This window comes from Pinus tabuliformis, chromosome 7, assembly GCF_031772625.1.
Source record: "Pinus tabuliformis cultivar Carrire ecotype Pingquan chromosome 7, CPIR1, whole genome shotgun sequence".
NCBI lineage: Eukaryota > Viridiplantae > Streptophyta > Pinopsida > Pinales > Pinaceae > Pinus > Pinus tabuliformis.
In genome coordinates this window covers 1,705,071,006-1,705,215,184 of record NC_142293.1, presented here as the reverse complement: position 1 = coordinate 1,705,215,184, position 144,179 = coordinate 1,705,071,006, and the positions used below count along the sequence as shown (strand labels likewise).

The window sequence follows — 144,179 nt, the reverse complement described above, 5'->3', positions numbered from 1 at the left end:
AGCTTAAAATTTTCAGAGTATGTTTTCTCATCTCTAGTGTTGCTTTGCTGCCAGAAAGCCTTGACAATACCTTGGTGGAGTCACTATAGGAACATAAACATTTCTCCGTTGCCAACAAGCCTGGATAGTACCCTAGCGGAGATGCTTGCCTCACCTCTCTGTGTAGGAATACTTTCTCTTATTTCTCCTTTATTTAGGAATATGCATTGGCACTTATTTATTTTATGGGCAGAAGAGGGATCCTGACTTATTGAGAGCAAAAGAGGTTGTTCCTTTAGAGAATCATATAGAGACTTATGATTTAGGTTTGCTCGTTTAGATTTTTCCCCTTCTCCTCCTCTACTAATTGGATAGGCATGACAACACGAAAACATAAAAAAATGAATGTGGTCGTGAGGTGTTTCCTGAATAGACACGGGTTCATGGTTTAACCAAAACTCTCCTTACGGACGGATCATATTTTCCATCGAGACTGCATTGACCAAAAGACATAACAAACACAACAAAGATGGACAGAAGGCTAGCCAAATGTTGAAGTGTCAAAATACTCTCTTTTAACTCAGCCACACACAAAGAAGTCAAAAAACACATTGACATGCAACATTTATTTACATGACACATACAGAAAATAAAACCAAAATCAAACAAACAAGAAAGTACTATGTAGATAGTGTAGAGCACAACCCCAAATTTTCATTGAAATTAATGTTTTAATTCTTGGTCATTGACATGGAGAGATTAAATCCTCCCATCCAGTGATTGCAAACGATACGTGTGTTGGCCAAGCTTTTCGTGGACTGTGAATGGTCCAATCCACAAGGATTGAAACTTGGTGTGTTTTCCTTTTTCCTCATGGTCTTTGTCCCACTTCAAGACTAAGTCGCCCACACTAAAGTTATTCTTCCCTGCGTACTTTTTATCGAACCACCTCTTGATAAGGTTCTGATGAAGTAAAAATATTTCTTTTTCTTTCATCCTTTCTTCCTGTACCTTGTGAAGAGTGTCCATCCTATGTTTCACTAATAAGCATGGCTTGCCTTGGGATTCTTGCAAAAATTGGAGAGCGGGAAAGTAAATGTTAGGAGGGAGGATGATTTCTTTTCCATAAACCAGGAAGTAAGGGGAGGTGTTCAGAGAGGGTTTTAGCATGACTCGATCAACCCAAAAAGTGTTTACGAAAGTAGAGTGCTAGTTCCTATGATCAGAGAATATGGTCTTTTTTATTATACATATAAGGTTCATATTTGTGGATTTAGAAAGAACATTCCCCTATGGATAATGATTAGCTGAATGCTTCAATACAATTCCATTTTCTAATGAAAAATCATAAATTTTTAGCAATGAGAAATATGTTTCATTATAAAAAATAAGTGAAGAAGGAATGTTGAACCTGGAAATGATATTCTACTGATGGAAATCGATGACTTCCTAATCATTCACCTATCTAAACGGAACTGATTTTTCCACCACATAAAGTAGTCTGTTGCCGTGAGAATATAACAATGTTGCTTTGATGAATGCAAAAATATTTCTCCAATAACATCCAATTCCCACTATTGAAAGGGTTCTTCCATTGAGATAGGTTAAAATGGGGTGTCTGACTTCTTATTTTGTCTGACACACCTTTGACATAACTAACATTTATGGGTGTAAGAGTGAGCATATTTGAACAATGTGGACCAATAGAAACCGCCCCGCATGATTTTATGCATAGTTGTTTTGCCTGCAAAATGTACCCTGGCTGGTCCATTGTGGAAGTCATGCAATACTTTATTTGAATCGTGCGCTTCCAGACACCTGAGAAATAATCCATTATGGTGTTTTCTAAAAAGCACCCCATGCACCAACTGGTAAGATAATGCTTTGAGTCTAAATTACCTCTTATGTTGTGAGGATAAATGGGAGGGAACGGTGCCATGCTCTAGGTATTAGCGCACATCTATGTACCAATAGTTTGTGATAATAGTGGGAGCAGTTCACTCTACATTTTACATTTCAATTTCTTGTTCCTATCCATAAGGGTCTTCTTATTCTTTTGCATCCACTGCTTCTGCTCCTAGTCGACATATACTGTGGCCCTTGATGGTGTGAATTGGTTTCAACTCTAAATCATACTTATGTAAATCGGTCATCCAGTTCACTCTTCTCTCAACCAGATCTTGTGGAAAAAACAATGATCTAACCATTGGGTGCGGTACAAAGATAATATAGTGATTTTTCAAAAGGTAAGGCCAAAAGTGTTCACCGCCTTGTATACTGCGTAAGCTTGTTTATCAATGGCGGGATATGTGAGTTCATGTCCTTGAAGAATAGCACTCATAAAAGATATTGGTCGCTCATTGTGATGATAATCCTTTTGTGTAAGCACAATGACAAGAGAAGTGTCAGAAGAAAAGGTGTAGAGAAAAAAAATCATTGGTGAAATTGGTGTTGTATAGAGCGGGTGCTTCTGTGATAACTTTCTTGATACGGGAGAATGCATATTTTTCCCTTTTATCCCATCTGTAAATTGAATCCTTCTTTACCATCTCTTGTATTGGCTTGAAAAACTTAGCATAATCGGAGATGAACTTTTGGAGGAAGTTTATTTTCCCCAAGAAGGACTGCATAGCTTTCTTGTTTGCTAGGAAGGGAATATGCATGATCACTTTGACGCTCTCAGGGTCTACTTTAACACCACTTTTGGTAATGAAATGGCTCAAGATATTACTGTCGGACACTGTGAAAATACTCCTCTTGGGATTAAGAGATATCCTTTATTTGCAACATCGCTCGAAAATTTTCCGCAAATGGCGTACGTGGTCAGATCTCTTCTTAGACAATATTGTAACATCATCGAGGTAGACCAACACACTTTGTCCAATAAATTCACGTAATTCAATGTCCATGACACTTTGAAATGTTGCACCGACGTTAAACAACACAAATGGAATTCTCTTGAATGCGAACGTACCCCAATTAGTACACATGTTGTTTTAATTCTGTTAGGATCTGAGACTAGAACCTGATTGTATCTCAAATACCCATCTAATAAAGAAAACATTTTTGACCCCGATATTTTTTGTAATATCTGCTCCATAGAAGACACGAGGTAGTTGTCTTTGTCCAAGGCACAATTCATATTGCATAAATAAACACACAAGCGGATTTCCCTGGACTTCATCCTTACTGGGACCAGGTTTGACACCAAGTAGAATGTCTCACTTTATAAATGATCCGAGCATTCAACAACTTCCTTAAATACTTTTGAATAACAAGCTCATGCATAGGATGTACCTTTCATAGATTTTGTTGGAACGACTTGGCCCCTTCTTTGATTGGAATTACATGATAGATAATTCATGTGTCATAAGTTTTGAGCTCATCATATGTCCAGATGAATACATCTCGGTACTGCTTGAATAAACAGAGTAAATCTTTCCTCTCCTATGGTGTGCAACAAGTACCAAGATTGACATACTTCAAATCCTTTTTTGTTCCCAAATTTATCTACTCATGCGAGAATGTTGAGCTGTGGGGCTTTGCATTAACTGGCCCTCGGAAGGGATTCTTCAAATCATACAAATTTTCTAATGATACCACACCTTTCGGCATGAGTTTTCCTTTGCTTGTGCTAGATACATCTTGCAATGCCTTCTCATGCATGTCCTCATCGACTGTTGAATCTTTGAATATATCGGATTTCACCATAAAATGTAGCATCTATTGGTCATCATTGAAAACACGTAAATTAGTAATATTATCAGGGACAAATGGCTTATAAATAATTTCTACAAAAAAATCATCCCTAAGTGGTGACAACCTAGCAGCAACATTTGCCAATGCATCTGCAATTGCGTTACACATTCTAGGAACAAAGATAATATTAAAAGCTTGGAAATGTGAAATAAAACGTTATACTCTTATTGGTAACTTTTGAGATGAGGTGACACACAATGTATGGTATAACGTACTTGTCTTATGATAATTTATGAGTCACCTATTGCTTTAAGAACTGCAACGTTGAGGTCAATGGCTCTTTGTAAACCCAATAGGAGTTCTTCGTACTCTGCAATGTTGTCGGTGCACTCGAATTCCAAGTGGCTAGAGATTAGATGTTTTCTCTGTCGAGGGTCTATCAAAATGCAACCAGCTCCAGAGCCTTCTTACAATTTGGAACCATCAAAATACAAAGTCCACATATCATATGTACAAGGGCTACATACTACACTAGTACTATTATTATTACTACTACTAGCTGTACAAACATCATTTTCACCAGTTGGACTAGGAGGGAGCTCCAACTATGTATCTGGTGGGACTGGGGATGACTGAGCAAGATAACACCCCAGTTCAGTTTCCAAAAAGAAATTGCTACAAATAAGGTCCGCGAAAGCCATTGGATCATTTTCATCGTCTAAGAGAGTTACCATGTGTTTCATATATCACTCTGAGTTCACCTTGATCTGATTGTTTCTGCCCTTATATGGAATCCACAAATTCCCCCTTGAAACTTGTTGGACCAGTTTCTGCTCAATAATACTCCATATGCCTCAGGAATGTTCATAATTACTATGTTTATACATTGGTGAACTTGGTGATCAGATGATAAGCGAATAAGCACATTTTTTAGTTCACCAATTGCATGGACAAGAGTCTTGTCCAACTGAATGATCTGTGCATCCATTTTATCCCATTTTTTGTTGATTTTCTTTGCGACATAAAGGGGCATTACGTTTACCGATGCACCAGAATCAACAAAGAAATTGTGTACATTGTAATTGAAAATTTCAAATGTCAACAAAAATGGAGGGCAAATATTATTTACATCGAAAGTTAAAACATTAAGTACAGACTCCAGTGAACTAGAGGACTTACCTGATTCGAATCCCTATTGTGAAGATGCATGGTTACCTAAGATGGGTATGGGTTGTCCAATTTCACGTAGGAGAATGTCTTGTTGGCTTGCGATGTTTGTTAGTTTGAACAGTGAGATATTCGCACAAGTCTTCTTCATTTCATCAACAATGTTGTAATCTAGTGCAGGAGAGCTTACCGAAGTGTCTGGAGGAGTTGGTGATCCGAACTTAAACAAGAACACAAAAAATTACACCTATAACCATAAAAATACAGAAATGCGGCATAAATAACACTTCATTTCATTAATATCATAATACTGAAATATGCTTACAAATAGAATGGAAATAAACAAGCTCAGGCGATGGTAGCTTATATCTGAGAAGAGATGTGGAAGCTACATGCCTCTAAACTATGTTACAATGAGGTTCAAAGGCCTATTTATTATTGAAAAACAATGGAAAACCCTAAACATCCAAAAACCTAACCCTAGGAGATGAAGCGCCAAAAATGTGGGCCCTACTTGGGTAAAATGGTACATCAACTTCCCGGGGTCATAACTTTGACATGCAATCTCCATTTGGCTATCATAAAACCTCATTTCAAAGATCCCAAAGAGGAGGCCAAAAAAAAACTTGCACGCTAGTTTGGGACATTTTTGGTGTCTCCATTTTCCCTAAAAACATCATTTAGAGCCTCAAAATGGCTCCAGAAGTTCAGGACCCAAAAACCTGCCAAAAATAGTAAACTGTGCTACAATTAAGGAAACCGAAAAACTAGAAGAGACAGTGTTGGGGTTCCAAGCGGAAAAGGTGGGTGGCCACCAATATCCACCTAGATCATTCTTCCCCCCTTAGGAAGCAATGGTCCCCATTGTGTTGAGTGCCTCCATGAGATGGGGAAACTTTTGCTAAACTTGGTCCCTAGTGAGCCACTTGCCTTGGTGAATGAGTTGGCCAGCTTTGACAACCCGATATAGTTAGATCTTCTATTGGAAAGTGTCCTTGATCTGTGTGTCCATGATCCGATTAGTTGTGGCTTGTTCCATGTAGTCTGGGTTTAGCTTTGTTGGCGTGAGTTGTTCTGTAACGTCGAATGTGTCTAACAATAGTGGAAAGTATGGTCAAAGGCGATCTACATTGAACACTGGATGCAGAACAAGGAATGGTGGAATGTTAAACTTGAAGGCAATGTACCCTTCAACCTTGGTGATGGTGTATGGACCATATTAGAGTGGGAAAAGCTTGCAGTGGGGTCCAACGAGGCACTCCTTCTGCAAATGTAGCAAAACTTTGTCGCCAACATTTAACTTGCGCGACACTCGATTGTTGATCATGGCACTACTTGTACTTAGCATTAGCTATATCCAATATATCATGGACTTGTTGGTGGATGTGTTGAATGTGCTCAATGAATTTGTTAGCCTTGTCGACTTCAGATTGGACATGAGCCAAATCTACCAAAGTAGCTGCAAATGGTATGGCCACATTAATGGGACATAATGGATGAAATCCCAGCCCTACCTGAAAGTGGTTGTGGCCCGTTGAACTGTGGAGAGCTATGTTGTAGTTGTGCTAGACATAGGGGAGGATTTCATCCCATGTGCGTGGATGCTTCAAGTTGTACATGCATAGAATGTGTATGATGATGTTGTTGACGACTTATGTTTGGCCATCAATTTAGGGATGGAAAGCCATGGACTTAGTGAGTTTGGTATCTAGCATCGACCAGAGACTTGACCAAAATGCACTTAGGAATTTGTTGTCCCAATCAGAGAAAATGGACTGTGGGATCCAAAAGTGTACCCACACTCACTCAAAGAAGATAATAACAGTGGCCTCCATTGTGATACTCTTCTTGCAGGTTGCCATAATGGCCATCTTAGAGAATTTGTCGATGACCACGAAAATGCAGTCATTTCCAAGCTTAGTAGAAGGAAGGCTCGACATGTAATCCATGGAGATGGATTCCGAAGGTTGACTAAGAGTAGGAAGAGGAGTATATAGGCCTTGTTTCTTGACAGTTGGTTTGGAAATGATGTAGGAAGTGCAAGATTTAATGTACCTCCCAACATCCTGAAGAAGGTTTAGCCAATAAAAATACTTCTGCAGTACTACCATTGTTTTCTCTACTTCGAAATGTCTAGCGACCCAACTGTAGTGCACCTACAAAATCATCATGGCATGCTCTCTTGAAGGAACACAAACGTGTTCGAGGTGGCATAACATTTCATCCTAGAGCTGAAAATTTTGAACTTTCTTACCTTCCAGGAGTGTCTGGTATGTGCTTTCGAATTCTGGATTGTTCTCGTAAAGATGCAGCCACCTCGAAGTCTTGTGCCCACAGGAGTCAAGCACAGTGATCAACGCCATCACTGATGGTTGGTTGAGGCAGTCTGCAACATTATTGGTGCTTCCCTTCTTGTATTTAATGTTCAAATGGAGTTGTTACAAGGATGTGGACCATTTCTGATGGCAATCGTTCTGCAACTTCCCTTGTGTTTGTATGATCTACAAGGGTCGATGGTCTGTGTGGATTATCGTTTCCTTCCCCAGAATGTAATGCTTCCATTGATGACAAACCTGCACAATGAAATACATTTCTTTGTTGTAAGCGGGATACTTTCAAACTATGTTTAAAAGTGTCTCACTGTGGTAATCCACTGGATGCCCCTGCTGAGTAAGAACTGCACCAATAGCATAGTCACAAGTGTATATCTCAATCTCAAATGGTTGATGCAAGTCTAGTAATGTGAGTACTGGTGTAGACCAGGGGTGGTGCTTTAACTCAGAAAATGCCTTCTATTGGGTTTCAGACCAAAAAAACTTTGCTTTCGCTCTGCCCTTAGTGACTTGAGTTAAAGGTCAAGTGATATGAGAGAACCACAACACAACCCTGCGGTAGATATTGGCGAGACCCAAAAAGCTGTAGAGCTCTATTAGAGTGGTTGGGGCTGGCCAATCTCGAATGACTTATATCTTGGCTGGGTCCACATGCACACCCTTCTCATCAATGATGTACCCCAGATATTGAACCTGGGTCATGCCAAAGTGAATTTCTCCAAATTGGCACACAACTTGTGTTGTTACAAGGTTTGAAGGACTTGTTGAATATGGCGGAGGTTCTTTTCCCAACTCTGGGTGAAGATCAAGATGTCATCTAAATACATCACCACAAATTCATTGGTGAAGGGTCACAAGATGTCGTCTATCAATCTCATGAAGGTTGTGGGGGAATTTGTCAACTCGAAAGGCATGATCAACCATTTGAAAAGGCCCTCCTTGGATTTGAAGGTAGTCTTCCACACATCGGAGGGTTCGATAGGAACCTAGTGATAACTGGAATTCAAGTCAATATTGTTGAAATATTTGGCCCCCTTGAGCTGGTCTAGAAGGTCATTAATCTATGGGATTGGGTACCTATTCCAGATAGTGATCTTTTTCAGTGCCTGATAGTCAATATAGAGTCTCCAGGTCTCATCCTTATTCTGTACCAATACAATTGGTCTCCCACAGGGTGATGAGCTTGGCCTGATGTGCCATTTCTGCAACAACATCACTACGAATGCATTGGTGAAGGGTCACAAGATGTCATCCATCAATCTCATGAAGGTTGTGGGGGAATTTGTCAACCCGAAAGGCATGACCAACCATTCAAAAAGGCCATCCTTGGATTTGAAGGCAGTCTTCCACACATCGGAGGATTAGATAGGAACCTAGTGATAACCAGAATTCAAGTCAAATATTGTTGGAATATTTGGCCCCCTTGAGCTAGTCTAGAAGGTCATTAATCTATGGGATTGGGTACCTATTCTAGATAGTGATCTTGTTCAGTGTTCGATAGTCAATAGAGAGTCTCCAGGTCTCATCCTTATTCTGTACCAATACAATTGGTCTCCCATAGGGTGATGAGCTTGGCCTGATGTGCCCTTTTTGCAACAACTTCTAAATTTGCCTCTTGATCTCATTGTTCTCCAGAATAGAGCATTGATAGATCGGTCCATTGGGTAGCGACGCGTCCGAGATCAGATTGAAGGAGTGCTTGACCTGACAATGTAGAGGTACCCCTATAAGTGAGGAGAAAATGTCCTTGTACTCCTCCACGACCTTGTTCATCTATTGTTGTTGTGCGGAGGAGCCCTATCTAGAAGTCATGGCCACAACCTTCTTCTTTCATTGAGGGCGAATCACAAGGAAAACAAACTTCCTAGTTTGGGAAATGATCTTACTGCATTTCTTTGCAGTGATCAAAGAGATGGAAGTAGGCGAGGCTACATACGATATCCTGTACAACTTATTGCCCAAAGTAATAATCACAAAGCGAGGTCTAGACTCATATACAACATGCCACTTCCACAAGTATAATTTTCCTAATAATACATCACAAACTTCAAGAGCAACAACATCACATAGTACCTCATCCATGAAGGGCTTGATGTTGTAGGGAAGGCAACACTTCTGGCTGACATGGAGATCTCGTCCTTGGTGAAGCCACCTGATCGTGTACGGATGTGGATGCGTTGTTGTCAGTAGGCCCAACCGCTTCACAATATTTACTGAAATGAAGTTCTTTTGGCTCTTGTTGTTGATAATGAACTGCAGTGGAGAACCTTTCACCCACATCTATGAGTGGAAGAGGCATTCCCCCTCCTCTGCATCTTTAGGCTCATTCTTCTGAATCTTGGTGGTGGCCACGGTGGCACTAGGCTACACATCAATGATCTGTTTCCCTTTTTCATTCCCCTTGTCAGGTTCTAACTTAAAGTCGAAACATGCATCTAATTTGGAATCCTTCAACTTGGCCACCAGTGACTGCTTGGCCCAACAATCACTTGTGTTGTGAGTGGAGCTCTTATGGAACTCACACCATTTTCCTGTGTCCTTCTTTGTCTTCATGGTGTTTTTCTTTGCTTGCAGCTTTGGCGAGTTGTCTTGGGTCGCCCCGCCTTGGATTTATGGTTTAGGGGAACTTGTGTAAACAACCATGGTACTTGAGTACCAAATGTGCTTAGAATCCTTGATACCAACTTCATGCGAAGGGTATGGAAAACATTTGTGAACTTCAGCACATCTTGGTCCCTTCCCTGTCATAGCATGGTCCACTTTAAGTATTTATATTCATAGCTCCCAACAGGGTAATATTGTTCCTTGATGGCGTCTCAGAAAGAATCCCAAGTGGGTGCAGCTGAAAACAGTGAGGATTCCCTCTTGTCCTTTTGTTCATAGTAGGTTTCCCACTAGTCCTTGATGTGTGGCATGGCTTTGAGAAGTGTAAAAGTAATCTTTTCTTGATTGGAAAAATCATGAACTGAAAAATATCCTTCCAATATATCCAACCATTTATCTATGGCGTCTGCATCTATCTGGCCCTTAAGAATGGGAATATCGAAGTTAACTTGTACCTTAAAAGGAGTGGCGCCTCCAGAGTGACTGTTGAATGAAGATGCGTCGCCTATGGGTAGTCGTTGAAGGATCTGGGAAAATTTATCCATCATCGTATTCCTCTGTCGCTCGAGGGCTTCCCCGAGCAATATTTTGAAAGGATCTCCTGCCCCCTCATCTTTCTTTTCTTCCGCCCTAGGAGGTTGTTAGGGTTTGTGAGGCTGGTCTTGTAAAGGTTTAACCACATCTAGCCCTAACTCCGTATACCCTGACCTCATTGGGGACATGCAAAGAAAAACAGAGAAAGAGAAGACCGCTCTAATACCACTGATTCGAACTTAAACAAGAATGCAACAAATTACATATATAATCATAAAAAAACAGAAATGCAGCAGAAATAACACTTCATTTCATTAATATCAGAATATTGAAATATGCGTACAAACACAATGGGAATAAACTGGATTGAGAGATGGTAACTTATCTCTAAGAAGAGATATGGTGGCTACATGCCTCTGAACTGTGTTACAATGAGGCTCAAAGGCCTATTTATTATTGAGAAACAATGGAAAACCATAAACATCTGAAAACCTAACCCTAGGAGATGAAGTGCCAAAACTATGGGCCCCATTTGGGTAAATTGGTATATCAACTTCCTGGGGTCGTAACTTTGGACCCATCTCCTTTTGGCTATCATAATACCTTGTTTCGAAGATCTCGAAGAGAATGCTGAAAAAAATTAGCAAGCCAATTCGAGACATTTTCAGTCTCTCCGTTTTCCCTAAAAACGTTGTTAAGAGCCTCAAAATGGCTCTGGAAGTTTAGGACCTGAAAAGCCACTGAAAATAGTGAATTCTGCTACAATTAAGGAAACTGAAACAATTAAAGAGACAATGTTGGGGGTCCAAGTGGAATAGGCGGGTGGCCACCAATATCAACCTAGGTCAGTTGGCTTGTCTATTACTTCCAAAATGATGGACTTACTTTTATTGCTTGCGAAAAATTTTTCACTGTGATTTCATTTCCAGACTTGTTCCGAGTATTCTAAGTTGAGTTGACGAGAACACTGATCTTCCTCAAAAAATGTTCCTTCAATTTCTGCTTTGTCGGCTCTTATGTAGGAGCCGACCCTTGGCTTCTTGAGTTGTATTGAGTGGTCTGCTTCTAGGCGGGGTCATTACTCAATGGTTTCTTCTCAGCATTACTTTTCCCAGTTGTGAGTACACAACAAAATGTGTTTACGGCATGCCCTGTGCTTGGAGTCTCTTCGGCTACGTAGTTTCTTTCTTTTCTTCTGCAGGCACATTTTGCTTGTCAGTAAGCATTATGTCAATAGTATTGATCCATGCCCATACTTTCAATATTCAACAAAACGTTCAAGATTTGCGCAGACTAGACCGACTGATTGTTGCTACTTTCAGAGTTGGAACCCCTTCTCAGAAGGTTGAACTTTGGAGCCCTGTTTTCCACAATGATCTCGCTTGACCTTTGTTTCAATTCTGCGAACTCATTGGATGGAGACTTGATAGTGCGGGTCAAGCTTTCAAGATCAATTACTTCATTTTCTTTGGCCTCATTTACGAAGGCCTAAGACCTTTTCCCCGTGTCTTCAAAGTCTTTTGTTACTTCATCATCTCCAATGACTCCAATCGCATGCATGTCCTTTTTTACCGCGATCACCTCTTCAAAAGTTTCAACCAAAATTGGTTTCACAGTTATTTTTACGAACCACGCAATACTTGATGGTAAGGCACATGTGAAATAGTCAATTGTGATGGAGTCACGAGGATTTGTGTTTGGTGGGAATCTATTGAAGATATGATTAAACCTCTGATTGAAATCTTTCACCTTTTCTTTTCACTCCATCTTGAGATTTCTTAACTCTTTCAAAAGCATGGCAGGGGTTTTATCATTAGCAATTTTTTCAAGAAATAATTTCTTGAAACCCCTCCAATTCTGGACCGATTTCGGAGGATGTCTATGATACCATACAACTACTTTTTCATCTAAGGTACATGAAAACAGAGTAAATTCGACATCATCATAATGTACCTCAATTGTTTGTAGATGTAGGCAGAAGTTGTCTAGATGGTCCTCCTCTTTGATTGCCTTGTCAGGATCTTACTTCGTTAGTAGCTTCTCCGAGTGCCTTGGCATCTTGTGTAACACACCCAATAGTGCAAGTGGGCTCTAAGTCATCCAGTCCAGATCTTGGTCTTCCATGTCTTCGTCATTGTCTTCCCCTTCTTCTTCAGAATCTGATTGGTTTTCTTCTCCTTCTACTTCTCTTCCAAACTTGCGGAAAGTATCATCTAAGAGAACTACATTATCACCGTCACCGCCATTTAAGGTTGGAGGTTGTTCTAGTTTTTCTGTGTTTTCCTCAGAATCTGCTAACTCTTCAAGGGTGGCGAGAACCAATTCTTCAATTGTTGAGAACACTATCCCAATGGGGGTGGTTTGGTTGTTCTTTGGAAAATATGCAAGAGTTTCTACTCTGGGTATCAATCCAATAACTCTCGCAAACTTTCGGGTGATGGGGCAGATGGCCCTGATCTTATTGTAAGAGACATCATAAGGTTGTGGAGTTTCAGGCTAAGAAGAATTACCAACTTCAGGAATGTGCATGGGGAGTTGTTGGGAATGTTACTGCCTTGACCAGAGGAAGTAAGATTGGAGTTGGTGAGGTTATCAACCATAAAAGTCTAGCTACCCTCTTTCTAGCACCAGAATTGTTGACGGTGTTGGACCCGCCAACATTCAAGGGGTCTCCCTGATATGTGGTCCCAATTAGACCTCACATCATTTAGGATAGAAGCACCATCCAGAATAAGGCTAGGTTGTCAGTTATCTTAAAGATATGCCTTGGCTCTAACTATCAGCGAGAGAGAGAAATGCAAGTGTGCCTTCGAAAAGCAAGGGAGGTGTGCCTGGTGAGTGTTCGATCATATGTGTGTCAAATTTCTTTCACTGCAGAGGGGAGGAAAAGTGAGCCTCGAAGAGAGAGGTAGTAGTACCACCCTCGTAAAGACGCACATAAATGAGAAGGATCCGAACAACATCAAACAGGATAGTCCATAAATATGTGACAGTTAGTGCACCTAATGTAATGAGGAGAGTTTGTCTAATATTCAATAGAATAGTCCACGAGGATGTGACAACAATAATAAAAATTACAACACATTACCAATATGATAAGTACCAAAATAACTGAAAATAGTTCAACTACCTTATCACATATGAAAGAAAACATGAATTAAAAACATTCACAGAATAGTATTACAAATATCCATAATCTACGCATGAAGAACGTGTTGGCCCATAGGGCTTCTTATATTAAGTAAAAGTTCCAAGACACATGTATACAATGGACACCAATAACTCCAATAGTGGAGCGTTGGATCCACTCCTTGCTCCTCAAAAGAACTAGCTTATCTCTCTAATGCCTTACGAGAGGAGCTAAGGTGAAAATTCCTTTGCTCTTATAATGAGGGTGTATATATAACAATGAGGAAGTGATGCTTTACCTTTCTTATGACTCTTCATCTACCCTCATGACTGTTTGACTACCTATGACTTTTCTAATTTACATGACTCTTCATATTCCATACATGTCCTTTGGACTTCCACTTTACAATACATTTTTGAAACATGATTTACATCAGTAACCACGATGGTGTGACATGTGATAACTTATGACATGACATGACATGACACTAATGACATAGACTTGCTTGATAATGTGGAAATGTCAAACCATTGCTACAACTGTGTGCTGCAGGTCTTCTTCTTTTCACCTCTGCATGGCTTGGTGATAAGGGATCTTCAATGATCTCAAGTCTTGAATGGTGATTGCAAGCTGGTCTCCCTTTGCTTTATCTTAATTGATCAACTTGTGTATTCAGCTACAATATGGTCTTTCAGAATTTTGTGCTCCTTCATATCCTTCTTCATCATCTCACCATGGCATAATAAAGAACCTATTTTTTCAATTCACTCATGATGAGACGACATCAGTCTGAAAACCCCCTAGTCTAATATTGAGCATGCTAATCCATTGACTGAGCCAGAACTGGATGGAAGGTTGGGAAAAGGGCTCAGTGACTACACAGTTTCATATTTCAAGCAAGAAACGGGAGCCTTGAGCCTTGAGACTGCACAATGCACAATTCAGGCTGGGTTGAGGGAACAAACTGTGCAATTCCTAGGGTTAATGTGACAGGCTGAGGGAATTAGCATTGGGGGAGCCCATTACACAGTTTTGGGAGACAAAAGAGGTTGGGCCATTGCGTAGCTACGCAGTTCAGGAGCTCAAGGATGAGATTGAGGCTAGATATGGCGTAGTGCGCAATTAAGGCTAGGATGGGAGAAAAGATTGCGCAATTCTAAGGGCCAAGGCTAGGCCAGGGCTTGAGCATAGAAACTACGTAGTGCAGTAGTCTTGGGAGACAGGAACTACACATTGCATAGTGGAAAGAGGCAAGGTCACAACTGAGCACTGATACTGCGCAGTTCAGGAAGGCCAGGTGAAGCTATGTTGCTTCACTGGGAAGCTTTCCAGAAAATGGCTAAGTGCAGGATCATTAAGGCTAATGTGAAAAATGATAAACTTTGATTGTGATCATACACAAAATAATTGACGAAACAACAACATAGATCATCCATGACACATGACAATGCATTTCCCTCTGTGTGACAACTTTACGACAAGTGCGACACTTAAAATACACTTTGAGACGATTGTGACGACACTTGTACGATAATGCTTAAGTCTTTGGAAATGAGTGCGAAGGATGTTTACATGGTTAGAACAACTCATTTACACAAAGGTGACCTCTCGAAACCACCAGAACAAGCTTTTATACATGATGCGACAACCGACATGCAAAAATACAACATTTTACCTATCTTGCAAAGGGGACAAAAACTCCTCAAGAAAACACATGAAATGATCTTCAAATTTTGCGACCACAATGTACAAGACCAAAGAAAGCTCCAAAATTCAATGTAAGCCAAATTTTGGGAGGGTGTTGTAGCAGCGATAACATAATCCTAGACAACCCAGAGAAGGAGAAATCCTTTATGTCCATGGTATAAAAACAAGCATCATTGGAGGTTATCTGTGGAAAGAAATTATGTCTAATTATGACTCTTGAAGCATCTACCCTTGGTGAGGGGCTTAAATATCTTCTTAACCCTAGTTTGTCAAGGGCTAACCAATCCCTCCTAGAAATTGGCCATCAAGAGGTTTATTGAGACATTAAAACCCTTTAATATCCTCATTCAAGAGACACTGATAAAGGGAGAAAAAGTGATTCAAGGACTCTCAAAATTTATGATCAAATGTGAGTTTAGTTACATTTATGCTATCTTGTGGAAATGCAATTGGATTGTAGAGGTATTCATATACCCTATTTAAATCTTGGGTCTTTCCTATAGGTCTAGGGGAAGCCTTATTCTCAATGAATTTGGGGAAAGAAATGGCTATCCTAAATATTTTTGGTCCTGACTATGACAAATTCTTTAATATGGAATGTGTTTAGAGTGGCCTTGTGATGATGGGAGAGACCTAAAGTTTAAATTAGGGGATTTATAGATTTGGAGACCTATAGCTCACATGACTTTCTCTCGAGATATTTTATAAGGAAGTTGGAAGCAACAAGTCCACTAGACATTGAACTAGTATAAATAACTCCCATATGGAGACATACTTGGAATAGGGGAAGATAGGATAGCCAAGAGGCTTGACTGATTATTAATATATGAAGGGCTAATGGATGAAGTTATTTGAGTAATACAATGGGTAGCCTCAATATGAGACTTCGAGCATAACCTCGTGGTGTTAAAAATGGCCCCTACCTAGGAAAAAATACCCATCCCCTACAAGCTAAATCCTAAATCGTTGAAAGTGGAAGATTTTGTCAAAAAGATCAAGAATGTTTGAAAGCTTTTTGTTGAACATCTAAGGGATTTTTCCCCACTTCAATTTCAAAAAAATATGAAAGGAGGCAAAGAATTTAGTGGCCCAATGGGAAGAGGACCAAAAACATAAGCTGATAGGCTCCTCAAATAAGTTGATGAAAGTTTAGAGACCCTTTACAATATGAAATGTTTGGATACTTGACTAAGACCCAAAAAGTGGAAGCAAAGAAAATAAGAATAAAGAAAGAGGAACATCTTAAGAGAGAGATAAAGAACGAAGGCTCAATCATAGGGCCATTTGGATTCAATCACGTGACAAAAACTCTTAAATTCTTTCACCAATATGAAAAAGATAAGATTTTTATCAATTCTCTTTGCAAGATTGACAAAACAAACAAGAGAGGAAACAAATTTTAACAAGATAACAGATGATCGAGTCAACTATTTCTCCAATCTCCTTAAAGAGGACTTTAGGACCACTATTGTTGAAGTGATAAGACTCTCCAATTCATTTCCCTACATTGTAAACAATTAGGACAACTTGGAGCTAATAAAAGAAGTGGGGAATGATGAACTACATCAAACCTTACAAAGTTTCCGAAATGATAAAATCTCTAGGCTCAATGGCCTACATATGGAATTCTTCCGAGGATGGTATGAATTTATTGGAGAAGGCCTAAAGAGGGTGGTGGAGACGACAAGAACCACAAGGAAAATTCTCGGGGATTATAACATTACCTTCCTTGCTTTGATCCCAAAAGACAATACCCTGACAATCTTAGAAATTTTTTAGCTAATATCCTTATGCAATTATATCTACAATTTATCTCATAAGTCATTGCCAAAAAACAAAAAAAATGTCTTATCAAAACAAATCTTGGGTGATCAATTTACATTTCTTAGAGGAATACAAATCCATGAAGCATTTAGGATAACTTAGGAAAGTCTCCATTTGAACAAGACCTCTCTTGAGACTACAATGGGGTAAGTTGATTTTACCTATAATTGATCCTCATTCACCCTAGTTTTTTTATAATTTTGTAGTATGGGTGATAAATTTCATTACCTCTATATCTTTTCTAGGGGTCTTAGATAAGGATTCCCCCTCTTCCCTCTCCTATTTCTATAAATAGTTGAAGGGTTGAGTAGACTACTAAAAGAGGCAACTTTAAAGGGATTTGCATTAGTCATGTTGACAACATCACACATCTTTTAATTATAGATGAAGTACTTCTCATCTATGAAGGCACTAGAAGGATTGTTGAAAGATTAAAAAGCATTTTGGATCTATTCCGTAGAGCTACAAATATGCAAATAAATATGAATAAATCCACTATCTCCATATGAGACATACTAGAACATGAACATGTATACTTTTCCCAATTGTTCTAATTAAACTTCTTAAAATAGTTCTCAATATTACAAAATAACCAAAAACACCTTCAACTAAATACTCTTTGAACATATAAATTGCAATTTTATTTCTTGGAACTTATTCACTCCTCATCTATAATAACAACCCCTCGACTTTACTACTTTCATTTTTTCTTATTTTTGTATAACTATATATTATTATCAAACATAATAATTTTACACTCAATCTAAAACTTTATCCTGGAAATATAAAGTATCTAAATAATTATAACTGCTACTCTCTTATTTTGAATGAGGGCAGCAGTCTTCTCGATTCCGGTAAGCACTCATCAAATGGTCTCAACGGGCAAATACACATGAAAGTTGGTAAACAAGGGCCCTTACTTCTTAGGGGTCACTCACTATTCATATGGTGAGGGTTTAATGAAGGCGCGTTATAGGGATGGATGGCTTGACGATCTGCTCGGATGAGAGAAAGCTGCAAACAAGTTACCCTCGGCTGCAACAAACTTCCCCTCGAGTTTGCTTTTAGGAAGGAGTCGAGTTTCCACTTCCGGTTCTCGAGAAAGCAAGCGCAGGTACTCTCGGGGAGAGGACCAAGCGAGATCAAGCAATCGAGGGTATCCTATTACGTATCAAGAAAGACGCTGGGTACTCTATCTTTGAGCTTTCCCTTTTTTGAGCAAGTAGATAAGTTATTTTCTAAAAACAACTTTATATACTTCTAATGATCTTAAAACCATTTAAATTTAAAAGTAAAATAAAAAATAAAAAACAATCAATCCAACTTAATTTGTGAAATTAAATTGACTTTAATTTTAAAAATTAATTAAAAAATTAATAAACTTTATCATGAGCAATAATTACTCAATTTATTATATGGAAGCAAATTGAGTAATTGCTCAATTAACCATATCAAAGTAGATTGATTAATAATATTTTTATTAAATCACTCAAGACCTTAAATCTTTATAATTTTTTTTACTCCAAAAAATTAATCATATTGTTTAAACAATAACCCTCATAGATTTTAAGTCTTAGAAATGATACTTTCTAATAACACATTAAGTAATTAGTTGTAATGTGAATAAATATATAACCTTATTTTTATATAAAAAGAAAATAAGTAATTCATTTATTTTAAATATTTTCACATGAGAACAGCTAAACTTATAATTTTTCTTATTCCAAAAAATTAATCACATTGTTTAAACAATAACCCAAATACATCTTAATTCTTAAAAATGATACTTTTTAATAACACAACAATAATAACCCAAATACATCTTAATTCTTAAAAATGATACTTTCTAATAACACAACAATAATAACCCAAATACATCTTAATTCTTAAAAATGATACTTTCTAATAACACAACAATAATAACCCAAATACATCTTAAGTCTTGAAAATGATACATAACACAACGATAAGTAATTTTTTTACGATAAGTAATTAATTGTAAAAAAAATACTTTCTAATAACCCAACAATAATGATACTTTCTAATAACACAATAATAAAATAATAAATAATTAATTGTAATGTGAATAAATAAATAACCTTATTTTTATGTAAAATGAAAATAGATCATTTATTTACTTCAAATATTCTAAACATATATTTTGTGTATTAGCTGTGAGTAATACATTGATTAGAAGTGGATTAATTCTATCCATTCAAAGCAAGTCCATGATTCATGTATAACTTCAGGGCAATAAGCTTACTAAAGTCCTACTTAAAAAACAAGTTTAACTGCACTAACGTTCATAAACTATTTATTTATTCAGAGCGTTAATTATGCAAAATATAATGAAGAACAAAATACCTCATTGACATGTACCCTTACAGGTGGGTGGTTTGTATTATTTGTGTAACTATAACTTACAATTAAATTCAAACTTAAAAAGAATGAAAGGAAACAGATGACTAGCCCATGGGGCCCATATAACAAAAGAACTAAATTCAACTTACAAAAATGAAAGGAAACAACTGACTAGCCCATGGGGCCCATATAACAAAAGAGCAGGCTTTAGAAAGCTGTTTGGCAGTGCAGTGAAGTATGCTTCACTCCAGGAAAAACAAAAATCAGCAGGAATCATATCACCGATGCATTGAGCATACCAAACAAAATTATTAATAAATTTATACTTCAATGTTGGATGAAGGAAAATGCCACCTACTAACAAAAATGGAATCATATATTGAATTAAAAACCAGTGAGTAAATAAAATGGAATCAAAACAAGTAAATAGTAGGAAAAGAAGACTACATACTAAAATGATAGGAAACATAGTGAATGGCACATGATAACAAGGATATAAATGATTAAATCAAGGGTCTCTAAATAAAAAACACTACTTTAAATTAAGTTTTCATTTTATGAAAATGGATATAATTTGTATATATTGCTATTCTATACAATGATAAAATCTAATTTGCATAGATATACAATGATAAAATCTAATTTGCATAGATTGCTATTCTATATAATGATATTCTGATTTGTATATATTGCTATTCTATAGCATGTTAACCTGAAGGCTGAGATGAATTACAAAGAAAAAAATTCTACTACTCCATACATGGTTCATGTATATCTTGGTATCTTAGTTTACATGGACAAACTTAGATAAACTATTTACCATGAAATTGTAGCAGAATCTAAGCTTGATAACTACAATAACTGATTCATTCTTCTTGGAACATGTTTCTATCAATTCACCAGAAAGCCTTCTTTGCATCTTTCACAGATGCCTTCATATTTTTCTGCTATAATTACACTTGATTCAGAAAATCTTTTCAATCCCAGAAGCTGTTTCAGGAAGCTCAGCTCGTGGACATATTGGGAGCATCTTGGTAGTGTGAGTGTCATTGTTTGCAATGAAGGAGTACTTCTGAAAAGGCAACCTAGCAGATCAATTTCCTCCTTGTAAAAATTTGAAACATTTACATGAATTTTCTTCAGAACTTTCAAGGAAAGGGTCAAGCTGGATACTTCCACGCTTTCTGCTTGGGTCTGCCATCCAAACTTGGTATGAAAAGTTTCACTACAAGAGAAAAATATTATGGTAATATTAAAGCTAAAAAGCATGAGAATGACTAACCTTGAACCAGTGACTTTCTATTGAGAGTTCTTCAAGATTGAGAAACTTGCCTAGAACTTCAACTGAAAGCACTTGTACATCGAAATGAAGAGTAAGTTCCCCAGGCCCATGGAATACATGAAGGTCACGAACATGTCTACGGTACCCATGAAGGGTAAGTTTTCTCAACATGTTTGTATTAGAAAATCCTGTAATTACATTAACCTCTGTAGTGGATAAATGCAGAAACCCACAAGAACTAACTTGCAGCCTTGACATACTTGGACAATCATTTACCATGAAATTCACCAGCTGGGGGCAATTTATTATCAATTGTGGGCAATCGAGTCCATTTAAATCTAAATTCTTGAGATTCAGTGCAGAAACTTTCAAACTGTTCAACCCTGGACAACGTTGGACTCTCAAGTTTTCAAGAAGATGGCATTTTTCTACGAGCTGCTCAATTATATCATCATTTGTATAGATATATGATAGAGAACAAGTTACAAGGCAACTGAATCCACAAAAATAAGGAGGCAGCTTTGTTAACATGAACCAGTGCAGCTTCAAAAAAGTGAGGCAGTTGCAAGAAAAGAGGGAATTTGGAACATCCAGCAACATGCCATTTCCCAGAGTGATTTGTTTCACTCTTTTCAAACATGCAGAATGGACCCATTTCTGAAAGCACTTGGCAATGTTCTTTATGTCCATATCACCCATTGAAACTGAAAGTTCGAAACTTTGAAGCTGAGCAGAATGAAAGAACAAGATTTTATTAATTGCTCGTTCTGTTGCTTTTCCTTGATGAGCAAAACATTGGCTGCAAAATCTGAGATGGGGCAATAAAGTGCACAGGTATCGCCATCTGCGGGATAGGACAGAACAACGGGTTGCATCCCTTAACGACAGATTTGAGAGAATGTAAGAGCAGAGTAAATTATCGGGCAAAGCACTGAGTCTGTCACAAGCCATGAATATAGCTGTAAAAGAGGAATGACAAGGAAATGTAGAGAATGATGGAAACCAACCAAGCCCTGCCGTAGAAAGCTATAAATTGATTTTACATGGTACATTTGTAATTAAAGATATGAGACTCAGTGTGATGGTTGGTACGATGGCGTGTGAAAGCCTGGTTGTGCCACCGAATCAGTGGATTCATTAAATCAATGCGTAATCACCCAAAATTAATGTTTCAATGACTTCATGTTTTCAAGGAGCACCTTGGGAGTCGGTGAAAAATTTAGCTGCTATATATTAAAAGCTATCAAATTAACAATTCACGAGGTGCAGAGGTTTTCAAATTGACAAGGTTATTGCTGTTTTCGAACTCCAACGCTGCGTGAATCGTGTTTCATGCTGTGTATAGTAGGAAGAAATAGCCCCACTGTCAACTCTCACAGGGGTACATGGTTTTGTTCCGAATGTTTACATGGTTTTTCTGGTTAGGAATTAGATCACATAATTTAGGGATCAAATTTCTACACTTAATTAATTATTAAACCACAGCTTTATTCAGAATTTTTACATGGTTTTTTTTGTTAGGAATTAGACCACAAAATTTATGGATACCAAACTTCTACACTTAAATAGTCTTGAAACTATGTATATAGTAATTAAATATAGTAGGCCAGCCATATGCTCTGTGTAAACCTATTATAAAACATGGATAACATAGTAATTTATAAAATAAGATCATTTGATAGGTAGCTTTAGTGACGATCACTATGGACGTTGGTTTTTAATATTATTTATAAATAAAAAATAATAATATAACTTATATATATATATTTGAAAGAAAATTTTATATATAGTAGATAATAATATTTATAATATTTACACATCTACATATTATTATAATTTTCAATATTTTATAGTACTAGTTTCATCTAGATTAGTAGGATCAAACAACAATAATGAATGACAAAGATCATTGTGTAAAATGTCAATGTATTTCACCAAAGTTTCTAGTAAGTCTAAATGAATATTCAATGCCAATGCTTGCTTCCTAAACTTCTTTGTAAAACTTTGAACACTCTGACCTTTACCTTGTCTCAAGGTTTGTCATTCCATCATGCACTTTTACGTGTAACCCAATGGGTAAAGTTTCCCTCTTAATGTAGAAACAAACTCAAACCATGAAGAAAGGAGTTTACCATTATGTTGACTACATTTCTAAAGGTTGTTCTCCCACCATACAAGAGTTGTGCCGCCCAACCGAAGAGATGCCAATTGAATTTTTGCCTCATCCTTTTCAATATGTTGTATACGACAATACACTTCAATCTCTCTAATCCAATTGTTTATTTTCTTTGCATTAACTTCTCCATTAAACATGGGCAAATCAAATTTTACAACTAACTTAATAAACTCATTAATAAAGTATATTATAGAGTTTATTAAAGGTTATAGTTATCAATTTTTGTCATGGTATCACAGCTAGTTTGCATAAGACTCCGTGAGAGCGGCAAAGTGAGCAAAGTAATAGCAGAAGAGAGAATAGGCGAGACTCCATAAGGCTCTTTGAGAGAGCAGTGGAGATAGAGTGATGTTGCATAAGACACTTAGAGAGAGCAACAAAGGAGAACAAGAAAGTTTTTGCGTGAAGGGTAGCCGAAGTAACACACTTTACAGCGTTGAAGACAACCTTATTAACGTATACACAACTCCACCCAATCCGCCTTAGTCCAAAGCATTATTAACACTCAACAGTTAAAAAAGAGCTTGCTTTAGCCGAGAGTACTTACATGCTTTTTGACCTCACGCTCCACCCTAATGACGCACAATGCGTTATAATAACATATGACAAAGAAAATCTCATATCTTAATTTTGGAAGGTATATAATAATATATTACATTATTATTGAATCTATTATAAGGAATTATTAATAAGTCAATACTCATTAATTATCATTAATTAGAGTTTATAAGGGATAATAGACTAATTTAATTAGAGTGTTTTTTCCAGTAAAAATAAATATTTAAAACATGTAAAAAAATATTTTAAAAAATACCCATGGTAGCTTTAGCCTTTGATAGAAACTTGTTATCCTTTTTAAATGTTTCATCCTCCATCATTCCACTATACTATCTAATGACAAGAGTGTGAGTGATTTTTATGCCCTCGCCTTGTTTGGTGAGAAATGCCCAACTTATATGCAAAAAATTGAATGAAATATAGAACATGTGAAGCACAAAAATTGTAATGGTAAGTATGAACATCATATAATCCTTTAATCTACAAAATCTAACGGAAAACTTTACAAAATTATGTATTTTGTAAAAGATGGATTATGAAAAATTAAATTAGTTTGTTTTTCTTTCTTTTCTTTTTAAAGTAAGAAAGGGTTTTATAACATTTGAGAAAAATGTTCATAATATTTAAGAATATATAAATTTTAGTAATTGCATTATATTATGTGTAAATAAAATTTCAGTAATTTATGAAAAGGAAAACTTTGTCTTTATCATATATTTTTAAATTAATATAAATTTTAATACATTTTGAAATGTTAATACAATTTTTTAGATTTTAGAATGTTAGTCTCAAGTCTAGAAGTCATGGTATCCATTTGATTTGTAGAAATATTTTGGTTGTTTTTGCTATTTGGAGAAAAAATGAATTAGTGAAAAGTTAATCTAACTCGATTGCATTGTTTTGAGTTTAAATTCCTTATCTTTTTATCAATATTAGCATTCTTTGGAAATATTAGCTCTAACCCCTTTAGATATTTATTTATCTCTGAGAATGACAAAGCATTTCAACTTTAACCTAATAGATAATTTCCATGCAAGTTAATATCTAAAATTATTTAATGAATTTATAATCTCAAGTCACATATAAACATCATGCCATTATCCAATTAGAAACATTAACCTTTCCAATACATACTCCCAAGGTCAAATCTTTGAGCATTGAATATTTAAGGATTCCCTATTAATAGGGAGCTCCCTTGAGAAACTCTGAGCATTATACTTTGCTTGGCACTTAGTGGAATTCACGAGGGCTTCACTGGGGGAGAAATACCATACCACGTGAGTTCATATTGGGGGATATATATTGAGGAAAAAATGACATAATATATATTGAGCATCTATTAGGGGGTAAAGGGTTTTATATTGAAAGGTATAAAAAATGGAGCTCACAGTTAATGAAAAAATATAAAGGGGTATAAAAAATGTTAATGAAAAAAATGGATACCTACAATATTTAGTGAAAGTAGGAGTTTTTAAATTGGGAAGGTGTATCAGGTTCGTACTGGTAGGGAGTTAAATAATGTGATTTTTAGAAGTATTTTTCAATATGTAGTCAAATTAGGGGTATTGTTTAGTATGGCATGAACACACGTGATATGTCACAAGTTCATTGAGTGAAGCCCCCGTGGTGGAATCTAAGATATGGTGGCACCAATGTAGCAACAAAATATATTGCCAAAGATCCTACCACCCATTTTGGAGGATCACTGGAGATAGTTAAATATGATCAACAATTTGCAAATTAGAGATTGAGGTAGTTATTAGTTTACATTAATGGCAAGTAATAGTCCAATGACTTAGATTTCTTGAATAAGCCTTCCCACCTAGGAGTGGAAATACAAATGTAAGACTTTGGTCTATTATGAGTGTAGTTATTTTTGTTGTTGAGGTTGTTAGAGTTTGAGTTGTTATTGGTATTGGTATTACTACAATTATTTTTGTTTATCATTTAGGTTGCATCCTAGGGCATGAAAGATGTTATGTTGTAATCATGAGATATCTAATGATTGAGATTAATATAATTAGATCCCCTTTCATTATTTTTGTATATGGACTATTTCACTTATTTAGGTAATATTGTATATGCTCAATATGTTGCGATGTTCATTGTTTGTGATCGTTTTGTTATGAATAAGTATCGAATACCATGTTGTAGAACTAATATGGAATGAAAAATAAGTTGAGTAGATGGATAGGTAAATGAATGCATCATATTGTTGTTGCATATATGATAGATTGATCACTACATGCCCCTTAAGTCCCAGTAAGCACTTCGAATGCGACCTTACCAATAACAAGTGATTGAAAATTCTATTTTAAATATTAATGAACCCCTTTTTCGACACCCCTATGAACCCTAATATTAAATTGAGCGTATGAACAATATTGTTGCCAATACATCATCATAATGAGTGTGGTGTTTTGGAAGTATGACTGCTATACTAATGCAGGAGTTTGTGGAGGATTGGTAGTTTAAGAAAATGAATCTATTTGTAGTGAAAAATCATTAGAGAAATTTTGAGGTCTAAATGGGCCTCAAAACAAAAATGTACAGGCAAATAAAATTTACAAGAACCAATAGGATTCAATATGATGATGTTAACCATGGGGGATGATTCACCATTTTTGAAGTAAAAAAGTAAAAATATTAAAAAAAAAAAAAAAACTACTTTTTCAACTTGTATTTTCAACTATCCCCCAACAATTTAACTTAGATTTCGAGAGAAAGTGCTCGTTGAATGTAGAATTTAATTCTGCATCCAAGGAGTATCTATGTTGCATACTTTCGATGGACCCTGCCACACAAAAAATGAAAAATACATGAAAAACGTGATTAATCATGTATTTCTCATTTTTCGTGTACCAGGGTCCATCGAAAGTATGAAACATAGATACTCCTTAGATGAAGAATTAAATTCCACATCTAGCAAGTGCTCCTGCTCGAAATTTGAGCAAAACTGTAGGGAGATAAGTTGAAAATATGAGTTGAAAAAGTAGTTTTTTTCTTTTTTTCCCTCTAAAATTTGACTATGTAATCTAATCTAATTTTATTATCTCCACTAATATTTTATAATATTCTTTAGGAGGCGCAATTTAGACCTCAAAATTTCTCTAATGCCATGGGTTGCCTTTTTTAATCTCATGTTTCACCTTGTTTTGTTTATTTTTTTAACTTTGTCATCTATATATATATGTTTGTAGTATGGCATAGGATATAAAGTAGTTAGACTGTATTTTTCTATTGATGTTGTTATTATGGGCTAATAACTTTTGACTTATAGGTTCTTCACTCTGGTCTTATATTAAATTAGGATTTATTTATTAATATGTAGTGAGGATGATCATTCCTCAAATTAATCCATGCATCTTTTGCTTATGCATTCTTTATATATATATATGATGGATCATGTATCGTGAGATTCAGAAAATCAACCAAAATTATTCAAACACAATGAACTTATAAACCATCACCAATAATCATGACACTTACTATAAAAAATTAGGTCACTTTTCAAGTAGCCTTGTATGAATGGATGTGTGGAGAAGGAGAACATTAATGACTCATTTGAAAAGGAACAAAAAGGTTAACTAGAACATTAATAATTTGATTCATTAGTAGAGGGTAGATCATGAAGTTACGAGAGTGATAGGTAAAAATTATAGTTGAGGGGTTTATTATGGAGTTTGCAATTGGACTTGATTAGTCATTCTCAAATGATGAACAATAATATTGAAAAGATATCATGGCAACCTAGTCAATGACATCCAAGTTTGGTTGAAAATGTGTATGGTGGAGGAAGGTTATATCCCTTACCTTACCCATGATGGTGGCTTAAACACTCATTCTTATAGGAAAATTGAGATGGTTATAGAAATTTATGTAGGACTAAAGGCCGAATCTATCATAGAGTAATATAGATTGATTACATCAATACATTATTTTCCATCTGTTTTGATGCTTTTATAGAGTGAAAGTAAATTGGAAGAATCAACCTGCGGTGTCATTTAAGTGGTGGGTCTTAATTTGGAGAATTGGGATTTGAGACCTTCTGGAACATTCCAAGGAATCAAATAGCATTTTTAGATTCAAAACTTTCCTACTTTAGTGTTAGGCATTGGGACCTTGGTATACATTCAAAATGTTTCCAATAATGCAAGAATTACATCAATCAGAGTTCATATGCAAAAGTTATTCCTCTTGCAAGTTGACCTACCATGTTGGCCACCATGGTACAAGAGGATGTTATAGAAACTCCCATTACTCATGCAAATGAGGCTAGCAACATGTGCACTTCCAAGAAAACTCTATAAGTTCCAAAACCATAACTCATGTTAAGGATTGAGAGTGTCAAACCTTACCCATGGTTGATTATCAGACTATGTTAAATATCAGGTCACTAGGAGGAATAGAAGTTCCATTTTATGTTATTTTATTTTGTTCTAAAGTTGAGAAAAGCAACTGGGAGTGGAAAGAGAGAGATAAGAATAGAGGGTCAACACTTTAAGTAGTAGCCTTACATGCCACAGGTTTCAAGTAACTCCATATATAGTACTTCTTCCTTTGTACTTGTGTATTTCCATATTAGGGAAAGGAGAGCAAATAGTTTCACCTTCTAGTTGGGTTTTCTCCCATAAGGGTTTCCCAAAGATAAAATTGTGTCTATTGTGGACGTGTGCATGTATTTATTTATATTCTCTATTTCTCGCATTTCACTTATTTCATTCATTTAAGTAGAAAATAAACTATTAAAGAATCTCAGGTCTAAAGGAAAATAAACTTTCATAGTCTGGATCTCAGATATTTTTACCATATTTTTTGTGACGAATTGTTCCAATGTAATATCCATGGTGGTTTACATATTAAGGACACATAATCTAGTAGTAGAAAGAAGAAAACCATAAAACGAAAATTTGTGACTCATCGACGGTGGTTAGAAAAGATGGGATTACAAATTAAGGAAAAACAATAGTATTCCAAAGGGAGATAAATGAAAGATGAAGCAACAAGGATATTGGTATAGCTAAGAAAGCATGTAAATGAAGTTGGCTAGTAGATTGGAGAATCCATTTTATTGATGCAAGGAAATCCAATAAGAATCATTGATGGAGGAGAGACATCTCAAGAGTCAAATTTAAAAATGGGACCTAATGTGTAGGAGGTAGAGGTGGAGGATCACATAAAAGAGATTGGAATAATAGATCAAGGGACAACATTAGAAGGTGATTATGATAAAAGGATAAGAGGAAGTGATGATAGAGAGTTGGGGAATGAGAAAGCAATTGAAAATGCATCCTACATGTTCGAGATGGAGAAATAGATTCAAGAAGGCATGAAACAATAATGAGACAATGTAGCTAGATCATGCCAACTAGTGCCCCATTGGACTATTAATCAATAGAGGTAAATACCATTTTAAATTCGAGTTATGTCATACAAACAATAGTATTAAGAATTATAGTAGTAGTCAAATACTTGTCAAATTGGATTAAAATTCAACCAATTTTAGCAGGAAATCCTTGTACCAATATAGTTAGGATTAATCAGAAATAATTTATTATGCATATAATTACTAGTTCAAAAACCCATTTTCTAGCTTCAAGGATCACTTCATTACATTCACGAGAAATATCGTGTCCTTCATTACGAGCTTGTACACAAACTTATAGAGTAACCCAATTAGCTATTGCACCAAGTGAATTTCACCAAGGGTGTCCCAAAGTTCCACCACCAAACTATAATATAGAATCATCCACACAGATCTCGATCAAAGTAGTCATATGGAAAACATGGACACCTCCTAAAGCTACATGAATATAGTTGTGAACTCTAGTGTGTTTAATAATAGTTCAAGAAATTGTATAAGTTACCAGGAGCCAAGGGTTTCATTTCAAATGTGACTCAATAATAGAGTTTGATGTGCCTACCCAACGTTTTGAGTAGGGGAAAGTGATGCAAAACAACACTACCCCTGTTAGAAAATTAGAAAGGAAGAAATATTTTCTTATGTTTATAATTTCTTGTGATATTATTATGTTCTTCTTTATCTTTGTTTCATCAAGCAATTATCAAAAGAAAATCATGAAGATGAGGGACACTGGATGTAGGAAGACAACCAAGGTTAAAACCCTTATATAGGGGAAAACAAAATCAAGAACTCTTCCTTCAGTAATTCAGATTGAAATGGACCAAGATCCTAGACCAACAAACTTTCCTCCTCCACCAATTCAACCTTCCAATATGATATAGTAGTATGTTCTTATCGAGCAGCTCCAACCCAACAACAATCCAGAAATTCGACTTCCCCAGGGGGGCTTCACTCAATGAACCTATGACATATCATGTGTGTTCGTGGCATACTAAACAATACCCTTAATTTGACTACATATTGGAAAATACCTCTAAAAATCACATTATTTAACCCCCTACCAATACAAACACAATACACCTTCCCAATTTAAAAACCCCTACTTTCACTAGATATTGTAGGTATCGATTTTTTCCATAACATCTTTCATACCCTTTATATTTTCTCCATTAAATTTAAGCTCCATTTTTATACTTGCCAATATAAAACCCCTTTATCCCCTAATATATTCTCAATATATTATGTATTTTTATCCTCAATATATATCCCCCAATATGAATGCATCTGGTATGGTATTTCTCCCCTAGTGAAGCATGCATGGAATTCCCAGTTGCAGAATTTCGACCCCCAACTATAGAATTTTGGCCTCTTAATTATTGCAGAATTTCAATCCCCTTCCTTCAGCTGCACAACTTCACATCTGTGGGAATTAGAGAGAATTTTGACTTCTTACTTCTTATGCTTGTGAGAGGCCTCCTTCTCCTTAGTTATCTTTCTACCGCTTCTTCCTTGGAATTCACACTTTTTCTGGCCCTAGAAGTTGCAGATTGAACTTGTTGAGTGAGTGACAAATGAAGTTGAGTTGCTGCCTATATATAGTGATTTTTCTACCTAGTTTTAGGCCGACTTGTCCAGTTTTGAGGCTGAATTTGTGGAGGAGGCCTAAAAGACTAATTTTAAAATAAAATAAATTTATTTCTTGACAAATAATTCCCAAGAAGTGCTCTTTACATTATGACATGGACAAGGACACTTGACACAAACCCTAGAAGCCTGCAATGGAGGCTTTGACCTAAAATAATTGTCCCAAGCATGAAACCCTTGCTTTAATAAGTCAATTTTAAGAATAATAAAATTTCATTTTCTTTCTTTTGACAAATACAATATATTGTGACTTAAATACATTTATGAAGACTTAACCTAGTGACATTCTTCAACACTCCCTCTTAACTAGGGAGGCATTCATAATTACAACCATATAGAGGTACATGGAAGATCTCCACTATGAAATATGAAGAGTTCAAGCACACTCAGTGCCATGGACTAGATACCTGACTAGGGTTATCTATCCAGGTGGGAATAAGATGCACTAAAGCTTTAAGCCAATCTAGGTACCATCAGGCTTACTAACTAACTATCAACCCAGAGATCTTGGTGTGTATCTAAGGTCAGAGCTCCAATATCAATGCCACCCACCTTCTTCGAGATCTAGAGATCAATACACAGTCCGACCACATGCCCTCCCAAGAATCCACCATTAGATGCTTCAAAACTCTTAATAAACTAGATATATCCATTTGTCCAAGCATGCTTCTCAAGTGTTCATCCTTTTTTATTTAGAGATTTATTTGTACAAACCCCAATGAGTAGTAATCTTTCAAACATACAAGTAAACACAAACCTTCACGGTCCTCATTCATTTAGATGTTGTTTATATCATCAAGTTATCCATATATACTTTTTTTGGAAGCTTTGTTCTTCTTCTTTCGTTTCTTCAACAACACCAATAAATCCTCAATATATTGTAGTACTTTCATTCATTCTCCAATTTGTTCTTCAAGGTATCCATCATGACTATCATAATATGCCCTCCCTCTTAATTGGGGATATCAACCACTTCCTTCTTCTATGACATCAGAGGAGCTTCAACCTTTCATAACTTCATCAGGGTCATCTTGATCATCATCATCCCTATAGCTTTCTTCATCATGCTCATACTGACATCTTCATTAGCTTGAAGATTATGTACCTACAAAACTTTAATAGCAAGTACAACCAAATACATATATAGAAGCATGAAGTTAACTGTATCAAAGTTATGTTAATATAATGGAAGCATTAAAACAATCAAATATTGTAGACATCAAATACCTAAACCTAGTTAGGTTCATAATAAGCAAGAGACGCATATCCTTTTCTAGGGTTATTGTCATAAATCCTAGACCACATCATTAAAAATTAAAGCAAATTAATCAAGATACCAGTCTCATTATATCTAGGGCCTCAATATTACTTTTTAGAGATATATGACAGATTCTACTAAACCCTAGATTTCATCTTCAAGACACAAATCCTTAAATATCAGTTATTCAATCAAATAACAATTTTACTATACATGTTAGACTTTACTAGGGTTTGTTGCAAACTCTAGACTAAAACAATATCATCATATCCTAGAATAGTAATCACTACTAGGGATTTGTTATGCAAAAAAAATTAGGTTATCATACTCGAATATACATATATAGTATGCATTTCTCATCAATATTTACTAGGTAAAACTAGGACACAAACATCAATACATCAAAGATAGATATACAACAATTTATTCAAACTGGGCTTTTTGGTCATACAAACGAATATACACAAAGGGTTTTATCCCTAGAATCTTATTGTACACATTACAAATATTTTGGTGATAATCCCTAACTTACCAAACCCTAAAGGTCTAGGGATTCATTTTAAACATTAACAACAAACCCTAAAGAACTAGGCTTTTTATTATAACAATACCAAGACTCTAAATAGGAGAATAGGATTTCTAGACTTCATCATTAACCCTAAGTAGATTAAGGTTGCATAACTATGACATACCCTTACGTTAGGGTTTTATAGAGAAACTTTTAGGGTTCTATTAGAGCCTAGATTTGCCTCAGGCTGAAAAGGCAAGGTTCTAGGTCCACATCAAACCACGCTCAGCCTCGTAGCTAGCCCTACGAGGACAGGAGAGGGCTTTCTCCGGGTCAATCTTAGAAAAATATAATCAGAGGGGGCTTGAGATCACTGATTTAACAACTGATCTTAGGGTAGGTATGAAAGTGCAAAGTTTTGATTTGAGTTTTTGGGGGTTTTGTTTGAAAAAAGGGACATGCAAATTTTGGGTCCGGAGATGAGGCCAAATTTTTGCAGAGTTCAGGTAGGGGCAAGATAGGCAGTAGTTTTGATGCTTTGGATTGAATGAATGGGTGGATCAGATTGGTGAAGAGCCAAGGAGGGCAAGAAGGTCTCAAGAGTCCTCCTCAAACAGATGAAAACATGAAGAATTAAACAAAATATCAAGGCAGAGCATAGCAGTCCAATGAATTCTACCTTAATCACTCATTTGTTTAATTACAGAAGACAAAAGAAGGGAAAATGATACACATAAACATCAGTGAACTTACAAATACATAGAGAAACACACCATCAAAACATAGAACCACATGGATCCCAACAAGTGCTGCAAAACCCTGGTCCTTCCTTTGCCAAAATTGCAGAAATGAAATGTACAATAAAGTGCCAAGCAATCCCAAGTATCCAACCATGAAAATGACTGAGAAATTACATGATATAGACAAGCCTAACTCCTTCCTATGCCTCTAGGGGTCGAGCTCATCATTCTAGGAGTTGTTTCAACCAATTCTAAACAAGGCACTGAAATCTAGGCAATCAAACAACTTGCCCCTATATGAAAGGAAACTGATTCATTCAGTTGTTTTTCACTTTTTAGTGAATGAATCCTCTAGAACAAGTAAAAATGTGCCAATATTACATCATAGTCATCAAATTACATCAGGGAATATCAAGAGTAACACTAAAAAGAAAAATTGGTCAAAACTGGGCGAATTTCTGAGCTGAAGAGTGAAAATGAGGCCAAATTTCTCTATGCGCCGCGCCCAAAATCTCTATGCGTAGCGCAACTTTGGAGCTGATTTTGAGGCCCTTCTAGAACTCCAAATTGAGCCCAGGATAGCTCGTTGGAAATCCCTACCTGTCTACTTTCCAACGCAAGTGGAATTTCTGGATTTGGATGTCATTTGCCTCTCCAAAACTTCAATTTCCCAAGACTGCTTCCTGTGTGTCAAAATAGGGGCAGTGAGGTCATTTTTTGAGTGTTTTATGACCTTCTAAGGGCTCAAAACCTGCCCAAATTTCTTGGCCATAGGTAGGAAAACATAATTTATCATGAGAAATCTAGAAATGCAAACTTTTTTGGATTTGGAGCCCTCTAGCAAAAGTGAGCACCACGTGACGCGGCGCATAGGGAGGAAAAACCTGTTTTTTAGTGCAAAAAATTTTCAAAATGCAAAAATTGTTCCAAATTTGTTGAAATTTGGGCTTGACCTTCTTCATCAAGAGCTATGATGGGCCATGGATGCCTCGGCCAATATCCAGAGTCGATCATGCTCTTTTTGCCTCTTTTGTCTTTATCCTGAACCTGTGGTGCTGATGTGTCAAACTATGCTGGACTGCCTTTGATCATAGTTTAACCTTTGCCACCAAGGGAAAACAGTGAAAAGAGGGAGTATAAGGGGAGGGAAAAATAGTGAGGGATTAGGGACTATTGGGACAAATTTTGTTAGGGAAATGTAGGAGGGTTTGAGGGGTTTTATGTATAGGGTTAGGAGAGTTTTTGTAGGGTTAGGGTTTGGGGTTTGGGATTTGAGAATTTGGGACAGAGAATTTGGGATAGGGGTTTGATGATTTAGGGAGTAGAGAAACTTAGGAATGATGAAAATAAGGGAGAAATGGGATGGGGGAATGAATTTGGTGACAAATAATAAATTTGAAATCCTAACAACATGTTTTTGGGTTTAGCTATTTGTTTAGGGTTTCACCACATCAATCATCACAACACATCACAATATAAACCTCAAAATTGGATGAATAAACAACAACCTACTTGAAACCAAGATAATGTAGGGGGTTTTGGCAATTGGAGGCAATTTTGGAATGTTTCGGGCCAGTCAGCTGTATGCGCCGCGCAGCTCGCCCAATGCGCCATGCCTTCCCAGTGCGTCGCGCCCGTGTAAAATAACACTGCGCGTTTTCTTCAAGTGCGTCGCGCCTCCCCAGGGCGCCGCGCCACCTGCTCTATGCGTCGCGCCGACCAAGTTTCTTCCAAATTCACCCAAATTGCGCACTTGCTCAACAAATGTGCTCTACCTTGCTTCTCTTTAGCAAATGAGCTAATGACATGAAGGAATTACTTATAATCAAAGAGCTTTTAAGATTTTAGCTCATGAAACCCACTTCTATAATGTTTGGCAGATGACTTTTATTTCAACCTCTGTTTTGGACTTTTTCACTGCTTTTTCACTTTGTAATGAGCGAAATGACCCGAGCTTGGCTTGTTTTTGCAGGTTTTGGAGCTTCTTATGCTAAGGAGAGGAACCAGAGTGCAGGTGAAGGAATTTACAATAAAGAGAACAAAATTTACATGATTTTGTACAAATAAAGCTAAATACTCTGTTTTACGCATTTTCGAATACTTATTAACAAAATTTATTGGCGATAGAGCATCCTCATGGTCTGCTGGTGATTATTAGACACTCTGAAGCATTTATTGACAAAACCCTAATGAAACCCTAGACCTACTTGACACTAAAACCCTAAAGACATCTTTTGCAACTTTGATGGAAAGACTGTATATGTTTTTTAAATGAAGAGCCAACAGGTAGATAACATGAGGGGAATGAGTGACAAGGCCCTTCCGTTAGATTATGGCATCCCCCTAGCGAAATGCAACTAATTGAGTTGAATGAGACACCTAAAAATGAAATGCAATAAGAGAAATGATCTCTGACGGAAGGATGATCAGACCGACTCTAACATTGGCTCCAATGGGGATGGTAGCTCCTTGGAGGTGCCAAGAACTACAGATCTCTGGGAAAGCAAGCAATGCCTTCGTCCATTGGGCTATGGGGTCGATGACTTGACAAAACCACACAAGATTTGTTAACTCGTTTATTGACTGAAAATTGGACTCAAAACTAAAATTGAAAACCAAAATAAAACCAAACATGACTAAAACATAACTAACAAACCTACTCTAATTGTTCTTTTCTTTCACCACTCGATCAAGTGAAATGGAACAGCCAATGAAACCATGTAAGCATCCAGCTGCTATTTGATTTCTTCCCAAATGCTTTCTGATGCGCAGGAAAAGGGAAGAATCGAAAGGCAACTCCCATGGAAACTTGGAATCAAGTTGACTGCTGATAAACTTGCAAAGCATGAATTGACTGGATAACTTTAAGAATACTGTGAAAGGATCTTCATAAGCATCACTATTGATTTCCATTAACACATTACTGCTCTGGTCCAAGTAATCTTCATAGTTGGATATTAAGATTTTCCTCACATCGATGCTGTCTTTCTTTGGTGACAACAACAGGCTGTCAAAAGGGTCCTGAATTTCGTGAATCACCAAACTCTGTTGCCAATTCCAAACAGAACAAAAGTCTCCTTTATCAATATCCTCATATGACTGCAAACCTTGGTATGGGCTATGCAATGAACAATCTGTTAAACAAGACAATGAAGGCGACTTTTGAATAAGATTATTATCAACATTCTTTTCTGGCACATGGTTAGCTAATGGAGAAGAACTTTTACAGCAAACATAATCCAACACATGAGCTATAGGATCATCAAAAACTTGAGAAGACTGCTGCGATGTATCTATTGAAACTGTATGACATCCTACTGGCTGTTCATCTTTTTCTTTAGAGATATTACGAAGATTCTGCGTTATAAACTGGAATGCTTCGAAACACAAGGGTACAAAATCCTCTTGCATCATTAAATAATGTATTTCGACTGCCACACCTTCATCTGTAATCTGACCTTCATCCTCGACATTAACACCTAGAGATTGTTGATTTCCTACAGGTTGCCCATTAGAAGATTTACTGTGCAAATTTCCCTTCAAAAACTGAAATGATTTAAAAAAAAATGGTATGGAATCATCTTGTATCATTTGATCATATGTGCGAGCTTCCATGTCTTCATGTGCAACTTGACAATCAATGGAATTTGGGGATTGGAAATCTGAATATGATAAGTCTTGACCAAGGTTTTTATTGCCCTCAAGATGGTCCAAATCAAGACTTGTTGACAGTTGATTTTTTATTGCATGAATGTTGTCTCTGATGCACTGAAATGAATCAAAACAAAAAGGCGAAGATCCTTCTCTTACTTCAAAATTTTCTGCACTTTCCTCGTCACTGTCATAGCTGATATGCATCAGTGGATCATTGTACTCGAGCTGCTGAAAGTGAACTTCTTCCTCCCACAAACTAGCTGTTGATTTTTCTGCAAAATTAGCTTCTGTTTGGAGAACATAATCATCATCATACTGATCAAACTGAGACAAATCATCAGTATAAAACATATCATCAAGCATACATGTCATATCAAAAAATCTCTCTTCTCCAAAATGATCTATAAGACAATCATTATCAGATCTATAACAATTGGGATTAGGAAGAAGATGTTTTGGATCAACAACTTGTTCTTCTTCAATCAGTGAGCCATGGGTTTGAACATCATAATCATTCCTTGTGGTGATCCTTTGCATCATCTCTTCCACTGCACTTACCAAAATGTCAAGCTTTACCTCTAGAGATGTCGATTCCCCCGGATCTATGTTTTTCATCTCTTCTTCTTTCAACCTTGCCCTTCGGATCCACAGATGAGCCTCTACATTTACTGCATTGTTCTGCATCTCTTCAAGTGTTGCGACATTCATTTCTCTCAGCTGAAACTCCATTTCCGGATCAAAGCCGCCCGGGTAGTGCAAGAGAGCAGATCTAGGAGGTCTTATATCCACTGGCATCGAATAATAAACTTGGTTAAATCTGGCAGAAAACTATTGTACTGTCTCCCCTGGCAATCTTTTCAGCTGGTTATATTCTTCTATAATAAGGAAAAGGTTCTGTCCGATCATCCACCCGTCGATAAAAACTTTGACGAGCTGCTGGAAATCTGAGATGCTTGCATCAGGAAGGGTTTTGAACCAACTCTTGACTTTGCCTTGCAAAGAAAGAGCAAAAAGTCTAATACTGACATCTTCTTCATCAACCTCAAAAAGGTCTAGAAAAGACTCAAAATTCTGCACATGTTGCTCAACGTTGACATTCTTACATTCACTGTCAAATATCGGCAAATATAGGTAATAATTTGCATGGAAAGCATGAAGAACAGAAGGTAAAACAAGAGGTTTATACCTATCCGGGACTATAAAAGGTGTAGGAGTATATACAAGAGCTACAAGATCAGGTTTGTTTTCTTTAGGCTCATCACTCTGAAGAGAGTCATCATAAGATGTGGGAAAAGTAAGAAGGCCAGGATCAAAGGGAAACTCAGTATTTACACTTTTTGAATAGGTCGATTGAAGATTTTGATCACCTTTATCATACAACAAATTCTGAAAAACTTTCACGACAGCTTCAAGAACAACAAAGAAGTAATTTACAAGAAAGGAGACTAGATCCAGAATACTATTCCACTTTGGATACCCGAACTTTGTGTAAGATCCTTCCATTTTCTCAGAGAAAAGTTAGTCCACCAGTAGAGTCTCTACATTGAGTTGGAGTCACCAGGTGAATGATTTCAGCCTTCTTATGTCTAATCGTTGTCCACCATCAACCATCAGATCTAACTTGATACATGTACTGGGGTGATCGTTTAGATCAGATGTTCAGTTTATGAATTATACCGGAGATTGACTGAAGTAGCTTTTATATAATTGCGCTAATGCAAAGCAAAAGCGTTTCGAAGGCTACCTGGCTAATCTTCAGGCTCCGTCTGTAGTCTACAAAACCAAACAATGAAAATAAACTTTCTTCCCCAGTATGGTTGCCACTATGTTAGAGCCTAGATTTGCCTCAGGCTGAAAAGGCAAGGTTCTAGGTCCACATCAAAGCACGCTCAGCCTCGTAGCTAGCCCTACGAGGACAGGAGAGGGCTCTCTCCGGGTCAATCTCAGCAAAAGATAATCAGAGGGGGCTTGAGATGACTGATTTAACAACTGATCTTAGGCTAGGTATGAAAGTGCAAAGTTTTGATTTGAGTTTTTGGGGGTTTTGTTGGAAAAAAGGGACAGGCAAATTTTGGGTCCGGGGATGAGGCCAGATTTTTGCAGAGTTCAGGTAGGGGCAAGATAGGCAGTAGTTTTGATGCTTTGGATTGAATGAATGGGTGGATCAGACTGGTGAGGAGCCAAGGAGGGCAAGAAGGTCTCAAGAGTCCTCCTCAAACAGATGAAAACATGAAGAATTAAACAAAATATCAAGGCAGAGCATAACAGTCCAATGAATTCTACCTTAATCACTCATTTGTTTAATTGCAGAAGACAAGAGAAGGGAAAATGATACACATAAACATCAGTGAACTTACAAATACATAGAGAAACACACCATCAAAACATAGAGCCACATGGATCCCAACAAGTGCTGCAAAACCGTGGTCCTTCCTTTGCCAAAATTACAGAAATGAAATGTACAATAGAGTGCTAATCAATCCCAAGTATCCAACCATGAAAATGACTGAGAAATTACATGATATAGACAAGCCTAACTCCTTCCCATGCCTCTAGGGGTCGAGCTCATCATTCTAGGAGTTGTTTCAACCAATTCTAAATAAGGCACTGAAATCTAGGCAATCAAACAACTTGCCCCTATATGAAAGGACACTGATCCATTCAGCGGTTTTTCACTTTTTAGTGAATGAATCCTCTAGAACAAATAAAAATGTGTCAATATTACATCATGGTCATCAAATTACATCATGGAAGATCAAGAGTAACATTAAAAAGAAAAACTGGTCATAACTGGGTGAATTTCTGAGCTGAAGAGTGAAAATGAGGCCAAATTTCTCTATGCGCCGCGCCCAAAATCTCTATGCGTAGCGCAACTTTGGAGCTGATTTTGAGGCCCTTCCTGAAGTCCAAATTGGAAAGCCCTGCCTGTCTACTTTCTTACCCAGGTGGAATTTCTGGATTTTGATGTCATTTGCCCCTCCAAAACTTCAATCTCCCAAGACTTCTTCCTGTGTGTCAAAATAGGGGCAGTGAGGTCATTTTTTGAGTGTTTTACGACCTTCTGAGGGCTCAAAACCTGCCCAAATTTCTTGGCCATAGGTAGGAAAACACAATTTATCATGAGAAATCCAGAAATGCAAAGTTTTTTGGATTTGGAGCCCTCTAGCGAAAACGAGCGCCACGTGGCATGGCGCATAGGGAGGAAAACCCTATTTTTTAGTGCAAAAAATTTTCAAAATGAAAAAATTGTTCCGAATTTGTTGAAATTTGGGCTGGAACTTCTTCATCAAGAGCTATGATGGGCCAAGGATGCCTCGGCCAATATCCAGAGTCGATCATGCTTTTTTTGCCTCTTTTGTCTTTATCATGAACCTGTGGTGCTGATGTTTTTTTTATAATTTTGTAGTATGGGTGATAAATTTCATTACCTCTATATCTTTTCTAGGGGTCTTAGATAAGGATTTCCCCTCTTCCCTCTCCTATTTCAATGAATAGTTGAAGGGTTGAGTAGACTACTAAAAAGGCGACTTTAAAGGGATTTGCATTAGTCATGTTGACAACATCACACATCTTTTATAGATGAAGTACTTCTCATCTATGAAGGCACTAGAAGGATTGTTGAAAAATTAAAGAGCATTTTGGATCTATTATGTAGAGCTACAAATATGCAAATAAATGTGAATAAATCCACTATCTCCATATGAGACATACTAGAACATGAACATGTATACTTTTCCCAATTGTTCTAATTAAACTTCTTAAAATAGTTATCAATATTACAAAATAACCAAAAACCCCTTCAACTAAATTTTTGAACATATAAATTGCAATTTTATTTCTTGGAACTTATTCACTCCTCATCTATAATAACAACCCCTGGACTTTACTACTTTCAGTTTTTCCTATTTTTTATAACTATATATTATTATTAAACATAATAATTTTACACTCAATCTAAAACTTTATCTTGGAAATATAAAGTATCTAAATAATTATCTTAAAATATAGATTTTCTAAAAACAACTTTATATACTTCTAACGATCTTAAAACCATTTAAATTTAAAAGTAAAATAAAAAATAAAAAACAATCAATCCAACTTAATTTGTGAAATTAAATTGAATTTAATTTTAAAAATTAATAAACTTTATTAGATTCTATGAGCAATAATTACTCAATTTATCATATTGAAGCAAATTGAGTAATTGCTCAATTAACCATATATTGAAGCAAATTGAGTAATTGCTTAAATTAACCATATCAAAGTAGATTGATTAATCATATTTTTATTAAATCACTCAAGACCTTAAATTTCTATAATATTTCTTACTCCAAAAAAATTAATCATATTGTTTAAACAATAACCCCATAGATCTTAAGTCTTAGAAATGATACTTTCTAATAACACATTAAGTAATTAGTTGTAATGTGAATAAATATATAACCTTATTTTTATATAAAAAGAAAATAAGTAATTCATTTATTTTAAATAATTTCACATGAGAACAGCTAAACTTGTAATTTTTCTTATTCCAAAAAATTAATCATACTGTTTAAACAATAACCCAAATACATCTTAATTCTTAAAAATGATACTTTCTAATAACACAACAATAATAACCCAAATACATCTTAATTCTTAAAAATGATACTTTCTAATAACACAACAATAATAACCCAAATACATCTTGAGTCTTAAAAATGATACTTTTTAATTACACAACAATAATGATACTTTTTAATAACACAACTATAAGTAATTAATTGTAAAAAACTATAAGTAATTAATTGTAAAAAAGATAATTTCTAATAACCCAACAATAATGATACTTTCTAATAACACAATAATAAATAATTAATTGTAACGTGAATAAATAAATAACCTTATTTTTATATAAAATGAAAATAAATAATTTATTTACTTCAAATATTCTAAACATATATTTGTGTATTAGTTGTGAGTAATATAACATATATTTTGTGTATTAGTTGTGAGTAATACATTGATCAGAAGTGGATTAATTCTATCCATTCAAAGCAAGTGCATGAAGCATGTATAACTTCAGGGCAATAAGCGTACTAAAGTCCTACTTAAAAAAACAAGTTTAACTGCACTAACGTTCTTAAACTATTTATTTATTCAGAGCGTTAATTATGCAAAATATAATGAAGAACAAAATACCTCATTGACATGTACCCTTCCAGGTGGGTGTTTTGTATTATTTGTGTAACTATAACTTACAATTAAATTCAAACTTAAAAAGAATGAAAGGAAACAGATGACTGGCCCATGGGGCCCATATAACAAAAGAACTAAATTCAAACTTACAAAAATGAAAGGAAACAACTGACTAGCCCATGGGGTCCATATAACAAAAGAGCAGGCTTTAGTAAGCTGTTTGGCAGTGCAGTGAAGTATGCTTCACTCCAGGAAAAACAAAAATCAGCAGGAATCTTATCACCGATGCATTGAGCATACGAAACAAAATTATTAAGAAATTTATACTTCAATGTTGGAGGAAGGAAAATGCCACATACTAACAAAAATGGAATCATATATTGAATAAAAAACAAGTAAACAAAATAGAATCATATATTGAATTAAAAACCAGTGAGTAAATAAAATGCAATCAAAACAAGTAAATAGTAGGAAAAGAAGACTACATACTAAAATGATAGGAAACATAGTGAATGGCACATGATAACAAGGATATAAATGATTAAATCAAGGGTCTCTAAATAAAAAACACTACTTTAAATTAAGTTTTCATTTTATGAAAATGGATATAATTTGTATATATTGCTATTCTATAGCATGATAACCTGAGATGAATTACAAAGAAAAAATTCTACTACTCCACACATGAGATGAATTACAAAGAAAAAATTCTACTACTCCACACATGAGATGAATTACAAAGAAAAAATTCTACTACTCCATACATGGTTCATGTATATTTTGGTATGTTAGTTTACATGGACAAACTTAGATAAAATATTTACCATGAAATTGTAGCAGAATCTAAGCTTGATAACTACAATAACTGATTCATTCTTCTTGGAACATGTTTCTATCAATTCACCAGAAAGCCTTCTTTGCATCTTTCACAGTTGCCCTCATATTTTTCTGCTATAATTACACTTGATTCAGAAAATCTTTTCAAACCCAGAAGCTGTTTCAGGAAGCTCAGCTCGTGGATATATTGGGAGCATCTTGGTAGCGTGAGTGTCATTGTTTGCAATGAAGGAGTACTTCTGAAAAGGCAACCTAGCAGATCAATTTCCTCCTTGTAAAAATTTGAAACATTTACATGAATTTTCTTCAGAACTTTCAAGGAAAGGGTCAAGCTGGATACTTCCACGCTTTCTGCTTGGGTCTGCCATCCAAACCTGGTATGAAAAGTCTCACTACAAGAGAAAAATATTATGGTAATATTAAAGCTAAAAGCATGAGAATGACTAACCTTGAACCAGTCACTTTCTATTGAGAGTTCTTCAAGATTGAGAAACTTGCCTAGAACTTCAACTGAAAGCACTTGTACATCGAAATGAAGAGTAAGTTCCCCAGGCCCATGGAATAGATGAAGGTCACGAACATGTCTACGGTACCCATGAAGGGTAAGTTTTCTCAACATGTTTGTATTAGAAAACCCTGTAATTACATTAACCTCTGTAGTGGATAAATGCAGAAACCCACAAGAACTAACTTGCAGCCTTGACATACTTGGACAATCATTTACCATGAAATTCACCAGCTGGGGGCAATTCATTATCAATTGTGGGCAATCGAGTCCATTTAAATCTAAATTCCTGAGATTCAGTGCAGAAACTTTCAAACTGTTCAGCCCTGGACAGCGTTGGACTCTCAAGTTTTCAAGAAGATGGCATTTTTCTACGAGCTGCTCAATTATATCATCATTTGTATAGATATATGATAGAGAACAAGTTACAAGGCAACTGAATCCACAAAAATAAGGAGGCAGCTTTGTTAACATGAACCAGTGCAGCTTCAAAAAAGTGAGGCAGTTGCAAGAAAAGAGGGAATTTGGAACATCCAGCAACATGCCATTTCCCAGAGTGATTTGTTTCACTCTTTTCAAACATGCAGAATGGACCCATTTCTGAAAGCACTTGGCAATGTTCTTTATGTCCATATCACCCATTGAAACTGAAAGTTCGAAACTTTGAAGCTGAGCAGAATGAAAGAACAAGATTTTATTAATTGCTCGTTCTGTTGCTTTTCCTTGATGAGCAAAACATTGGCCGCAAAATCTGAGATGGGGCAATAAAGTGCACAGGTATCGCCATCTGCGGGATAGGACAGAACAACGGGTTGCATCCCTTAACGACAGATTTGAGAGAATGTAAGAGCAGAGTAAATTATCGGGCAAAGCACTGAGTCTGTCACAAGCCATGAATATAGCTGTAAAAGAGGAATGGCAAGGAAATGTAGACCAACCAAGCGCTGCCGTAGAAAGCTATAAATTGGATTTTACATGGTAGATTTGTAATTAAAGAGATGAGACTCAGTGTGATGGTTGGTACGATGGCGTGTGAAAGCCTGGTTCTGCCACCGAATCAGTGGATTCATTAAATCAATGCGTAATCACCCAAAATTAATGTTTCAATGACTTTATGTTTTCAAGGAGCACCTTGGGACTCGGTGAAAAATTTAGCTGCGTATGAGCAAATATATTAAAAGCTATCCAATTAACGATTAACGAGGTGCAGAGGTTTTCAAATTGACAAGACAAGGTTACTGCTGTTTTCGAACTCCAACCAGGCCTGGAATTTGACGTCCTGTAGGACGTATTTTGCATTCGAAGACGTATTTGACGGTTGTTGTAAGTTTTTTCACGTCATTTTTGACTTGTGTTATACCTCTTCATCCCGTCATTTTGACGTTTGATTTCAAATGTAAACCGTAAAAATTTATGATACCTCCATCCTAATTGCAAGCAATGTGAAATTACCAATGATGGGACACTCTACCATAGAGTTCGACTTCGAACTTCAAGCACGGTATTTTTTTGAATTCGTCAAAACATGTAGTTGGTCAGAGAATAGTGCGACGCCATGAAGAAGTGTTAATGCGGCCCTTGTAATCTAAAAATAACGAGCCTAAGCTGTTCAAACCAATTATTCGTACGAGTGATTACCCGGTCGTCAACTTACAACCTTCCTGGCCATTTCAATTAATCGGTTGATAGTCACTTGTCATATGAAGGTTGCATTAATTATCCATTGATTATGAGTCATTAACATTTGATATTTTTCTTGACTTTATTGAGAGAGCGGGATACCTACAGGATAGACCGCTTTTTCCAAACAAATCCACCGATACTATCACATTAGTTGTATTCAAATTCGGCCATACTAACAAAGACTTACTATTCCCACGTGTTGAAACTAGCATAATAGTGATCATGGTGGTAGCTCCATCATCTGCATTCACTGAGAGGTCTTGTTTCTTATCCCTACTTATTTAGCTCTTCGCTGCGTGAATAGCATTCAGAATTTTGTAAATGTTTTGCAGACAATCGATTCAAACAGCAGCTTGCTGTGACTAAGTTGCCCCTGGTAAGCATTTCTGAGTTATAAGGAATATATATTATAATTAGACAATAAAAAATTAGTGAAAATGACTCATCAAAACTAGACATCAAATCAAAAGATAGAATACCTTGATTGCATCAAGGTTCGAGATATAGAGTCTTCTAGAACAGTTCATCTAGGGGAACCAAGATATTGTTTCTTGATTAAATGAGCGAATGATATTGTCTCAAACATCTGATGCCTCTTTTCACTGATTTACCAAATCTTCCAACGGAACCTAGTGAATTTGTATCTTCCCTTTCAATGATTGAATAATCAAGGAAGAATCCTATATATGTCGAAACTCACTCATTTTCCCACGACTCTCTCCAAAAGAAGATTGAATAACCAATGAAGAATCCGATATATGTTGAAACTCACTCATTTCCCAGGGCTATTTCTGAAAAAAGACAAAGGCCATCATTTCAGTATAATAGTTTTTCTCCCAATATTTATACTTTATATTATAGTAGTTGAAAGATAATTTTCAAATAAGGGAGTTTCACACTTAAAAATTTGTGTAGAACGTAAAATGAAGGGCATGAAAAATGAAAAAACGTCATCAAATTTTCAATTGACGGGCAGAGAGAATTTGAAATTCCAGGCCTGACTCCAACGCTGTGTGAATCGTGTTTCATACTGTGTATAGTAGGAAGAAATAGCGCCCCTGTCAACTCTCACAGGTGTACATGGTTTTGTTCCGAATGTTTACATGGTTTTTCTGGTTAGGAATTAGATCGCATAATTTAGGGATCAAATTTCTACACTTAATTATTAAACCACAGTTTTATTCAGAAATTTTACATGGTTTTTCTGTTAGGAATTAGACCACGGAATTTATGGAGACCAAACTTCTACAATTAACTATTAAGCCAAGGTCTCGAAACTATGTATATAGTAATTAAATATAGTAGTTAAACCTACCAGCCATATGCACCCTGTAAACATATTATAAAACATGGATAACATAGTAATTTATAAAATAAGATCATTTGATAGGTAGCTTTAGTGACGATCACTATGGAAGTTGGTTTTTAATATTATTTATAAATAAAAAATATATATATATTTGAAATAAAATTTTATATGGATATATGTATATAGTAGATAATAATATTTATAATATTTACACATCTACATATTATTATAATCTTCAATATTTTATAGTACTAGTTTCATCTAAATTAGTAAGATCAAACAACAATTAGTAGGATCAAGCAATAACAATGAATGACAGAGATCACTGTGTAAAGTGTCAATGTATTTCATCAAAGTTTCTAGTAAGTCTAAATGAATATTCAATGCCAATGCTTCCTTCCTAAACTCCTTTGTAAAACTTTGAACACTTTGACCTTTACCTTGTCTCAAGGTTTGTCATTCCATCATGGACTTTTACATGTAACCCAATGGGTAAAGTTTCCCTCTTAATGTAGAAACAAACTCAAACCATGAAGAAAGGAGTTTACCATTATGTTGACTACATTTCTAAAGGTTGTTCTCCCACCATACAAGAGTTGTGCCGCCCAACCGAAGAGATGCCAATTGAATTTTTGCCTCATCCTTTTCAATATGTTGTATACGACAATACACTTCAATCTCTCTAATCCAATTGTTTATTTTCTTTGCATTAACTTCTCCATTAAACATGGGCAAATCAAATTTTACAGCTAACTTAATAAACTCATTAATAAAGTATATTATAGAGTTTATTAAAGGTTATAGTTATCAATTTTTGTCATGGTATCACAGCTAGTTTGCATAAGACTCCGTGAGAGCGGCAAAGTGAGCAAAGTAATAGCAGAAGAGAGAATAGGCGAGACTGCATAAGGCTCTTTGAGAGAGCAGTGGAGATAGAGTGATGTTGCATAAGACACTTAGAGAGAGCAACAAAGGAGAACAAGAAAGTTTTTGTGTGAAGGGTAGCCGAAGTAACACACTTTACAACGTTGAAGACAACCTTATTAACGTATACACAACTCCACCCAATCCGCCTTAGTCCAAAGCATTATTAACACTCAACAGTTAAACAAGAGCTTGCTTTAGCCGAGAGTACTTACATGCTTTCTGACCTCACGCTCCACCCTAATGACGCACAATGCATTATAATAACATATGACAAAGAAAATCTCATATCTTAATTTTGGAAGGTATATAATAATATATTACATTATTATTGAATCTATTATAAAGAATTATTAATAAGTCAATACTCATTAATTATCATTAATTAGAATTTATAAGGGATAATAGACTAATTTAATTAGAGTGTTTTTTCCAGTAAAAATAAATATTTAAAACATGTAAGCAAATATTTTAAAAAATACCCATGGTAGCTTTAGCCTTTGATAGAAACTTGTTATCCTTTTTAAATGTTTCATCCTCCATCATTCCACTATACTACCTAATGACAAGAGTGTGAGTGATTTTTATGCCCTCGCCTTGTTTGGTGAGAAATGCCCAACTTATATGAAAAAATTGAATGAAATATAGAACATGTGAAGCACAAAAATTGTAATGGTAAGTATGAACATCATATAATCCTTTAATCTACAAAATCTAACGGAAAACTTTACAAAATTATGTATTTTGTAAAAGATGGATTATGAAAAATTAAATTAGTTTGTTTTTCTTTCTTTTCTTTTTAAAGTAAGAAAGGGTTTTATAACATTTGAGAAAAATGTTCATAATATTTAAGAATATATAAATTTTGGTAATTGCATTATATTATGTGTAAATAAAATTTCAGTAATTTATGAAAAGGAAAACTTTGTCTTTATTATATATTTTTAAATTAACATAAATTTTAATAGATTTTGAAATGTTAATACAATTTTTTAGATTTTAGAATGTTAGTCTCAAGTCTAGAAGTCATGGTATCCATTTGATTTGTAGAAATATTTTGGTTGTTTTTGCTATTTGGAGAAAAAATGAATTAGTGAAAAGTTAATCTAACTCGATTGCATTGTTTTGAGTTTAAATTCCTTATCTTTTTATCAATATTAGCATTCTTTGGAAATATTAGCTCTAACCTCTTTAGATATTTATTTATCTCTGAGAATGACAAAGCATTTCAACTTTAACCTAATAGATAATTTCCATGCAAGTTAATATCTAAAATTATTTAATGAATTTATAATCTCAAGTCACATATAAACATCATGCCATTATCCAATTAGAAACATTAACCTTTCCAATACATACTCCCAAGGTCAAATCTTTGAGCATTGAATATTTAAGGATTCCCTATTAATAGGAAGCTCCCTTGAGAAACTCTGAGCATTATACTTTGCTTGGCACTTAGTGGAATTCACGAGGGCTTCACTGGGGGAGAAATACCATACCACATGAGTTCATATTGGGGGATATATATTGAGGAAAAAATGACATAATATATATTGAGCATCTATTAGGGGGTAAAGGGTTTTATATTGAAAGGTATAAAAAATGGAGCTCACAGTTAATGAAAAAATATAAAGGGGTATAAAAAATGTTAATGAAAAAAATGGATACCTACAATATTTAGTGAAAGTAGGAGTTTTTAAATTGGGAAGGTGTATTAGGTTCGTATTGGTAGGGAGTTAAATAATGTGATTTTCAGAAGTATTTTTCAATATGTAGTCAAATTAGGGGTATTGTTTAGTATGGCATGAACACACGTGATATGTCACAGGTTCATTGAGTGAAGCCCCCGTGGTGGAATCTAAGATATGGTGGCACCAATGTAGCAACAAAATATATTGCCAAAGATCCTACCACCCATTTTGGAGGATCACTGGAGATAGTTAAATATGATCAACAATTTGCAAATTAGAGATTGAGGTAGTTATTAGTTTACATTAATGGCAAGTAATAGTCCAATGACTTAGATTTCTTGAATAAGCCTTCCCACCTAGGAGTGGAAATACAAATGTAAGACTTTGGTCTATTATGAGTGTAGTTATTTTTGTTGTTGAGGTTGTTAGAGTTGGAGTTGTTATTGGTATTGGTATTACTACAATTATTTTTGTTTATCATTTAGGTTGCATCCTAGGGCATGAAAGATGTTATGTTGTAATCATGAGATATCTAATGATTGAGATTAATATAATTAGACCCCCTTTCATTATTTTTATATATGGACTATTTCACTTATTTAGGTAATATTGTATATGCTCAATATGTTGCGATGTTCATTGTTTGTGATCGTTTTGTTATGAATAAGTATCGAATACCATGTTGTACAACTAATATGGAATGAAAAATAAGTTGAGTAGATGGATAGGTAAATGAATGCATCATATTGTTGTTGCATATATGATAGATTGATCACTACATACCCCTTAAGTCCCAGTAAGCACTTCGAATGCGACCTTACCAATAACAAGTGATTGAAAATTCTATTTTAAATATTAATGAACCCCTTTTTCGACACCCCTATGTACCCTAATATTAAATTGAGCGTAAGAACAATATTGTTGCCAATACATCATCATAATGAGTGTGGTGTTTTGGAAGTATGACTGCTATACTAATGCAGGAGTTTGTGGAGGATTGGTAGTTTAAGAAAATGAATCTATTTGTAGTGAAAAATCATTAGAGAAATTTTGAGGTCTAAATGGGCCTCAAAACAAAAATGTACAGGCAAATCAAATTTACAAGAACCAATAGGATTCAATATGATGATGTTAACCATGGGGGATGATTCACCATTTTTGAAGTAAAAAAGTAAAAATATTGAAAAAAAAAAAAAAAAAAAAAAACTATTTTTTCAACTTGTATTTTCAACTATCTCCCAACAATTTAACTTAGATTTCGAGAGAAAGCGCTCGTTGAATGTAGAATTTAGTTCTGCATCCAAGGAGTACCCATGTTGCATACTTTCGATGGACCCTGCCACACAAAAAATGAAAAATACATGAAAAACGTGATTAATCATGTATTTCTCATTTTTCGTGTACCAGGGTCCATCGAAAGTATGAAACATAGATACTCCTTAGATGAAGAATTAAATTCCACATCTAGCAAGTGCTCCTGCTCGAAATTTGAGCAAAACTGTAGGGAGATAAGTTGAAAATATGAGTTGAAAAAGTAGTTTTTTTCTTTTTTTCCCTCTAAAATTTGACTATGTAATCTAATCTAATTTTATTATCTCCAATAATATTTTATAATATTCTTTAGGAGGCGCAATTTAGACCTCAAAATTTCTCTAATGCCATGGGTTTCCTTTTTTAATCTCATGTTTCACCTTGTTTTATTTATTTTTTTAACTTTGTCATCTATATATATATATATATATATATATATATATATATATATATATATGTTTGTAGTATGGCATAGGATATAAAGTAGTTAGACTGTATTTTTCTATTGATGTTGTTATTATGGGCTAATTACTTTTGACTTATAGGTTCTTCACTCTGGTCTTATATTAAATTAGGATTTATTTATTAATATGTAGTGAGGATGATCATTCCTCAAATTAATCCATGCATCTTTTGCTTATGCATTCTTTATATATATATATATATATATATATATATATATATATATATATATATATGATGGATCATGTATCGTGAGATTCAGAAAATCAACCAAAATTATTCAAACACAATGAACTTATAAACCATCACCAATAATCATGACACTTACTATAAAAAATTAGGTCACTTTTCAAGTAGCCTTGTATGAATGGACATGTGGAGAAGGAGAACATTAATGAGTCATTTGAAAAGGAACAAAAAGGTTAACTAGAACATTAATAATTTGATTCATTAGTAGAGGGTAGATCATGAAGTTACGAGAGTGATAGGTAAAAATTATAGTTGAGGGGTTTATTATGGAGTTTGCAATTGGACTTGATTAGTCATTCTCAAATGATGAACAATAATATTGAAAAGATATCATGGCAACCTAGTCAATGACATCCAAGTTTGGTTGAAAATGTGTATGGTGGAGGAAGGTTATATCCCTTACCTTACCCATGATGGTGGCTTCAACACTCATTGTTATAGGAAAATTGAGATGGTTATAGAAATTTATGTAGGACTAAAGGCCGAATCTATCATAGAGTAATATAGATTGATTAGATCAATACATTATTTTCCATCTGTTTTGATGCTTTTATAGAGTGAAAGTAAATTGGAAGAATCAACCTGCGGTGTCATTTAAGTGGTGGCTCTTAATTTGGAGAATTGGGATTTGAGACCTTCTAGAACATTCCAAGGAATCAAATAGCATTTTTAGATTCAAAACTTTCCTACTTTAGTGTTAGGCATTGGGACCTTGGTATACATTCAAAATGTTTCCAATAATGCAAGAATTACATCAATCAGAGTTCATATGCAAAAGTTATTCCTCTTGCAAGTTGACCTACCATGTTGGCCACCATGGTACAAGAGGATGTTATAGCAACTCCCATTACTCATGCAAATGAGGCTAGCAACATGTGCACTTCCAAGAAAACTCTATAAGTTCCAAAACCATAACTCATGTTAAGGATTGAGAGTGTCAAACCTTACCCATGGTTGATTATCAGACTATGTTAAATATCAAGTCACTAGGAGGAATAGAAGTTCCATTTTATGTTATTTTATTTTGTTCTAAAGTTGAGAAAAGCAACTAGGAGTGGAAAGAGAGAGATAAGAATAGAGGGTCAACACTTTAAGTAGTAGCCTTACAAGCCACAGGTTTCAAGTAACTCCATATATAGTACTTCTTCCTTTGTACTTGTGTATTTCCATATTAGGGAAAGGAGAGCAAATAGTTTCACCTTCTAGTTGGGTTTTCTCCCATAAGGGTTTCCCAAAGATAAAATTGTGTCTATTGTGGACGTGTGCATGTATTTATTTATATTCTCTATTTCTCGCATTTCACTTATTTCATTCATTTAAGTAGAAAATAAACTATTAAAGAATCTCAGGTCTAAAGGAAAATAAACTTTCATAGTCTGGATCTCAGATATTTTTACCATATTTTTTGTGACGAATTGTTCCAATGTAATATCCATGGTGGTTTACATATTAAGGACACATAATCTAGTAGTAGAAAGAAGAAAACCATAAAACGAAAATTTGTGACTCATCAACGGTGGTTAGAAAAGATGGGATTACAAATTAAGGAAAAACAATAGTATTCCAAAGGGAGATAAATGAAAGATGAAGCAACAAGGATATTGGTATAGCTAAGAAAGCATGTAAATGAAGTTGGCTAGTAGATTGGAGAATCCATTTTATTGATGCAAGGAAATCCAATAAGAATCATTGATGGAGGAGAGACATCTCAAGAGTCAAATTAAAAAATGGGACCTAATGTGTAGGAGGTAGAGGTGGAGGATCACATAAAAGAGATTGGAATAATAGATCAAGGGACAACATTAGAAGGTGATTATGATAAAAGGATAAGAGGAAGTGATGATAGAGAGTTGGGGAATGAGAAAGCAATTGAAAATGCATCCTACATGTTTGAGATAGAGAAATAGATTCAAGAAGGCATGAAACAATAATGAGACAATGTAGCTAGATCATGCCAACTAGTGCCCCATTGGACTATTAATCAATAGAGGTAAATACCATTTTAAATTCGAATTATGTCATACAAACAATAGTATTAAGAATAATAGTAGTAGTCAAATACTTGTCAAATTGGATTAAAATTCAACCAATTTTAGCAGGAAATCCTTGTACCAATATAGTTAGGATTAATCAGAAATAATTTATTATGCATATAATTACTAGTTCAAAAACCCATTTTCTAGCTTCAAGGATCACTTCATTACATTCACGAGAAATATCGTGTCCTTCATTACGAGCTTGTACACAAACTTCTAGAGTAACCCAATTAGCTATTGCACCAAGTGAATTTCACCAAGGGTGTCCCAAAGTTCCACCACCAAACTATAATATAGAATCATCCACACAGATCTCGATCAAAGTAGTCATATGGAAAACATGGACACCTCCTAAAGCTACATGAATATAGTTGTGAACTCTAGTGTGTTTAATAATAGTTCAAGAAATTGTATAAGTTACCAGGAGCCAAGGGTTTCATTTCAAATGTGACTCAATAATAGAGTTTGATGTGCCTACCCAACGTTTTGAGTAGGGGAAAGTGATGCAAAACAACACTACCCCTGTTAGAAAATTAGAAAGGAAGAAATATTTTCTTATGTTTATAATTTCTTGTGATATTATTATGTTCTTCTTTATCTTTGTTTCATCAAGAAATTATCAAAAGAAAATCATGAAGATGAGGGACACTGGATGTAGGAAGACAACCAAGGTTAAAACCCTTATATAGGGGAAAACAAAATCAAGAACTCTTCCTTCAGTAATTCAGATTGAAATGGACCAAGATCCTAGACCAACAAACTTTCCTCCTCCACCAATTCAACCTTCCAATATGATATAGTAGTATGTTCTTATCGAGCAGCTCCAACCCAACAACAATCCAGAAATTCGACTTCCCCAGGGGGGCTTCACTCAATGAACCTATGACATATCATGTGTGTTCGTGGCATACTAAACAATACCCTTAATTTGACTACATATTGGAAAATACCTCTAAAAATCACATTATTTAACCCCCTACCAATACAAACACAATACACCTTCCCAATTTAAAAACCCCTACTTTCACTAGATATTGTAGGTATCGATTTTTTCCTTAACATCTTTCCTACCCTTTATATTTTCTCCATTAAATTTAAGCTCCATTTTTATACTTGCCAATATAAAACCCCTTTATCCCCTAATATATTCTCAATATATTATGTATTTTTATCCTCAATATATATCCCCCAATATGAATGCATCTGGTATGGTATTTCTCCCCTAGTGAAGCATGCATGGAATTCCCAGTTGCAGAATTTCGACCCCCAACTATAGAATTTTGGCCTCTTAATTATTGCAGAATTTCAACCCCCTTCCTTCAGCTGCACAACTTCACATCTGTGGGAATTAGAGAGAATTTTGACTTCTTACTTCTTATGCTTGTGAGAGGCCTCCTTCTCCTTAGTTATCTTTCTACCGCTTCTTCCTTGGAATTCACACTTTTTCTGGCCCTAGAAGTTACAGATTGAACTTGTTGAGTGAGTGACAAATGAAGTTGAGTTGCTGCCTATATATAGTGATTTTTCTACCTAGTTTTAGGCCGACTTGTCCAGTTTTGAGGCTGAATTTGTGGAGGAGGCCTAAAAGACTAATTTTAAAATAAAATAAATTTATTTCTTGACAAATAATTCCCAAGAAGTGCTCTTTACATTATGACATGGACAAGGACACTTGACACAAACCCTAGAAGCCTGCAATGGAGGCTTTGACCTAAAATAATTGTCCCAAGCATGAAACCCTTTCTTTAATAAGTCAATTTTAAGAATAATAAAATTTCATTTTCTTTCTTTTGACAAATACAATATATTGTGACTTAAATACATTTATGAAGACTTAACCTAGTTACATTCTTCAACACTCCCTCTTAACTAGGGAGGCATTCATAATTACAACCATATAGAGGTACATGGAAGATCTCCAATATGAAATATGAAGAGTTCAAGCACACTCAGTGCCATGGACTAGATACCTGACTAGGGTTATCTATCCAGGTGGGAATAAGATGGACTAAAGCTTTAAGCTAATCTAGGTACCATCAGGCTTACTAACTAACCATCAACCCAGATGTTATCTCAAAATCAGATCCTGATAGGCTGCTGGTCAGGTTGACTCTAAGTAACTATTTCAACCTACTTTAGGCTGAGGCTTAGCCTCCTCAACTTGAGAGGGCTCTCTCTTGATGGATTAATGATTTTGATTAAAGATAAGATGGCTAACTCTTATAGAACAACTGTGAAAAATATGAATGGTGGAAACACATTAAACAAAACTATCCATTGGGCTTATGGAGTCAACAACACCTCAATATAACAATGAACTCAACCCTACATGGAAGTCAGGGCATTCAGCATTTAAACATTCAGAACATAAACTCATATGGGACCACACAGTTTATAAATGTATACAGGAAGTCAGAGCACATTCAGTGAATTCTGAGTGATTATACATCCATACCACTGTAAGAATTAAGGAAAGGACAACATCACATATTCTGAACATAAAAAATCCTTCATGAATCCTGAGAAGTAAAGTCAAGCATGTATTACTGAAAATGAGTCTTACATAGGCCAAATACAAGCTTTTCCATACAAATTTCCAACAACCCTTTGTACATCAGCTGTTCTGCTATATATAGAGCTCTTTACATGCTTAGATTCCTCTTCTAGGAAGAGGAAAATTCGAATTCTACCTGACCTGACACCTAATGACACTCAAAACTAACTATTAAATTCAAATGACACCTAACTAGCAGTCCTAGAGACCTAATACAACTAGGAGTGTAACTCCTTATCATGATTACAACAACCTTATCTAAGCATTAAACACTCATTTTGACACATAAAACTCCATGAAGTCGAATTTGATGAAGCCCATAACATTCCAGTTGGCCCTTGATGACTCATCCTTTTGTTGTTCCTAGAAACTAGGAAACTGTCCCTTGCTCTGTTCTGGCTGAAAAATAGGTCTTGGGACAGAGCTCATAACTTCTCATAAACAATGTATTTGGAAAAATTGAAGGAGGATTTTGTGAACCAATCCATGCTTAACAAAAACCTCTCTTGGTTTTTTGAAACACCTTTCCTACCGTCCAGAATATTTCTTTGAAAAACAGGTGTCAAACAGAGAAATATGCCTGTGGAAAACTTGCACCTACAGCAATTTCGTAGCGCAAGTTTGATCATTCATTTCTCTCAAATCATAATGGATTTGAAGAAAGTGGAAGAGGTTTTTTTATTTCTGTATCTTATGAACGAAAACCTCTTTCACATTTTAGAGATAAGCTTTCAAATGCTCAGAAACGCTTCTAGAAGTTGACTAGTAAAAACAGGGAAACAAAACTCCTCCTTTTTAGAGTTTCATTCTTATGCTCATCTTCGAATCCTTCTGCTGACCATGTTGCCTCTTTAATCATATGAAATGCATTAAATCAACCATGAAATCTGATCCCACACTTGAATTAAGACAAATAGCTCCTTTAATGCTGCCTGAAGCATCATCTAGCTATGAAACAATTTCCACTTTTATAACATGTAGCTTAGAATTCAACAAAAATGTCCTCCTTCTACTTGTTTTGCCCTTGCTGAATGTTGACACTTTGTAATTGATCTTTTGCAGAGATTCCCCTTTGAAAATATTTCCCTTTGTCTCTCAAAATTGGTCCACTAATTCATAATATGCTCCTACAGCAGTTTCGTAGCGCGCTACGAAACTGCTGTGTAATTACAAAAACACAGCTTTGAACCAAAAATTTTTCATTTTGAGTCTTTTGCTATCTTCAAATGTCTCTTTTCATGTGCCTTGAAGCTTTTCAAACTGAATATATATATATATATATATATAGACCCCATTCTTCAAGGTATGTATGCAATATGTAACCTTGGCATTTGTGAAAGAATCTTCAAGTAACAAGGAAGAAGAGATGTATGCCAATCATTGGCAATGAAGACAACATCCTCCTCATAAGGTCTACTAAATGTTCACTATTTTGCTCTGATTTAAAGATTGTTCAGTTGTTGCCACATCTACACAAGGCAGAATGCGGTCAAGGGCGGTATTTTCTATTGAAGGTGCTTCAGTGTGAACATTTTTCCCATTCTTTCCATATGCCTCCACATAACACCAATCAGGAATATCTGTTGTGCCAATCAGGAACCATCCATTTCTTTGATATGCTCCCAAGAGTAATTACTTTTAGCTGTCTCTGCAATCTTAGCCAAATGATCATGGGTAAAAGTAGTGCCGCATGGGTTGCTTGGATTGATAATAACCATTGCCACTGTATTGTTGTCTGCAATTGTATGAATCCCTGTGTAATGCATCAAACTAAATTGAGAAATTTTGGCATTAGTATTCTTAAGTGATAACAGTGGCTCCACTTGGGATGGTGTGCTCCTGTAGTACACTAAGAACTCGTAGGTCCAGTGCTTTGTCCATTTTATGAAAAACATAGATTTGCTTGACGAGCATTCCTTTCCAACTTCTTGGGCCTTCACCTCGGGCTTAAACTTGATGATCATTGTGAGATAAAGAAATCTACCACTACTGAAAAAAAAATGCTCAGTCAACCTTGAGCTTATTTGCATTTTTCTACCTACCTACCCTATTAACTGCAAGCTCCACTTGTAGCTCAAGCAACATGATATTTCCAATAAAGCCAATCAATTGTCCTCTCTGATATTGGAGGCTCTTGACTGCATTCAACCTCAAAATAACCATGGTAGTGAGATGACCAAATCAACCTATAATGTATATGATCTTCATAATGCAAATGAAATTGAAATATTGATGTGCAAAACTTTGCCATGTATTCATTTATAGGGTCAAATAAAACATGGTTATTTTGATAATCATCATAACATTCTATCTCTTTAGACAACTGATCCTTAGCCACACAAAATTCCTTTGATGTGCTATCCAACTGCCTTTCTGCATGATTCCCATAGACAATGTAATTTTCCTCACTATTGTGATCATCCTTTGATGTAAGCTGCTGCAAGGAATCACAAAAATGAACAACCTTTTCTTCTGCCTGAGGATTATAAAAAATTTCTTCCAGTATTTCTTCTTGGTGTTTGCAATCAATTTCATATTCTTTATGATCAAAAGACTGAAAAATCTGCTGCATCTTTTCATTCATATCAAAGGATGAAACATGGTTTTCACAAATAAACGCCTGCTGATCTTCATGTTGCGTTTCATGAGATGTTATACTTTCTTCTTGGTGTTGAAATGCATTGTTATGAAGAGCCTCTAAAATTTCTTCATCCATAAATTCATCATCATCATAACAATCCTCCAAATATTGAATAAAACTCGTAGAATGTTTACAACAATCTTTGACCAGCAATAAGGAGGGATGACACTCTTTATACATGTCATAGAACACATCATGGAAATCAGCAAGAGAATATAATGAACCATTTTCCAAACTTTTATACCAAGACCATGCTTTTCCTTCTAAAGTGGTCATAAACATCCTCATGAGACAATCCTCAGGAAAGTGAACCTTAAGATTGCGTACATGCATATGAAACCTAACCAAATGAAGAGCAGCATTGTCTTTCTTTTCATCTTTGAATATCGGAAGATCCTCTAACCAATCAACCTTTGGCATAGGATTTGGAAAACCAGGGATATGAGACCGATTCATAGGAGCATACCTGGCATTCATTCTTGCAGTGGAATTCATCTTGAAACTTCATCAAGCTACCGATATTCTAGCAGTTGAGTCACCTTCCAATTTCTTATTCGATGTGTGGAGTCGCCAAGGTAGTTTTGCAGCCTCAAATAGATGTCTGAGCTCCTGCTACCTTCAGAAGTTCAACCTCTTAATTTCGGGAATGAATAGACTTCAGGCTCCCGGCAGACGCACCAATATGTTATCTCAAAATCAGAATCCTGATAGGCTGCTGGTCAGGTTGACTCTAAGTAACTATTTCAACCTACTTTAGGCTGAGGCTTAGCCTCCTCAACCTGAGAGGGCTCTCTCTTGATGGATTAATGATTTTGATTAAAGATAAGATGGCTAACTCTTATAGAACAACTGTGAAAAATATGGATGGTGGAAACACATTAAACAAAACTATCCATTGGGCTTATGGAGTCAACAACACCTCAATATAACAATGAACTCAACCCTACATGGAAGTTAGGGCATTCAGCATTTAAACATTCAGAACATAAACTCATATGGGACCACACAGTTTATAAATGTATACAGGAAGTCAGAGCACATTCAGTGAATTCTGAGTGATTATACATCCATACCACTATAAGAATTAAGGAAAGGACAACATCACATATTCTGAACATAAAAAATCCTTCATGAATCCTGAGAAGTAAAGTCAAGCATGTATTACTGAAAATGAGTCTTACATAGGCCAAATACAAGCTTTTCCATACAAATTTCCAACAACCCTTTGTACATCAGCTGTTCTGCTATATATAGAGCTCTTTACATGCTTAGATTCCTCTTCTAGGAAGAGGAAAATTCGAATTCTACCTGACCTGACACCTAATGACACTCAAAACTAACTATTAAATTCAAATGACACCTAACTAGCAGTCCTAGAGACCTAATACAACTAGGAGTGTAACTCCTTATCATGATTACAACAACCTTATCTAAGCATTAAACACTCATTTTGACACATAAAACTCCATGAAGTCGAATTTGATGAAGCCCATAACCTTCCAGCTGGCCCTTGATGACTCATCCTTTTGTTGTTCCTAGAAACTAGGAAACTGTCCCTTGCTCTGTTCTGGCTGAAAAATAGGTCTTGGGACAGAGCTCATAACTTCTCATAAACAATGTATTTGGAAAAATTGAAGGAGGATTTTGTGAACCAATCCAAGCTTAACAAAAACCTCTCTTGGTTTTTTGAAACACCTTTCCTACCGTCCAGAATATTTCTTTGAAAAACAGGTGTCAAACAGAGAAATATGCCTGTGGAAAACTTGCACCTACAGCAGTTTCGTAGCGCAAGTTTGATCATTCATTTCTCTCAAATCATAATGGATTTGAAGAAAGTGGAAGAGGTTTTTTTATTTCTGTATCTTATGAATGAAAACCTCTTTCACATTTTAGAGATAAGCTTTCAAATGCTCAGAAACGCTTCTAGAAGTTGACTAGTAAAAACAGGGAAACAAAACTCCTCCTTTTTAGAGTTTCATTCTTATGCTCATCTTCGAATCCTTCTGCTGACCATCATGGATAATTTTAGGGGCTAATGTTCGCCCAATGGGCTAATTTTCCATGATTTTTCCACAAAAACTATTCGCCAATTTCCAATTTTACAAAAGACGATTCGCCCAAATTTTAGAATATAAAATTATTTTACCTTAAAAATCGCCAACATTATATAGAGACTACGTATAAAATCATTATAAATTTGGATAATTTTACAAATATATCAATAAAATTTTTATAGTTTTCATATTAGGGATTAGTGAGATTCGCCAATGTTTTTAAACTTCAAGAAAATTTTCCATCCTTAAAATTTTCCTTGCTGACCATGTTGCCTCTTTAATCATATGAAATGCATTAAATCAACCATGAAATCTGATCCCACACTTGAATTAAGACAAATAGCTCCTTTAATGCTGCCTGAAGCATCATCTAGCTATGAAACAATTTCCACTTTTATAACATGTAGCTTAGAATTCAACAAAAATGTCCTCCTTCTACTTGTTTTGCCCTTGCTGAATGTTGACACTTTGTAATTGATCTTTTGCAGAGATTCCCCTTTGAAAATATTTCCCTTTGTCTCTCAAAATTGGTCCACTAATTCATAATATGCTCCTACAGCAGTTTCGTAGCGCGCTACGAAACTGCTGTGTAATTACAAAAACACAGCTTTGAACCAAATTTTTTTCATTTTGAGTCTTTTGCTATCTTCAAATGTCTCTTTTCATGTGCCTTGAAGCTTTTCAAACTGAATATATATATATATATATATATATATATATATAGACCCCATTCTTCAAGGTATGTATGCAATATGTAACCTTGGCATTTGTGAAAGAATCTTCAAGTAACAAGGAAGAAGAGATGTATGCCAATCATTGGCAATGAAGACAACATCCTCCTCATAAGGTCTACTAAATGTTCACTATTTTGCTCTGATTTAAAGATTGTTCAGTTGTTGCCACATCTACACAAGGCAGAATGCGGTCAAGGGCGGTATTTTCTATTGAAGGTGCTTCAGTGTGAACATTTTTCCCATTCTTTCCATATGCCTCCACATAACACCAATCAGGAATATCTGTTGTGCCAATCAGGAACCATCCATTTCTTTGATATGCTCCCAAGAGTAATTACTTTTAGCTGTCTCTGCAATCTTAGCCAAATGATCATGGGTAAAAGTAGTGCCGCATGGGTTGCTTGGATTGATAATAACCATTGCCACTGTATTGTTGTCTGCAATTGTATGAATCCCTGTGTAATGCATCAAACTAAATTGAGAAATTTTGGCATTAGTATTCTTAAGTGATAACAGTGGCTCCACTTGGGATGGTGTGCTCCTGTAGTACACTAAGAACTCGTAGGTCCAGTGCTTTGTCCATTTTATGAAAAACATAGATTTGCTTGACGAGCATTCCTTTCCAACTTCTTGGGCCTTCACCTCGGGCTTAAACTTGATGATCATTGTGAGATAAAGAAATCTACCACTACTGAAAAAAAAATGCTCAGTCAACCTTGAGCTTATTTGCATTTTTCTACCTACCTACCCTATTAACTGCAAGCTCCACTTGTAGCTCAAGCAACATGATATTTCCAATAAAGCCAATCAATTGTCCTCTCTGATATTGGAGGCTCTTGACTGCATTCAACCTCAAAATAACCATGGTAGTGAGATGACCAAATCAACCTATAATGTATATGATCTTCATAATGCAAATGAAATTGAAATATTGATGTGCAAAACTTTGCCATGTATTCATTTATAGGGTCAAATAAAACATGGTTATTTTGATAATCATCATAACATTCTATCTCTTTAGACAACTGATCCTTAGCCACACAAAATTCCTTTGATGTGCTATCCAACTGCCTTTCTGCATGATTCCCATAGACAATGTAATTTTCCTCACTATTGTGATCATCCTTTGATGTAAGCTGCTGCAAGGAATCACAAAAATGAACAACCTTTTCTTCTGCCTGAGGATTATAAAAAATTTCTTCCAGTATTTCTTCTTGGTGTTTGCAATCAATTTCATATTCTTTATGATCAAAAGACTGACAAATCTGCTGCATCTTTTCATTCATATCAAAGGATGAAACATGGTTTTCACAAATAAACCCCTGCTGATCTTCATGTTGCGTTTCATGAGATGTTATACTTTCTTCTTGGTGTTGAAATGCATTGTTATGAAGAGCCTCTAAAATTTCTTCATCCATAAATTCATCATCATCATAACAATCCTCCAAATATTGAATAAAACTCGTAGAATGTTTACAACAATCTTTGACCAGCAATAAGGAGGGATGACACTCTTTATACATGTCATAGAACACATCATGGAAATCAGCAAGAGAATATAATGAACCATTTTCCAAACTTTTATACCAAGACCATGCTTTTCCTTCTAAAGTGGTCATAAACATCCTCATGAGACAATCCTCAGGAAAGTGAACCTTAAGATTGCGTACATGCATATGAAACCTAACCAAATGAAGAGCAGCATTGTCTTTCTTTTCATCTTTGAATATCGAAAGATCCTCTAACCAATCAACCTTTGGCATAGGATTTGGAAAACCAGGGATATGAGACCGATTCATAGGAGCATACCTGGCATTCATTCTTGCAGTGGAATTCATCTTGAAACTTCATCAAGCTACTGATCTTCTAGCAGTTGAGTCACCTTCCAATTTCTTATTCGATGTGTGGAGTCGCCAAGGTAGTTTTGCAGCCTCAAATAGATGTCTGAGCTCCTGCTACCTTCAGAAGTTCAACCTCTTAATTTCGGGAATGAATAGACTTCAGGCTCCCGGCAGACGCACCAATATGTTATCTCAAAATCAGAATCCTGATAGGCTGCTGGTCAGGTTGACTCTAAGTAACTATTTCAACCTACTTTAGGCTGAGGCTTAGCCTCCTCAACCTGAGAGGGCTCTCTCTTGATGGATTAATGATTTTGATTAAAGATAAGATGGATAACTCTTATAGAACAACTGTGAAAAATATGGATGGTGGAAACACATTAAACAAAACTATCCATTGGGCTTATGGAGTCAACAACACCTCAATATAACAATGAACTCAACCCTACATGGAAGTCAGGGCATTCAGCATTTAAACATTCAAAACATAAACTCATATGGGACCACACAGTTTATAAATGTATACAGGAAGTCAGAGCACATTCAGTGAATTCTGAGTGATTATACATCCATACCACTGTAAGAATTAAGGAAAGGACAACATCACATATTCTGAACATAAAAAATCCTTCATGAATCCTGAGAAGTAAAGTCAAGCATGTATTACTGAAAATGAGTCTTACATAGGCCAAATACAAGCTTTTCCATACAAATTTCCAACAACCCTTTGTACATCAGCTGTTCTGCTATATATAGAGCTCTTTACATGCTTAGATTCCTCTTCTAGGAAGAGGAAAATTCGAATTCTACCTGACCTGACACCTAATGACACTCAAAACTAACTATTAAATTCAAATGACACCTAACTAGCAGTCCTAGAGACCTAATACAACTAGGAGTGTAACTCCTTATCATGATTACAACAACCTTATCTAAGCATTAAACACTCATTTTGACACATAAAACTCCATGAAGTCGAATTTGATGAAGCCCATAACCTTCCAGCTGGCCCTTGATGACTCATCCTTTTGTTGTTCCTAGAAACTAGGAAACTGTCCCTTGCTCTGTTCTGGCTGAAAAATAGGTCTTGGGACAGAGCTCATAACTTCTCATAAACAATGTATTTGGAAAAACTGAAGGAGGATTTTGTGAACCAATCCATGCTTAACAAAAACCTCTCTTGGTTTTTTGAAACACCTTTCCTACCGTCCAGAATATTTCTTTGAAAAACAGGTGTCAAACAGAGAAATATGCCTGTGGAAAACTTGCACCTACAGCAGTTTCGTAGCGCAAGTTTGATCATTCATTTCTCTCAAATTATAATGGATTTGAAGAAAGTGGAAGAGGTTTTTTTATTTCTGTATCTTATGAACGAAAACCTCTTTCACATTTTAGAGATAAGCTTTCAAATGCTCAGAAACGCTTCTAGAAGTTGACTAGTAAAAACAGGGAAACAAAACTCCTCCTTTTTAGAGTTTCATTCTTATGCTCATCTTCGAATCCTTCTGCTGACCATGTTGCCTCTTTAATCATATGAAATGCATTAAATCAACCATGAAATCTGATCCCACACTTGAATTAAGACAAATAGCTCCTTTAATGCTGCCTGAAGCATCATCTAGCTATGAAACAATTTCCACTTTTATAACATGTAGCTTAGAATTCAACAAAAATGTCCTCCTTCTACTTGTTTTGCCCTTGCTGAATGTTGACACTTTGTAATTGATCTTTTGCAGAGATTCCCCTTTGAAAATATTTCCCTTTGTCTCTCAAAATTGGTCCACTAATTCATAATATGCTCCTACAGCAGTTTCGTAGCGCGCTACGAAACTGCTGTGTAATTACAAAAACACAGCTTTGAACCAATTTTTTTCATTTTGAGTCTTTTGCTATCTTCAAATGTCTCTTTTCATGTGCCTTGAAGCTTTTCAAACTGAATATATATATATATATATATATATATATATATATATATATATATATATATATAGACCCCATTCTTCAAGGTATGTATGCAATATGTAACCTTGGCATTTGTGAAAGAATCTTCAAGTAACAAGGAAGAAGAGATGTATGCCAATCATTGGCAATGAAGACAACATCCTCCTCATAAGGTCTACTAAATGTTCACTATTTTGCTCTGATTTAAAGATTGTTCAGTTGTTGCCACATCTACACAAGGCAGAATGCGGTCAAGGGCGGTATTTTCTATTGAAGGTGCTTCAGTGTGAACATTTTTCCCATTCTTTCCATATGCCTCCACATAACACCAATCAGGAATATCTGTTGTGCCAATCAGGAACCATCCATTTCTTTGATATGCTCCCAAGAGTAATTACTTTTAGCTGTCTCTGCAATCTTAGCCAAATGATCATGGGTAAAAGTAGTGCCGCATGGGTTGCTTGGATTGATAATAACCATTGCCACTGTATTGTTGTCTGCAATTGTATGAATCCCTGTGTAATGCATCAAACTAAATTGAGAAATTTTGGCATTAGTATTCTTAAGTGATAACAGTGGCTCCACTTGGGATGGTGTGCTCCTGTAGTACACTAAGAACTCGTAGGTCCAGTGCTTTGTCCATTTTATGAAAAACATAGATTTGCTTGACGAGCATTCCTTTCCAACTTCTTGGGCCTTCACCTCGGGCTTAAACTTGATGATCATTGTGAGATAAAGAAATCTACCACTACTGAAAAAAAAATGCTCAGTCAACCTTGAGCTTATTTGCATTTTTCTACCTACCTACCCTATTAACTGCAAGCTCCACTTGTAGCTCAAGCAACATGATATTTCCAATAAAGCCAATCAATTGTCCTCTCTGATATTGGAGGCTCTTGACTGCATTCAACCTCAAAATAACCATGGTAGTGAGATGACCAAATCAACCTATAATGTATATGATCTTCATAATGCAAATGAAATTGAAATATTGATGTGCAAAACTTTGCCATGTATTCATTTATAGGGTCAAATAAAACATGGTTATTTTGATAATCATCATAACATTCTATCTCTTTAGACAACTGATCCTTAGCCACACAAAATTCCTTTGATGTGCTATCCAACTGCCTTTCTGCATGATTCCCATAGACAATGTAATTTTCCTCACTATTGTGATCATCCTTTGATGTAAGCTGCTGCAAGGAATCACAAAAATGAACAACCTTTTCTTCTGCCTGAGGATTATAAAAAATTTCTTCCAGTATTTCTTCTTGGTGTTTGCAATCAATTTCATATTCTTTATGATCAAAAGACTGACAAATCTGCTGCATCTTTTCATTCATATCAAAGGATGAAACATGGTTTTCACAAATAAACCCCTGCTGATCTTCATGTTGCGTTTCATGAGATGTTATACTTTCTTCTTGGTGTTGAAATGCATTGTTATGAAGAGCCTCTAAAATTTCTTCATCCATAAATTCATCATCATCATAACAATCCTCCAAATATTGAATAAAACTCGTAGAATGTTTACAACAATCTTTGACCAGCAATAAGGAGGGATGACACTCTTTATACATGTCATAGAACACATCATGGAAATCAGCAAGAGAATATAATGAACCATTTTCCAAACTTTTATACCAAGACCATGCTTTTCCTTCTAAAGTGGTCATAAACATCCTCATGAGACAATCCTCAGGAAAGTGAACCTTAAGATTGCGTACATGCATATGAAACCTAACCAAATGAAGAGCAGCATTGTCTTTCTTTTCATCTTTGAATATCGGAAGATCCTCTAACCAATCAACCTTTGGCATAGGATTTGGAAAACCAGGGATATGAGACCGATTCATAGGAGCATACCTGGCATTCATTCTTGCAGTGGAATTCATCTTGAAACTTCATCAAGCTACTGATCTTCTAGCAGTTGAGTCACCTTCCAATTTCTTATTCGATGTGTGGAGTCGCCAAGGTAGTTTTGCAGCCTCAAATAGATGTCTGAGCTCCTGCTACCTTCAGAAGTTCAACCTCTTCATTTCGGGAATGAATAGACTTCAGGCTCCCGGCAGACGCACCAATATGTTATCTCAAAATCAGAATCCTGATAGGCTGTTGGTCAGGTTGACTCTAAGTAACTATTTCAACCTACTTTAGGCTGAGGCTTAGCCTCCTCAACCTGAGAGGGCTCTCTCTTGATGGATTAATGATTTTGATTAAAGATAAGATGGATAACTCTTATAGAACAACTGTGAAAAATATGGATGGTGGAAACACATTAAACAAAACTATCCATTGGGCTTATGGAGTCAACAACACCTCAATATAACAATGAACTCAACCCTACATGGAAGTCAGGGCATTCAGCATTTAAACATTCAGAACATAAACTCATATGGGACCACACAGTTTATAAATGTATACAGGAAGTCAGAGCACATTCAGTGAATTCTGAGTGATTATACATCCATACCACTGTAAGAATTAAGGAAAGGACAACATCACATATTCTGAACATAAAAAATCCTTCATGAATCCTGAGAAGTAAAGTCAAGCATGTATTACTGAAAATGAGTCTTACATAGGCCAAATACAAGCTTTTCCATACAAATTTCCAACAACCCTTTGTACATCAGCTGTTCTGCTATATATAGAGCTCTTTACATGCTTAGATTCCTCTTCTAGGAAGAGGAAAATTCGAATTCTACCTGACCTGACACCTAATGACACTCAAAACTAACTATTAAATTCAAATGACACCTAACTAGCAGTCCTAGAGACCTAATACAACTAGGAGTGTAACTCCTTATCATGATTACAACAACCTTATCTAAGCATTAAACACTCATTTTGACACATAAAACTCCATGAAGTCGAATTTGATGAAGCCCATAACCTTCCAGCTGGCCCTTGATGACTCATCCTTTTGTTGTTCCTAGAAACTAGGAAACTGTCCCTTGCTCTGTTCTGGCTGAAAAATAGGTCTTGGGACAGAGCTCATAACTTCTCATAAACAATGTATTTGGAAAAATTGATGGATGATTTTGTGAACCAATCCATGCTTAACAAAAACCTCTCTTGTTTTTTTGAAACACATTTCCTACCGTCCAGAATATTTCTTTGAAAAACAGGTGTCAAACAGAGAAATATGCCTGTGGAAAACTTGCACCTACAGCAGTTTCGTAGCGCAAGTTTGATCATTCATTTCTCTCAAATCATAATGGATTTGAAGAAAGTGGAAGAGGTTTTTTTATTTCAGTATCTTATGAACAAAAACCTCTTTCACATTTTAGAGATAAGCTTTCAAATGCTCAGAAACGCTTCTAGAAGTTGACTAGTAAAAACAGGGAAACAAAACTCCTCCTTTTTAGAGTTTCATTCTTATGCTCATCTTCGAATCCTTCTGCTGACCATGTTGCCTCTTTAATCATATGAAATGCATTAAATCAACCATGAAATCTGATCCCACACTTGAATTAAGACAAATAGTTCCTTTAATGCTGCCTGAAGCATCATCTAGCTATGAAACAATTTCCACTTTTATAACATGTAGCTTAGAATTCAACAAAAATGTCCTCCTTCTACTTGTTTCGCCCTTGCTGAATGTTGACACTTTGTAATTGATGTTTTGCAGAGATTCCCCTTTGAAAATATTTCCCTTTGTCTCTCAAAATTGGTCCACTAATTCATAATATGCTCCTACAGCAGTTTCGTAGCGCGCTACGAAACTGTTGTGTAATTACAAAAACACAGCTTTGAACCAAATTTTTTTCATTTTGAGTCTTTTGCTATCTTCAAATGTCTCTTTTCATGTGCCTTGAAGCTTTTCAAACTGAATATATATATATATATATATATATATATATATATATATATATATAGACCCCATTCTTCAAGGTATGTATGCAATATGTAACCTTGGCATTTGTGAAAGAATCTTCAAGTAACAAGAAAGAAGAGATGTATGCCAATCATTGGCAATGAAGACAACATCCTCCTCATAAGGTCTACTAAATGTTCACTATTTTGCTCTGATTTAAAGATTGTTCAGTTGTTGCCACATCTACACAAGGCAGAATGCGGTCAAGGGCGGTATTTTCTATTGAAGGTGCTTCAGTGTGAACATTTTTCCCATTCTTTCCATATGCCTCCACATAACACCAATCAGGAATATCTGTTGTGCCAATCAGGAACCATCCATTTCTTTGATATGCTCCCAAGAGTAATTACTTTTAGCTGTCTCTGCAATCTTAGCCAAATGATCATGGGTAAAAGTAGTGCCGCATGGGTTGCTTGGATTGATAATAACCATTGCCACTGTATTGTTGTCTGCAATTGTATGAATCCCTGTGTAATGCATCAAACTAAATTGAGAAATTTTGGCATTAGTATTCTTAAGTGATAACAGTGGCTCCACTTGGGATGGTGTGCTCCTGTAGTACACTAAGAACTCGTAGGTCCAGTGCTTTGTCCATTTTATGAAAAACATAGATTTGCTTGACGAGCATTCCTTTCCAACTTCTTGGGCCTTCACCTCGGGCTTAAACTTGATGATCATTGTGAGATAAAGAAATCTACTACTACTAAAAAAAAAATGCTCAGTCAACCTTGAGCTTATTTGCATTTTTCTACCTACCTACCCTATTAACTGCAAGCTCCACTTGTAGCTCAAGCAACATGATATTTCCAATAAAGCCAATCAATTGTCCTCTCTGATATTGGAGGCTCTTGACTGCATTCAACCTCAAAATAACCATGGTAGTGAGATGACCAAATCAACCTATAATGTATATGATCTTCATAATGCAAATGAAATTGAAATATTGATGTGCAAAACTTTGCCATGTATTCATTTATAGGGTCAAATAAAACATGGTTATTTTGATAATCATCATAACATTCTATCTCTTTAGACAACTGATCCTTAGCCACACAAAATTCCTTTGATGTGCTATCCAACTGCCTTTCTGCATGATTCCCATAGACAATGTAATTTTCCTCACTATTGTGATCATCCTTTGATGTAAGCTGCTGCAAGGAATCACAAAAATGAACAACCTTTTCTTCTGCCTGAGGATTATAAAAAATTTCTTCCAGTATTTCTTCTTGGTGTTTGCAATCAATTTCATATTCTTTATGATCAAAAGACTGACAAATCTGCTGCATCTTTTCATTCATATCAAAGGATGAAACATGGTTTTCACAAATAAACCCCTGCTGATCTTCATGTTGCGTTTCATGAGATGTTATACTTTCTTCTTGGTGTTGAAATGCATTGTTATGAAGAGCCTCTAAAATTTCTTCATCCATAAATTCATCATCATCATAACAATCCTCCAAATATTGAATAAAACTCGTAGAATGTTTACAACAATCTTTGACCAGCAATAAGGAGGGATGACACTCTTTATACATGTCATAGAACACATCATGGAAATCAGCAAGAGAATATAATGAACCATTTTCCAAACTTTTATACCAAGACCATGCTTTTCCTTCTAAAGTGGTCATAAACATCCTCATGAGACAATCCTCAGGAAAGTGAACCTTAAGATTGCGTACATGCATATGAAACCTAACCAAATGAAGAGCAGCATTGTCTTTCTTTTCATCTTTGAATATCGGAAGATCCTCTAACCAATCAACCTTTGGCATAGGATTTGGAAAACCAGGGATATGAGACCGATTCATAGGAGCATACCTGGCATTCATTCTTGCAGTGGAATTCATCTTGAAACTTCATCAAGCTACTGATCTTCTAGCAATTGAGTCACCTTCCAATTTCTTATTCGATGTGTGGAGTCGCCAAGGTAGTTTTGCAGCCTCAAATAGATGTCTGAGCTCCTGCTACCTTCAACCTCTTAATTTCGGGAATGAATAGACTTCAGGCTCCCGGCAGACGCACCAATATGTTATCTCAAAATCAGAATCCTGATAGGCTGCTGGTCAGGTTGACTCTAAGCAACTATTTCAACCTACTTTAGGCTGAGGCTTAGCCTCCTCAACCTGAGAGGGCTCTCTCTTGATGGATTAATGATTTTGATTAAAGATAAGATGGCTAACTCTTATAGAACAACTGTGAAAAATATGAATGGTGGAAACACATTAAACAAAACTATCCATTGGGCTTATGGAGTCAACAACACCTCAATATAACAATGAACTCAACCCTACATGGAAGTCAGGGCATTCAGCATTTAAACATTCAGAACATAAACTCATATGGGACCACACAGTTTATAAATGTATACAGGAAGTCAGAGCACATTCAGTGAATTCTGAGTGATTATACATCCATACCACTGTAAGAATTAAGGAAAGGACAACATCACATATTCTGAACATAAAAAATCCTTCATGAATCCTGAGAAGTAAAGTCAAGCATGTATTACTGAAAATGAGTCTTACATAGGCCAAATACAAGCTTTTCCATACAAATTTCCAACAACCCTTTGTACATCAGCTGTTCTGCTATATATAGAGCTCTTTACATGCTTAGATTCCTCTTCTAGGAAGAGGAAAATTCGAATTCTACCTGACCTGACACCTAATGACACTCAAAACTAACTATTAAATTCAAATGACACCTAACTAGCAGTCCTAGAGACCTAATACAACTAGGAGTGTAACTCCTTATCATGATTACAACAACCTTATCTAAGCATTAAACACTCATTTTGACACATAAAACTCCATGAAGTCGAATTTGATGAAGCCCATAACCTTCCAGCTGGCCCTTGATGACTCATCCTTTTGTTGTTCCTAGAAACTAGGAAACTGTCCCTTGCTCTGTTCTGGCTGAAAAATAGGTCTTGGGACAGAGCTCATAAATTCTCATAAACAATGTATTTGGAAAAATTGAAGGAGGATTTTGTGAACCAATCCATGCTTAACAAAAACCTCTCTTGGTTTTTTGAAACACCTTTCCTACCGTCCAGAATATTTCTTTGAAAAACAGGTGTCAAACAGAGAAATATGCCTGTGGAAAACTTGCACCTACAGCAGTTTCGTAGCGCAAGTTTGATCATTCATTTCTCTCAAATCATAATGGATTTGAAGAAAGTGGAAGAGGTTTTTTTATTTTAGTATCTTATGAACGAAAACCTCTTTCACATTTTAGAGATAAGCTTTCAAATGCTCAGAAACGCTTCTAGAAGTTGACTAGTAAAAACAGGGAAACAAAACTCCTCCTTTTTAGAGTTTCATTCTTATGCTCATCTTCGAATCCTTCTGCTGACCATGTTGTCTCTTTAATCATATGAAATGCATTAAATCAACCATGAAATCTGATCCCACACTTGAATTAAGACAAATAGCTCCTTTAATGCTGCCTGAAGCATCATCTAGCTATGAAACAATTTCCACTTTTATAACATGTAGCTTAGAATTCAACAAAAATGTCCTCCTTCTACTTGTTTTGCCCTTGCTGAATGTTGACACTTTGTAATTGATCTTTTGCAGAGATTCCCCTTTGAAAATATTTCCCTTTGTCTCTCAAAATTGGTCCACTAATTCATAATATGCTCCTACAGCAGTTTCATAGCGCGCTACGAAACTGCTGTGTAATTACAAAAACACAGCTTTGAACCAAAATTTTTTCATTTTGAGCCTTTTGCTATCTTCAAATGTCTCTTTTCATGTGCCTTGAAGCTTTTCAAACTGAATATATATATATATATATATATAGACCCCATTCTTCAAGGTATGTATGCAATATGTAACCTTGGCATTTGTGAAAGAATCTTCAAGTAACAAGGAAGAAGAGATGTATGCCAATCATTGGCAATGAAGACAACATCCTCCTCATAAGGTCTACTAAATGTTCACTATTTTGCTCTGATTTAAAGATTGTTCAGCTGTTGCCACATCTACACAAGGCAGAATGCGGTCAAGGGCGGTATTTTCTATTGAAGGTGCTTCAGTGTGAACATTTTTCCCATTCTTTCCATATGCCTCCACATAACACCAATCAGGAATATCTGTTGTGCCAATCAGGAACCATCCATTTCTTTGATATGCTCCCAAGAGTAATTACTTTTAGCTGTCTCTGCAATCTTAGCCAAATGATCATGGGTAAAAGTAGTGCCGCATGGGTTGCTTGGATTGATAATAACCATTGCCACTGTATTGTTGTCTGCAATTGTATGAATCCCTGTGTAATGCATCAAACTAAATTGAGAAATTTTGGCATTAGTATTCTTAAGTGATAACAGTGGCTCCACTTGGGATAGTGTGCTCCTGTAGTACACTAAGAACTCGTAGGTCCAGTGCTTTGTCCATTTTATGAAAAACATAGATTTGCTTGACGAGCATTCCTTTCCAACTTCTTGGGCCTTCACCTCGGGCTTAAACTTGATGATCATTGTGAGATAAAGAAATCTACCACTACTGAAAAAAAAATGCTCAGTCAACCTTGAGCTTATTTGCATTTTTCTACCTACCTACCCTATTAACTGCAAGCTCCACTTGTAACTCAAGCAACATGATATTTCCAATAAAGCCAATCAATTGTCCTCTCTGATATTGGAGGCTCTTGACTGCATTCAACCTCAAAATAACCATGGTAGTGAGATGACCAAATCAACCTATAATGTATATGATCTTCGTAATGCAAATGAAATTGAAATACTGATGTGCAAAACTTTGCCATGTATTCATTTATAGGGTCAAAGAAAACATGGTTATTTTGATAATCATCATAACATTCTATCTCTTTAGACAACTGATCCTTAGCCACACAAAATTCCTTTGATGTGCTATCCAACTGCCTTTCTGCATGATTCCCATAGACAATGTAATTTTCCTCACTATTGTGATCATCCTTTGATGTAAGCTGCTGCAAGGAATCACAAAAATGAACAACCTTTTCTTCTGCCTGAGGATTATAAAAAATTTCTTCCAGTATTTCTTCTTGGTGTTTGCAATCAATTTCATATTCTTTATGATAAAAAGACTGACAAATCTGCTGCATCTTTTCATTCATATCAAAGGATGAAACATGGTTTTCACAAATAAACCCCTGCTGATCTTCATGCTGCGTTTCATGAGATGTTATACTTTCTTCTTGGTGTTGAAATGCAATGTTATGAAGAGCCTCTAAAATTTCTTCATCCATAAATTCATCATCATCATAACAATCCTCCAAATATTGAATAAAACTCGTAGAATGTTTACAACAATCTTTGACCAGCAATAAGGAGGGATGACACTCTTTATACATGTCATAGAACACATCATGGAAATCAGCAAGAGAATATAATGAACCATTTTCCAAACTTTTATACCAAGACCATGCTTTTCCTTCTAAAGTTGTCATAAACATCCTCATGAGACAATCCTCAGGAAAGTGAACCTTAAGATTGCGTACATGCATATGAAACCTAACCAAATGAAGAGCAGCATTGTCTTTCTTTTCATCTTTGAATATCGGAAGATCCTCTAACCAATCAACCTTTGGCATAGGATTTGGAAAACCAGGGATATGAGACCGATTCATAGGAGCATACCTGGCATTCATTCTTGCAGTGGAATTCATCTTGAAACTTCATCAAGCTACTGATCTTCTAGCAGTTGAGTCACCTTCCAATTTCTTATTCGATGTGTGGAGTCGCCAAGGTAGTTTTGCAGCCTCAAATAGATGTCTGAGCTCCTGCTACCTTCAGAAGTTCAACCTCTTAATTTCGGGAATGAATAGACTTCAGGCTCCCGGCAGACGCACCAATATGTTATCTCAAAATCAGAATCCTGATAGGCTGCTGGTCAGGTTGACTCTAAGTAACTATTTCAACCTACTTTAGGCTGAGGCTTAGCCTCCTCAACCTGAGAAGGCTCTCTCTTGATGGATTAATGATTTTGATTAAAGATAAGATGACTAACTCTTATAGAACAACTGTGAAAAATATGAATGGTGGAAACACATTAAACAAAACTATCCATTGGGCTTATGGAGTCAACAACACCTCAATATAACAATGAACTCAACCCTACATGGAAGTCAGGGCATTCAGCATTTAAACATTCAGAACATAAACTCATATGGGACCACACAGTTTATAAATGTATACAGGAAGTCAGAGCACATTCAGTGAATTCTGAGTGATTATACATCCATACCACTGTAAGAATTAAGGAAAGGACAACATCACATATTCTGAACATAAAAAATCCTTCATGAATCCTGAGAAGTAAAGTCAAGCATGTATTACTGAAAATGAGTCTTACATAGGCCAAATACAAGCTTTTCCATACAAATTTCCAACAACCCTTTGTACATCAGCTATTCTGCTATATATAGAGCTCTTTACATGCTTAGATTCCTCTTCTAGGAAGAGGAAAATTCGAATTATACCTGACCTGACACCTAATGACACTCAAAACTAACTATTAAATTCAAATGACACCTAACTAGCAGTCCTAGAGACCTAATACAACTAGGAGTGTAACTCCTTATCATGATTACAAAAACCTTATCTAAGCATTAAACACTCCTTTTGACACATAAAACTCCATGAAGTCGAATTTGATGAAGCCCATAACCTTCCAGCTGGCCCTTGATGACTCATCCTTTTGTTGTTCCTAGAAACTAGGAAACTGTCCCTTGCTCTGTTCTGGCTGAAAAATAGGTCTTTGGACAGAGCTCATAACTTCTCATAAACAATGTATTTGGAAAAACTGAAGGGGGCTTTTGTGAACCAATCCATGCTTAATAAAAACCTCTCTTGGTGTTTTGAAACACCTTTCCTACCGTCCAGAATATTTCTTTGAAAAACAGGTGTCAAACAAAGAAATATGCCTGTGGAAAACTTGCACCTACAGCAGTTTCGTAGCGCAAGTTTGATCATTCATTTCTCTCAAATCATAATGGATTTGAAGAAAGTGGAAGAGGTTTTTGTATTTAAGTATCTTATGAACGAAAACCTCTTTCACGTTTTAGAGATAAGCTTTCAAATGCTCATAAACGCTTCTAGAAGTTGACTAGTAAAAACAGGGAAACAAAACTCCTCCTTTTTAGAGTTTCATTCTTATGCTCATCTTCGAATCCTTCTGCTGACCATGCTATCTCTTTAATCATATGAAATGAATTAAATCAACCATGAAATCTGATCCCACACTTGAATTAAGACAAATAGCTCCTTTAATGCTGCCTGAAGCATCATCTAGCTATGAAACAATTTCCACTTTTATAACATGTAGCTTAGAATTCAACAAAAATGTCCTCCTTCTACTTGTTTTGCCCTTGCTGAATGTTGACACTTTGTAATTGATCTTTTGCAGAGATTCCCCTTTGAAAATATTTCCCTTTGTCTCTCAAAATTGGTCCACTAATTCATAATATGCTCCTACAACAGTTTCGTAGCGCGCTACGAAACTGCTGTGTAATTACAAAAACACAGCTTTGAACCAAAATTTTTTCATTTTGAGCCTTTTGCTATCTTCAAATGTCTCTTTTCATGTGCCTTGAAGCTTTTCAAACTGAATATATATATATATATATATAGACCCCATTCTTCAAGGTATGTATGCAATATGTAACCTTGGCATTTGTGAAAGAATCTTCAAGTAACAAGGAAGAAGAGATGTATGCCAATCATTGGCAATGAAGACAACATCCTCCTCATAAGGTCTACTAAATGTTCACTATTTTGCTCTGATTTAAAGATTGTTCAGCTGTTGTCACATCTACACAAGGCAGAATGCGGTCAAGGGCGGTATTTTCTATTGAAGGTGCTTCAGTGTGAACATTTTTCCCATTCTTTCCATATGCCTCCACATAACACCAATCAGGAATATCTGTTGTGCCAATCAGGAACCATCCATTTCTTTGATATGCTCCCAAGAGTAATTACTTTTAGCTGCCTCTGCAATCTTAGCCAAATGATCATGGGTAAAAGTAGTGCCGCATGGGTTGCTTGGATTGATAATAACCATTGCCACTGTATTGTTGTCTGCAATTGTATGAATCCCTGTGTAATGCATCAAACTAAATTGAGAAATTTTGGCATTAGTATTCTCAAGTGATAACACCAGAGATCTTGGTGTGTATCTAAGGTCAGAGCTCCAATATCATTGCCACCCACCTTCTTCGAGATCTAGAGATCAATACACAGTCCGACCACATGCCCTCCCAAGAATCCACCATTAGATGCTTCAAAACTCTTAATAAACTAGATATCTCCATTTGTCCAAGCATGCTTCTCAAGTGTTCATCCTTTTTTATTTAGAGATTTATTTGTACAAACCCCAATGAGTAGTAATCTTTCAAACATACAAGTAAACACAAACCTTCGCGGTCCTCATTCATTTAGATGTTGTTTATATCATCAAGTTATCCATATATACTTTTTTTGGAAGCTTTGTTCTTCTTCTTTCGTTTCTTCAACAACACCAATAAATCCTCAATATATTGTAGTACTTTCATTCATTCTCCAATTCATTCTTCAAGGTATCCATCATGACTATCATAATATGCCCTTCCTCTTAATTGGGGATATCAACCACTTCCTTCTTCTATGACATCAGAGGAGCTTCAACCTTTCATAACTTCATCAGGGTCATCTTGATCATCATCATCCCTATAGCTTTCTTCATCATGCTCATACTGACATCTTCATTAGCTTGAAGATTATGTACCTACAAAACTTTAATAGCAAGTACAACCAAATACATATATAGAAGCATGAAGTTAACTGTATCAAAGTTATGTTAATATAATGGAAGCATTAAAACAATCAAATATTGTAGACATCAAATACCTAAACCTAGTTAGGTTCATAATAAGCAAGAGACGCATATCCTTTTCTAGGGTTATTGTCATAAATCCTAGACCACATCATTAAAAATTAAAGCAAATTAATCAAGATACCAGTCTCATTATATCTAGGGCCTCAATATTACTTTGTAGAGATATATGACAGATTCTACTAAACCCTAGATTTCATCTTCAAGACACAAATCCTTAGATATCAGTTATTCAATCAAATAACAATTTTACTATACATGTTAGACTTTACTAGGGTTTGTTGCAAACTCTAGACTAAAACAATATCATCATATCCTAGAATATTAATCACTACTAGGGATTTGTTATGCAACAAAAATTAGGTTATCATACTCGAATATACATATATAGTATGCATTTCTCATCAATATTTACTAGGTAAAACTAGGACACAAACATCAATACATCAAAGATAGATATACAACAAGCTATTCAAACTGGGCTTTTTGGTCATACAAACGAATATACACAAAGGGTTTTATCCCTAGAATCTTATTGTACACATTACAAATATTTTGGTGATAATCCCTAACTTACCAAACCCTAAAGGTCTAGGGATTCATTTTAAACATTAACAACAAACCCTAAAGGACTAGGCTTTTTATTATAACTGTCAGGCCAGGGTAACTCTAGAATGGGCAGAGAAAAACTGATTGCATAATTCATTAGCTAACTATCATTTATATACATAAATGGGACAGATCAGTTCATCTTCTTGATGACTGTTCGCGTTCTAGTTCACCCATCCGTTGAGGATTAAGTGTCAACATTCCCCCCCTTAATCTGAAGGGATGTTGGTGAGTCCAAGCATCGTTCTGAATCTTTCAAGCTTTTCTCTTCCAAGCGCTTTGGTGAAGATGTCTGCAATTTGCTCGTTTGTGGAACAATGACGAAGATGGATTGTTTTGGCCTCAACATGATGTCGAATCAGATGATATTTAGTATTGATGTGCTTAGTGCGATCATGGAACTTTGGGTTCTTGGCCAACTTTATTGCAGAGGTGTTATCAATCATGAGTGGAGTTGATTGTATTTGTTTTACCTGCAAATCTTCAAGAATTTTCCTGAGCCACACAATTTCTTTCGTTGCTTCAGCTGCTGCCACATATTCTGCTTCTGTTGTGGAATCTGCTGGTACTGATTGTTTGCGTGATCTCCAGGAGACAGCTCCTGATCCAAGACTCATAGCATATCCTGAAGTAGATACCCCAGTTTCTTTGTCTCCATCGAAGTCTGAATCAGAGTATCCAATCAAGTTGAAGTCATCGACCTGTGTATACTTGATTCCAAGGTCTTGAGTTCCCTTCAAGTACCTTAGAACTCTTTTTGCAGCAGACCAATGTCCCTCACAAGGCTTTTGCATAAACCTGGAGAGGATTCCAACAGCAAATGAAATGTCTGGTCTGGTAGTAGTGAGGTAGATGAGACTTCCTACAAGCTGTCTATACTTTGTTGCATCCTCAAATTCCTTTCCTTCAATAGATGTGAGATTCAAGTTTTGTTCCATTGGAGTAGAAAGAGGATTGCACTATGTCATGCCAAATCTGTTTAACAAATCTCCAATGTATTTCTTTTGAGAAATAAATATGGATTTTGGATGTTGGGTTACTTCAATGCCAAGATAGTAATGAACATAGCCCAAATCAGTCATTTCAAAACTTTTTCCTAATTCTTTTTTTATGGATGCAATATAGCTTTCATTGTTCCCTGTCATTAAAAGATCATCTACATATACCACAAGATATACAACTGTTTTGCCAACTTTCTTGACAAATAAAGTTGCATCATCAAGATCAAAATGTTTGAAGTTGAGTTTCAGAAGATGCTCAGTTAGTTTTTCATACCAGGCTCGTGGTGCTTGTTTGAGGCCATACAAGGACTTCACAAGTTTGCATACTTTGTGTTCATGTCCTTTCACAACAAATCCTTCAGGCTGGGACATAAAAAAATTCTCTTTTAGATCTCCATTCAAGAATGTAGTTTTTACATCCATTTGATGGACTTTCCAACCGTTCTGAGCAGCTAGTGCAAAGAGTGTCCGGATGGTGGCCCATTTTGCTGTGGGGGCAAAAGTTTCCTCATAATCGACCCCTTCTTTCTGTGCAAAACCTTTTGCCACAAGCCTAGCTTTGTGCTTGTCAAGTGAGCCATCAGCTTTGTACTTGTTCTTGTAGACCCACTTGCAGCCAATTGGTTTGGTTCCAAATGGAGGATCAACCAGCTTCCAAGTGCCATTCTTTATGAGGGCATCATACTCCTTCTGCATCGCTTCTTTCCATTCATCATGAGAAGCAGCTTCTTTGAAGGAAGTTGGTTCAAAATCTGTAGACAAGTTCAATTCACAATCATAAGTAACATCCATATCAATAGGTGAATTAGAGTTATCTACATCACCTCCATCTTGTCGGTTTGTATTTCTGGTTCCTGTTTTTCCAATTTCATCAGGATGAACACTTTCAAGTGTCTTTGTCAGCCACTTTGGGGGACCTTTCTGAGATGGTCCAGGCTGCTCTGTTGATTGAGTTGGGACTGAATCAAGATTGAGTCTCCCAATTCTATCAATTACATCACTTAAAGCATCATCCGTTGTTGGAGTTTCATGCAGGGGAGATTGTTCTTCAGAAGAAGATTCCACATGTTGTTCTAGTATAGGAATCCCCCTTCAAGATGTGGAATCACATTATCAAACTCTTGAAATTATTTCGGTTTTGTGAATCTATCAAAGCGATCAAGTTGCCGCTCAACAACACTGTCAGATTTGGATGATTCAAGAAAAATGACATCTCTAGATACAACAAACTTTTTATTTACTTCATCATAGAGACGGTATGCTTTAGATGTGTTTGAATACCCCAGGAAGATACACTTACGACTTCTAGCACCAAGTTTGTTTCTATGTACCTTTGGTATTAAAGCATAACAGGTGGAACCAAAGATCCTGAGATGTTTTACCGAAGGAACATGTCCATACCACAATTCATAAGGAGTCTTGTTTCTTATAGCACTAGATGGACATCTATTCTTTATATATGCAGCACATAGAACAGCATCAGCCCAAAACATTATCTTTACATTTTTGAAGAAAAGCATGGATCGTACCATATTCAAAATTGTTCTGTTCATTCTTTCAGCTACACCATTCTGTTGAGGATTATAAGGCACAGTTGTTTGATGTTTAATCCCATGTTGGCGAAGATAGTGTTCAAATTCATTTGATGTATATTCTTTTCCATTATCAGTGTGAATAGACCTGTTACACTAAAATTTGTCACCATGACTATTTGCAGTTAGTATGGCTCCATCAACTGTCATACTATCCTCCTTGGCAAGCCTCATACCTCTGCTCTCCATGTCAAACTCCAAGAAAGAGAGAAAGTCATTAAAAATCTATATATCTCTAGGTACGCAGTTTCTCTTAGCCTTACCTGCCTGTACGCACCCCAAGTTCACAATACCTGCGTACTTGTACGCTCTGTCTATAAAGCCATGGGTGCGTACTCCTGTAAAGGTCAAAAGGCGCAAGTTTCACTCCAAAAAAGTTACTTGTGGTCATTTCTAGAGCATTCTAGAAGCTTGTTTGATGTGTATGAAGCGCCTCCAGATGGTTCATGTATCCCTACCAAAGAGGAACTTATCCCATCAAGAGGGGAGCTATCCCATCCAAAGAGGGGCTTATCCCATTGATGGTGGACCTGAATAACTTCCTCTAGAGCACTATAAATACAGGCATTGGGCCAGAGGGAGGGGAGGTTGAAAGCTGAACATTCCTAAGGGTAGATGTTGCTGGAATTAGGACTCCCTTGTAAAGCTTGAGAGGAGAGATTCCCATCCTTTCCTAGCCTTATTTGAGAGTGGGTGAGCTGATCAAAGTAAAGGAAAACTCTTGCTGGACCCTAGGAGGGACTTGCACAACACCAAGGCTCAGGTTGTAATGGTTCCTTTTGTTACCTCTTAATACAAATGAACTTATTTTTCTCAACAGATTGTTATTCATGGTTTGTTTCATATACTCCTTGGTCTATATGATAGATATGTATTGTTTTATGAGTTTATCAGGTGCTATTTAATCTTTTGGCTTGTTAGTGAATGCAGGTTTCGAAGAAAAGGAGAAGCTCATCCGGATCGGCGAGGCTGGACTACTACAAAGCGTTGGACTAAAGGTATGTTAAAGATCCCCTGATTACTTTTATTCGCAATGCATGTTTAGAGAAAGGTAGTGTTTATTTGTCTTGTTTGTCACTAGAAAGCTTTTACTTCTAGAGAGGTCGGTTGTGTCCGCACTGTCGACTCTTTCCGCATGACAAAATGGCGACTCCGCTGGGGACTCCATTGATGTGAATGTTTTTTCCTTTGTATGAACTTTTGATCTGAGAAAAGTCGTTTGTTTTCTGGTTTTTGGCTGTCTGACTGTGTATTTGGGTGGGCTAGCTTAGGGTTAAATTAGATTTTAGTTTTTCTTTGTTTTGCTAGAAGTACGCAACCTCTGAGTTGAGCACAGTGCGTACCTGTACGCACTGTCGCTTTGTGCACAGAGCGTACCCGCACCTGTGTAAACAGGTCACCTGCGTACCTTTGCATCTTCTCTTTGCGAATCTCGAAAAAGTTTGTTGTTTGAACTTTGAATTTTATTCTTGAGAAAAGAACAAAAGATTTTGATTTTTGTTTTTGACTGGTTTTTGGTTCTGCATTAACTAGTCCTTAGTTACATTTTGACTGAGTAAAACATCCAGGAATCATCTTTAGTAAGCTTTTGACTCGTTAGATTTACTTTTAGGTGCTTTTCTCTTAGATTTGATTTTGAGTGCAATTCATTTGATTTGATTGCCATAGCTTTTTTTTTTAACTTTGATTTTTGTTAAAGTAAGTTTTACATGCTTTATTAATTAGGAAAAATACAAAAATATCTTTTGAAGGAAAGTTTGCTTTGGTAGCATTTGTGTCTTTAAAAGAAAAAGGAATTTTCGTGAAGTGATTAGTGGTCATGTGTCGTATGTCTTGAAAATATAAAGAGTTTGTTTCTTTGTTTTTCATTGCCAAGAAAGTTGTCTTTATATCAAGTTTGCATTCTCCAACTCTCTTAGCTAGGGAATTCATTGAAAAAGAAAAATTAGTATAAATCATCCTAAGTGCATCTTTTTAGTGGATTTCGTTCGAGTCTACACACCACCAGTTTCATCTCCACTACCTTTTGTCTTAAAGAAAGCCATAAAAATTAACGCTTAAAGTAAAATCAACTTAGTAACTTTTATTTACTAGGGCTCTGAAACACCAATATAGATCAGGCTAGTGTCTTGGAGTAGGAGAGTAATTAACTCTCCAAGACAGCAAAACCAAACAAGTAGCTCATCTTGTGGTAGGATAAATCCAACTGTTTCATTTGTACTCTGGGAAAGCTCCTCTTAAAGGAGAAGCACGAGCTCGTGTCCGAACCAGTGAGGGGATCAATCCTCCCTCGTTGGGAACGATGCCAGACACGCACGTATTACAAACGGTAAACCTCAGATTAACCATTGTCGAGGAGCCAGGGGTCACTTGTCGGTAAACCTTGGATTATTGTCAAGGAGCCGGCAAGGGGATTGAGCTTGATACTCTGCCCTTGCGTGCTGTCGGAGTGTAGACTGTTCCCCCAGGTGCATTTGTTGCTGTTGGTAACCTTAGTGACCATTATCTTTAGGATTCTACCGAGGTGATGGTGGAGGGAAGATCCCATTGTACCTGGAGCAGACGTCGGCTAGACTCACTTGGATTTTCCGGGGGGTTCACTTCACTCGAGATGGTTAAAGTGGAGGAACTTGTGCCGGTCTATTCATTAAGCAGGTTGCCGGGGTAACTGTTCCGCCCACCACTTCTGTACTGAATTCGGCGATGTTGGGTTTCATCTCCAACTAGTGTTTTCGGTCCGGAAGGCTACTGTTTGTGTATGGTTTGACGCCCTAGATTCTTTAGGCGTGTGATTCAAATTTGTTTGGTTCTTTAGAGACTTTAGGTGGTTTGCTTTGAGATTTTACTTTGTTTGTGTGTGCAGTAGTTAAAAGTTTTTAACTGTGGCTGAATTACCGAGACAGTCTCGTAGACTTCGGGGCAAGTCTCCTGAGATTGTTACCGTGGTCGATTTGTTGAGGAAGTCCCGTAGATTGCGGGGCGAACCTCCTGAAGAGGTCCCGAGTCATTATGAAAGTTTGAAAGTCCTTGTAACTCCTAGTGGCAGTAAAGTAGGTTCACCTGAAGAAGGAGAATCATCGTTGGTAGTCCATCCAGATTACCAAGGTCTAGAAACAGGTTATAATCCTGAAGCCGTTGCAGTTTCCGAGCTTGCTGGTAGTTTTTCATCTACTAGTGATATAGGCGAAGAACCTGAAATATTTGAACTTGTTACTCCAACTTCTAGTGTTCCTAATTCACCTAGGGTAGAAAGAGTCATCACCGAAAATCTTCCTTCTGGTTTGATAGCTATTGAAGAACTTGCTCCAGAAGAAGAAGTAGGCGGCCCTATTCTTGAAGATCAACCTACTATTGATCTAAGAGAGCGTGAATCTATCTTTTACAGTCCTCCTAAAAGTACTACTTGGTACCTTTCGTTAACCAATTATTTAGACAACTCAGGGATAAGTTTTTCTCCACCTCGTACTCCTTTTCCACCTGGAGGTGTTTATACTCCTGTAAATATGTCTGGTCAGTCGTCCGTGTTCACTCAATCTCCTGAATCTTTCTTGTACGGCGGTCCTTCTGTTCCCTCCGGGTATCAGTCACTTTCTGGTACTTTTGTGGGAGCATCTCCTCAACCCATTGAACATGGGTTATTAGCTGGAAACAATGGTAATAAACCATTGGGTGTAGGAGACATTTACATGATGTCAGGTTCAGTGCCCGGTTCTCAACCTCAAGGTGGCCAATTACCGCCTGGGGGGCAGCCTCAATTAACGCCTGGGGGGCAACCTCAAGGTACACAAATTGTGTCTGGGGGGCAACCTCAAGGACAGTATGTACCCATAGTACAATACATTCCTCAAGGTCAACCCCAGCCTCAATATGTACCCCAAGGTCAACCTCAGTATCAGTATTTACCTCAAGGGTATCAACCTCAAGGTAGAGGTCAACCCCAGTATCAGTATTTACCTCAAGGTTATCAACCTCAAGGTCAATACTCGAGTCAAGTTTATCAACCACCTCAAGGTCAATCATATGTTCAAGGTACGGGAACTGTGCCTTTCAGTTATCAATCCTATCCTCAATCCGGTTATGGATCTCAATATCCTCAACCTGTCATGGGTCAATACCCCGGAATGAACATAGTGTGGGATCCATCGCAAGTTCAGCAGGTATTGCAGCCAAGTGTACAGTTGTCATCTCAAGCTGGACAACCCTTAGTTGCTGGTCCATCCCAGCAACCAGTCCAGTCTAATGTTCAAACTTCTGTACCTTCGGTAGTTACTCAGCCGCCAATTGCACCTAGTACTCCATCTCAAATGGCTGCTGCAACTACCGCAACATCTGCTCCTTCCACCACACTTGCTTCTGGAGTATCGACAGCTTCGGTTTCTACTGTCTCTGCAACTACTCCTCAGATATCTTTACCATTGTCTGGATCTACGATTCAAACTACAGTTCAGATGCCTGTAGGACAACCTGGTTTAAGTACGGTTGTCACTAGTCAACCACAATTCACTTATCAACCGTACCAGGGACAGTACCAATACGGGCCTGCTGTCCAACAGCCGGTTTACCAGTATCAACCGTATCCTAGGTACACTTATCAACAACCTCAACAACCCCAGTACGGTCCGGTTAATCCTAGTTTTCCAGGAGGATACAATATCCCGAATGCGATTCCTATTCCAAGTTATCCTGGATATCCTCCTCCTAGGACTGGTCTTGTGACCCAGAGTTTTAGGGATCCTAATCGGCAATTACCGTTTATCGCAACTTTGGATTTACCAGACTTGACGCACCTAACGAACGATCCAATAAATTATCTTCTGTTCTGGCCGCCAATGCCAAATAAGTTGCCCAGTGATATACCCAAGTTCGAAGGTAAGTCTGGAGAGGATCCGTCCAATCATGTGATGACTTACCACCTCTGGTGTGCTTCAAATTCCATCTCGGATGATTCGATCCGCTTACGTCTTTTCCAGCGTACGCTCATTGGTCTCGCGGCCAAGTGGTACATTGAGTTACCACGGGCCTCTTTTTACAATTTTAGTCAGTTAGCTACCTCGTTCCTAACTCATTTTCAGTTGCCAGTCAGATATGATAATGGCACGGAGCTACTAACTTCACTAAAACAGTGGACGTCCACTTATATTTCCGATCATATCCATGAATGGAGACGTCGACGGCGATTAGTGAAAGTTTTTATTCCGGACCAAATCTTAGCTGAATGGTTTGTTAAATCATTATTACCGAAGATTACTGAAGACGTAGCTAAAGCCGAAGTAGTTACTGAAGAGCAAGTAATTGCTCAAGCGCAGTACCTTGACTTAGTTTACACTCAGTCAGGTACGTTACACGAAAAGATCCCAGATCTTCCAAAGTCAAATCAAATCGCTGCTGCTCCTTCGGGATCTCATGCTGCTGCTGGCATGATTGGTAGGGTAAATACTAAAAGTAAGAAGAAATCTTCAAAGAATTCTTCGCCCATTACAACCTTACCAGATTCCCTGACAGGAGAGTCTTCTCCTGAAATTTCCGCTGATATTCACGTTGTAGAGTCATCTACGGCTAAATCAAAAAACGGTGGGAAGAAGAAGGGTAAAGCAGACAAGACTCCAAAGGAGAAAACAGAAAAGTCGGAAACCAATGACGAAAAGCGCAAACCTCGATATCCTTGTCTAATTTGTGAAGAGGATCATTTTACAAGAGATTGCCCCCATCGGGCCGAGGTTGTGAAAATCGTCAAAGGTTCCTCAACTCCTGCTGTTTTGAAAGATCCATTTCCAAAGCAGGAGAGTAAGATGATAGGTTCTTCCTCGAGTGCCACTGAAGAACCCATATTGATGATGTCTCATGTGAGGATTGCGACTCGATCTCACGATTATGGTAGTAAAAGTCTTGTTGATGGATCGAAAGAAGCAGAATCTTCTCATTCAAATCCCTCAACCTCAGCTCCCGGTTCCGATCCACTACAGATCGAGAAACCTAACCCTGACTTAGTAATAAAACCGCCCGCCAAGGGTGTACTTCGAAGGTCTGCTTTTAATCCACATGCGAGAGCGGCTCAGAATTACAACATTGTTGAGGATTTAGCTGTTTCACCCTCAGCAATGTTGGCTTTAGAAGTGCTGCAATCATGCCCAGCACAGCGAAAATTACTTTTGTCGGCTATAGGAGCTGTTGAAGTTCAGGACCCGAACCTGATAATCTTTGATCTAGAAAATAGTACACCGCGTCTCCCTCATCAGATGGCTTTCTAGATTCCAGTGATAGTCAAAAATAGGCCTATTCATCGGACTGTAATTGATGAGGGAGCTTCCACGTGTATTATGTCGATTCAGTGTTGGAGATCGCTTGGTTCTCCTTCGCTGAACCAATCCCTAACAATTCTTAAGGCCTTTGATGGCCGTGGGTTCCATCCGTTTGGCATTTTACAGGATTTGCCTATAGGGGTTGAAGGAAAAACCATTAGTCTAGATGTGGAGGTGGTTGATGCCCCTCTAGACTACAACCTTCTCTTGGGTCGAAGTTGGTCTTACGCTATGACAGCGGTCGTTTCATCGGTCTTCAGAGTCATAAAATTTCCACATAATGGCAAGATCGTAACCATAGACCAGCTGGCTTATTTTTCATCCGACCCAGCCTCTTCAGAAAGTATCCAGCATGTCGGTAAAACGACTATCCCTTATAAGGATGTTGGCATAGGATTAGTTAAAGATTCTGGTTTACTGGGAACTTTTCCTTTTCCTCCAATCAACGCAGACCCTTCATTCGCATTCATTCATATGATTACGTCAGATACTATTATTTACAATGATCCTTGGATTGTCCCATCTGAATCTGAGATAGACTCATTCGGTGATGCAATGCCTTTGAGTCCATATGAAATTGCCTATGAAGCCGTGCAGTCTTTTTCCGACCCAAGTTCAACCAAAATCGACCAAATGAATGTGGTCCATGAGAAATCCCTTTTCGTGTCAACCTCGGAGTTAATAACATTTCCCGAAGTTGTGTCATCTGACGAACAACTTTGTGAAGTCCTGTGCGTAGACGATTTACCATGGGAAGATCTCCATCATAGATCTTCGTTTTTACCTGAGGATGATCATTTTGAAAACGATTTCTCATCAATCTTTACAGCTGAATATGTCAAAGACGCTCAGAGTCCAATGAAACATCCTAATTCAGAGCTGAATTTGGGAAACATTTCTCGCACTATTCCCATTGACATTTCAGTGAAGCCCGGAATTGTTGAACACATTCATATAGGTGCCTCGTGTTCAGATGACGAAATTCAAACATACAAGGCCCTATTTCAAGAATTTCGCGACGTGTTTGCCTGGTCCTATGAGGAAATGCCAGGAATTGATCCCTCCATTGTTGTTCATGAGATCAAGACTTACCCGGACGCTAAACCCGTTCGGCAACGTCTGCGTCAGATACACCCTCGGAAAGTGGCTGCAATTAAAGCAGAAGTTGAGAAGCTATTGAAAGCAGGTTTCATTTATCCGATCCCGTTAACGGATTGGGTATCGAATATTGTTCCAGTTAACAAAAAACAGGGAACAATAAGAATATGTATCGATTATAGGGATATCAATCGTGCTTGTCCCAAGGACAACTATCCCATGCCCTATATCGATCAAATAATTGATGATTGTTCCGGCAGTGAAATATTATCCTTTATGGACGGTTTTTCCGGTTACAACCAAATCAATATTCTACCTGCCGATCAACCAAAAACGACTTTCATTTGTCCATGGGGGACATTTGCTTATTGCAAATTACCTTTTGGGCTTAAGAATGCCGGAGCCACTTTCCAAAGGGCAATGTCTTATGCATTTCATGACATCAAGCATATTGTGCAACCATATCTCGATGATTTGCCAGCTCACTCCTTACATCGAGCTGATCACCTTATCCATTTACGAGCAATTTTTATGAGGTGTAGGCATTATCATATACGGTTGAACCCACACAAATGTGTCTTCTGCATCGAAGTGGGATGATTGCTGGGATTTGTAGTTTCAAAAGCCGGCATTCGCGTCGATCCCTCGAAGGTCGAAGTTATCATCAAATTGCCTCCTCCTTCGAGTCTCCGCCAACTCCAAAGTTTGCAAGGGAAAGCAAACTTTTTACGCCGATTCATTCCTAACTACGCCGAGATTACCAAGGGTTTTACCCGGTTGTTGAAACAAAATGCTCAATTCTCTTGGGATGAGATAGCTCAGAAATCTTTTGATGCGCTAAAGCACGCGTTGACCCATGCACCGTTGTTGCATCCTCCCAACTACAACCAGGATTACTTTTTGTACCTCGCCGCCGCTCATTCCACCATTGGAATGGTCTTAGTACAGGAAGATGAATTCGAAACGGAACATGTGATATATTATCTTAGTAGGACGTTAAATCCCACTGAGCTAAAATATTCGCATGTGGAGAAATTGGCCTTGGCAGCTGTTCAAACTGTCCAACGTTTTCGTCATTACATTCTTCTCCGTAAAACTACAGTCATTTCGGATTGCAACCCTATGATTTACATTTTGACTAAACAATTGCTAGGGGGTAAGTACTCTAAATGAATTGTTATCTTGCAAGAGTTCGACTTGGAGTTTGAAAAATCTAAGTCTAAGAAATCTTTAGTTTTTGCAGAGTTGATGTGTGACTTCCCGCGTGCTGACACGGAAACTGTGGCAGAGGAACCCATTGCGGACGAATCTCTGTTTCTCATCAGCACTTTAGATCCGTGGTATGGAGATATAATCGTCTATCTCCAAACCCAATCCTTTCGGCCCGAAGCTTCAAAGTCGGAACGTCGGAAAATCCGATTCCAGTCCCAACAGTACAAAATTATTGGAGATACCCTTTATCGTCGTGGGGCAGATTTGGTTTTTCGTCGTTGCTTAACTCATGAAGAGGCAGAAAGGGTTATGAATGACTATCATTCTGGAGCATGTGGCGGTCATATGTCTGGGTATGCCATAGCTCAGAAGGTGTTGCGTGCTGGCTACTTCTGGCCGTCCATGTTTAAAGATTGTATCATTGCGGTCCGAAAATGCCACAACTGTCAAGTGTTTGATCGCAAGATGCGTGCACCACCTGCTCCTCTCCACCCTATAATTGCCGTTGGTCCTTTTGCTAAATGGGGTATCGATTTTATTACATGTAACCCTCACTCGGCCGGGGGGCATGCGTATATGATCCTTGCGGTTGATTATTTTACTAAGTGGGCCGACGCGATGCCTACATTCGAGGCAGACGGCAAGACAGCTGCGATTTTCGTATTCAATCATATTATTGCTAGGTTTGGTGTCCCACAAGCGATAATCACTGACCATGGGCGCCATTTTCGAAACATTATGATGACAGAACTTACAGGCCAGCTTGGTTTACGTCATGATAGTTCTACTCCTTATTATCCCCAAGCAAACGGTTTGGTTGAGTCCATCAACAAAGTTCTAGTTATCATGATCCGACGAATCATTGGTATTCATCGGTCGAATTGGCACAACATGTTATTTTCAGCGCTTTGGGCATACCGAACCTCAGTGAAAACATCAACAGGGTTCACTCCTTTCCAACTAGTTTATGGTTTGGAAGCAGTGTTACCCATTGAATGCGAAATCCCATCACTTCAAATGGCTATCGAATTACTTCCAGCTACTTCCGAAGAGGAGAAGCGTCTATTATACTTAGCTAAATTAGATGAGACCCGACGTGATGCTGCATTGGCAATCGAGACTCACGCAAAAAGGATGAAAGCTCAGTATGATCGCAACGTGACCCCTCGTAATTTTTCGGAAGGAGACCTAGTGCTATTATATGATCAAGCTAACGATAAATTAGGTGCTGGCAAATTCGTTCCTATGTGGCATGGGCCCTACATTGTCAAGCGAAAGCTAGCAAAAGGGGCCTATGAGCTGGTAGATTTTGATGGGGACTCTTTGGGTAAGCCCAGAAATGGACTTTACCTAAAGAGGTACTATGCTTAAATGATGGGTATGGAGATTTAGTTAGGTTAGTTTTTCTTTCTAGCTGGTGTGTTTGTTAGTATAGACAGTGTGCTTAGCTTAGAGAGTGTGTTTTTCATCGTTATTCTGGCTTATCTTGGTTTTACTCTTGATATTGCAGATGTCGACGCCTCTCCAAACGTACATTGGATTCGCTGATGGTGCTTGTCGTAGTACACAGAATATCTCTTCCGCAGCTTGGGTTATCTATTCGCCCTCTGACGAGTTAGTTTCTATGCATGGGGTGAGCCTCGGTCAAACAAGAAACAACATTGCAGAATACAGTGCAGTGATTGAGTTATTATCTGAATCTATTTCATTTGGGATTCGGAGTTTGATAGTGAAGTTAGATTCTGAACTCGTTGTATTACAGCTTAATAGAGTATATGCCATTAGAAATCCAGTGTTGATAAGGTTATTTTTTAGAGTGCGCCTCTTGGAACGTGAATTTGATTACATTGAATATCAACATATTCCAAGGTCATTAAATACATTAGCAGATGCAATTGCTTCTCGAATGTTAGACAGACATTTGCGATAATCATAAATGTAAATTTAAAAACATTTCATCATACATGTTTAACAAGATAAGCCGGTAATAATGATATATATATAGATAGGAGTGTGTCAAAAAATATACATCGTCTTCGATCATAGGTTGAAAAACACCTTATGATCGGCAAAAATGATAAGTACAAAAAACCAAAAATGTCACATGTGTCTACAAAAAGTGACTAGCCAATCACTGGTGGTGCTCTCTATACGAGACCACTGCCCGCGCTACCCTACACAGGAACCTCCTAAAAGGTCCTGGGACTGCGACCACATAGCGCTGAAGTCGGATAGGAATATCGTCTATAGTCGTCTCTGGTATGTCCGCCGTGAGATGCTCTAGGTCCTGTTCCAACTCGGCTAAGGTCTCTGTGGCCGCATCCTGTGGGGCCGGTGCTGGTGCAACTGGTACTCTTCTCTCGAATGGCCGGAGATTGGCCGGACGCTGTGGACCTACATCTGCATTTTGAAAATTGTCACTGTCAGTTTTGAGACGATATAAAAAACAAACAAAAAGTAAATAATTTAAAAACTTGTGAAAAATGAAGTACCTCTGTCGTCCCATTGTTCTCCCTGTGGAAGAACCATGTCCGGATCACCACGAAAATCTACTCCGGCATAAGGAAAATTTTGGATCGCAAAGACCTGGTCCTCCAACCAGTGAAAGTAACCCGCAGGAAATCGAACAACTCCCGCTCCCTCATCAGGATGCTGGCCCATCACCGCAACCCATCGCATCAACTTTGGCTCCCGAGGAGGCCCAGCTGCAACAGTGAGATGCTGTCGGATCAGCATCGGAACCCTCTCTAGGGCAAAGCTCACAACTAGAGGCCCATACCCAAAGGTCTTTAATTGTCCGTTCTTTGCCCTAGTCAGTTGGCCCTTCATATTGGCCAACACAGCGTCACACCAATTGAAAATGGTGCCTCGGTAACAATCTATCGCCATCCGCATTTGGGACCCGGTGGAAATATGCAAAGCGGCTGCGCCGCAGAGTCTGGTAACTGTAAAGGCAATTAGCATAAGTTCAGGCAGGGATATGTATTTGATTTCTATCCCTTTCTCCTGGTGCTAATTGTTGCACCACTCTAGCCGGAGGCTAGCAAGGGATTGGCCACCCGGCCTAGTCCCGGACAGAGTCAGTTGCTCGCCCCTATTAGGCAAACCAGTGAGAAAATATATGTCTGAGGGCTCTATCTAGAGCTGGTGCCCTCCGATGTAGAAGCATTGATCCTGAACGTTCCACCTTTCAACCAGCCATTCTAAGAATCGCACCTGGGCCCTCATGCCAGGTATGGCCCAGTATTTGTAGAGACTGCATGCCTTCAAAGCATTAATGGAAGGTTGATGATCTATTGCGGCCAAATCGACATCTTCGTGTTCTCTTTCGCGCCAATCAAGCATGGTGGGCAATCTACACACCAGAAAACATTCATTAGAATTCATTAAATAAAAAATTAATGGTTTAGTTTTGAGATTTGGGGTTTTAAATTCACTTTGCACGGAGTACGCACCCCGCGTTTAGAAAACAGAGCGTGGGTACGCAGCTGTTCTGAAGATAGGCTGCGTACTCCTGCCATTTTCCCATTAACGAAAATGTCGGGGTACGCAGGTCGCCCATGAGGCACCTGCGTACCCCGAAAAGCGGATCCTAAAACCCCAAAGCCCCCAAAAAATCAAACTAGGGCTTAAAATGAAATTCTAAACGGATAAAAACAAAGAGGAGGATGTTGTGAAATACCTGAAAGAGACAGCACTCGATTCCGACGGTCGGATTCTCCGCAAAGTCCACGGGAAGTTTCTTGCCAAAAGCCCTTTTCTCTCCCTCAACAGTAAAATGGTAAAAATGACATGGTAAAAGGTCTTTTTATAGGTTTTTTGGATAAATGAATGCTAAGTTTGTTTATTTTTCACCATGGAAGGATATTTCTCAATGCATTTTTGCTTATCTTAAACAGGTATAAGTAATGTGTCGTTTTTGCGCAGGACAAAAGGACTTTCAAGGAAAATTATCATTTTTCACAAACCAAAACATCAGAGTCATCTTTTAAGCCCTTTTCTGACTCCTAAAACATGAAAAGATTGCCGAGCGTTTCTTTTACACTCGTTAAAACGGAATTAAAAGACGGTCCTCTTATAGCTATTTTCTGACCGTAAAAACAAGAAAAGATTGCCGGGTTTTTGTCGTTTCAAACCCGATACTGGAAATAAAACAACGTGTCCTTGATCGCTTTTTACTTTTCAGGTCAAAGGCACTAATCATGAAAGTACTCCTTGGTCGCAAGACTAAGCGGTTCTCTCAAGTATTATTTTATACTTTTTCGGGCTTGGGAGACACAACTTTACGAAAAAGTTCAACCTGGAGTCTTCTTAAGTTTTTTTAGACTCTCTAAAAATGAAAAATGCCGAGTTTCTCCTATACTGGACTCGTTAAAATTTCACAGTAAAGGACCTGTTCGATTACAAACAGGAACGGACCGCTCCTTCTTAGGGTTCGAATCAAAACTAAGTTGGACTCATCCGAAGGATGAGCTTATAATCAAGCATATGTTATCCTCCTCAAGCTTGTAAAAAATAAAGAGGTACTTGCCAGAAATGGTGGGGGAAAAGAGAGGAAAATGAGCCCATTTGTTATCCTTTGTCTCAGAAGAAGCCTTATTACCACTCTTGAACACGACACTTTTCATTCACCTGGGTTGGGAAATCCTTTGCCTCACAGTTGATCAAACCACATTGAAAGTCTTTAGCCAGGTATTAACTTTGGGTCAAATGTCACCAAGCTATCTGTCGTGTCGTTATGTGTTCAAGAGGTCTCTGCAATAAACATTCATCTGCAAAATACTCGTCATCCATTTTGACCATCCCTGAGTCAGTCCTTACAGCTACATTTCTTCAACTTGATCTATGATTTCGTGTTGTGGGCTTGCCTGCAACGGGTTGCTTTCTATCGACATCAGCACATTATCTAGAAAGATGACCTAGGAATCGTCAGTACCTTGAAGTCTGCATGCATCAATGGCAGGTTTCTCGCCTTTGACGACAGTTTACATCATTGACTTTCGATCGAAGGATTCCGTGAAATGTTCGACATCAACTCATTCATTCACATCTCATGGATTGTACTGGGTACTTTGAGAACCATTGACATCACTGGTGGTTTCTCTCACGCTTGTTAACAGTTTACATCATTGACTGGTAATCAAGTGGTTTCTACCATGTTCGACATCAGCTCATTTATTCGCATGGATAGAATCGTACCTGTTCGGGAAGTAGAAATGAAGACCCTGGATCTAGTTTCCACCATCCAGGCTGCGAGGAGTTTTGTATTCATTATACAGTAGACTAACTATAAACAGATGGCTGCGTCCATACTGTGTCTACAAAAGTCTATGATTATGATGTACTGCAGAATCATTCCTGTATCAGAGCAGTAGATAGTCAATTAGTTAAAGTTTTCAATCTGAGTATGGGAATGCCTACCTCAGTGATGATATGATCATATATATGTATTTTGTGTTGAATACTTGCAGGTTCCGACTGGGCTTTCCACAAGATAATCCTTGAAATGATAAAGTACTTCACCCTTCCTAGATGATATGAAACCCTAATCTACTACAGGCTTCGCACTTTAGGGGGCAATCCGTTACACTAAAATTTGTCACCATGACTATTTGCAGTTAGTATGGCTCCATCAACCGTCATACTATCCTCCTTGGCAAGCCTCATACCTCTGCTCTCCATGTCAAACTCCAAGAAAGAGAGAAAGTCATTAAAAATCTATATATCTCTGGGTAGGCAGTTTCTCTTAGCCTTACCTGCGTGTACGCACCCCAAGTTCACAATACCTGCGTACTTGTACGCTCTGTTTATAAAGCCATGGGTGCGTACTCCTGTAAAGGTCAAAAGGCGCAAGTTTCACTCCAAAAAAGTTACTTGTGGTCATTTCTAGAGCATTCTAGAAGCTTGTTTGACGTGTATGAAGCGCCTCCAGATGGTTCATGTATCCCTACCAAAGAGGAACTTATCCCATCAAGAGGGGAGCTATCCCATCCAAAGAGGGGCTTATCCCATTGATGGTGGACCTGAATAACTTCCTCTAGAGCACTATAAATACAGGCATTGGGCCAGAGGGAGGGGAGGTTGAAAGCTGAACATTCCTAAGGGTAGATGCTGCTGGAATTAGGACTCCCTTGTAAAGCTTGAGAGAAGAGTTTCCCATCCTTTCCTAGCCTTATTTGAGAGTGGGTGAGCTGATCAAAGTAAAGGAAAACTCTTGTTGGACCCTAGGAGGGACTTGCACAACACCAAGGCTCAGGTTGTAATGGTTCCTTTTGTTACCTTTTAATACAAATGAACTTATTTTTCTCAACAGATTGTTATTCATGGTTTGTTTCATATACTCCTTGGTCTATATGATAGATATGCATTGTTTTATGAGTTTATCAGGTGCTATTTAATCTTTTGGCTTGTTAGTGAATGCAGGTTTCGAAGAAAAGGAGGAGCTCATCCGGATCGGCGAGGCTGGACTACTACAAAGCGTTGGACTAAAGGTATGTTAAAGATCCCCTGATTACTTGTATTCACAATGCATGTTTAGAGAAAGGTAGTGTTTATTTGTCTTGTTTGTCACTAGAAAGCTTTTGCTTCTAGGGAGGTCGGTTGTGTCCGCACTGTCGACTCTTTCCGCATGACAAGACCCAATATGAGATTGTGCATCATTTTCAATCCACTTATGAAAATTCTTGAATGTTTGAAAAGCATCAGATTTGTTCTTCAATAAATAAACCCAACACATTCTGGTGTAATCATCAATAAATGTCATGATATATTTATTTCCATTTGCAGAAGGAACATGCATTGGACCACATAAATATGAATGAATGAGTTCAAGCTTCCTATGTGCTCTTGAATGTGAATCATGAAAAGACTGTTTGCTATGCTTTCCTAGAATGCAAACATCACATTGCTTATGTTTTCGAGGAATTGTAGGCAAACCAGCAACACCATTTTTCTTCAACAAGCGGAGACTATCATAGTTTAAATGTCCAAATCTAGCATGCCATAATAAACTTGACGGAAGTGTACCTTCTTCATGATGAGAAATATATGAGAAATGTTGTGCATGAGCAGAGGTTCCTTGCAGTTTAAGAAGTCTTTCTTCTTCTATACCCCTCATGACAAGTGAGTGGTCAGATGCCTTTCTTACCTCAAGCTTTCCATCAAACATATGAATGGAGTGACCTTGTTGGCGGATGTGGACCAAGGACAGCAAGTTTCTCTTGAGCTGTGGGAGATATAGAACATGATCCAGAAGAAAGTCTGGAAGACCAGGCAGTTTAAGCCTGATTGTGCCAAGCCCTGATGGCTTGATTTTTGACTGATATGCAAAGTATACTGCTCCATCAACATTGTCAGTGAAATCTTCAAAAAAATATTTCCTATGAGTCATATGACAGGATGCTCCCGAATCAAGCAACCAATCATTTTTAGAAGAAGCAAGTGAAGCATTAAACAAATCTTCATTTACTCCAATGTTACATTATGCCTCAATATAGTGAGCGGATTCAGGTGCTTTACCTTTGTCTGTGTCATCAGTTTTACCTTTCTGCTGGTTTCTTTTCTGCTCAATCTTTTCCCATGGTAGCTTGCATGTAGAAGCATCATGTGATCCATTTCGTTTGCAGCGAATGCAATGCAGATCTGCCTTTTCTGCATGAGAATGTCTGCCCCCCCTACCTCTGAAGTATATTCCTCTTCCTCTTCGTCCACCTCTTCCTCTTGTAGAATCTTGAGCAGGATGCTTTTCTTTATGAGCAAGGCAAACAGTCTCTTCAGAAGATTCAGGGACTGTTTTCTTTCCAAAGGCTTTCTCTCTTTCAGCGAACTTTTTCACAAGAGACTCAAAGGTTATGTCTTTAAGATTTCCATTTGCTTGTAAAGACTCAAGATAATTGGAGTAGGTAGGATAGAGTGCTTTGAGAAAGGCAATAAGAGAGATATCCAGCTCAACCTTAGTGGATTTAATATCATGCATTATAGACTTTATTTCAGATGCAAGAGCAAGGGGATCATTATTTTTCAGTTCAAGAGTGAAGAGTTTAATCATGAGCTGAACAACTTCAAGTGCAGAATGTGAATCATAGAGTTCTTTCAGCTTTTGTAAAGCTTCAAAGGCAGTGGAATAGGATGAAATATGACGACTTACTTCTTCATTTATAGATGCTGCGATCAATGCATAGGCTTTGCTGTTCTTGTTTTCCCAAATGACAAGTTCTTTATCTGATGTAGGCTGCACAGGGTCTTTGTCTTCTTCTCCAACACACACTCCTTTCCACAACTCATTGTAGATGAGGGTGTGTTTTACCATCCGAGACCATTCAGGATAGTTCTCCTTGCCAGTGAGAACTATTCCTACCATAGAGATGATTGAATGCATTCTGTAAAAAAAATACTTCTGCTAAAAAAACTTTTTGCTGATATACAGTGAAATTGTACTCAAAAGGGTAACAGATTTCAAAATCTTTATGCACTAAGTTTTCTTCAAATGTCTCCAAAATTTTATAAAATATCCTCCACAAAATATTCAAAAAGATTCCACAACTTATTGAAACAGCGTCCAAAACGCATTCAAAAACTTATTCAAACAGCTTACAACGCATTCAAAAACTTATTCAAACAGCTAGTCAATATATATATGTTGGTCAATCATCAACAAGGCATATACATGCGGTTTAATACTAAACTTTATGGAAACATATACCACTCAGACGGTGCCAATAGTTCTCTAACAGGAGCGGGCTCAGAGATCTCTTCAGTTGGATGAAATCAGTCAACACTCAAGGAGTCTCCAGAGTCGCAGCAGCCACTGAAACGCCACCAGAAACTGCATGTAATAACACATTGCAGCAGAAAAAGAAGAAACCCATTGTTTCTGTTCACCAGAAGGGCAATATCAGAGTTCTTAAGGTGGTGCCCATATGCGGTTCCCTCAGGAAGGCTTCTCACAACCATGGCCTTATTCGTACTGCCATTGAAATAGTCGAGGAGTCGAATCTGGGCATGGAGATAGAGCTGATAGACATCAACAACCTTCCCTTTCTGAACACCGATCTTGAAGTGGATGGTCGGTTTCCAGATGTTGTGGACAGCTTCAGAAAAAATTCCTTGATGCCGATTGTATACTCTTTTCTTCTCCAGAGTACAACTATTTCGTGACTGCTCCCTTGAAGAACGCTATAGATCATTCAAAACAGCATATACATTTGGAATTAAAATCAACGCTCACAAGCCAACGCTCAACGTAACAAGCACTGAGCCGAAGGAAGGAGTCCACAAATGGAAATGAAAAATGCGGCTCAAAAAAAATGTAATTAAAGTTCAAGCAACAAGTTATGGAGACACTCCTGCTTTTCTTGCAAAACAGACTGTCTTGAACTAAGCAACACTCCGCCGATTTTATTCTCCAGGACTAAAGCCAAGCCAGTACCACAGCCGCCTCGTAAATTTGAACAACAGATCTTTTCATTGCAAAGTTGGTTCTACGACCCTTATGGACTGTAGAACGATGCTCCTGCCACGGACTTGAACTCGCTCGGATCGACCTCGGGGCGAATGGCTGGAGCTAAAGAAACCTTTCAAGAACCGGGGAAATGTGAGCCAAATTGGGCAAATGAGAGATCAAACGGAAGCAGAGAGGAGCATGCGGATATGATGATATCTACGCAGCTGGGTATGTGGCGTGCTATGAATTGTTGTGTGATGCAAAATCCGATTCAGTTTGGTGCATCGACAGTGGGAGACGGTGGGAGAACGTTACATGCATCTCTGGGCAGCAACAGAGGCAGAGTAGTGTCAGGCAAACGTTTCAGGCAGATGCGTTGGCCAGGCAAACGTTCAGGCAGGCAATCAATGCGCAGAGAGACAAACGTTCAGGCAGGCAGAGGCGTTGCAAGGAATCTGGGACCTGCGCTTTGATACCATGTCAGGCCAGGGTAACTCCAGAATGGGCAGAGAAAAACTGATTGCATAATTCATTAGCTAACTATCATTTATATACATAAATGGGACGGATCAGTTCATCTTCTTGATGACTGTTCGCGTTCCAGTTCACCCATCCGTTGAGGATTAGGTGTCAACAATAACAATACCAAGACTCTAAATAGGAGAATAGGATTTCTAGACTTCATCATTAACCCTAAGTAGATTAAGGTTGCATAACTATGACATACCCTTACGTTAGGGTTTTATAGAGAAACTTTTAGGGTTCTATTAGAGCCTAGATTTGCCTCAGGCTGAAAAGGCAAGGTTCTAGGTCCACATCAAACCACGCTCAGCCTCGTAGCTAGCCCTACGAGGACAGGAGAGGGCTTTCTCCGGGTCAATCTCAGCAAAATATAATCAGAGGGGGCTTGAGATGACTGATTTAACAACTGATCTTAGGCTAGGTATGAAAGTGAAAAGTTTTGATTTGAGTTTTTGGGGGTTTTGTTTGAAAAAAGGGACATGCAAATTTTGGGTCCGGGGATGAGGCCAAATTTTTGCAGAGTTCAGGTAGGGGCAAGATAGGCAGTAGTTTTGATGCTTTGGATTGAATGAATGGGTGGATCAGACTGGTGAAGAGCCAAGGAGGGAAAGAAGGTCTCAAGAGTACTCCTCAAACAGATGAAAACATGAAGAATTAAACAAAATATCAAGGCAAAGCATAGCAGTCCAATGAATTCTACCTTAATCACTCATTTGCTTAATTACAGAAGACAAAAGAAGGGAAAATGATACACATAAACATCAGTGAACTTACAAATACATAGAGAAACACACCATCAAAACATAGAACCACATGGATCCCAACAAGTGTTGCAAAACCCTGGTCCTTCCTTTGCCAAAATTGCAGAAATGAAATGTACAATAGAGTGCCAAGCAATCCCAAGTATCCAACCATGAAAATGAATGAGAAATTACATGATATAGACAAGCCTAACTCCTTCCCATGCCTCTAGGGGTCGAGCTCATCATTCTAGGAGTTGTTTCAACCAATTCTAAACAAGGCACTGAAATCTAGGCAATCAAACAACTTGCCCCTATATGAAAGGAAACTGATTCATTCAGTTGTTTTTCACTTTTTAGCGAATGAATCCTCTAGAACAAGTAAAAATGTGCCAATATTACATCATAGTCATCAAATTACATCAGGGAATATCAAGAGTAACACTAAAAAGAAAAACTGGTCAAAACTGGGCGAATTTCTGCGCTGAAGAGTGAAAATATGGCCAAATTTCTCTATGCGCTGCACCCAAAATCTCTATGCGTAGCGCAACTTTGGAGCTGATTTTGAGGCCCTTATCAAACTCCAAATTGAGCCCAAGATAACTCGTTGGAAATCCCTGCCTGTCTACTTTCCAACCCAATTGGAATTTCTGGATTTGGATGTCATTTGCCTCTCCAAAACTTCAATCTCCCAAGACTGCTTCCTGTGTGTCAAAATAGGGGCAGTGAGGTCATTTTTTGAGTGTTTTATGACCTTCTAAGGGCTCAAAACCTGCCCAAATTTCTTGGCCATAGGTAGGAAAACATATTTTATCATGAGAAATCTAGAAATGCAAACTTTTTTGGATTTGGAGCCCTCTAGCGAAAGCGAGCACCATGTGACGCGGCGCATAGGGAGGAAAAACCTGTTTTTTAGTGCAAAAAATTTTCAAAATGCAAAAATTGTTCCAAATTTGTTGAAATTTGGGCTTGACCTTCTTCATCAAGAGCTATGATGGGCCAAGGATGCCTCGGCCAATATCCAGAGTCGATCATGCTCTTTTTGCCTCTTTTGTCTTTATCCTGAACCTGTGGTGCTGATGTGTCAAATTATGCTGGACTGCCTTTGATCATAGTTTAACCTCTGCCACCAAGGGAAAACAGTGAAAAGAGGGAGTATAAGGGGAGGGAAAAATAGTGAGGGATTAGGGACTATTGGGACAAATTTTGTTAGGGAAATGTAGGAGGGTTTGAGGGGTTTTATGTATAGGGTTAGGAGAGTTTTTGTAGGGTTAGGGTTTGGGGTTTGGGATTTGAGAATTTGGGACAGAGAATTTGGGATAGCGGTTTGATGATTTAGGGAGTAGAGAAACTTAGGAATGATGAAAATAAGGGAGAAATGGGATGGGGGAATGAAATTGGTGACAAATAATAAATTTGAAACCCTAACAGCAGGTTTTTGGGTTTAGCTATTTGTTTAGGGTTTCACCACATCAATCATCACAACACATCACAATATAAACCTCAAAATTGGATGAATAAACAACAACCTACTTGAAACCAAGATAATGTAGGCGATTTTGGAATGTTTCGGGCCAGTCAGTTGTATGCGCCGCGCAGCTCGTCCAATGCGCCACACCTTCCCAGTGCGTCGCACCCGTGTAAAATAACACTGCGCGTTTTCTTCAAGTGCGCCGCGCCTCCCCAGGGCGCCGCGCCACCTACTCTATGCGTCGCGCCGGCCAAGTTTCTTCCAAATTCACCCAAATTGCGCACTTGCTCAACAAATGTGCTCTACCTTGCTTCTCTTTAGCAAATGAGCTAATGACATGAAGGAATTACTTATAATCAAAGAGATTTTAAGATTTTAGCTCACGAAACCCACTTCTATAATGTTTGGCAGATGACTTTTATTTCAACCTCTGTTTTGGACTTTTTCACAGTTTTTTCACTTTGTAATGAGCGAAATGACCCGAGCTTGGCTTGTTTTTGCAGGTTTTGGAGCTTCTTATGCTAAGGAGAGGAACCAGAGTGCAGGTGAAGGAATTTACAGTAAAGAGAACAAAATTTACATGATTTTGTACAAATAAAGCTAAATACTCTGTTTTTTCCTCAAAACAGAGTTTTGAGGAAAAACACATTTTCGAATACTTATTAACAAAATTTATTGGTGATAGAACATCCTCATGGCATGCTGGTGATTATCAGACACTCTGAAGCATTTATTGACAAAACCCTAATGAAACCCTAGACCTACTTGACACTAAAGCCCTAAAGACATCTTTTGCAACTTTGATGAAAAGACTGTATATGTTTTTTAAATGAAGAGCCAACAGGTAGATAACATGAGGGGAATGAGTGACAAGGCCCTTCCGTTAGATTATGGCATCCCCCTAGCGAAATGCAACTAATTGAGCTGAATGAGACACCTAAAAATGAAATGCAATAAGAGAAATGATCTCTGACGGAAGGATGATCAGACCGACTCTAACATTGGCTCCAATGGGGATGGTAGCTCCTTGGAGGTGCCAAGAACTACAGATCTCTGGGAAAGCAAGCAATGCCTTCGTCCATTGGGCTATGGGGTCGATGACTTGACAAAACCACACAAGATTTGTTAACTCGTTTATTGACTGAAAATTGGACTCAAAACTAAAATTGAAAACCAAAATAAAACCAAACATGACTAAAACATAACTAACAAACCTACTCTAATTGTTCTTTTCTTTCACCACTCGATCAAGTGAAATGTAACAGCCAATGAAACCATGTAAGCATCCTGGCTGCTATTTGATTTCTTCCCAAATGCTTTCTGATGCGCAGGAAAAGGGAAGAATCGAAAGGCAACTCCCATGGAAAGTTGGAATCAAGTTGACTGCTGATAAACTTGCAAAGCATGAATTGACTGGATAACTTTAAGAATACTGCGAAAGGATCTTCATAAGCATCACTATTGATTTCCATTAACACATTACTGCTCTGGTCCAAGTAATCTTCATAGTTGGATATTAAGATTTTCCTCACATCGATGCTGTCTTTCTTTGGTGACAACAGCAGGCTGTCAAAAGGGTCCTGAATTTCGTGAATCACCAAACTCTGTTGCCAATTCCAAACAGAACAAAAGTCTCCTTTATCAATATCCTCATATGACTGCAAACCTTGGTATGGGCTATGCAATGAACAATCTGTTAAATAAGACAATGAAGGCGACTTTTGAATAAGATTATTATCAACATTCTTTTCTGGCACATGGTTAGTTAATGGAGAAGAACTTTTACAGCAAACATAATCCAACACATGAGCTATAGGATCATCAAAAACTTGAGAAGACTGCTACAATGTATCTATTGAAACTGTATGACATCCTACTGGTTGTTCATCTTTTTCTTTAGAGATATTCTGAAGATTCTGCCTTATAAATTGGAATGCTTCGAAACAAAAGGGTACAGAATCCTCTTGCATCATTAAATAATGTATTTCGACTGCCACACCTTCATCTGTAATCTGACCTTCATCCTCGACATTAACACCTAGAGATTGTTGATTTCCTACAGGCTGCCCATTAGAAGATTTACTGTGCAAATTTCCCTTCAAAAACTGAAATAATTTAAAACAAAATGGTATGGAATCATCTTGTATCATTTGATCATATGTGCCAGCTTCCATGTCTTCATGTGCAACTTGACAATCAATGGAATTTGGGGATTGGAAATCTGAATATGAGAAGTCTTGACCAAGGTTTTTATTGCCCTCAAGATGGTCCAAATCAAGACTTGTTGACAGTTGATTTTTTATTGCATGAATGTTGTCTCTGATGAACTGAAATGAATCAAAACAAAAAGGCGAAGATCCTTCTCTTACTTAAAAATTTTATGCACTTTCCTCGTCACTGTCATAGCTGATATGCATCAGTTGATCATTGTATTCGAGCTGCTGAAAGTGAACTTCTTCCTCCCACAAACTAGCTGTTGATTTTTCTGCAAGATTAGCTTTTGTTTGGAGAACATAATCATCATCATACTGATCAAACTGAGGCAAATCATCAGTATAAAACATATCATCAAGCATACATGTCATATCAAAAAATCTCTCTTCTCCAAGATGATCTATAAGACAATCATTATCAGATCTATAACAATTGGGATTAGGAAGAAGATGTTTTGGATCAACAAATTGTTCTTCTTCAATCAGTGAGCCATGGGTTTGAACATCATAATCATTCCTTGTGGTGATCCTTTGCATCATCTCTTCCACTGCACTTACCAAAATGTCAAGCTTTACCTCTAGAGATGTCGATTCCTCCGGATCTATGTTTTTCATCTCTTCTTCTTTCAACCTTGCCCTTCGGATCCGTAGATGAGCCTCTACATTTACTTCATTGTTCTGCATCTCTTCAAGTGTTGCGACATTCCTTTCTCTCAGCTAAAACTCCATTTCCGGATCAAAGGCGCCCGGGTAGTGCAAGAGCGCAGATCTAGGAGGAGGTCTTATATCAACTGGCATCGAATAATAAACTTGGTTAAATCTGGCAGAAAATTGTTGTACTGTCTCCCCTGGCAATCTTTTCAGCTGGTTATACTCTTCTATAATAAGGAAAAGGTTCTGTCCGATCATCCACCTGTCGAGAAAAACTTTGACGAACTGCTGGAAATCTGAGATGCTTGCATCAGGAAGGGTTTTGAACCAACTCTTGACTTTGCCTTGCAAAGAAAGAGCAAAAAGCCTAATACTGACATCTTCTTCATCAACCTCCAAAAGGTCTAGAAAAGACTCAAAATTCTGCACATGTTGCTCAGCGTTGACATTCTTACATTCACTGTCAAATATCGGCAAATATAGATAATAATTTGCATGGAAAGCATGAAGAACAGAAGGTAAAACAAGAGGTTTATACCTATCCGGGACTATAAAAGGTGTAGGAGTATATACAAGAGCTACAAGATCAGGTTTGTTTTCTTTAGGCTCATCACTCTGAAGAGAGTCATCATAAGATGTGGGAAAAGTAAGGAGGCCAGGATCAAAGGGAAACTCAGTATTTACACTTTTTGAATAGGTCGATTGAAGATTTTGATCACCTTTATCATACAACAAATTCTGAAAAGCTTTAAGGACAGCTTCAAGAACAGCAAAGAAGTAATTTACAAGAAAGGAGACTAGATCCGGAATACTATTCCACTTTGGATACCCGAACTTTGTGTAAGATCCTTCCATTTTCTCAGAGAAAAGTTAGTCCACCAGTAGAGTCTCTACATTGAGTTGGAGTCACCAAGTGAATGATTTCAGCCTTCTTATGTCTAATCGTTGTCCACCATCAACCATCAGATCTAACTTGATACATGTACTGGGGTGATCGTTTAGATCAGATGTTCAGTTTATGAATTATACCGGAGATTGACTGAAGTAGCTTTTATATAATTGCGCTAATGCAAAGCAAAAGCGTTTCAAAGGCTACCTGGCTAATCTTCAGGCTCCGTCTGTAGTCTACAAAGCCAAACAATGAAAATAAACTTTCTTCCCCAGTATGGTTGCCACTATGTTAGAGCCTAGATTTGCCTCAGGCTGAAAAGGCAAGGTTCTAGGTCCACATCAAACCACGCTCAGCCTCGTAGCTAACCCTACGAGGACAGGAGAGGGCTCTCTCCGGGTTAATCTCAGCAAAAGATAATCAGAGGGGGCTTGAGATGACTGATTTAACAACTGATCTTAGTCTAGGTATGAAAGTTCAAAGTTTTGATTTGAGTTTTTGGGGGTTTTGTTGGAAAAAAGGGACAGGCAAATTTTGGGTCTGGGGATGAGGCCAGATTTTTGCAGAGTTCAGGTAGGGGCAAGATAGGCAGTAGTTTTGATGCTTTGGATTGAATGAATGGGTGGATCAGACTGGTGAGGAGCCAAGGAGGGCAAGAAGGTCTCAAGAGTCCTCCTCAAACAGATGAAAACATGAAGAATTAAACAAAATATCAAGGCAGAGCATAGCAGTCCAATGAATTCTACCTTAATCACTCATTTGTTTAATTGCAGAAGACAAGAGAAGGGAAAATGATACACATAAACATCAGTGAACTTACAAATACATAGAGAAACACACCATCAAAACATAGAGCCACATGGATCCCAACAAGTGTTGCAAAACCCTGGTCCTTCCTTTGCCAAAATTACAGAAATGAAATGTACAATAGAGTGCTAATCAATCCCAAGTATCCAACCATGAAAATGACTGAGAAATTACATGATATAGACAAGCCTAACTCCTTCCCATGCCTCTAGGGGTCGAGCTCATCATTCTAGGAGTTGTTTCAACCAATTCTAAACAAGGCACTGAAATCTAGGCAATCAAACAACTTGCCCCTATATGAAAGGAAATTGATCCATTCAGTTGTTTTTCACTTTTTAGTGAATGAATCCTCTAGAACAAATAAAAATGTGCCAATATTACATCATGGTCATCAAATTACATCATGGAAGATCAAGAGTAACATTAAAAAGAAAAATTGGTCAAAACTGGGTGAATTTCTGAGCTGAAGAGTGAAAATGAGGCCAAATTTCTCTATGCGTCGCGCCCAAAATCTCTATGCGTAGCGCAACTTTGGAGCTGATTTTGAGGCCCTTCCTGAAGTCCAAATTGGAAAGCCCTGCCTGTCTACTTTCCTACCCAGGTGGAATTTCTGGATTTTGATGTCATTTGCCCCTCCAAAACTTCAATCTCCCAAGACTTCTTCCTGTGTGTCAAAATAGGGGCAATGAGGTCATTTTTTGAGTGTTTTATGACCTTCTGAGGGCTCAAAACCTGCCCAAATTTCTTGGCCATAGGTAGGAAAACATAATTTATCATGAGAAATCCAGAAATGCAAAGTTTTTTGGATTTGGAGCCCTCTAGCGAAAACGAGCGCCACGTGGCACGGCGCATAGGGAGGAAAACCCTATTTTTTAGTGCAAAAAATTTTCAAAATGAAAAAATTGTTCCAAATTTGTTGAAATTTGGGCTGAAACTTCTTCATCAAGAGCTATGATGGGCCAAGGATGCCTCGGCCAATATCCAGAGTCGATCATGCTTTTTTTGCCTCTTTTGTCTTTATCCTGAACCTGTGGTGCTGATGTGTCAAATTGTGTTGGACTGCCTTTGATCATAGTTTAACCTCTGCCACCAAGGGAAAACAATGAAAAGAGGGAGTATAAGGGGAGGGAAAAATAATGAGGGATTAAGGACTATTGGGACAAATTTTGTTAGGGAAATGTAGGAGGGTTTGAGGGGTTTTATGTATAGGGTTAGGAGGGTTTGGGGTTTGGGATTTGAGAATTTGGGATAGGGGTTTGATGATTTAGGGAGTAGAGAAACTTAGGAATGATGAAAATAAGGGAGAAATGGGATGGGGGAATAAATTTGGTGACAAACAATAAATTTAAAACCCTAACAGCAGGCTTTTGGGTTTAGCTATTTGTTTAGGGTTTCACCACATCAATCATTACAACACATCACAATATAAACCTCAAAATTGGATGAATAAACAACAACCTACTTGAAACCAAGATAATGTAGGCGGTTTTGGCAATTGGAGGCGATTTTGGAACGTTTCGGGCCAGTTAGCTGTATGCGCCGCGCAGCTCGCCCAATGCGTCGCACCTTCCCAGTGCGCCGTGCCTGTGTAAAATAACAATGTGCGTTTTCTCCCAGTGCGCCGCGCAGCTCGCCCAATGCGCCGCACCTTCCCAGTGCGCCGTGCCTGTGTAAAATAACAATGTGCGTTTTCTCCCAGTGCGCCGCGCCTCCCCAGGGCGCTGCGTCACCTGCTCTATGCGTCGCGCCGGCCAAGTTTCTTCCAAATTCACCCAAATTGCGCACTTGCTCAACAAATGTGCTCTACCTTGCTTCTCTTTAGCAAATGAGCTAATGACATGAAGGAATTACTTATAATCAAAGAGATTTTAAGATTTTAGCTCACGAAACCCACTTCTATAATGTTTGGCAGATGACTTTTATTTCAACCTCCGTTTTGGACTTTTTCATTGCTTTTTCACTTTGTAATGAGCGAAATGACCCGAGCTTGGCTTGTTTTTGCAGGTTTTGGAGCTTCTTAGGCTAAGGAGAGGAACCAGGGTGCAGGGGAAGGAATTTACAATAAAGAGAACAAAATTTACATGATTTTGTACAAATAAAGCTAAATACTCTGTTTTTTCCACATTTTCGGATACGTATTAACAAAATTTATTGGCAATAGAACATCCTCATGGCCTACTGGTGATTATCAGACACTCTGAAGCATTTATTGACAAAACCCTAATGAAACCCTAGACCTACTTGACACTAAAACCCTAAAGAGAACTTTTGCAACTTTGAGGAAAAGACTGTATATATTTTTTAAATGAAGAGCCAGCAGGTAGATAACATGAGGGGAATGAGTGACAAGGCCCTTCCATCAGATTATGGCATGCCCCTAGCGGAATGCAGATAATCGAGTTGAATGAGACACCTAAAAATGAAATGCAATAAGAGAAATGATCTCTGACGGAAGGATGACCAGACCGACTCTAACAGGTTCCATACGAATGATGAAAATATAATGAGGGTAGATTCAATCTAATTATTAACAACCCAAACATGAATATCTTATGATTCAAAACCCTAGACATAACAATGTTAGTAATGTAGAACAAAATTTAAAAGAATAATGATCGTACCTTTATATGAAAAGAACTTTGTAACATAGTTTATAGGATAAGACATACCTTGGGTTGTTTTATTAACAAACTTTATAAGACATAAATACTTGAAGGGTTTCAATAGGACTTACTTCATGCTTCAAGCCTATCCTTTGAAGTCTTCTCCATAACCCTTGAGCAATTAACAAGATTTCCTAGTCAAGGAAAAATATAAAGAGAAATATTATTAACATATAATACAAACACATCTTGGTAAGAGAGGGAAACCAAACATAAAATGTAAGACAAGGAGTAAGATACTTATGTTTGGTAAAATGGTGGGGTCTCTCTCTTAATACAATCTTGAGGGATACCTACAATTTTATCAAAATAAAAGGTGTTTTAACAAGCCCTGTTAGGCCTACAAATTCTAGAGATAAAAACATAAAGAAAAACAATTCAAAACTTAGAATAGAAGGATATGCAGGGGATATTGTTTGTAAGAATCCCTAGAAAATAAGTCTTTGACTTCGGATTCTTCCATATTGTTCTTCTTTGGTTGTCCTTCATAAAAAACATTTGCATGTTCCATTTCTCTCTTCTTATTTCTTGGATTCTCAGGACAATGACTCTCGTAATGTCGCATTTTGTGGAAATTGTAACATTAAACCTTCGATAGGTCCATTTTATTCTTTGGTCCTTTGAAATTCTTGAAGGTTCCCTTCTTTTTGTGATGAGCAGAGTAAGAATTTGAGGTGTTTTCTTATTCATTCTCCTTTTTGTTGTTTACCATAGATATTATGGCTTATTCTTGGCTACATGCATTCCACGTTTGCTCAAATGTTGGCATACATGTCCAATTGTTGAGTCTCGATGCAAAGATACTCCAAGATTTAGGTAGTCCTAGAAAGGAATTAATTACGAGGTCCTTTTCTATGAAAAAATCATCTATTGCTTGGAGTTCATCCATGATTCTAGATATCCTTATAAAGTATGATGAAACAATATCATCATTTTTCATCTTGACAATTCCTAGTTCATTCTTGAGGCTTGTTATTTGACCAATGTTCTTCATTGTGAATAACTTAGAGAGAGCCTCATACATTTCTTGACCAAAATTTATGTTGGATATGTATGGAATTAAGTTATCCTTTACTCCATCCACTATTAGATTCATAGCCACAATTTCAAGTTCTATAAATGTCATTTATCTGCATTACTTGATTCATTCGTAGACTTATTGAATTTTCCTTGAATAAGATCTAAAACTTTATTCTTTTAGAGAATGAGATCTATTCTCTTTTTGCAGGCCTTGTAGTTGGAGGCTCCTTCTATTTTTTTCTCTACCTTCATTGAGTTTGTCATGTTGATATCTTCTATTTCTAACCTTGAAACTCCTTATTCTCCTTTCAATAGATCTTCATGTTGCATTTTTTCTTTTTTCTTTCACCTTAGCTCCGACACCATGTTAGAAAATCAGAAAGGCAAAAATATTTTCTTAAGTTGATAATTTCTTGTGGTATTCTTATGTTCTTATCAACTTTCTTATGTTTTTATTTATCTTTGTTTCATCAGGCAATTATCAAAATAAAATCATGAAGATCAGGGACACCAGATGTAGGTGGAAAACTAGGGTTAAAACCCCTATATAGGGGAAAACCCAATCAAAAACTCTTCCTTTAGTAATTCAGATTGAGATGGACCAAGACCCTAGACCAACAACCTTTCCTCCTCCATCAAGTCATCATTCCAAGATTATATAGTAGTCTCTTCTTTTCCAACATATCCATCCCAATAACAATCCAAATATTCGACTTCCCAGTTGCAGAATTTTGGCCTCCTAGTTACTGCATAATTTCGGCCCCCTTCCAACACCTGCACCACTTCACACATGTGGGAAAGAGAGAGAAAATTTCGACTTCTTATGCTTGTGAGTGACATCCTTCTCCTTAGTTATCCTTCTTCCTCTTCTTCTTTGGAATTCACACTTTTTCTAGCCCTAGAAGTTACAGATCAAACTTGTTGAGTGAGTGACAAATGAGGTCAAGATGCTGCTTATATATAGTGATTTTGTTGCCCCGTTTTAGGCCGACTTGTCTAATTTTGAGGTCGACTTGGTGGAGGAGGCCTAGAAGACTAATTTAAATATAAAATAAATTTATTTCTTGACAAATAATTCCCAAGAAGGGTTCTTTACATTATGACATGGACAAGGACACTTGACACAAACAATAAAAAATTAATTTATAGAAATGTTTAGAGGATGCAAATTTTCAGTGCAAGTGAACATCACAATGTTTAAATGACAAACAATTGGGTACATGGACCAAAGAGTGTGGTGGCATATGTTCCCCAACACTCTTGATGATTTTCCTAAGAAGTGGCATAAACTAGAAGAGGATCAATGCCAACCATTAAAATGGAGCAAGTTAAAAAAAAAATTATTAAATATTTTGAATTCCAACTAGAAGAGAAATCACTAGTCAAGGCAACTCACCAAATTAAAAAAAAAAAAAATGAAAAATGATTCTTGTACTTCACATAAAGAAAAAGGAAAAACACTAGTCGACTCTTGGTTGACTCTGATATGTAATCCTATATCATGTTTTCCAAATCATAATTTAGCTAGTGGCTTGGAAATGGAGAATATCCATACTTTAGGACAAAATTTTTGTTGGAAAAAAAAGCATCCCAAAAATCTCTAAAAGTAAAAAACAATATTTTAAGTAGAAAACGAGGAAGAGAAAAACCAAATAATTTAGAATTCCCACCCGTTTATCAAGAGATAAAAGTCGAAAATGAAAGACTCAACGAGTCGAAAGCCCTCGACTGGATGGATGCAGAAATAAATTAAATAAGTCGATATCTCGAACAATGACGGACCAAAAATGCCCTGAATCGGTGACCATTGTCAGATAGAAAAACAACATAATTCTTCGAATTGCTCAAAGAATATCAGGATTTTTTTGTCTGTGACTACAAATATCTCAAACGACTTGTCAAAGAAATGGGAAATGAAGATTAACCTAATTCCAAGAGCAAAGCCAATAAATAAAGTACCTTACAAACTCACTCATAAATACAAATCAATTGTAAAAAAAGAAATATAAGGAATGTTAGTTGTTGGCAACATCTATCCTGTTGAAAAATCAGAATGGGCAAGTCTTATGGACGTGGAAGCCAAAAAGCGCGACTAAACTAGACTAAGAATGATGCAAGGGCATCTTTAATTCTCATTAACCGAGAGGTAAAAATATTTTACTGGAGAAGTTGGTTCCTCAATGAGTGGATTGTTAAGCTATAATCTGTTTTTAATTTGCCATGTAATTCTCTAAATTAGACAATTTGTTGTAATAGTTGTAATTTACTTTAATTTTCCTAAACTAGTCCTCATATTCTATCTTCGAGGACAAGAACCGAATGAATGTAATCATATATTCCATAATTAATGAAAAAAATAAGGGGGGGGAGCATGTTTAGAGTGAAATTTCGGCCTTTGAAGAGCTCTATATCGAATTACAAACCTTCTGCAATCGACTACTATTTCCTCATAAATATGTGTGTGATTGTGTTTTTAATTAACTCATTTGAAATCCATAAGATCTTCCAGATCGAGTCAGAGTAGTTGCAGGAAGAGAGAGGAGTCGCCTTAAGGAGTCATAAAGTCTGACAGAGGAGATGGAAGAGCGCAAAAAACTGAGAGGAATTGAACGAGCAAAAACAAAAAAATCCTAACAAGCCATCACTTAGTCAATTTCATCTTTTTTTTTGGAGAATCCATCAGTTGCTAAAGCCCGAGACCATTTATTAACAAGTCTCGTAATAGAGAGATAGTCAGAAGGAAACCCCAGAGGATCAATCCTGCAGCTTTAATTAAATCATCGTAGGGATTAGGATCTAGGATCATCAAGTTTCAGAGATAGAGAATTTCCCATCACCCGGATCTGTCAGTTGGAGGAAAGTCCAGCCCGGAAAACCTGTAGGCCTAGAAACCCTGGATAGCCCAGAGTGGTAACTCTTTTTAATAAAGTGTCGACGAAAATCCATCAACACACAGACACAAGAAAGTAAAAATTTTCTCTGTCACCATGAGTTGTGGAGCGCAGGGATAATTAAAGCAAAGTGTCGGGGTGTGGGTCTTAGACTAAATGGGTGTGTTGGCGAGGTTACGTGTCGCCATAGGTGTCCAATCGGAAAGGTTGGGAACCCAAAAGGTTTTCGAAATTATTTTTAATTAAGATCCGAGGTCCTGGGGTCATGGGACATATAGTCCTCCCCGATCCCCATTTTGTGTTGTTTCCTTTGTAAATCCTTCTGTTGTATTAAAGCCTCCCACGGTGTATTTTAAATAGGGATTTTGAACTTGGATGTAGAAAGTAGTGTCGATTTAAGGTACCAACTCCTTGAAGGGGCCAATTTAAGTGAATATCGGGTAGATTTGCATCAGAGAATAATGTTTTGACTTTTGATGATTTAATAACATGACAATAACTAATCCATTCCCAACACCATTTGCAAATGAGATTATAAACAAAGTGACAGGTTCTGAATGCTACTCTTTTATAGATGGTTTTTTAGTGTACAATGAGGTATCCATCGCAAAATAAGACCAAGAAAAGACCACATTTTATACATAGTTTAGCTCTTTTGCATATAGAGTAATTCCTTTTAGTCTAAAAAATGCACCTGTAGTCCTCTCGAGAATAGTAGTCAAGGCATTCCAAGAGTATATTTATAAGACGATGGCAGTATATTTTGATAATTGGATTGTCTACACATTGTTAAAAGATCATACTCAATGGCTAACGTTGATTTTAAAATTTGAGTAAAAATGTAGAAAGATAACTTGAAAATATGAGTTGAAAAAAATAGTTTTTTTGAATCTTTTTGTTTTTCTACTCCAAAAATGACGAATCATTCCCATGGTTGACATCATCATCTTGAATCCTATTGGTTTTTCTAAAGTTGATTTTGGTTGTACATTTTTGTTTTGAGGCCCATTTTGAAACTCAAAATTTCTCTAATGATACATTGCTCCACTCAATAAACCTAACTTTACCTTTTGAGATCTGGGTGATTAATTTTGTTGGTTCGTTTCCCAAAAGAGTTAGACGGATGAGTGTAAAATATGTTATAACTGCGTTGGAGTATTTAACAAAATGGGCGGAAACATAGCCAATCAAATCCTTCACAAAAGAATTTGTGGCTAAATTCATTTATGAAAACATAGTAACGATATTCTGCTGCCCCCCTAACCCTAATTAGTGACAGGGTTACACACTTCATCAATTCTACAATCTAAAAAATATTGCAAAAATTCATGATTGAGCATTAGACAAACTACAACTTACCACCCACAGGAAAAAAATGCAGTGGAATCATTCAACAAAATGTTGCACAAAGGACTCACTAAAATATGCAACTTAGATAGAGACAACTAGGACAACAAAATCTCAGAAATCCTGTTGGCATATCAAACAGAGTATATATAGTCGATTGGATATACATTGTTCAAATTAGTCTATGGACAAGAGGAAGTGATATTGTTTCATTATACAAAAAAGGGTGTGAACGTATCAACTGTGTTAAAATATGATCATGATAGAAATGCTGGGAAACAATGACTCTATCAATTACAACATTTAGAGAAGGAAAAAATCCACACATTACACCACCAACAAGTGAGTAAAAGTCAACATAAGACATTCCTTGATAAGAGCTTGTAGAAAAAGAATTTAAAAGTAGGAGACCTAATGTTATTATATGACAGTCAAGTAAAGGGAAGCTAAGGAAATTAGAAATTGTATGGCTTGACCCCTTTGTGGCCAAAGATATACATTTTTCAGGTGTTGTTCAACACAAAACACTTCTAGGACACATATTCAAGTTACTCATAAATGGTGTCCGACTTAAAAGATATATCACTTGACAATGTAGACATGCAACTGGTGAAAACCTCTCTAAGGTGCCAGAAACATGGGCTAGTCTGAAAACCACATTGTCGCAAACTAGCTAACTAACTAAATGTATTATATTTTTATTTGACAACTCAATTTCAGTTGTTACAAGTAATAAATAAATATGATTATTAACAAATAGTTATAAAATTAGTTGAATAATAGTTGTGTCAGCAAATGAACACCATTAATAAAGAAGACCTTTGATCAAATAAACAAGTGTCACAGGAATGGAACAGGGACAACACTTAAGAAAATTATTAAATAGTAAATCACAAGAAAATATAAATCGACATTGACAACATAATGAAAGAAGAAAATATTGATGAATTAGATTTAGAGAACAATTTAAAAAAGACGATGACTTGACTAGGAAGAAAGAAGATAGACCACAAGTCGGAAGTCAAATCGACCAAACGACTATATCCGACTAGGATACTATGATTAATGGCAAAATCACATCACATTTAAAAATTTATGACGACTCAACAAATTTAAAAAGTGAATTGACCATCAAATTGTGAAAAGTAAGGTGGCCATGTGCGTCGCACTGGTCAAGAGTTATGGAAAAATCAAATATTAATGTGATGAGATGGATTTGAAGGCAGACCACAGATGGATTTGAAGGCAGACCACTGATGGATTTAATGAAGTAATTAATTTTATGACTATAAATTCGAGGGAGCGAGTAGTCTCACCTCCCATTTCTCCCGAATTCTCATTAAGTATCACATTTGAATTGACAAAGCTTCCAAACCTTCCAAACCTGAATATTTATGACTCTGAGTTGCTTGAGTGCCTCAAAGGACAAGAATTTCAGGAGGATTTCAAAATGGTGAAGAAGAGAGTCCATTTCCAAGACAAAGACATGACCATGGAGTTGAGAAAACTAAAGCTCAGTTCGACCAAACTATTGCGGCGGAGCTAGAGGTTTAGCTCCACAATATCAAGCAAGGAAAAATGGTTGTGTTGTAGTGGGAAAACCACTTCAAAGCATTCAATAAATGGGTAGTGGTAGACAAGAAGTGGATTGAAAATGTCTAAATGATGCACCAAGTTGGCATCTCAGATCTAGGTGCTCCTCTAGTCGCGAATTTCCAAGGTCTAAAAGAAGGTGTTGTGAAATTCATAATTAGTCGGTGCAATGATGACACCTTGTTGTTCGAAAATCCACTACATATCATGCTGAAAACCATCTATAACATCACTGGGCTACCACATACCAGAGATAAAAAACCAAAAACAATTGACTTGACTGCTTGGATTAGAGAGTTCATAGGAGGAATGACAACCAAGAATTCCAAAGGTCTAATTGTTATCCAAGTATGGGATCCATAGGTAAAATGGGCATGTATTGTTGTCTCTTTTTGTATTACTCCATCTAGTCGGGTATTCATCATCAAATTGAACGTGTCAGACGCGATTAACCAAATTACCAAGATAATAAAACAATATAACTAGTCAAAATATGTAGCTGACATGGTAAAACATAATTGTTAAGAGTGTCAAAACTCTGGTAAGATCATTCATTTTCCATCCTTATTAATTTGGTTAGCAATGAAACAAGTCTCCCTAATGGGTAAGGTTGTATTTACAAAAAAATTCTATCCTGCTAATGAAGAATTACAAAATGTTTGTACATGGATGGTTGGGAACCCTTGAGTCGATTTCCCCACAATAGATATTTAGGCACTGTCTATTAAATTTAAAATTGGTGTCAAATAGATAGAGTGTTTCCCAATAGATGCAATGAATGCTACCCAGCATGCCACATATTCAACTCGGCCTTGACACGACGACGGTTTGGTATGTTGACTCTAATGATGTCGACCCGAAAGACCTTCCCTACCAACCTTTTATTGAACAAATATTTGAAAAGCTAAGTCGACAGAAAGATAGACTTCCCAATTACACCAACTGCTTAGGAGTCGTAGACTGAAGTCTTTCTGTCATTAACAGATGGGGAGTTGGAGGAAGAGTAGGAGTAGAGTTGTATACAACACCGTTCAGAGTCAACTTATCGAGCCCTTTGTCATAATCTTCAAAGAAACCCATAAGCAAAGACACTGGCATATTTGTTGAGGTCAAACAAGAAGTAGTCAAAATAAACTAGAAAGAAATCTTAACAGACATAAGACTCGACAAATCTAATATGTAGCAATGCCTCGATCAGTTGCAAAAGAATTCTTGGAGGAGATACCAACAAAAACTAATAAAGTTATTGCATGAGGTTTCCACAACACTGCATAGATGGTCCAATAATAAATGGACAAAAAGTCTATTCATTGTCCCGTAATAGAACCACTTATGGCTATTATACCATAGAGAGTTTCTCCCAAAAAGAAGGATCTCACTGAATAGATTTTAGAACCCATCGTATACTTTATTGAGATAGGTAAGCTGAAATTCCCCCTCCGAAAACCATACATGAGAATTTCCCTTCATATGTCTTGAACAAGAACACATAACTGCGTTTGGACATGAATATATAAATTGGGGAAAATATCGAGATACTTGATAGTTCGAAAAGCAACCAAAAAATCGAGAAAATATGAAGAATTTTTGAGGTCATCTAACGGTCCAGATATTTTACAATCCCTAGGACATGCCAAATACATTTTAATTGAAATAGTCAAATACAAGATAATATTTGAGCAAGATAAAGAAGCATATCAACAGTCAACGCTAGCGCAATTGGTTACCTAAAAAAGAACACCTCCCCAAAAACAAACCTAAGATCAATTGAGTGGGGGTGATAAAGAGAAAAAACAAGTACTAGATATCGACCTGACTTCAGACTCACATCCCATCACTTCAACACCTATTGTATAAGTGAATGATGCATAGAAAATAATGAATGGCCAATAAGTAGTTCATGAAATATCATCGAAACAAGTTGAGCCAAACAATGTGGGTAAGGATATTATAATAAAGATTGAAGTAGAGACAACATACACACTTGGCATGTCATAGACTCAGCAACAAGTACCACCTACGCAGCTGACCATGGTCAACACATCCGATTGAACATCAGGGTTAGGATTGACAAAGAAAAATGCTTCCATAGCATATGATCTTACTTATGCATATCATAAACGTGTTTTTTCTTGTTTAAAATATACAACAAAATAACCACAAAGAGAGAAAAAGAAAGCTAATGTTAGCGATAAGCTAAAACAATGAAAGAAACAAGAAGAGGAGAGTTGGTCAGATTGCATGACCCAAGCAGCGGAAAAACTTAATCTAGACACTCAAATCAAGGTTGACGATCCACTTGTTGCTATTTAACAATTGGTCTACCAAGTAGACCACAATGTGCAAATGAACAAATAGGTCACCCAACTTCAACAACAAGGAAATGAATAGGGAAACCAACAACTGTCGCGTATTATCCAACAAGAATACAAGGAATTTGTGAAGGCCAAGTAGAGGTTAGAAAAAACATTGCACAAGTTTTCCATACCAAGCATAATTCTCAACAATTGGTCAACTTATCTGCCAACCACATGTAATCAACTCAAAGCACAACAAATGCTCATTCATGATTTTTCATCGCAACAACACATGGTCCTTGAAAGTCAAGCAAGGAATGTATTAGAGAATCAAATTTCACAAAAAAAGTAGAGATGCAATGGATGCAAGAAAAGAAATTGTGGCTTAGGGAAGGAAAGAAGACACATATGAAAGCAACCAATGCCAATTATTAGTTACAAAGTATCTACAATACAATCCAACAACTAGAGTAGCAAGGCATGCATGACCAACCACTGACCCAACAGAGCTTAATGGTCGACAAAGTCCAATACTTGGAAAAATTAAACTTTGGAAGTGCAACCTCAATAATCTATAAAAGATTGGTTGATATTCAAATGACACATTCAATCACTTGCATTGGTCATCTATTAGACGAATTTTGGAGAAGCACTTGGCCGGGCATGATTTACAGAACCAACCCCTCCTCAGGCCAAGTTTAATTTCTTTGAACCAAGCATGTTAAAATGTGGCTCGATTCCTAACCAACATTATGACATACAAGAGATTGAATTTGAAGGGTCCATTTGGTCGTTAAAAGAGAAACAAAGAAGAGGAATCCATATCTTAAGTTCCACCGACAAGACACAAGCAACATTAGCCAGCTAGCCTATAAGATCCACCAACCAACCAACTTATGAGTAATCTAAATCTCAATGATCGCCATCACGAACAAAATGATTCTTTGCTGACCAATAACTGTTCTCTTCTTCTCATTTTACTTATATTTCAATCCGTTGCACTATTTTTCTCAAATTTTGTAAGTTTCCAAATCTTCCCCTTCTTCGAAACAAAGAAGACAGTGAAGGTGGTGGAGATGTTGGAGGGGCTAGTGGACTCAATCGACTAGCCTACTCGAGTTGACACAAAAGATTGTATTGCAAGTCTACCAACCCTCTAGTCAATTCAAGCCACTAAATTGTTCTAGTAAAGTTGGCTCAGATAGTTAGATAGTTAAATTGTTGTAACTGCTTATGTTAAAAAACACACACACACATATATGCTTCTACTCAGCGCTATGTACTAGTCTTGATTGGTTGTTGAGGATATCTAATACAAGTGTTAGTTTGTTGACTATCCACTACTTTGTCTCTTCTTTCCTTTGCATTGCATATAAGTGTTAATTTGTTCCTTTCTACCCGCAACCCATGCATAATTTATGCTAAATTACAATAACAACATTTAGTCTTTACTATTTTTGTTTTTTTTTTCTCTTCTTTCTAATTTTGTATGACTATACATCATTATCAAAAAATTAATATTACACAATCTGAAAGTTTACACTAAAAATATAGAGCATCTAAATAATTATTACTACTTTTCTGCTATTCTCCTCAAAGGAAAATTTAAAATAAAATACAATCAATCTCATCAAATTTGTGATTTTTTTTTTTTTAAATTAATGAAATTTACCATATACTAAAAACAAAATCACTCAATTTCCCATATTAAAATAATTATTCAATTTTTAAAAATTAATAAAATCTACTATAATTAAAAGCAAAATCACTCAATTTAATTTGCCATATCTAGGAGGCCCATCGAATGGTTGACCATATCAAAGTGGATTGAGTTATATATGGAAACATCAGGAAAATATTCATGGTTTTTTTTTTTTTTTTCACTCATCACATTAAATCTCCATATTTTTTTGCTGTAAAAAAATTAATCACTTTTTAAACATATAGTTTACTTAAGTTTTATTTTATTAAAAAAACAATGATACGTTAAAATAACATAATAACCAATTAACTAATAGAAAATCGATAATCCATACATAAGTATTTTCATAAATCTAAACATAGAAAAGGAACACAATTTGTCTATATATATATCCAGTCGAAATGTTTAAGCCTTTATTTTGTGTATAATTTATGAGCAATGCACAAATTAAAAGTGTATTAATTTCATCCATTCAGAGCAAGCCCATGATTCATGGATAACTTCTGGACAATGCACATATTAAAGTCTCAAGTTAAAAACACATTTAACTGAACTAAAGTTCTTAAACTGTTTATTTATTCAGAGCACCCATTATGCAAAATATGATGGAGATCAAAGAAACCAAATACCTTAAAATATAAACTTCAAATGTGGAAAAGAAGATTGACATACAGATACTCTTACACGAAGTTTATTTGCATAACCATACCTTACAGCTAAATTCAAACTACAAAAAAATGAAAGCAAACAGATGACTGGGCCACAGGCCCATATAACAAAAGAGCAGGTTTTGGTGGGCTGTTTACAGAGACAAACTTAGATAAACTATTTACCATGAAAGTGTAGCAGAATCTAGGCTTAAGCTTAATGATTACAAAAACTTATTCATTCTCCTTCTTTGCATTTCTCACAGTTGCCCTCATATTTTTCTGCTATAATTACACTGGAGTCAGAAAATCTTTTCAAACCCAGAAGTTGTTTCAGGAAGCTCAGCTCGTGGATGTATTGGGAGCATCTTGATAGTGTAACTGTCATTGTTTGCAATGAAGGAGTACTTCTGAAAAGGCAACCCAGCAGATCAATTTCTTCCTTATCAAAAGTTGAAACCTTTACATGAACCTTCTTCAAAAATTTCAGGGAAAGGTTCAAGCTGGATACTTCCACGCTTTCTGCTTTGGTCTGCCATCCAAATTTTGTATGAAAAATCTCTCTACAAGATAACAATATCATGGTAATATTAAAGCTAAAAGCATTAGAATGACTAACCTTGAACCAGTCACTTTCTATTGAGAGATCTTCAAGATTGAAAAACCTGCCAAGAGCTTCAATTGAGAGCACCTGTGCACGGAAATGAAGAGTAATTTCTCCAGGCCCATTGAATCCATGAAGGTCACGCACTTCCCTACGGTACCCATGAAGGGTAACTTTTCTCAACATGTTTGTAGTAGAAAACCCTGTAATTACATTAACCTCTGTAGTGGATAAATGCAGAAACCCACAAGAACTAACCTCCAACCTTGACATACTTGGACAATCATCTACTATGAAATTCACTAGTTGGGGGCAATTCATTATCAGCTGTGGGCAGTCAAGTCCATTTAAATCTAAATACTTGAGATTCAAAGCAGAAATTTTCAAACTGTTCAGCCCTCGACAACGGTGGACTGTCAAGTTTTCAAGAAGATGGCATTGTGCTATGAGCTGCTCAATTATATCATCATTTGTATAGATATATGATAGAAAACAGGTTACAAGGCAACTGAATCCACTAAAATAAGGAGGCAGCTTTGTTAACGTGAACCAGTGCAGCTCCAAAAATGTGAGGCAGTTGCAAGAAAAGAAGGATTTTGGAACATCCAGCAACATGCCATTTCCCAGAGTGATTTGTTTCACTCTTTTCAAACATGCAGAATGGACCCATTTCTGAAAGCACTTACCAATGTTCTCTATGTCCATGTCACCCATTGAAACTGAAAGTTCGAAACTCTGAAGCTGAGCAGAATGAAAGAAGAGGATATTATTAATTGCTCGTTCTGTTGCTTTTCCTTGATGAGGAAAACATTGGCTGGAAAATCTGAGATGGGGCAATAAAGTGCATAGGTATCGCCATCTGCAGGACAGGACAGAACAACGGGTTGCATCCCTTAACGAGAGATTTGAGAGAATGTAAGAGCAAAGTAAATTATCGGGCAAAGCACTGAGTCTGTCACAAGCCATGAACGCAGTTGTAAAAGAGGAATAGCAGAGAGGAATGAAGGGAATGATGGAAACCGACCCAGTGCTGCAGCATAAAGTTAAAAATTGGACAGCGCGCAATAAATTTGTAATTAAAGAGTTGAGAGTCAGTGTGATGCTTGGTACGATGGCGTGTGAAACCCTGGGTGTGCCGCACTGCCGCCGAATGCAGCGGGATTGATTGAATCAGTATGTAATAAGCCAAAATTAATATCCAAGAGATATCTTTCAATGATCTTTTGTCGAGGTCCTCTGTTTTCAAGTAGCAACTTGGTACTCGGTGAAAATTTTTAGCAGAACCCTCATAAATGCTCGAAATACATCAAAAGCCGCCAAATTAACAAGGTGGAGGGTTTTTCAAATTGACAAGAAAGATAATTTTGAATCTGAAGGTGTTCGGTGTAGGTTTCTATAAGTTTTGGAGGTTTTTCTGGGTTTTTTCTTGGCACATTCACCAACATGGGCGTACACAGCAAGTCGATTCGTGAGGTGGCATTAGCCTGACAGAAGGTTCAATTGACTTGACGCACAGCACTTGCTCTGCTACATTAGGCATCCCTCCACATTATCAACCTGCCTCATCTCTAAGAACTGCAACAATGGCGAGTGACAGACTAAGCGCTTTGCCAGACAACATACTCTGTTCTTACATTCTTCTTTAAAAGATGCAACGCGCTGTACTGTGTTATCTAGTAGATGGCGATACCTCTGCACTTCATTACCCCATCTCAAATTTTCCAGCCAATGTTTTGCTGACGAAGGAGAAACAACAAAACGGGCAATTAATACTGTCCTGTTCTTTCACTCCGCTCAGCTTGAAAGTTTTGAACTTTCAGTTTCCATGGGTGATATTTACAAAGGGAAAATTGGAAAATGTTTTCAAAAATGGGTTCAATCCGCAGCTTCAAAAAGAGTGAAACGAATCTCTCCCAGCAATATTTTGACTGGCAGTTTCTTGGATGTTCCAACTTCTGTTTTTCCCTGCGAATGCCTAACATCATTAAAGCTCCAGTGATTTTTCTTCACACGAATGCCTCTCTACTTCCGTGGTTTTAGATGCCTTGTAACATGTTCTCTGTCATTCATCTATACAAATAATGATATACTTGAGCACCTTGTAGAAAAATGCCCTCTTCTTGAAAATTTAACAGTTCAACACTGTACAGGGCTGAACAAAGTGAAAATTTGTGCGGCCAACCTCAAGTGTCTGGATTTCACTGGAGTTGAGTGTGAAAGCTCAGTGACAGTGAACTGCCCAAAGCTGGTAAATGTCATAGTGCATAATTGTCCTAGGATGTCAATGTTGGAGCTCAAGTAAGGATTTTCTGCTCAAACTCGCTAAAGAAAGTGTCCCTTCATGGGCTCGGTAGACAAGCACCTTCTCTCGCAGTTCTGAAAAGTATGGTCTCTCGAAGAACTCTCAATAGAAAGTAAATGGTTTAAGGTTAGTAATTATCTTACTTCTGGTATCATGTTAACAGTCTTTTGAAGACCATACTTTTATTATATAGGGAGATTTATCACACCAAGTTTGGATTGCAGAACCACACAGTAAGATTGGAGGCATTATGTTTAACCCTTTCACTCGATAGCCTGAAAGTGGCTTGCATGAAAGTTTGAAAAGTTGATAAGAAGGAAATTGCTCTGATAGGTTGCCTGTTCAGAAGTGCCCCTTCGCTGCAAACAATGACACTTACACTGCCTAAGTGCCGAGATGTTCCCTATTTACTCATGAGCAGAGCTTCTTAAAACGGCTTCTGGGTTTGAAAAGACCTTGTGAAGCAAGCTTATATATGAGAGAAGACTACTGCCAGAGATGTATTAGAGATGCTTTGAAGCCGATTGATGCTTGACTTTGTAATTATAGAAATATGCCATTTTTGAGGTCTCCTGTTTTGTTAAAATTTCATGGCAAAGACATTCTCCCATTTTGTTGTAAATACCATACCGACCCTGTGTGGTTAGTGTTGTTAATTGTTAATAATCACAGACCAGGTTTGTCATTATGATGAAACATGATAGTTATATTTCTTTTAATATGAAAATGTAGTATATATTTCTTTTTATTATATATTTTCTTTTAAAAATTGTATATGCATTAATGAACGCATACTTCCAAACTGTTTATTTTTATTTTTTATTTTTTTAATAATGTGTAAATATAGTGTGCTTTAATTTTTTTTTCCAAACTATATATTAAATTATATTTTTGGGTTATGTTATTATGTTTAATCATATTTAAAAAAAAAAAACGGTTGTAAGTTATCATTTTTTTTGTAAATCTCCAGTTACTCATTTTATTATTATTGAGTAGTAATATCAATTATTATGAAATTTAAATATAATTTAATAGCAGTATAGATTCATCTTAATTACTTATCTAGCAGAGTTTAGAGGGATCAAATCTCTTGAAGTGTAAGCTGTTTTTATAGGACAAAACTTAAATAAAAAATTTACACCTTAACATATTTGATCCCTCTAAAAACTTGATAAATCTGTACTTCAATATATATAAATCTGTACTTAATATATATATATATATATATATATATATATAATACTGGATTTGCTAAAAAAAAATGGGATTCAACAATTGAAGAATTAGACCACTCATAAATAGACTTCCTTTTGATTAGCCCTTTCTAGCGTTGAGTCTTGGTGGATCAAAGCCAACACCTCGCTCATTTCCAGACACAGATTGAGATGGAGATTGAATTCCAGGCAAAGCCTTGGACCGGGGAGGGGGAGAGGGAGGCGCTACAAACTTGGCTTGGCAGGGTCGATTATTGAGGTATGTAGTGTGTACTAGTCATAGCATAGATAAGATGAACATGTTAGTAATAGTTATACAAGTTAATTTGTTGGTAAGCCTATACAAGTAACCTTAACATATTTGATCCCTCTAAAAGCTTCATAAATTTGTAATATATATATATATATATATATATATATATATCATTGTTTAAGTTACATTTTTTTAATGTATAAAATGGATTCAATGTTTTCAACATTGACTTAACAATTGGATTGTATACCCTACACAATATAAATTTGCAATTCGAGCATATCATTGATCTATTTCAAACAAAATTGACCGAAAAAATTACTTAAAAAAAGACCACAATGTAAAACAATGAGACTACTTCAAATGTTTTAACCATAAAAACATATTTATTTTCTATTGTTTTATATAATGTATTATATCTATAGGTTTTTTTACTTTTAATTACTTTATTTCTTTATAAAGTTGATACAACATTATGTTATTTCATATCCACATCTAAATATATTATTTGTACTACTAATTAAACAAATCAAACACCTATGTTTAATTTTGTTTTTTATTATATCAATTTTTATTTATTTATTTATTTTTTAATTTAAAGAATATTTTATTTTATTTTAAAAAGAGCAAGTGAGCAAGGACAAAATTACACATCTCCGTCTATTGAGACTTAGAATGAACCTCTAGGCTCAAACATCTCTCTCGTATTAAGATGTAGAATAAGCCTCTCTAGGCTCAATCATCTCTAGTACTAAAATGTAGAATAAGTCTCTCTACTCAATTATATTGATATAATTTATTCTTATAATGATATGTTTTTCTTAAAAAATTTGCAAATTCTTTATCAAATTTTATTACTCATGTATAATTTTTTTAATGTTCAAGTTAAATATTTCTAAATGTTGTATTAATTTAATTTAGTAAATTTTATTAAAAATAAATTACAAAATTTTTTAACTTCATTTATTTCATTTTCTAATTAATTAAAGAAAATATTAAAGAGACATAAATCATTACTTAAATTTAAAATAAAACATTTTATGATATATCGGTTTTCTTGTTTTGTTTTTATTGGTTTTGTTGTACAAATTTTAGGTTTTTTTTGCATAGTTGTCTATGTTTGGCTTGTATTGTGGCAAGCTATAAATTTAGGGTCTTGTTTGCCAAAAGTAATGCAAGATCCAAAATTAGAGCTTAAATCTAGTAACATCAGAGAATATATCAAATATATGCATGATCATGCTATGATCTACAAATTTATTGGATTATGGCCCTTTGAAAAGGGTTTGATTGGGTGGATCCGTCAAATAGAATTGGAGTTAGGGGTCAAGGGCTTTTTACCAATCATTTTCGCCAATTTGAAAGACAAACAAAGGGTTTTTGAAGGAGGGTTGTATTTTTTCAACAATGCAGGGCTCCTCATGCAATTTTGGATTTAAAGGAGGATTTTTTTACAACCCCAGTGTGAGTTCCTCTCTTTTCTCTTCTTAAGGAATATTGGGAGGAGGAAACCCTTGAAGGCATCCATAATGCCATTGACAACTTTTTCAAAATATTGGAGGCTACCTAGAGAGTGAGGTACACTTCATATGCACAGACCTGTGTTTATATAAATATCTCCCAACATCTTTTAGCATGCATAGATATATATTATTAGGATAGTGTTTGGAAGTAGTTTCTAGATTATGAACAAGTCTCCTTTAGATGCAGACATAGCATTTGCAAGCAGTTTCTAGATTATGAACAAGTCTCCTTTAGATGCAGACATAGCATTTGCAAGCAGTTTCTAGATTATGAACAAGTCTCCTTTAGATGCAGACATAGTGTTTGGAAGCAGTTTCTAGATTATGAACAATTTTCCTTTAGATGCAGGCATTATCATGAACATATGCATCTTATTAGGGACTATTCGTTGAATACCAAGGAATCATTTAAAGAAAATCCTTCTTTGAAAAAGCCAATTGATTCAAGAAAAATCCCCCAATGAAGAAGAAATTTGAGTCCTTGGGATACCTTAAATCTAGTTTAGATCCCTAGATCTGAAAACAGGTTTGAGTCTCTCTTCTCTATGAAAGAGACTCGAGAGCAAGTCAACATTCAATCAAGTATGCAATTATTAGAAGGTAAATCCCATAACCCTATAGAGGTCATGCAAACTTTTGGTGAAGAGCAACAACAAAATCCATTACCACAGGAAATTATTAGCATAAGCCCTACTAGAAGATATGGATATAGATAGCGCAAGTCTAATTTCCCTTGCAGAAGCATGGAATGGAAAAGATGTATAGGACATCCCAACTCATGAGGCTATGGTTTTGTATAAGGCCTATCTTGAAAGTAAGCAATTCTACTCGAGCATTTCTTGTAGTTAGGTCTTGGGGTTCAAACTATGGATTTCAAGGTGGTCTCTAGGAAAGACAAAAAAGCCAAAATAAAGAGGTGGCAAAAGATGTAAGACATATATTTAGAAACACTTTGAACAATTAATCAACTCTGGGAATGTCATACAAATATAAAGACTTGAAATCTTGAATAGTCAAAAAAAAATGTGTGGTTATGATTATTATAATGGTTTTCTTATTCTCTATTATTGGTAAAACAATTTATTAATCTCAAATATTTTTAGAATCTAATTTTCTTTTAGAAATTGAAACAGTATGTAACTTTTCCAATTAATGAAAAATCTATTTACCAAAACAATTTATTAATATCAAATATTTTTGGAATCTAATTCTCATTTAGGAATTCAAACTGTATGTAACTTTTCCAATTAATGAAAAACCTATTTACGAAAAGAAATTAGATAATTTTATTTTTGAAATAAAAAATTAAAGTTAAAAACATTTTTGCTTTATATGTTATTGTACATATTTTCTAGGGTATTTGTTTAATACTTAACCCTAAAAAATAGGATGGCTGATTTCCATATAATGAGGTCTCGTATTCGACATCTTCTCATTGGATGGTTTTCAATTATTTTTTTTTTTTTTTCATAAATCATTTTAGGTTTTAAGTAAATTTTGAAGCTTAATTTTTTTATGTAATTTTTTTCATTTTAGGTTTTAAGCCAATTTTGAAAAGTTAATTTTTTTTAATGGGAGATTAAGTATAAATTTCAATTTTATTAAAGATTTGACTTGTTATTAGATTTTCGATATTTTTTAGTTTTTGCAATTTTAATTAAAGTTTTGAGAAAATGCTTAATATTTTTAATTTTTCATAAATTTAAAAATAATTTTTAATTTTTTTAATGTAGATTTTCATAGTTGTAATACATAATGAAACAAGTTTCTAGAAAAAAGTGTATTAATAATCTTTGAAATGTCAGATGTTTCGGATCATCAACCATAAGAAACAAGAGCAAAGATGAAGAGAAATAGAGACCAATCTTTTTTAAAAAGAGTGGCGTTGGGAGAAACATTAGGGATTAGATGTTATAATTTATTAAAAATATTACCATTATTATTATTATTATTATTATTATTATTTTGATTATTAAAATATGACCTTAATTAGGATATAAGTTAAAGAATTAAAATAGAAATTATAAACAATAAACTATATGCATATGCAATAGATATTGGGTGTAACTTTATTTTAATATATGTATATGTAAGAGATGTTGGCGTAACATTACTTTATTATATGTATATGCAAGAGATGTTGTGCTTGAATTTTCACTTTTATTTTCATTAAACTTTATATAAAGAGATAAAGTAATTTAAAAAAAAAAAAAATTATTTTTTAGTGTGAGGAATAAATGTAATTTCTTCATTGAGCCGAGATCTAATGTTTATAGTATGCAAAAATGTGTAACTTAAAGTAATATAATGTTAGCATTTGGACTGTCCGCATGGGGTAGCTCAAGTGGCAATGGCCGTGGAAATGAAGTCTCACCGAACCGGAGATCTTGGTTTCGATTCTTGTGCTACCCTGTCCGCATGGGTAGCTCAAGTGGCAATGGCCGTGGAAATGAAGTCTCACCGAACCGGAGGAGATCTTGGTTTCGATTCTTGTGCTACCCTCCCTGGAAATGGGGTGAATAACGGACATGTAAAAACTCGAAAATGAGAAGGTCCCACCTAAGCTTACAAAAAAAAAATTGTAACATTTGGACTAGGTCAAAATAAAATTAAAATATGGTAGAGATGTGTAGCTTAATGTAATGTAAACATTGTAATTTGGTGAAAATAAAATTAAAATAACAAAATAAAAAATAACCCGATAAAAAATAAATAATAAAAAAATAAAAATGAGTCATGGTATTGACCCATGGTTTCAAAAATCCATGGTATTGATTCATGGAATTGATCTGGAATATAATCTATTTAATGGGGGATTAAACTAGCCTAGATTCATGTTAGTTTGATGTTATATTTAGATACAAAATTAGTTGTATAAAGGTAAAACTTTCCTATAAAGGTAAAACTTTTTTATGGATACGTTCGCAGCGGGCATTTGTGTGGGGAAATATTAGGGAAAATGTAATTATTACATTTTATCTAATATTTTTGCCTACTTCCATCCACTTCTTACTAAGTTATATTGGATAAAATATAATACTATAATATTACATTTTACCGAATATTTCCCCTCAACCGTCCACTTCTTATTGTAATTTTTCTTCATATTTGTATTTTTAAAAGTAAACAAACTCAACTATAAAATTAGTATGAGCGAGGGGAAATATTGAGTAGAATGTAATATTTAAGGCGGGGTGTAACGTGAAATATTAGGTAGCTCTAGAGCACTTCTTATTGTAATTTTTCTTCATATTTGTATTTTTAAAAGTAAACAAACTCAACTATAAAATTAGTATGAGCGAGGGGAAATATTGAGTAGAATGTAATATTTAAGGCGGGGTGTAACGTGAAATATTAGGTAGCTCTAGAGCACAATATAGGGCACGTGTAGATGTAATGATATATTTGTAATAATTAATATAGAAGTGTTCCATCTATAAATTTAATTAATAAGAGGATAAAAACTTAATATTTACAATATGACAAGATATTTAATCATGGATATTATTAACATCTAAGTAAGTTTTTTTACAATACCATAGGTCATACCCACAAGAGAATGTAGAGAGGGGGAGGAGGGAAGAAAATTATAATAGCATGGGCTGCTACCATGGTTTATCAATACCATGGGCCATCTAGACTTTTGATTATAATGTTATGGATCTAGGATTTTAATTATTCTGTTACAATACCATGGGCCAATAGCATGGTTTATCAATACCACATGCCCAAAAACCATATCTTATTTCAAAATCAAAATATTTTACAAATACTTTAATTTAATTTACTTTTATAACATTTTTAATTAAATCTAAGAGAAAAAAGTTTATAATTACTTTTGGGGTATCTCTAAACCCTCCATCCTCGCGACTACTAACAATATTCCTATAGAGATTAAATGGAGGTTTTAATAAATTATGTGAAATTTATATAATATAAATAATATTATAAAAAACCCGGATATATGCATCTTAACCAAGGATCCAAGCAAAGTGAGAAAGTAAAGTGATTAACAATGATAGCGGAAAGATAGTGCACGATTCTTTTAAGTTTTTTACTATTTTATTTTCTTTAACATGATTGATCCAAAATATAAGTGTAATATTTTACAACCAATTTTGTTTTGTTTTGTTTTGTTTTTTTAGATACTTTCTTAAATACAATACATTTGGATCATATTTAACAAAGAGAGTGAGATAGAAGGGGGAATAGAGTGGCGTAGAGAGACATAGAGATGGGAGAGACAGTGAGAGAGAGGGGGAGAGATTGATTTGGAGGGGGAAAGAGAGGGAGCGAAGAACAAAGACATTGAGAGATAGAGGTGGAGAGAGAGAGGGAGTGACAAGGGAGAGATGAAGATGGAATGGGGGAGAGAGGAGAAGATGGAAGAGAGAGAAAAGGGGAGGATAAAGATAGGGAAAGATGGGGAAGAGAGAGACATGGAGATATAGATATGGAGGGGGGAAGAGAGGGAGGGAGATAATGACAGAGTTGGAGGGTGGAGAGAGAGAGTGTGTGTGTATGATGGGGGGAGAGACGGAGGGAGGTGGGAGAGAAGGGGAGAGAGAGGAAAGAAAAAGAGAGAGGACTTGAGAGAGAAGAGAGAGAGAGGGGGAGAGAGAGATGGAGTTTGAAGGGAAAGAAAGACATTGAGAGAGAGAGAGAGAAGGCGAAGAGAGAGAGGGATAGGAAGAGGGAGGCAAAGAGAGATAGATATATATGGAGAGAGATAGTGTATGTTTTGGGGGTGAGAAGGAGAGACAAGGGGAGATAGAGATATAAATGGGGCAGGGGAGAGGGTAAAAGAGAGATGCAAAGAGAGGGAGGGAGGAAGAGAGATAGATGGGAGATAGAGATATAGATGGAGGGGGCAGAGAGAGAGGGGAGGGGTGGGGAAGAGATAGAGAAGGAAAGGAAGAGAGAGAGATAGATTGATATGGGGAGGGAGAGAGAGAAAGCATGACATGTGTTTAGGGGCTTAGATAGAGAGACAAATAAGGAGAGATGGAGGGAGGTATAAATATAGATTGTGGGGGGAGAGAGGGAAGAAGAGAAAGATAGAGAAATGGAGGGAGAGGCAGATATAGAGAGACGGGGGAGAGAAGGAGGGGAAGAGAGAGAAGGAGAGGGGAAGAGAGATAGATACAAAATGGAAGGTGGAGAGAGAGGGAAGAAGAAAGAGACACACAAAGACAAATACATACATAGAAGTTAGATCTAGAAAGTCATGAATATTTTGGATTTTCACTAAAATAGATGTATTGATTTTAATGTAGTTGTTGATTTCTAATCCTATCTGATCACATGCACTATATGCATTGATTGTTGAAAATTGGCAACAAGAATATTCCAATTTTAATTTGTCCTTGAATTAAAATTGTGAATTAAAATTAGAATTTAGTCTCACCAGCTGCTTGAAAAAAATAATTAATTTATCTTGAGTTAATTAGTTGGATAAATTCAAGTTAGAAGTCTTTTGAATTCATGCAACAGTTATCGCTTAAATTAAGGAGATTATCCCTTAATTAAGGAGATAAGATTGAGTTATATTTGAGTTGTAATTAGTTAGCTCAGTTTACTGAGTTAAGTCTAGTTAAATTAGTTCCAAACTATTTGAAGAATTGATTGTGATTTATCAGTCAGTTGATGCATGCATGCACTCAACTAGTGTACTCCAGATAACTAAAGATTCTCTCATCATTAACTCATTTATGTCTATTCTGAGAAAGACCCAGTTGAGATTAAAGGCAAAGATAGTGTACTATCAGTTGCATGTGTTCTCTTATAAAGAAAACTCATGCATGTAGTCAAGGCATCATTCCTTGAGGATTGCGCAGTTATGACAGTGTGTTAGAGCAGTGTGTGAGATCAGTGTTACACTTGGTAACATGAGGATCACCTAGGAGAAACTGCGCAATGAAATAGGAGCTTGGAGGGTAGAGGAGAAGGCTTATGTGAAGTGTATTTTGCCTTTGAGCATCTGTGAGGATTGTATTGAGAGATGGCTAGTTGTGAGAGCTAAGGCTTTGTGTAATTCTGATATATTTCCAACTTGTATGATAATATAGATAGTGGGGTCTTTAGTTGAGGCTTTCCCCTGAGTATTCTTCTATGTTTCATGTGCATTCATTCTTCTTCTGGTTATATGTGTTCAGCTTGATCTTACTCAAATATTTTAAGCTTCTGCAAGTTGATAGTAGAAGTAGGTTATGGTATTTTTCTTTGGTTATATTGCATTATCGGGTTAACCTGCAAAAGATCTACAGAGCTGGTTTTGTAGATAGAATTTCTACATTGATTTCAGTGTAGATGTCGATTTATAATCATAGTTAAATACCTTACACTAGATGCATTGATTTCAGTTTCGATTTTGATTTCTACTCCTATTTAATTACTTGCACAAGATGCATTGATCTCAGTGTAGATATTGATTTATAATCCTATTTGATCGCTTGCACGAGATGCATTGCTTTCAGTGTAGATGTCGATTTCTAATCCTATTTAATACCTTACACTAGATGCATTGATTTCAGCGTAGATGTTGATTTCTACTCATGTTTGATTGCTTGCAATAGATGAATTAGTTTTAGTGTAGATATTTATTTCTAATCCTATTTGATTGGTTGCACTAGATGCATTGATTTTAGTGTAGATGTTGATTTCTGATTTGATGGAACTAGATGTATGATGTACATTAAATTCAAAGTAATTAGATTAATAGTGTGCATTGATTTCATTGTAAGCACATCTATGCCTCCTCCATTTGTATCTCTATCTCTCATTGTCTCTCCTTCTCTATCTCTCTATCTCACCCCCTAAACATACACACTCTCTCTCTCCATATCTATCTATCTCTCTCTCCCTCCCTCTCTCTCTCTCTCTCGTCCCCTTCTCTCTCTCCATTTCTCTCTCCATATCTATATCTTTTCCTTCCTCCCTGTTTTTGCCTCTCTCTTCTTCCCTCCCCCCTCCATCTATATCTCTATCTCCCCTTGTCTCTCCTTCTCACCGCCAAAACATACACACTCTCTCTGTGTAAACACATAAAAATTATTCATGACATGCATTGACTTATGTGTTATAGTAATTCAACCATAAATACAATACTTGAATTTTAATCCTAAAAAAATGTTTGCATACCCAAAATGTTTGCTTCTTGAAACTATAAACTATTTATAATTGGCTACATTCTTATTTTTCCCATTTTCCATCATTCAACATTGTTAATTACTTTGCATTCAAACGCAGTAATAGAAAATAACTACCATTGAAAATGATTTGGGGTTTAACACTCCATAACTCTGTTTGACTTTGGAGAAAACTACTATTAATATTGGAGAGCAACAGAGACAAGGTATGTTGTTTACTATAGTAGCCGAGTTAAATATTTGAATCTATGATTCCAACTACTCTTTTCATATGATTGATATGAGAAAATGGAAAAACTAATAAGTGTGACAATAGGAACCGTAGAAGAAAATAGTTTCAGATTGATTGCAATGAAGATTGTTTGCAATTGATTATATTCTTTTTATTCAAGTTTTCTATCAATCAAAATTGCTACATTGACGCTTTGCACTCAAAAATTTTATTTCTCATTTTTCATCATTCAAGTTACTAGTAGTCTCTATCATCTCAACAAACTGAGGTAACTAAGCAAACCTTAAATTAAATTGACCAAATTAATCTTAGACATATTTAGCATATTTAATATGATCAAAATAATTAGATGTTCAACAAATTTTGTATGACTACACACGACTTGAACCAGCCTAGATCCATCTTAACACCGGATCCGGATCTATCAAGCGCTGAGGGGGATCAAATCTCTCGAGGTGCAAACCTTTCTTTAAGTTTTGCACTCAAAAAATAGGTTTGCACCTTGAGAGATTTGAATAGATTCAGTGTTAAGATGGATCTAGGCTGGTTTATAAAAAATTAAATAACTAATAGGATTTATAATTGTTAATTTTTAATTAAAATATAAAATAAATTATTAACTAACTAGGAAATTTTATTAATAAAGATAATTAAATAATTATTGATTCATTGAAAGGAAAAAATAAATTATTATCTAAATAGGAAAAATTATTAATAAAAATAATTAAAAAACTATTGATTAATTGAAAGGAAAAACTATTATTATTATAAAATAATATTAAATTTATGAAAATGATTACTATATTAATATTAAAGCCCATTAGTATTATAATTATTAGAAATTAATAAAAAATATAATAATTCAAATATGTATATTATTATTATATTAATACTAATATAATATTAAACCCGATTAAACCCGTTTGGTAAGTAATTAATTAATATTATAATATAATGATTAAATTATTTATATTATCATTATATTAATATTAAAGTTATTTGGTAAATAATTAAAATATTATTATTAAGACTTAAATTTGTTGGAATGAAAAGTTAAAATAATGATTGATTAATATCATGACACCTTTGTTGTTTGGCCCTATGACATCCCTGTTTTACATTTATTTTTGGACCATCTTAACCACATCTCTCCCCATATTCAATTCACCATGGAAATGGAAGTTGATAACTCACTTTCGTTTACGACTCCATTTCTAGACCATCTTAACCGCATCTCTCCCCATATTCAATTCACCATGGAAATGGAAGTTGATAACTCACTTTCGTTTATGACTCCTTATCCTTTTAGGTTTACTGGAAAAATACCCATACTAATAGATACCTTCATGCCCATTCCCGTCACCACCCTGCTCAGAAAACCACAGTTCTTAAGACTCTAGTGACTCGAGCCATTCAGATATCTGATCCCCAACACTTTGACAAAGAACATCTTCTTCTAACCAAAGCCCTTCAATCCAATGACTATTCCTCCTCCCAAATCAAGAAAGCTTTCCATTATGCCTGTCATCCTAAACCCAAATCTAATCCTTCATCTCCCCCCTTTTCCAAAGTAACCCTTCCTTATATCCAAGGTGTTACTAACCAAATTTCCAAAATCTTGTGAAAGAAAAACATCCAAACCTCCTTCAAACCTCTGACCACCCTTAGGCAACTCTTTAGGTCTCCCAAAGACAAATTTGATCCCATGCTTGGCCCTGGTGTCTATGATATTCCTTGCTCCTGTGGCAAGTCCTACATAGGCCAAACAAGTAGATCATTCAAAGGCTGTATTAAGGAGCACATGGCTAACAACATCCATAATCAGATATCAAAATAAGCCATTGTTGAGCACTCTCACAAAACCAAGCATCTCATTTGCTTTGACAAAGTTAAAATCCTTACCTCTGCTCCCTTTCACTCCACCCGTCTAATCAGGGAATTCCTTGAAATTCAAAATAACTCTAACAATTTTAATCAAGATGATGGTTTTAAGCTTTGTCAGTCTTGGTGTCCCACCATCCACTGTCTTGCTCACAAACATTCCTTCCAATCTACAGGTTCCCTTCACTCTTCCCCTTTTGCTTTTCACCCTCTCCCCTCCTTAACCAGTATCCTAAGTTCCTAGTTTCTCTTTTATTTTTAATTTATTGTCTTTAACAACATAGGGTCTTAATCACTTCGGTTTTAATAACATTGGTTTTCTTTTATATTAATATTTCAATTCTTGAGATTAATGATATTAATCAATCATTATTTTAACTCCGTATTCCAAAAAATTTAAATCTTAATAATAATATTTTAATCATTATATTATAATATTGATTAATTACTTACCAAAAGGCTTTAATATTAATATTAATATACATATTTTAATTATTATATATATATTTTTAATTTCTAATAATTATAATCAATGTTCCACCAAGGTTTCGAGACGAGGGGGCGAGGAAGCAAGGATACGCGGGAGCGGTCTATGCAAAAGCTCCCCACCAATTTTTAGGAAACCTGGGGACGTTAGAGTCTTAAAAACTTATAAATATAAAATATAATTTATAAATTGAGTCCACTATGACAATTGGGTTTGAATTGAAAAGCACAAAGTATGATCATTGATATGAATATCATTATCTAATATCATATAAATTTAAAATTCTAATTTATAATCATACATCATACATTATGATTAAAGTTTAAACCATAGAGATGTTCCACTTCCTACTATGAACATTGAACACTGAACAATGAATATTGACATAAAATTATAAAAGTCAAGTCTGATACATCATACGTCAACAGTGGCTTGGCTTCACTGCTTCCGTGCTTGTGTTCTAGGCTCCACGCTCTAGTGGAATGGCAACGGACCAACAACTTGCAAGCTGAATGGCGATGGGGGAGGAGTGCTGCTCGACGATTTTACGTATTGCGAATGGAGTGAGTGGCCAGGGGCGAATAGTGAATTAAATTTACAAAAAAACGAATTGAAACCCTCAAGTATTAAAACTAATGTTAAATTTTAATTATATACAAAGTTTTTTTTGTTTTGTTTTGTTTTTGTTGTTGTTGTTGTTGTTGTTTTTTTTTCAAATCGGGCCCCTCGACCCCTCACGACCCCCTTTTTGGAAACAACCCCTCTGGACAAGGAAACGACCCTTGGCACGTCCCCCTGCGTACCTTATTTTTTGGGAGCGTGGGGAAACGAACCCTTATCGTCCCCAAGTCCCTAGAGTGCAAGGGAGCTAGGAAACTAGACCCCTAGGGGAGGGCGAGTCCCCATGGAACACTAATTATAATACTAATAAGATTTAATACTAATATAATAATCATTCTCATAATATTATTTTATAATAATAGTAGTTTTTCCTTTCAATTAATCAATAGTTTGTTAGTTATCTTTATTAATAATTTTTCCTAGTTAATTAATAATTTATTTTAGAATTTAATTTAAAATTAAATACTAATTATTTATTTTTTTATAAATTAGTAATCAATCAATTTTGTTTATTGTTGTTAATTGGTTTTATTAAGCTTTAATATTTTTATTTATTATTATTTTTATTAATATATTAATATTTAATAATAATCTTATCAGGTATTAATACTTTAATAGTTTATTGTTTATAGTTTAGTTTTTAATAATTTATTATTATTTATTTTTTAATTTATATCTTAATTAGGGTTTTATTTTAATAGTCATAATAACAATAATAATATTAATAAATAAATTTACTACTGCAGAAGTTTACAATAAATTATTAATAAATAAATTTACGCTGAGCATGGCAACATTGTGGCTACTGCAGAAGTTTACAATGTGGAAGAAGACACGTGGACAATATTGCCTTCCATGACTGAAAACCGCCAATAATCTAGAGTTTTCATGGAGAAAAAATTTATGGTAATAAGTGGAACCAACAAGGATTTGCATACACAAGTGTGGAAGTTTTTGATGCAAAGACCGGTACTTGGAACACGTTGGAAGACATGTGGATTTCAAATATACCTATAGGATGATGTTATGGGATGTTGTGAGGCATTTTTCTCTACATGTGGGAATTTGTACGCGATCGATGTGGAACAAGTGAAAAAGTATGATGCTCTGAAAAACCTTTCGAAGTCTATTTGCTTTTGTCGAGGAAAGTTTTTACTTTAGTAACTTTTGTTTAGAGTCTGAGAGAAAATATGGATTCAACTCTACCCATTAATCGACATTTAAAAGTTTAATTTTAATTTTAATTTTTATTATTATAAAATTTTAATAGATTCTATCCATTTATATTTTTGTTATGAATTTTTAATAAATTCTACCCTATTAAAGTATTTGTGTTATTCATCCATACAGAGTTATGTTTTTAATAATCTTGGCTCAGAGGATACAAGCTCGACTCCTGACTTATCTAAACTAGTCAATGAGAGGTAGCTCGTATAGTCAAACCAACCCTTAGTCAAAGATCAGGCATGGGATCTTTGACATCGCCTGAAGGGAGATAACTCCAACTCCTTACCCACTCTAGTGGGAATCATGAATGGATTAGAATCAAAACATATTGTGCAACAATTTGATGGTGGAAAGCATGGAAATGGGATCTTTGACATTGCGTCAAGGGAGATAACTCCAACTCCCGACCTGCTCTAATGGGAATCATAAATGGATTAGAATCAAAACATATTGTGCAACAATTTGATGGTGGAAAGCATGGAAACCCTCGCAGAGATTTGAAGGAGGTAGAAAACTAGACCCAACGCATACGATGGTCTTGATGCTTTCAGATAATGTGCCAAATAAAAATAAATTTAGCGTTTTAAAAGTGATCTGGCTCTGCTAAGGCCCTCAGATCACCATTCGATCTCTCATCAATCTATAAATATTGTATACCAAAACGCAAACTCTTAACAAAATATTATGCACTTATGTATAGACTTGTATTTTTTCCCCTCATTTATTGAAAGGAGTTGTGTCTTTTGGAGTATCGAGTTATGGTTCTTGGGAGCGGTAGTGATTGAAATTCTTTATGCATGTTGTGGGAAGAATCCAGGCCTTAAACCTACCTTCGCTTGACCGAATACCTGAGAACTACCTATCTTCTTCGAACTAAAAGACAAGCATATACCTTTTCTCTCTTGATTCGCAAACCCACTGTGGTCAAGCAGATCAAACCCAATGGTGAGCAAAGATAATGTAGTTACCACGGAAGAATGAAGAATTAGTATGTAGTTACCAGTGACAACTCATATGAAAATTTGACGGTGTTTATATTCTGATGAATACTATTGCATACTTGCTACTGAACGAATTGGATTAAATCACAATACATAGACAAATAAATTCAGTTCCTTATTCTTCAAAAACCCTAATGTTAACATCCACTTCAATGCGAGGCTCTTGGGATTGGGGTAGAACACAACTTTTGTTTATTTCTTTTTGTTATGTAACTCCTGCCATTAAAACTCTATTTTTTTCTCTGCCATATTCTCTATTCCTCTGCCTTGTGTCCCTCTGCATCGATCCTATTGAACCGTTGAAGGAAACAATGTCCTGGTCATTGTATTACTCCTCTGCGTTGATTATGGTCATGACCTAATGCGTTTTGTGCAAGGTTGTGCATTGGTAACTCCTATGTTTGGTGCATTTCATGGTGAATGTTGTGCATTGAAGACCGTGTAATGATATATGTTGTACATTGGAGACCATGTAATGGCATATGCTGCATATGGTTGGTGTGTTTGCTGCATTTTTTGTATGTTTGGAGCATAGTTTTTTTAAGGTTGATTACATAGAGCTAGAGTTGTTGTCTGATATGCATTAGAATGGTATGCTTTTTTATTATATGTTGCGTCAATGAAATATGAATGCCATGTTTGATTATGTTGCATTGAAACCTGATCTTAATGCAAACCATGAGCGTTATACATTGAGAGTTGTGTTGAATGTTGTGTGTTACTAGTTACGAATAAAGTATCGAAAATAAGCGATTGATCGTCAACTTAAGAATTGATACATATTTCTCAGCAGACATAAGCTACTGTAGATGCGGGTTTGGATCTCGATCTTCTACTTCATTGACTTGTTTTAGTAATTAATTCATTATTGAGAAAAAAAATCAAAACAAAAAGACTTTGATATACCAATTCAACATTTAACTATATTAAAATTATCCACCATATAAAAGATAATTAGCATATGTCGCTTTCAATCTAACCAAAACAAAATGCATATTTACAGTCATTAAATTAACAATTAATTGTTGAATTTAATTTATATTTAATGATTTCATTTTGGATTGAATTTGATCATTTTAATAATTAGGTTGCATCGAATTCTTGAGCATCCGTAAGCCCTACACATCACACTTTTCATCATAATCCAATGAATTTTTATTTTTTTTAAGCTAATGGGTGGAAGATAAAGCTAATCCATTTATGTTTAAGTAGTAGGAAAAATAGTACATGATATTTAAAAAGTTTTATTATTTATGGTTGTTACGACTAGGTCAATAAACTCTCGGATAAGCTGCTTGTGGTCATTTTGAAATCAACACCCTCACAGTCCCACTCCAAGTCAGGTGTCAGGGACTCTCACCTCACTCATTTCGTGTCTTTCTCCAAAACTTGACCTTTGACTGGTGACCCAGAGGAGGGGTCAGAGATCAACTCTCTTTTCCGTTATCCTCTTGCATTTCACTCCAAAGAAAAATAATTGGGGTAGTTAAATAAGATTAAACTGACTTATTAATGATGAAAAAAAATTGATTGGATTTAGGTAACATGATCAACAAGATTCAATTTTAACAAATATTTGAAGACTTAATTTGATGATGTATATTTTTTTATAAATTACTGCACGAAAATGGAGAAAAAGTCTTTTATGTATCAAAGACAAACAAGCGATTAAAAAGGGCATACAAAGACAATCACCCTTTCTCTAATGAATGCACGCAATGAGAGATCATCTCGAAAGTTCTACTTACGCGCTTGTACAATCTTCCTCTAAATTTTAACATACGAAATAGTGTACGTGTCTACCACTATTAGCCTTTCTCTAATGAATGTAGGCGATGTGAGGTCATCCAGAAAGTGCTTCTTACGCACTTGTACAATCTTCCTCTGAAGTTCATCGTACGAAAGATTGTATGTGTCCATAACCGGATCATCATCAAGAGGAAAAACTTCCTCTTCCTCTCTTGGAGCTAAATTTGCTGTTAAAGATGGTGGTGGTGGCCTGGGTGCAGGCGATATAGACAAATGCCCAAATCCTGATATAATTTCCTCTAATTCTGGTGGAGTTCCTTCTGCTTCCTGCACTGGAGTATCAGTCATCTATTTCTAGACATACTATTCATAAATTTCCCTTTTTTCTTCAAAATCTCCACTCTTTCCCCCTTAATCGCCCCAACCCTTGTTATCGGCACAATTTATATCATAGAGCCTCTTTTTCTCTATCGGGACTATAATTCCATAGGAATTATAAAATACACTATCGGAGGGGTTTTTGAATGGAATTAACACTATTGTGTATAAAATACACTATCGACAGTTATAAATGGTCTTATTGCTATTTCCAAGAAATTACATTATCAGCGGGTTTTTACAAAGGGAAACATTAATACAAAGATAAATTATCGACGCAACTTTTTCAAAGGAATGTGCTATACAAAAATAACACTATCGGTGCTTTAACTATCAACCCTTCCAAGGCTCCTTCCCCAATGCGATAACACGTAGTGCTATCATAAATCGCAATAGGCAATCCCAAAGCCTCCTTGCCAAACTCTTTCCGCTTGGGTCTTGCGATCCAATAAGGCGTGGACCCGATATATTAGAAAACCACCCTTATAAGGTTTCAGATCCGGAAGTTGGACTTTTGCGCTTTAAAGGGTTAGTTCCTCTCCACTATAGTTCTGCGATGCGATATTGGTTTGGACCTGATATGGGTATGAGCCAGATACAATAATATTTTAGGTCCGAAACTCCATTCCGGCTAAGTCTTTTCACGGTTTTCTTGTGTAAAACAGAGTTTTGCCTGCAGAACTCTGTAATGCAAATAAAGAAGCTAGGGCTTGCCGATATGAAGGAAACACAGTCCAAAGGCTTCAACCGAAGTGTTAATTGGAAAATAAGGCCAAATCACCAATATTAAGACTTAGAAGAAAAGCAGCGAAACCAAATACCCATACAATATCCTAGTTAACAGGCAAACACAGTTCTGATGCACAGAAAGGCTTTCAGAGGTCACCACGCCTCCGGGATCAACCAATACACAGAGAAAAATCCCTCTTCCTTTGAAAAATATACGATAAAAGCATGCGGTCCAAAATCATATTACAACAACATCCAAATTACATTTATACTAGTTCGTATTAACAACCAGATCCCTAAAACAGAGGCTTAATTTAATACAACTATCAGTTCAGCGGAACATCCTCCTCAAGAACCTCCACTATGCTTAACTAATCCTATCAGTTCAACGAGGTATTCCCTTGAGAACCTTCATTACAGCGTATCTATTTAACATTTATTACAACATGATTTAGTCCTAGATTCTATCTCTATGCTAAACTAGAAAAACATGGAAATTGATGGCTAAAGGATCCCACTCCTTTGCTTGTAGATTTTTTTTGTATTTTTGGAATAAATTTGAAGATTTTCCCTCCAAGTCTCATGCTCTTACATCAGACTCCTGAGGACAAAATTCTTCATGGGCTCCTGTTCATGAGCTCTTCTACAGAACTGCCCAGCTTCTATAGCATGCTTTCTATTACCCAAGTAGCTTTAGTAGTTGGCAGATCCTTCCATTTTACCAAATACTGAAAGTATTCCTGTCCTCTGGTCTTCTTGAACACCTTCTTGTCCAAAATCCTTTCTGGCTGTAACTCTTTTGTCGTAGGTAATTGTTTTATCCAATCAATCTCTTGTGTCTCTTGGTCTTGTGTTATATCATCTGCAGCTTCACTTTCATACTTGTATAGGTCAGCAACATTGAAAATTGGAGATATTCCAACATCATGGGGTAATTCAATCTCATATGCATTTGCAGAAAACTTCCTTAATACTCTGCACGGTCCAATTTTCTTGAACTTCAATTTGTTATACTCCCTCTTTGGAAATCTTTCCTTTTTGAGGTGTGCTAAAACCAAATCCCCAACTTCAAAGTTTACCTCTCTTCTTCTCATGTCTGCTCTGGTCTTGTACTTGATGTTGCTTTCATGCAGCTATTGTTTCACTTGTTCATGTATTGCTTGCATTTCTGAAGCAAAATCTTCACCCTCTATACTTCTCATCTCATCTCTTCCAAAGTTCCTCAACTCAGATACTCCTCTTCGATGCATTCCATAGACAATATGGAATGGAGTTTATCATGTACTCCTATTAGGTGAGTCATTGTATGCATATTCAACTTGTGCCAACACTTGATCCCACTGTTTTGGATGTTCTGCAGTAAGACTCCTTAAAAGATTGCCCAAACTCCCATTCACAACTTCATTCTGTCCATCAGTTTGTGGATGATAGGCAGAACTGAAAATTAGTTTAGTTCCCAATTTCTTCCACAGTGTTCTCCAAGAATGTCCAACAAATTTGGAATCTCTGTCTGAGACATTACTCTTAGGCAACCCATGCAATCTTTCTATCTCCTTGAAAAACAAATTAGCAATGTGAGTAGCATCACTAGTTTTATAGCATGGAATAAAATGTGCCATTTTTGAAAATCTGTCCACTACAACAAAAATTGAATCATTACCCCTTTGAGTCTTTGGTAAGCCCAAAACAAAATCCATACTTACCATATCCCAAGGCCTATCTGGAATTGGTAATGGAACATACAAACTTGTGTTTTGGCTTCTTCCCTTTGCATATTGACATATTTTACAAGTTCTCACATACTTTTCCACATCAGATCTCATTTTTTGCCAGAAATAAAATCTGTTCAACTGTTCATAAGTCTTTTGTATGCCAAAATGTCCTGCAAGTTTCTGGCTAAGCTTTGGCTGCTGCATAATATACTGTAGCGCATGGTTATCTGAATAAAGTATGAATTCCTTTGACATTAGATAATGCCTCCACTTCTTCAATGACTGCACAACTATGTAGAACTCCTTATCATAAGAAGAATACTTCTTTTTGGAATCATTCAAATTTTCACTAAAATAAGCTATAGGTTTGTCTTCCTGACTTAAAACACCTCCAATTGCTTCTCTGTTGGCATCACACTTCACTTGGAAAGGTTTATTAAAATCAAGTAGAACCAAAATAGGCTTTTCAGTGATTTTCTTCTTCAATAGCTGAAAATTCTTTTCTGCTTCAACAATCCATCTAAATGGTTGTTTATCCTTCTTTATGGTCTCAATAATAGGTGCATTGATCTTACTAAAATTATTTATGAATTTTCTATAAAAACTAGCAAGACCATGAAAATTCTTACCTCAAAGACACTTTTAGGTGAAGGCCACTCCATGATTGCCTTGATCTTCTCTGGATCCATCTTCAGCCCTTCAGCAGAAATAACAAAACCCAAGTACACTAGCTCTTCTTTCATGAATGAAGACTTCTTCAAATTCAGCAATAATTTCTCTTGCTGTAGCCTTTGTAAGACATAATTCAGATGTCTCGTGTGCTCCTCCTTAGACTTGCTGTAAAGTAATATATTTTCTAGATATACTATCACAAATTTACTAATGAATTCTTTAAGAACTTCATTCATGAGTCTCATAAACGTACTTTGTGCATTTGACAACCCAAAAGGCATTACTCTCCACTCATACAATCCCTAATTTGTCTTAAAGTCAGTTTTCCACTCATCCCCTTCTCTTATCCTTATCTGATGATACCCACTTTTAAGATCTAGTTTTGAAAAGTACTTTGCCCCACTCAATCAATCCATTAAATCTTCAATTCTAGGTAAAGGAAATCTATACCTGATTGTGATTTTATTGATGGCTCTTGAATCTGTACACACTCTCCAGCCTCCATCTTTCTTTGGACTCAACACTG

General features: G+C 36.4%; 1 protein-coding gene and 1 pseudogene across 1 annotated transcript; one reads left to right on the top strand and one right to left on the bottom strand.

Moving 5' to 3' along the window:
* Positions 1-42,596: 42,596 nt before the first annotated feature.
* LOC149255123 (uncharacterized) lies at positions 42,597-43,937 on the bottom strand. The gene is made up of 2 exons (XM_089454956.1): positions 42,987-43,937; positions 42,597-42,899 (listed from the first exon to the last, which is right to left on the bottom strand). Exons 1-2 carry the CDS (start codon positions 43,935-43,937, stop codon positions 42,597-42,599), a joined length of 1,254 nt encoding a protein of 417 aa, XP_089311082.1.
* Positions 43,938-44,068: 131 nt separating this feature from the next.
* Positions 44,069-98,270, top strand: LOC149255122 (uncharacterized; annotated as a pseudogene).
* Positions 98,271-144,179: the final 45,909 nt, after the last annotated feature.

Excerpts from the sequence above, each read along its gene's own strand:
- LOC149255123 (XM_089454956.1), bottom strand. The coding sequence starts at position 43,937 with ATGGCTTGTGACAGACTCAGTGCTTTGCCCGATAATTTACTCTGCTCT. Across the intron at positions 42,900-42,986 it reads TAGAAAGTGACTGGTTCAAG|ACCCAAGCAGAAAGCGTGGA; the intron begins GTTAGTCATTCT and ends TTTGGATGGCAG.